The sequence below is a fragment of the Xenopus tropicalis genome, chromosome 7 (genome assembly GCF_000004195.4).
Source record: "Xenopus tropicalis strain Nigerian chromosome 7, UCB_Xtro_10.0, whole genome shotgun sequence".
NCBI classification, from domain to species: domain Eukaryota; kingdom Metazoa; phylum Chordata; class Amphibia; order Anura; family Pipidae; genus Xenopus; species Xenopus tropicalis.
This window is the reverse complement of record NC_030683.2, coordinates 66,096,090-66,240,268: the sequence shown is the minus strand read 5'-3', so window position 1 is coordinate 66,240,268 and position 144,179 is coordinate 66,096,090. Positions and strand designations below refer to the sequence as shown.

Here is a 144,179-nt window from a genome sequence, read left to right as displayed (position 1 = left end):
ACAGCTGGGTATGGATGTGTTAATATAAAAATGAATTTGGGTTTCATGTTTAATTTGAAAAGGACTTTTATTATACAACTTTTTATGTCTGGGTGACAGGTCCACTTTAAGTACCGCCTACCCCAAGTAGGTGTTAATATTCGCACAGACTAATGCAATGTGTTTGTGAATCATGCGTTAGTATTATTTCTATTTGCTATTAACGCAATGCGAGGTAAATAACGCAGTGCGTTTTTTTGCGCTAACGATATGCATCTTAAGCCATGCGAAATGACTTTGATGAATCGGGACTTAATTATTGCATGCTTTTTAACGCAAAAAAGCATGCGATAAGTGTTATTGACCTTTACTGAATCAGCCCCATCACGAGTTAAATAACGCAAAAAACATCGCTTCTTAATTATGACACATATCCTTAGTGAATAGAGCGTTAAGTTGCAAAAAATAAGAAGCGATAAAATTTTTAGCGCATGCTAAAAATAGCGCTCGCTTTATCGACCTTTAGTGAATCGGCCCCTAAGTGCCTTAGCAGCATGTTGAAACCTGTGTCCTCCTCTAGTAGCACACTCTTGAGTGCTGTTATGTAAAATAATTACCCCAGCAATCACAGCACTTGAAATAAGTGTACTTGAGCCATATTGCAGTAAATCAACTGATTAAATTCTTGAACAACCAACACAACTGAGCACACACAAGCTTTTCCAGGACAATTGAATCCTGAGTAGTAAGATAATTATATATATATACACCAAGGACAGCTTTCTATGTCTATGGTTCTCTGAGGAAAATTAGGGACAATTAATGTTTTGCATGATTTGGCCACAAATGTTGGTGTTAAATTTGTAACATTTCCTTATTCTTTTTAAATGCAGACCTAATGATTTTGACCAAAGGTGAATAGGATATTGATATTTGTTTCTATGACAACAGCAGAAGGTCAAGTGAGAAAAAATAATAGCCAAATAAAACAGGCATTTTTTATAGGAGAGCTGTTGTCTAATACACAAAATAAACACTGGTTACGAGCACATGTGCCACTAAGACTTTATAAATTAGAAGCACATCTGAAATTGTATTTCAGGGAAAACTGCATTCTGGAGGAAACTGTGATGAAAACAAAGATAGGCATAGGAGTGGGTATGAGAACTACTGTATTAACATTCTTTTTTTATTTTTTTATTTTTTTTTAAAATCAGCATGGAATTAAGCATGGGTTAGTTAACATTGTTTGTAGCATTTTCTGATGAACAGCTAATCAAGAAAGACTTAACTTTTTATTATACCAATATGCTCTGCAAATTGGCATCAGTGGTTTAGAGAACATTCTGGATTACATTTAGGTGAAGTTCTTTTTAGGCATTGTCATACCTCTCAGCATCTGGAAAAGTGGGCCTTACCTGGTAAGCTGCAACCCATTTGTTAATTGTTTGCTCCTCTCCTATTCTTTATAAAGCAGTGCCTTGTGGGTTGATTCTCAGGCAATCTCTCACCTAAACTATAATTCGCTGGTTAGTAGCCTCCTAGAATGTAAGAAGACAGATAGCAGTATGGAGTATGGAGACCTGCTTGTTCCTGCAAATACTCTAAAGAAGTTATCATTTGCCCATGTAGGGCTATTGTGACTTGTTTGGAAATTAATAATTAATTTAATAACTTATAAGGGGACCAGGTCTAGTAAGAGACTTTTGTGTCTTACTGTGTTTATTAGAGGCCAAGAAGATCAAGGATTGGATTTGATGGTTGATTACATATGTGTCAATTTATTTTCTTTTTCATTAAAACAAAATCTCTTATACATTAAATATCTGGTTCAATTCACAGCATCATGCAAAATGTTGTGTGCCAACCCTTTGGATGTTGCTCCCAGTGGCCTCAAAGCAGGTGCTTGTTTTTAAATTTATGGTTAGGAAGATAAATTTTGATTGCATAAAACCCCAGTGTAATTTGGAACTTTCTGGATAACAGGTCCCATGCCTGTATGTATGTGTATACATGTATGTATATATATGCACTGGGAATAATTTGAAATTGTTAAGCTTGATTGACTATGGTCTTTTTCAACCCAAAATAACTATTTCATTATTTAACTGTGTACTGTGGACTGTCACAATGTCAGATGCTTACTTCACCATGCTATTATATCACTGATATTCATATATCCCCGCCATCCCCATATTTTGTAATGTTGTTTTTAGCCATTCAAATGGAACCTTAAATCCAGTGGCTTATAGTATTCCTAAATTGCCTTAGGAGCAACCATTTTTAGTAATTTATGTTTACTGTTTTTCCAAAATTTCCCAAGGGTTACTCATATGCCCCATGGAGAACATAAACTAGGTTTCTGTTCTTTCCCATGTAGATGTTTTGAGCAATTTGTTTTTCAATTCTGGTTATGATTAATGTTTTAGCGTCTGATGTCAGTAAAACTGTACCTTCAAATGTTTTGCAACATCTCTTCTCATTTTCTGTGTGAATATCATAAAACATTATTAAGTGCAATGCTATTCCAAATAAAATGGGGTCATGTTTCATCTGACTGCCCCCGATCAGAATCACAGCTAACTTGCAGTGTATAAGACAATTTTCACAATAGCAACCCTATTCATTTTAATCTTGAGATTATTTCACTATTTTCTCTTGGTTGTTCACAGGCTAAAAGAGGCCCTGACACCATCCGCACAAAATGTGTGGATGTTATTAAAATCACAATATAAATGCACCATATCGTTTTCACCAAAATATTCAAAATAAAATTGTCTTCTCTCTTATGCAAGTGTAGGGGTTACACAAGCTTTGGCGTTTATTCTTCCTTTCTTAAGCCAAACTATGCTGGGACCTAAAAATCCACATCTGTAATTCTGCAATGGCTGAGATGTCATATTTCAAGTTAAAGGTGTGGGGTCTCCAGCAGGTTTCAGAGAGATTGGGTGAAGTATCTATATTTATTAAAAGCTGTAATTAAGAAATGTCAATGTGACAGAGAATATAGCAAGCATCTGTGTTACCTGGACTCTAATTGCTTTTAGTATTTCACGCTCTGAAGAGTTGAGCAGTTCTGACAAATAAACGTCTGAAGTTTTATCTTACAGAAGGGACCAAAAAGGTAAAAGCAGGAAAGCAGCTTTTAAAGCTATGTATGACTGTAAAAACATATATGCAGTTGTCAGAAGCAGTTTATTGTGAATAGTCTGGGCAAAAAAAAACATATGCGGAAATTACTAAATAATTTGAATGGAATAAAAAAGTGCAAAATAAAGAAAGAGAAAGTGAATGATGTAATGTTTTTTGCATCGCCAATTGCTCTTTTTTTAACACCTGCTTGATTTGAATTTAATATCTGATGAGTTAGTAATGAGGGGACATTTTAAAACATGTTGGTGGGATAAAAATTAGAAAAGTACAGAACCAGATTTACCTTTCTTAACCCTTTGGGTTACATTAAAAAATAAAGACAGATGACTAGAAATGATTTTATAATCCTAATCATTATCAGAAATAAAATCTCTCTCACCTTAAAGGAGAATGCAAGTCAAAATTTAGAAAGCATACTGCCCAATAGTCCTCCTATTGTTTAGTAAAAATGCCACACTTTTGGCTCACCTAATCAAATATTTATTGAAATATTTCTTGAGCAGCCATCTTTAAAAAGGTATTCTCCCTTCCTTTCCCTCCTTGCTCCATACTGCACATCTGTTTCATTCCCTCCCCCCCTCCCCTCTGCCAGATCCGCTTCTGATTGGCTGGTGGGCATGTGTAGCTCAGAACAGCCTACAGGAAGGGGAAAGAGATTTCAGTGATGTCACTGTAGTCTTCACACTGCTGTAGGCTGCCAGCACCATATCTCAGAGAATCAAGAAGGGATCTGGGAATTTAGATATGCAGTAAGTACTTAAAAAGAATGCCTTTAGACTAACTTTTAATTTATATTAACCTTTCCTTGTCCTTTAACTGATTGTGTTTTTGCATAAAGAAGTCCCCTGCTTCACAGCCAACCAATGGGGAAAAAGAATAAAACACTATATAGTGACATCATGTGATGGCCACCAAAGGACCAAAAAGGGAGCCATTGTGGCCAAAACTTCCCATAATATTGAATAAACACAGACACATATTTGGGAAGAAAAAAGGCTACAGCTTTATTAATAATTAACATATCAATTTCACAATATGCCAACTGCTGCTAATGAAGTGCAACAGGCACGAAAAACATAACTTAAAACAGGAGTCATAAGCCGCCGGGAGTTCCACCAAAACCGTGGGCTACCGGCGGTCCCGTGACTAAACTCACCATCTTGTGGATTCAACAAACACAGACCTGGACATGTTCAAAAACCGCCATGGCCCACAGCCAGCTTAATACAGCAGGCTGCTGGGCTAACTTACTGGATGAGCTTACATTGGCTTTAATGATTTTCAGATTCAGGCTGAAACTAAGACACAATCATTTTTCAGAGTTGGATCAGAGTTGGCACTCTAAAAAAATTATATTTAATAATCACTAAGTTAGAACAGTGATTAATATTTGCTATATGTGCATGTGTTTTTTATATGTGTATATGAATATTCTGTTTATGAATACATTTTAAAGTTAAATATTGCAGATGCAAATTTGGATAAGGTCAAAACTTTCCAATACTGTGAAGTGGGCATGCTTTAGGGTAGATTTGGGCATTTCTGCTGCTACCCCAAATAAGTTGACCATTCCAAGCCTACTTCCCCACCCACTTTTCTTTAAACCTGCTCCAGAGTGAAAGTAGCCAGTGTGTCATAGATGTATTACTGAAAAGATAAGAGCTACCATGTGCATAATTTCACTGTATAGGATTCTGCCCATCCACTTTTGGGTATGTTGATTTTATTTATCTAAGGACCTATTTTTATAGTTATATTTTTTTTTTTAGTTTTAAAATTTCACTTGCCAGTTCACTTTCATATTCCAGTTTAATATTATGCTTAGATTGTGAACTTGACTGTGGTAATATAAGTTAACCAAAGCATTTATCTTCGGCTTTTGTATACATAACAGCCAGCCGAGGGAAGAATGTGTCTGATGGCTCACGTCACATTATTTACAGAATAAGCTGGCCTGTGTCTTTCAGCTCTTGTTTATATCTCTCTTAACTACCATTTATAGGAACTCTTGCAGCCCTGTATGAATGTAAAAACATCTTGCGCAAAACTGTTTAACTCTATGGGTTCTGCAAGACAAACATTAAAGCCTGTTTTATATGGGCAATTAGGTGCATTCTCACTTACTGGAACTACTAGCAATTTTACATTGCATGGTCAGGAGCTGCATTTTTCTTCGTGAGATGCAATTTTGAGTTGAAGGCACATATAAGTACTAGTATAACTACAAATTAAAAATATTAACTATGTTATAGCAAATACTTTCAGGTTGTGTACTATTTTGTCACTTTGATTCTCCGCTTATTGGAATTACCTTTTCAGTTGTATGTATTGCACATTGAAGTGGATGAGCCTAGTGGATGGGCTCAATTGGAAACCCAAATTCAGCATGTAAAGTGCAAAAATACTGGTTAAATAGCTGCAGAGACCTGCACCCTTCCCCTGCCTTTCATGTCATTCAGATGAATAAGGTACACAGCAGCAGTGTAGAATGAGGTGTGAATGGGGCCGCAAGTCTCCTAGAATGAGCATTAAGGGGCACGCTCCTGCACTTGCACCCCCTGAGGCCAGGAATGACCCCTATTGAGAGTGACTGAACATTTTAGCATACATTTAACCTAAATGATCTCTGGATTTGTTTGTTTTTTGCTTCTACATTTGCTATGCTGCTATGCTATGTTTGTATGATAATATAATCTTTTTCTTGCTTTCTTATTGTAAATCTACTGCAAGTAATATTGTTTAAATTTACAAATATCCAATCTTTACAGCATTAAATTATACATAATTTTGACATGGCTCTGTACATTCCAATTTGCCGTGAAAAATGTAACAGTTATTTGATCAGATTATTGGCAAATCATAGCTTGAAAGTCCATAGAAATGTAAGGGCATGTTATTGCACATGCAACGCCATCTAACTTTTGGAACTGGTTTTGGCTTGCATTGCATGGTGTAAGGAGGTGCTTCCAGTGCCTATAGAAATGCACAAGGCAGGCATTAAAAGAATAGTTGTGATGACTTAATTAGAATGTTAATGAAAATGTGTAATAATTACTGTAGCTCAGGTTATGAATACTTGGCCAATGTATTTTGTGCAGATGTTGCAGATGTGGGTTTTTTATGTCGATTTTTTTTTTTTTTTTTGCTCTCAGGCACATGACTCATTGCAGATGCTGTGTAACTGCTGCCTTAAAGCATTCTATTTACTCAGTTGTGGCCTTGTGTTTCCGATATTTTACTGTGTTGCGCATTATTCCTTTCAAGCACATTTCGTCTTTTGTACTAATCATTAGAGTAATTGTGAAGCAAATTCTTTAAAAAAGGAAATAATTATACAAATACCTTAAAAAAAAATATACCTTTTAAATGGTGCTTAGTGATGACATCAATTATAATTAGTGTTTAGTGATATCACTTGTAACTAACAGAGGACTTACTTTGCTTATGTCTAACCATCTTACATAATAATTTGCACAAATATTTTTTCAGTTTTATACCAGGTACATGTGCTATGCTATGTTCTATGCACAACCCAGTGGGGTAAATAGACTGAACCTGGACCCCTGAAAAAAATGTTCAGGGAGCCCAGCACACACCTTTAGCTCCCAGCCAGCCATTTCAATAAGCTCCCCATCACACTCTGCAGCGTACTTTTTGTGGTGGCCAGTGAAGTTTAGGTCACAGAAGTGATTGGGAAGGAGAATTACCCCACGGTACGGGCCCCCTGCTGTATCATAGTTATGCCACTGGCCCAACCTCTAAGCATTATGAATTCTGCACCCTGTTCTAAAGGTAGCAGAATAATGCATTATGTCCTACAAGCAGTATTGTGAGCAGGGGAAGAAAATCCAAGGTCCTGTTCAACTGTTCTATTGTTCTTCTAGCAAAATGGGATTTGAATGACAAAAGAGCTTTTTCAGCACAGCCATTGTGTTGCTCGCCTCTAACAGAGTAATTGTGGGGATTCTTTGCTTCCGTAGTGAACTACTGAAATACATGCTTTTAGTCTGCTTGACTAAAGCTGTGACCTATAGTATTTATTTAATTGAGACACAACATTTTTTAAAGCAAGAAAATCTGTATATGTTCTCCTCTTAAAACCCTTATAAACATTTTTTTAGTATATTGACATATTTAGCTTTCAACACATATTTTATACTGAACCAGGCCAATCTGACCTCTCTGCACTCAACATTCTTTTACCACCACCACTTTTATCAATTCTAAGTACTGAAAATGCACTAGTTGTACCCTGCTCATTTTTAGTAATATGTGGTGTCTCCATTGCATGACATGACACTCTTTTAATTATACAAGAAGAGCTATGTGTCAGCAAAAGGGCAACACGCTTTGTTTTCTTTATGATTAGTGACAAAAATTAGAAATTTGTCTTCAGTGGTGAGGACAATAAACAGAGAGACAGCAGAGCAGCAAACAGGTATAATAAAGGGGGGGGCAGCTAAGGGTGTCCCTTGGCTGCTGCCAATATTATTGGTAAAAACATCTACGAAGGCTGGCAACTGTAAATCACTTGAGAATGGAGAAGGGGGCATCAAGAATTTCAGATACAAAACACCATGGTACAGTAAAATGTACATTTAGGGGCACGTTTATCAAAATTTTAAAAAATTATATTTAAATGTTAATAAATCTGACCCTAAGTAGGGCTTAATGGGGTAGTTACCAATAACAACAAATCAAGCATTTTGTTTCATTGTAAAACTTGCACTAGACCATTTAAGACTAATTGATGATTGGTTTCTATTGGGAATTGCACTTGTGCAATTTAACATAAAAAAAAATGTGCTGGTAAATGTGTCAAAATGTCAGAAAAATTATGAAAAATGCTTCCACTATGGTGTGTAAGGTAGTATAAATGTAGATGCATTATACGTAAGCTCAGAATGTTTTTGCATAACTGCAGATCACAGCCTGTATACATTATATGTTACATTTTATTTTTCAAAACCTTTTGGAGAATGTCAGTTATCATTTTTAAAACAATAAATCTCATAGCCGGGCCCTAAAGTTTAAACAGATAAATATATCCACATTCATTTTTATACACACATGAATAGGTAAACACAGACAAGCTTACTGTAATTACAGTATGGGGTAGATTTAAAATGCAGTGTAAAAAACGGAGACAAAATTTGGCACACATCGCCAGGCTTCACATGTAAAAAAATGCTGTAAAATTGTTGGAATTTTTTTACGCGTTTCTTTTTTTCTTCCTCCAGAATTTATGCTGTATATACTCGAGTATAAGCCTAGTTTTTCAACACCCAAAATGTGCTGAAAAAGTCACCCTCGGCTTATACTCGAGTCAGGTGCCATGGGTCCCTCCAGACTAGCACCCTCTCTTCTTTGTGTGCAAATTAGGCCACCCACAACCAGAACCTCCAGTGCCTGTTGTTTTTTTGACCCTCTTCTCCACTTACAGAGCTAGTTTACCGATACCTCAATTAATGTAATTTTATTGGTATTTATTTTGATTATTGAAACTTAGCAGTAGCGGCTGCATTTCCCACCCTAGGCTTATACTCGAGTAAATACGTTTTTCCAGTTTTCTTAGGTAAAATTAGGTACCTCGGCTTATATTTGGATCAGCTTATACTCAAGTATATACGGTATAATATCTGCCATCCAGATAGTGAACTTCTCCATTCATTTTACACTGCTTTTTACAGTGATTTTTTGCATAATAATTTTACACAGTAGAATACATAGGCCCCTAAATGTTGAAGGTGTTTCAGAGCAGCCAGACTTTCCAAGCCAAGATTTTCTGCATTTTCTGTGTGAGCACTAACGGGTGGGCTGTTGTGCTCTTTAGTGTTCTTGAACTTCTGCCTGTGGTCAGTGCAAATGCCCACTATCTCTCCCATTTTTAAACAGCACACACCATGCAACAGTCATCTGCAAAGGAAACTATAAAAAACCATAAACAACTGAGGCTAATAGTGAAGAAATAATGGGAGATAATTAGCACTGCTGAATTTAATTCAGCAAGGATAAAGAAAACTAGGTCAAAATTACTTTACATAACAGTGAAAAAAAATGACATAGAAGGCGTGCCCCTACTATGCATCTAGTTGTCTAGTGGGGGCACACAAGAAAAGCATCAGGCTAAGTGTTTTGACTATTGCATAAACTATTTTTTATTTCTAATTCTAATCATTAGAAAGATTTATTGAGAGCCTGTGATTACTACTTTGGTTAAATATTAAAGGGACGCATACTGAATAGTGTACCTTAAACAGATGCAATTAGAGTCACAAAGTGACCCCAACAGCTGTTCAGTTTGCCAGCCAAATTAATGACAGTAGCAATATCGCTCAGTTTATTACAGAAAGCAATGACAAACCTGTGTAATTAAACAGTAAGACATCCATTGCATATACCATATATGGATTTAGAATGTGAAGGGTTTAAACAAGGTTAAGGATGTTACCAGTTACAATAAGTAATACTGTTTTTGTGGAGAGATGTACTGTAGTGCATATTTTTTCTTCTCATTCTAGTATACATTATGCATTTCTTTAGGGTGTGTTTCCATAGTGTTTTTATATACAAGATATGCTATAAATACTAGCAACTAACCAGCAATTACATGTTCATACTTACATATTTACAGTAATATATACACATACCCAAGCATTGCTGGCTATTGGTTTCAATACAGATTCACATTCACATGCTCTTCAACTCTGTATTTCTGCAGATCTAAGACTTTAACCATTAGGTGTATTATCTATTGTTTTATTAAATTGTGATTACATTGGTAATTGTGTATAAGAGGACACGTGAGTTTTGTTGTATAGGGTGCCACCCCCTTTAATTTATATTTGTTCTGATGAATTCTCTTTAATATTATGATTAATTATGTTTACATGCACTAAATATGCACAAGTGCAGCCTATTTGTCAACACCAATATCTTTCAGTGTTCAGCTATCCTTTCTATTCCTATGGGTATAGCGCTATACAGCTTCATGGGATCAATTTTTCAATGTGTAGCCCCCGGGACAACATCACTCAACAATGGCAAGTCCAGCCACCTGTTGGTAAATAGCCTAAGGTAGTACATTAAAGATAAAGGAGTAAAGGAAACCTCAACAGAATTTCGTATCCCCAAGGAGGTTCAGGTTTTCTAGGGAAATAATATACGAGTTTGTTCATTAAGTCTCTTTTCCTGAAGAACCCTAAAATGTCCTTTGGGATATGAATGTTTAGAATCTCTGCAGGAAAAGTGAATCAGAGGCAATGACATTAGCAAAGCAGTGACATTAAAATGTTGTGACATTAAAATGACTTTGTGTGTGATGGATTATGTAGCAAGAAACCAGAAGGCCGACTCCAGGCTGCAAATCTTGGCCACCCTCGACATTTATTTCTGCTAGTTTTGATGCTTATGTAACATTTATTTCTTACATCGAAAGAAAAAAATTTGGAAATTATAAACAGGTGAAGCCAATGAAAAGATAAAAAATAACCAAAAAATTACTTGATAATAAACTCAATGCTGACAATAGTCCCTATGAGAGAAGGGCCAATGAGAGAATGGGTATTTTCTACAGCTGGGGGGATTTACTTAGATTCCAATCCAAACCCAAGGTGTTTTTTTACCATTCTCCTGCCTTATGTACAGTCTATGAAATCAATAGCATCAGTTTCTGTAAAAAACATTATAAGGTGAGACAGAACCATATAGGTAGGAAGTTTAGCTTTTATGTAGATAAAAAATGCAAAAGAATAGTTGCATTTGATCTATAGTTCCTACGGTTACCATTATAAGGTACCATAATAAGAACAGAAGTAGTAAATGTGTGGTGCCACTGAGGAAATTAAATGTATGATCATGTACCTATATTTAATGTCATCCTATGGGTCTGCTCAGGCTAAGATTTCTTTTCTTCTCATTTATTTTTGAGGGGTTTTGACAATCTGTAACTTATTAACTAAAAGATTTTTCATTCTTTTCCCCCCCCGGGAAATATTCATTACATTTGGTTATTAATAACTTTGTGAACAAGTCTTGGGGGAAGTGAAAAAAGATTTGCCCTTTCTTAACTAGCCTAGTGAGAACAGAAGCTGTGACATGTTCAACACATCCAACCCAGTAGGCTTGCTCCCATAGTTAAAAGCCAATGCACCAAATGATATTTAAAGTGCAAACAAAGCCCCACATTGTTGCCCAACAGCTTGCTTGTTGAATGCATTCTCATGTTCTGCAATCATATGCAGCATAAGGTATGGTCCTCTGACTCCCCAAGTCTTCCCCCCCCAACAGGTTTTGATTTTACACTGGTGATAAAATGTACATACCCAGAAAGGCAGTCGCATTTATAGAGCACAACACTCTGCTGGCGTGTTTTACCTGCCACACATGGTAGGTTGTTACATGGTAAGCAAGATAAGTGCAAATCTGGAAGAGGAAGCAGAGGAAAAATAGGCTGTAACTGTATTGGCATTGAGAAATTTAACATAGAGATTTGTGCAGCAGCTTCATATTTTCAAACTTTTTAGTTAATCTTTTCTGTGTGTATCTAAGGAGATAATGCTCTATGTAAACGAACATATACTTATATGTTTACATTTGTGGACTGTTGTTGCTGCACTTTACATTTGTCTGAAATTAAAAAAAATGTTGTATGTAGCAATCTCGTTTCTGTACAATATCCCATGTGAGTTCTTTGTTCATCTTTAGCATAAAAATATATATATATTTCTACATTATGGCAGAATCTGTATATTTAGTCCGTGCATTTTATTGAACACATTGCTGGTTTAAGATGTGTTTTTGCATTAAATAGAGGTTAGTATGTCAAGCAGATTAAGCCATGAGAGTAATTTTAGATAATAAAAAAAAGACTCATCATCTCATCTGCTGCTGAGCAGTGACAAACCCAGAGATGGATTCATTATTGTAGCTTTTACAGTATTCAGAAACAGGACTGTGTTGTTTTGTCACACAGTAAAATATCTAATCATGTCATAGCACATGTTATTTTAAGGGCCATGCTAATTTAGCAAGCTTAATCCCCAACTGCTGGAAGGAGATAATTTTGAGCAGCTAGAACTGGTGCATTAAAATTCTCTACCATTACTTGTATTGCCCTAGTCTTTGTCTTGAATGTGATACAGAATATTGTTTCTATTAAAGCATTCTGGAGTGTTTAGTTCTATTTCACATTTACAATCAGATTTTTAAAGTAAACTTTTCTAAAATCTGGAGTTACTAAATTTTTTCACCATTGCTCTAAACAAGGTTACTTGATCAAATACACCCATTCAATAAAGGCTTTGGAGTTATAATGAAATATGATCTGGCAGGCTAAGAGTTAATGTGAGATGCACATTATGTATATAAGATAGCATTCCAATTTCTTGGGGTTTTTTGAGCTCCCGATAAAGTATTAATAGAAGAATTTGCCACACACAATTTATCTCAGTAGGAATGGTATGTGTCCCAGATGCTTCAATAAAGGCTCCTCTGTCAGTATCTGGGGCAGAAACAGTTGCAATCAGGTGAGGAAATATATAGATAAATAAGCAGGTATAAGATACACTTGTGCAAGGTCTGTTTTCAGTAATGTAGTGAGGGGTTTGTTTTACCTAGCATAACTTTCTTGGATCAGTTCATTTACAATATAAAAACTGTTTGCTTACAAAAGACTTTATGGGAAATGGCATTTCTGTATTTCAAAGCTTTTTAAGTAATGGGTTTTTAGATAACAGATGGCATAACTAGTAATGAGAGAAATTTTTCGCTGCAAATTTCTACATTTCGCCATTGGCGGTTTGTTTTTGAAAAATTTGCCACGTGACAAAAAAAAGTTGCTTGCATCAAAAAATGAAATGCGCAACAATTTTTTTTCATTTACCGCAAATTTTGTGAATATTTTCCGTATCGCAAATTTTTCCGCAAAGCAAAATGGGACAGATCCGCTCATCACTATTATTAGCAGTGTTCCTTACTTTTTAACAAATCTTCAGGGCATGCCAGTATTTATACCTTTAAATGATATATTGTCATAAGCTGGGTTAGGGGACAAAAAGAGGGTGAAGTAGGCAGAATATTATGGCAGGATGTCAATGAAAGAACAAGATTTTTCAAAAATATTCTAGACTCACATATGGCAGCACTAAGAAGGCATTAAGCCCCTCTAGTGCTTATTCATTAACACTTGGTTCAGTAGCATAGCTCACATGAGTACTTCCTAATTTGCATATCTGAATGTTGTGCAAGTTCGGGGGTAGGTAAGGAACAGGATGGAGGATGCCTCTGTGCCTCCTCCAGCCCACTGCTTCATGAACCCCAGCAGCAATGGCAGAAAGGCATCTTTGGCTAACATAAACTGTGCAGCAGTGTATAGCCAAAAATATTTAATTTTTGTAAATGACAAAAACCCCTATGGGGCATATTTATTATAGTGTGTAAGCCAGCACCACCGGTGATGATGTGATGTTACCAATAGCAACCAATCAGTAATTAGATTTGAATGGTCACCTACAAGTTAGAAAACAAAAGCAAGTATCTGATTGGTTGCTATGGGCAACATCACCGGTGATGTTGGCTTACACACCATAATAAATATGGCCCTTGTTCTTCTGTTAGCCTTGCAAAAGCCTTATATCTAGATCCCAATAATATCTGTCTGATATTTCAGCAAAGGATAAGAAAACCTTGAAACGAGGCTTTATTATATGAAAAAATATTAGAAAGTAATATATGTGCACTTAAAGAAAAGAGTTTCTGCATAATGCCAAGTTCCCAAACAATTGTATGTCTGCGTGCTACACCTCACTCTGAATTAAAAATCTGGGGCAAACAGCAGAGTGCAGGCACAATCCTGCTGTGTCCGTACTGTGTGCCATAGGACAGATAAAGTGGGACTACCCCTACAACATTTACTGTTCTTTTTGCTTTGACCATGCTGTTTTTAAACACTTTTAAGTAAGAGATGGAGAGAAAAATGTTTAATTAGAAATGTGGTCATCAAAGGGTCAAACCCAGCAATGGTAAAGGCACTCAATAAAATCACTCTTGCTGAGTACAAGCAATAATTCAGTGTTCCACCAAACAGCTTGAATTAGAGAAAAATACTTCTGGTGCCAAATCATCCTGTATTGCAGTCTAAGTTCCCCCAAGGCTTAAACAAGCATTTCCACATTTGGCAGCGCCTGCAAATATTTGGATTGTTTGTGCTGATACCTTCTAGGAGGAGCTACCAGACAGCCTGACTATAAATGCAAGAAGGATTGTGTTTTCTGGCAGGCACAAGGACGCACTATTTTATTTACATTTCTTTTCTCTTAGAGGAACACATAAAGAATCCATGTTTCCCTTCCCGTGTCTCAAGTTGATGGGCAATTTGAGTGATCATTGTTTTTAATATAAGGATTTTGTTCCTGTGGGAGACAAACTCACGTGTCAGGCTGCAAGCTGGCTGCAGGCTGCACGCACTGGGGATTGGCTCAGCTCATGGGAGTAGCTGACCTTTCCTCTTCTGACCCTGAATTTCAAAGAAGACTGATGAGAAGCAGCTGTCCCAGAACACAGACTTGCTTACATCTAGGAAGTCCTTTTTCCTTAGGGAAAGAAAAACTAATTATCTATAATTATGTTGAAGAAAAAAAATTGCAATGGCTTCTCAATTTGTTCCCACTTCTACTTCATTTGTTAGGGGCATAAATAATGGGTTTGGAACAGGACAAGTCCAGATTAATTTTTCACACACAGTGCAACCATTTAGCATGCAACAGCTTTTGCAATATATGTTTATATATGTTTTTATTTATATACAGTAGTACTTGTATACAAAGTGCTGCAGTCCTGTGATTTCTTCCGTAAAGACACTAAAAAAAAATATTAATGTACATTAAAAGTTAACTATATGTCATGGTGATCGTTTATCGTTGCTAGGTCTCCTTTTATAAGTAATTGTTACTTGAAGTTCCTAAACCTGTTTTGCCAACCTGACTGTCTCTTTTCAACCTGTCAGTTATAGCTTCTAATGCTAATGGACTCCTGCTGCACAAATATGGCAGCCCCCTCATAGAGGAACTTGCGGGATCTGATAAGTAATGTAAAAGAATTTGGCTAATACTTTTTTATGGCAAAATTATAAATAGCATGCATGACAGGTATGAAAAAAAAATGGTTTCATTTATGGTGTCGGTATTTCTTTAAGACTGATGAAAGAAGGGACAAATTATGTAAAAAAAAACACATTATAAACACTGGGCAAATTTACACATGGGCCGTAACTTATGGCAACCAATCAGATGATTGCTTTCAGTGTTCAACTTGCAGCTGGCTGAAAAGCTAACCACTGATCTGTTGCTATGGCTTACTGCCCAGGTGCAGATTTGCCCAATGTTTATAAATTAGCCCCAGTGATTTTAAACAACTCTTTGGTATTTCCCATCTGAGGTGTTAGGGGCAATATCAGGTGCAATATGAATGTCTATTTCTCATCTATGACCATCTCTAGGTATCAAATACATGATAATTGGTGAACTTAGCACTTACCTTTCCAAAAACTCATCTTACACTATTAGAGGTCATATTAAAGAAGTTTGCCTACCAGCAAAGCTAGTATCATGGACCTTACTGGTGCTTGCTGCATTAGATAGAGCCATGTTTGATAGCTATGTGGCTTTAAACCCTCAAACATTCCCTATCCATACTGTACTTATGGACATCCTCCTGTTTCTACAGAGATGGAAGCTATGGAGTGCTAAAGCCACTTGCCACATAAATAGGATAGACTGTAGCCTTTGGTAGCCTTGCAGTATTTTACCACACGAATATCACCGTTTTTGTTTAAATTTTATTTTGAATCTAGCAAATGGCTTAATTCCTGGGTCATAACCATAATCTATAGGTAGTTTTGTACTCTCTGGCAGATTTCAGGTTCACTTTAATTTGGAACTGGAAAATGTATAGAATGCCTGCAACCTTAATGCAATGTATTTGACTGTGAGGTAATTTAGTCCCCCACATAAGACTAGGGGGCTGATTTACTAATCCACGAATTCGAATCCAAATGGGAAAAATTCGGATTGGAAACGAACATTTTGCGACTTTTACGTATCTTTACGATTTTTTCGTCGCCGTTACGACTTTATCGTAAATTGTCGCGACTTTTTCGTAGCTGTTACGACTTGCGCGAAAAGTCGCGACTTTTTCGTAGCCGTTACGATTTGCTCGTACATTGTCACGACTTTTTCGTATTGAGCGCTCGTAAACGGCGGGCAAAACTTTCAGACTTTGCATGATTTTGGAAGCCTCCCATAGGACTCAATGGCACTCTGCAGCTCCAACCTGGCCCAAGAAAAGTCACGATACTGAAGCTTGAATGAATCCGAAACTTTCGTACTCGGCATGAAGGCTACGAAAAAGTCAGGACAATTTGCGCAAGTCGTAGTGCTATGAAAAAGTTGCGACATTTTTCGAAACAGTCGTAATGGCTACGAAAAAGTCGCGACAATTTACGAAAAAATCGCAAAATACCGATCATTACGAAAAAAACGCCTTCAGACCATTCGTGGATTAGTAAATCAGCCCCTATGTATAAAGATATATTCACATAGCTTTTTGTATGTACAGGTATCGGATCCGGAAACCCATTATCCAGAAAGTTTCCGGAAAAGCCCATCTCCCATAGACTCCAATTTAATCAAATAATTCACATTTTTAATAATGTTTTTTTCACTGTAATTATAAAACAGTACCTTGTACTTGACCTTATTGGAGCCAAAACAATCCTATTGGATTTAATTACTGCCTAAATTATTTTTTTAGTAGACTTAAGGTAGGAGATCCAAATTACGGAAAGACCCCTTATCCGGAAAACCCCAGGTCCCGAGCATTCTGGTCTCATACCTGTACTATGGGAAGCTTTCCACAAGTGACAACTGCATGCAGTGACTATTAATCTAAAGAACAGCGCATAAAACAATGTGCATCATTAAATCATGCAGCATTTGACAGAAGATGGTTTGCAGTTGGTTATCAAATGGATGGTAATTTTCCACTGGAAATATTTACGCTTCCTTTGTTAAAATGTTCATGGCTGGAGTCTATGAATAGAGGTATTTAAGCACATCTGTACATACAGTACATGTCTTATTTAGTGCTGCTCTTGAATTTTAAAATAATTCTTAGGATAAGTGATCTCTACACGAAGAAAATCATCTAAAAGCATATGCTGGTAAAGCAAAATAACATTTAGAAGAGTAAATATATTGCTGTTTTTCAACTAAACCTAGAAGATGGTGAATTCAAAGTAGCACTGTAACAAAACCAATAATTTATTACATTGCAAAAAAGATTGTAGCCAACAGGGAGGAAGGTGTAGAGAGGTAAACACCAGAGTTATGAGAAGGATTTAATAAGGCAAAATTATCATGAACTCATTCAACCTTGCTATAGACTGTAAGGATTATAAGGTTATTTTCTCATATTTTACAAAAAGTTCCACTAGGATCCTTAGTTCAGTACACATACCGTACAGAACATAATATAGCCCAGGTAACTGAGTATAACAGAGTTACACTCTCTACAAGAAAACATAATAGGGGCGATTCACTAAAGTGCGTTAAAACGTGCGCTATTTATAGCATGCATTAAAAATTTTATCGCGTCTAATTTTTCGCGTCTTCACGCACGATTCACTAAAAGGATATTTGCGTTAATTTAGACGCGATGCTGTTTGCGTTATTTAAGTCGCGAAGACTATTTTCGAGCGGTATTTGACAGCACCGCACGCCATGTTAGCAATACACGGCATTACTTTCGTAATACTACTTTTTTTAAAATGACCATTTCCCTGCAAACTGGAGGCTGCATCACTCTAGGGCCAACACATACTTAAATAAATAACACTGCAAAGTCCATATTTTATTGCCAAAAGCTCATTAACTGTACTTTTCTATAATTACCGCCTGCCTCAAGTAGGTGTTATTTTTCGCACAGACAAATGCGATATTTAGCGCGTCTAAGTGTTTGTGAATCATGCGTTAGTATTATTTCTGCGCGCAAATTAACGCAAATCGGTAAAATTTACGCATGCGGTAGCGCAAAATTTAGCGCATGCGATATGCGAATTAACGCACGCGATAATACTTTAGTGAATCGCACATTTTTTTTTGTGTCAATTTTAACGCAAAAAAGCATGCGATAAGCGTTATCGCACCTTAGTGAATCAACCCTAATTCATTTTCACATGGCTTTTCTAGCTCCAAGTTCCTAATCCACAACAAATATTATCTAAATATTCAGTAATATCTGAAGTAAGTCAGGCTTTATAACTTTCACGTTTTTATACTCCATGAGTTTATAAGTGTGTTAGAAGAAAAATATTTCTTCTCTGTTGGGAGAATAACAAATGACTAAAAGAACTTGTCTCTTGCCTAAATTTGCATTAAAGATCACTATAGAAGTAATATTTAGGTGCATTTGTTCCCAGTGTCACAGTTTAGAGTTGTGATCTATACATTAAGCCATGACCATTAATTCAAGCACATATTTCCCTATTGACTACCAATTTTCTAATATTTCCTCTTCCATTCACCCCTATATCTCAGCCTCTACATTTGAGATTGTGAACTGACCTCTTGACACTACACTTAAAAAATCAAATAAATGGTGCACATGGTGCCTCTTTGGGTCACAGGGCCTGTTTGTTTTCACAATTCCTGCAAAACCTATAAGTATATATACTGGTAACTTCTAAGGCGAATGCCAGATGGCACTGATTCAGGACGATGATCAGCCCCTGCCTATGATGAGATCAGTCTTTCCATGAGCCTGCACTCGAAGTCATTTCATTGGCTCGGGTGAGCCAGAGACAAATACAGTGCTGAAATTTATACTTACTTATATTTACTCGTCTCTGAAATCTGCACAGTTTGTCTGTACCTGGGTCGACACAATGGCTTCTGGTGGAAGCATAGGTAAAGGCAGATGCCAGCATAAAGGTTGATACTTGGTCTGCAATTTTCTGCGTTTACAGTATCTGGCAATAGCCTTAAAGGAGAAGGAAAGGCAAAGACACTTGGGGGTGCCAAAATGTTAGGCACCCCCAAGTGACTTTAATTGCTTACCTCATACCCCAGGCTGGTGCCCCCGTACGGAGAGAACAGCACCAGCCCGGGTAGCTGTAGCGCTTCCTACTTCCTGCTTCAGTGCGCGCGCATGCGCAGTAGAGTGAAAAAGCCGAACTTCAACAGAGAAGTCGGCTTTTCACTCTACTGCGCATGCGCCTGTCTTTAGTCGTTCCAAAACGCAGGCGAAAGGAGGAAGCGCTGGACTCCAGGTACCCTGGGCTGTTGCTGTTTTCTCCTAACAGGGGCACCAGCCCGGGGTACGTGGTAAGCGATTAAAGTCACTTGGGGGTGCCTAACATTTTGGCACCCCCAAGTGACTTTGCCTTTCCTTGTCCTTTAAAATGAAAATCTGTTGAGCAGCAATTCATGTCATACATTCTTCATTGTGTTTAGAGATAATGGATGATGTTTTTAGTATATAGTACAGATGTTCATTTTTAAAAGGATGACGTGAAACCTTAAAGGAAAACTATACCCCCAGAATTAATACTTAACCAACAGTTATATCATATTAAATGGCCTATTAAAAAATCTAAACTGGAATGTATATATCAGCAAATATTGCCTTTTAAATATATTACCTTGAACCACCATTTTATGATGGTCTGCGTGCTCACTCATAGATCACATGACCAGAAATAAAGCAGCTCTACCTGCAACAGGAAGAAGTAAAATACAGGACTTTAACTGCCTAATATGACCTAACATGTATGTGTGCCCTTGGTTTGTTTGTGTGCACTGTGAATTGTATGATCCCATTGGCCAGTCCTTAGTATTTAAAATTTAAATTTTCTATTTAGGTTTACCCAATGGCAAATACTACTAAAAGTATATTTTTATTAAATGGTTTATTTAGACAGAGTAGGGCTTTATGTATAAGCTGTTGTATGCAATATTATTTAAACACTAAAAGAGATTTTAGTGTTACTTACATAGTAACATAGGGTTGAAAAAAGCCCATCAAGTTCAACCCTTCCAAGTAAACACACACACACACAACCTATACACTCACATACATAAACTATATATACAAACATTAATACTGACTGTAGATATTAGTATCACAATAGCCTTGGATATTCTGATTGTTCAAAAACTCATCCAGGCCCCTCTTATAGGCATTAACAGAATCTGCCATTACCACATCACTAGGAAGGGCATTCCACAACCTCACTGCCCTCACCGTGAAAACCCCGCTACGCTGCTTCAAATGGAAGCTCCGTTTCTCTAATCTAAAGGGGTGGCCTCTGGTGCGTTGATCGTTTTTATGGGAAAAAAGAACACCCCCTATCTGCCTATAATCCCCTCTAATGTACTTGTACAGAGTAATCATGTCCCCTCACAAGCGCCTTTTTTCCAAAGAAAACAACCCCAACCTCGACAGTCTAACCTCATAACTTAAATCTTCCATCCCCTTTACCAGTTTAGTTGCACGTCTCTGCACTCTCTCCAGCTCATTAATATCCTTCTTAAGGACTGGAGCCCAAAACTGCACTGCATACTCAAGGTGAGGCCTTACCAGGGACCTATAAAGAGGCAAAATTATATTTTCATCCCTTGATTCAATGCCCTTTTTTATACAAGGCAGTACTTTATTTGCTTTAGTAGCCACTGAATGACACTGCCTGTAATTAGACAACTTGTGCAAGTTGCATAACTTTGCACTTGTCAACACTGAACCTCATTTTCCAGTTTGCTGCCCAGTTTTCCAATTTTATCAAATAGCTCTGCAAAGTGGCAGCATCCTGCATGGAACTTATAGTTTTGCACAATTTAGTGTCGTCAGCAAAAACAGAAACAGTACTCTTTATGCCCACCTCCAGGTCATTAATAAACAAGTTAAAAAGCAAAGGACCAAGGACTGACCCCTGCGGTACTCCACTAACAACACTGGTCCAATTAGAAAATGTTCCATTTACCACCACTCTTTGTAATCTATCCTTTAGCCAGTTCTCTATCCAATTACAAATATTATGTTCTAGGCCAATATTCCTTAATTTGATCATTAACCTTCTGTGAGGTACTGTATCAAACGCTTTAGCAAAGTCCAAGTAGATGACATCAACTGCCATTCCAGCATCGAGGTTCCTGCTCACCTCCTCATAAAAGGCGACTAAATTAGTCTGGCAAGATCTGTTACGCATAAAACCATGCTGGCACAAACTTATAGTATTGTGAACTGCAATGTATTAAAGTACCCTATCCCTTATTACCCCTTGCAAAAGCTTTCCTACTACTGATGTCAGACTAATAGGCCTATAGTTTTCAGACTGAGAACTGGATCCCTTTTTAAATAACGGCACCACATTAGCAGTTCGCCAGTCTTTCAGCACCATGCCAGACCTAAACGAATCCTGAAAAATTATGTGAAGAGGCTTGGCAATCACAGCGCTAAGCTCATTTAATACCCTGGCATGAATGCCATCTGGTCCTGGACCTTTGTTTACCTTTACATGTTCAAGTCTTTTTTGAATTCCCTCCTGAGTGACCCATTCGTCAGTAGCTAAATTACTAGAACTGGGCATATGAAAAGGGAAGCCTTCATTAGCTGGCTCCTCAGATGTATAGACAGATGAAAAATACGAGTTCAAAATTTCTGCTTTTTCCCAGTTCTCTTCAACGTTCAAGGTTCCCACCCCTTCTTGCTTAATTTTTTTACTATTCACATAATTAAATAATAATTTTGGATTCTTTTACTCCTAGCTGCAATATCCCTTTCCATCTCTATTTTAGCTTGCCTGATATTTTTATTGCATGCTTTATTTGCTTCCTTGTATCTGATGAAAGTTTCCACTGTCCCAGCTAACTTGTATGCTTTAAAAGCACGTTTTTTTCTTACCAACCTGGACACTAACACTTTTATTCAGCCATAAAGGTTTTGCTTTGCGATGCCTCTCCTTGCTTACAAGGGGAATATACTGTTGTGTATACCTGCAAAGCAATGATTTAAAGATGTTCTATTTTCCTTCTGTGTCTAACTCTACGAAAAGCCTTTCCCAGTTGACACATAGCAGAGATGCCCTTATACTGGCAAAGTCTGCACGTCTAAAATCAAGCATTTTTAGTTAATCCCTTATAGAGCTGTCTCTGCAGCATTGTCTCAAAAGAGACCATGTTGTGATCACTGTTCCCCAAATGCTCACCCACACAAATGTTGAGTTCAGTGTTATTAGATATTACCAGGTCCTAGTAGGTTCTTGAACCGCCTGAAATAAAAAGTTGTCATTTAGCATATTTACAAACCTACTAGCTTTTTCTGATTTAGCCACCCCATTACTCCAGTCAATGTCCGGATAATTAAAGTCCCCCATAATAACAACTTGACCCAGTTGTGAAGCCTCCTCCATTTGCAACAGTAGCTGGATCTCATCCCCCTCATCTTTACGGGGTGGCATAGGCAGAGGGTGACTTTTTTGTTTGGGGAGGCTAAAGATGGGCCATACAGAGACTGACCTACAGTTAATGTGAGACTTAGTGGATTCACTGCTGTTGTAAAAAATGAACCTCCCAACTACCTCTTGCGGTTCCCACTGACTCCCAGGGATACTGCGCAAAAGTGCGGGTGGGAGGGCTTTTTTACCCTAAAATGCTTAGGATGTAAAAGTATTCATACGTGCACTTCTGTGAGGGGTTCTCCTTCCATTTGTGTTTGGGATCAGTTAGCTTAAAGGGGTAGGTCACCTTTAAATTCCCTTTTAATATAAGGTAGACATTGATATTTTGAGACAATTTGCAATTGGTCCTCTTTTCTTTTTAATGGTTTTTCAGTTATTTAGCTTTTTGTCCAGCAGCTTTCCATTTGGTATTTCAGCAGCTATCTGGTTGCTAGGGTCTTATTTATCCTAGCAACCAGGTAGTGGTTTAAACAAGAGATGGGAATATAAATAGTTAAGGGGTCTGCATGGAAAAATAAGTAATAGAAAATTACAATAATAATAAAATTGTAGCCTCGCAGAGCAATACTTTTTGGTTGCCAGGGTCAGTGACCCCGATTTGAAAGCTGGAAAGAGGCAGAAGAGAAAGTCAAATTATTCAAGAACTATAAAAAAATTAATTAGGAAGACCAATTGCAAAGTTGCTAGGAATAGGCCATTCTATAACATACTAAAAGTTAACTTAAAAGTGAACCTCCCCTTTAGATGTGTTTAAGTTAGTTTTATAGAGAGAGAGGCAGTGGGCACTGACATCCCAGGCACATTATATACAGTGAGACGCAGTCTGTATTTACATAACCAGAACATTACATGCCATGAGAAGCAGTGGGTACTGATGGGAGATATTCAGGCCCTGGCACTATAACATTGGCCCCATTGTAACTAACTCGAAATGAACAAACAATGACAAAAGTAAAAAACAAAATAGTAAGTGCAAAAAACAACAAATATATAAAAGCATAATGAGATTTTTTGGGGGGAAAGAGTTAACTTACCATCTGTCAGGGTAGGGGATATTATAAATGTCAGGTAAGGCAAAAAAAACTATTTAATTTCAACTAGTGATTCAGCCTTTAGAACTGTATAGTGCCTGTGTATAGCGCCTGTGTATAGCACCTGTGTATAGCACCTGTGTATAGTACCTGTGGGAGTGGGATGAAATCTGCAGCAAAAGTTGAGAGTTGGTTCTCAGGTAAAGTTACAGCTGCAGATTATTCTTTTTTGGTCTTCAGTTTGCAAAATCTCCTGATCCCTTTGTGCAACTGTGCTATGATTGGTCTGTCAAGAAAGCTGTGCTCTGATTGGAAAATCCACAAGATGTGCTCCGACTAGAAAGATCTAGTCGGAGCACAGCAGAACAGGCTTGCAGGAACAGAAGAGTTACAGGACAGTGCAGAAACAGAGTGAGGTTTTGTTTGTTATGTTTTTTTAAGGCTTAGCCTCCCCTAGCCTTATTGAAAATCCGCCTATGCGGGGTGGTTTATAGCATACACCAATGATCATTTTCTTTGTAACCTTCAGCCCTACGGAAATTTCTACCCAAAGAGATTCAACGTTTTCATTGGTAATGTCTTTATTACATGGCTTTAAATCTGACTTTACATAAAGACAAACCCCTTCACCCTTTTTAATCCTTTAGTCCCTCCTAAAAAGTGTGTAACCATTTAAATTCATGGCCCAGTCACATTTTTCATCCCACCAGGTCTCAGTGATACCAATTAAATCATAATTTTCAATACAAGCTTCGCGCATTAGCCAGCATGCAGCAGAGATGACTACTTCTCCCTCGGATATTTACATTAGCTAAGGGAGAGTCAGAGCTAAGGCGAATATTAGACTCTTTCCCTTGTAACAACAGAAGCTCCTTATCTGATAAACTATATGCCCCCCTCACTCCTCCCCTACAACCCATTGCTACTCCCACTGCCCCGTCTACACTAGCTTTCCCATAAAACTCTAGCTCACCCTCCCCTTGTCTAGTTTAGACACTCCTCCAGCCTCTTAACCATTCTCTCCCCTAGCACAGCGGACCCCCTTCCATTGAGGTGCAATCCATCCCACTGCTCTAGGAACACGAACCCTTCCTTCCTACACGAAGACTTTAGCCACGCATGTAGCTCCCTAAGCTCCCGCTTCTCCCTAAACTTGCACGTGGCACTGCCAAAATTTCCGAAAAAATTACATTGGAGAACCTTTCCTTAATCTTAGAGCCTAGATCCCTGAACTCACTCTTTAAGGTCCTCCACCTACCGTTCATTTTGTCATTAGTACCGATATGTACCAAGACAGCCGGGTCATGCCCACCCCTCCTAATATTTTGTCAACCCGATCAACCACATGATGAACCCTGGCACCAGGAAGATAGCAAAATGTTCGGTTGAAGCAATCCGCTTGACAGATTACCCTGTCCACTTTCCTAATGATCGAATCCCCTATAATCACCATCTGTCTAGGCCTAGCTCTGCTCTCCTCCCCACCACTACTAGAGAAACTGGTCTCCCGGCTGTTAGAGAGATCAGCCTTCACACTCCCATCTTCTTCACACAATCTGGCAAATCTGTTGGGATGCGCAAACCCTGGCGCAGCCTCCCTCTTCCTTTTCCCCACATTAGATTGTCTAACTGTCACCCAGCTTACTGCCTTATCATCCTTTCGCTGCTCCCCTCCCCCCAAACAATCTGACCCCGCTAGCTCCTGCTCGGTGAGCAAGAGACTCCTCCCAAGATTGTCAATCGAACGCAGTGTTGCAACTTGTTCCTCTTGGGCTTTAACGCGAGCCTCTAAAGTGGCAATTCGCTTACATCCACAACAGAGGTATGCACTTTGGAACTGTTGTTCTACAACTGCATACATGTGGCAGGCTGTTGCTGCCACTCATTCTCCCAGTTACAGAAACACTTAAACAAAAATAGGTGAAAAGACTTGAAATAAATGCAAACTTAGTACCTTGTTTAAAAACTCCCTTAGTTTGTAACTCCTGTGTTTTATAACTCCACTTACAGAGCCCCACTAACTCCTGAGTTTATAACTCCACTTACAGAGCACCCACTTAAAGAGCAATCACTTACAGAGCACCAACCACCAGAGTAAGCTCCACTGGAGTGCCAGTGGTTATATTGTATATTGTTATACTGACTGTTCAGGTGAACACCACCCACCTCAAACTGAGGGTAATTACAAAGGCAAACCTGCTGTAAGCCTTATAGTTCACCCAAACTATTAAATTAGCACCAAAAACAGCAAATACTTTTGAAAAAATTAAACCCAACAGTTAAAAAACACAATGATTTTGAATAAAGTTAATAAAATTTACTTATCCCTTTTTTGTTGAAGTGAAAAGCAAGTCTGTTAGTAAGTAGTGTTTTTCACTTGTTTTATGCATTTCCTGTAAATGTCACCATTTAAAGCATTGATCTTACTGACAGAGATATAGAACTGAGCAGTCCAGAATGTAGTATGCATCAAAGCTGGCTAGTATTCAGCCCAGAAGCTATGAATTTATAATATTTTTCCTAAATAGGTGGAAAAATGTGGAAGCCAGTAGGCAGACACTTCCACTGTTTAATTTTCAACCCAGTAAAATAATGCCCTGAACCATTGTGCAGAAAGAAGGGAGAAGTACTGCTTTTGGTTTTCACCAGCACCTTTATTGGGACCCCAGGTTTTCTTCTGAAGACAACACACATGATGCAGTGTGTACCTCATGAACAGGGAAAGAAGTAAAAGCAGAGACAAGAAGTAAAAGTTAAATTTCAGACTAAAGTCAGGGTTGGCCACAGACAAATATAGCAGGGACACATTTAAAAGGTGAGGGTAGGCAACAAGGTTTGTAGGTCAAAAGTGAACGAACAAGTAATACAAGGCAAAGCAACATGGACCAGAATTTTACCAGGTTCTTGACTTACATAAACAAGCTTGACCAAGAAAGGAGTGCTTCAGTAACTTCAAAACAGATCCATTGGTGTGAACTGCCATGTTAAAGTTGAATGGTGATAAAGAGCAGAGTTAATTTAGTTTTGATAAACGATAAGTGTATATTTAAATTATCCTAGTGTAGGACAGAGTAATATGATGCTTCAGACATGAACATAGACTGTTTTCATTACTTAAAGCCAGTAATATATCTGTCCTTGTAAGTGTATGGGTTTCCCTTTAGGGTGAAGACACACTAGTAGCAGCTACTTGTCGTGGCTACTTAAATAGACAATGCTGATCATTTACTGATAATTGTCTCTACGTGTGTTTTAACAGAGACGATTTCCAGTATAGTCTATGGTAGGGTATTGTCTGGAGTTTATTAGCCATAAAAAAGTATCTGCTACTAGTAGCTCAGTGTGTCTTCACCCTTAAACTTAGTGTTATATTGTTATCTTGTCTGTTATAAAATTACTGTAATGCATTGCACAACTACTGGAGCTGTATAAAGGCTGCAACATCTCCTTAATCACTTAGATTTGCTTCTCCTCCTGTAACCCACTTGGCCCCAACCCTCAGGAATTTGCTTTGGCTGTTGGCTTGTGGGCATGCTCAGTTGTTCTAAGCTCAGATTACTAAACACCCCCCCAGTCTAGCAGCCAGTATAGAGATGGCATTGCTGGTTCCCATAGAAACTCATTTCTAGCTGTCTGCTTCAATTTTTATCTCCTGAGCTCAGCTTTACCATTACAGTGCTCAAACAAAGCAGAACCTTTATCAGAGACAGTTCTGCCCGTGTGAGCCTGTATTTGTGATGAAATGTATGCTGAATAAGGGTCTGTGTGTGTATGCTGCTTGCATATCTAAATGTAACTGATTATGTATCAGAGGAAAAATGGGCACTGGGTGAAAGCAGCTATTTGCTTTAGGAAAATGTGATGGTGCTGGCAAGCGGAGGGGATATATGCAGTACAAATCATGCCATTTGGGTGGGGAAGACGTGCCCAACTGATATACATTGTAGGCAAATGTAGGCTTTACATGTCCTTTAAATCTATGTAAGATTCTCTGTGTATTAATGTTGCACTTAGGAGAAAAGTTGATTTACTTTTTTGTCAACTGCAAGGAAGGATGTGGTTTTCCTCTTTCTAAACTTGGCAAGAATAAAAGACTTGGCAGAGATAATATAAACTGAAGTGGAGCAACTTCAACTTAACACACAACTGTGTAATGTTTTGCGTGAATTTAGAAAGGGCCTAGCACTTTACACTGCTTTATACTGTTAATTATGAAGCAAATTCTTTTGGCTGACTTTTTTTTAACTTAAAGATAAGATTGGGACCCAGTCCTGGGGAGGGTGGCATGGTGATGAGATGTCAGATCCTAACCTCCAGTCCTAAATATGGATTGGGATCACATATTTTTGCTCTTCCTTACACTTTAATAAATCCCAGTGGTAAATAGTTGGTGTATTGCACCAAGCTTGATACCTCATTAGTAATGAAATGACTTGTAGCTCCTGTGGAAGTTAGATAATTTGGTGTACTATTAAATCATGTAGTATTGATGCTTTATATAGTTTTTAGCCTTGAAGAAACTGGGTTTGATCCCTTTAAATGCTGTGACAATAAACATTTCTAAATTGTAATGTATCACATTGCAAAAATATAGCAATGCTACAACTGGCCCAATGTCTGGATATTCTATATTTTATATATCTGCAAATAAGTGTTTGGGTTAGCCCCACAGTTTAGCAGGAGTAACTCTCAATTTTATCCAACAATGTTGTATACAAGTGTAAAAGTATGTAAGTGCATATTGACCTGCAACTGGGTACTTAACTGAACGGACATCAAGTTCTATGCAGATTTGGTATTTTATTTATATTTATATTTGTTGAGAATAAACAGCACAATCACTTTGTGTGATTAATATAAATAATCACTCTTTGTGATAAATATAAATGGCATTTAATGTAGACCAGAGCACTAGGAGTGAAGACACACAGAGATACTCAGTAGCAACTACTTGTCAAGGCTACTAAGGGCAGGCATTAAGGACAGGATCCTGGCGTGGCCTGCGGCATCTTTCACTGCCTAACTTGTGTGTTTGAATGAAGCACAAGTTAAAGAATGGGTAGTGGGTGGGAGGGGTACACATACATGCAAGCCCAGACTGGGATTCAAAATAGGACCTGGCATTTCAAGTACACAGAAGTCCAAACAGCCCAATAAATAGTGACTTTCTATGGCATCTTACAGTAGCCCCTGGGGCATTTGCCAGAATCTACAAATTGCCAGTCTGGGCCTGTCTGCATGCCTTTTCCTGCCCACCCAGTTTAAATATAGCACTGCCAAAAGCAGGAATCATTCTATTCAAGAGGTAGCCATGGGTCTCTGTGCTCCAAAACATAGCACATAGGCCTGCAGAAAGAAGGTAGTGTGTAAAATATGTTCACAATTCACTTGCAAACTGCCTTCGAGAAGTCAAAAATCAAACAGCAACTACAATTAACTCTGAACTGCCCCATTGTTTAAATAAACTTGCAGTGAATGTGATTAGTATTTAATAACTAGTTCAAAGGAGCTGTTAAGAATTATAAAATATATATACTTTGAGGATGATTTAAATTCAGTACCATTTTCAAGAACAAATTCAAGTAAAAATGGCTTTTTCACAAGTTAAATTATATTTTCAGTTTATGAAAATTTGAGCAAGAATAGTATTTTGAAGTCATATCATGGCATGTGTAACCGTACTTTTTATTTAAGTAATGTAATCCCTTAATTCTTCTAATGCAATTGAAATGTCAACCCAACACCTGACATCATGTAGCTCTTATTTATGGAACCCATTTTCCTAGCCCCTTCCCTTCACTTTGTCTAAACTAATTTCATTATTGTTTTGCAACAATTCAACTTATATTGCCGCTGCAGAAAGTGTAAGAGCTTTATAAATAAACTATATGATTATAATAATGTATTTATAAAGCCTTTCCCAAATCACCTTCTGCTTATTAATATACTTGTTTATTTATAAACTGGCAAGAATTTCTTGCTGTATAACAGTGTGAAAATACAAAAGTAACCCATATACAAACCAGGACAGAGGAAAGAGACCACTGTCATAAAGCATACATTCAAGAACTATCAATTTATACATTTAAGGGATAAGAGATTCAGCAGGCACTTTATAATTAAAAAAATGTGTGTAAATAGTTTCCATCACTGTAATACATGTACTCATTGCTCTAACACACATTCATCATTCATCCCCCCCCCATATTTGGTCTTTGGTCTGGACAGAACTGCTCTTCAAACAAGAAAAAAGGCTTTTGGACATTTTAGATTGCTTAGAGACTGGCCTATAGTGCTTAAGCTACAGTGTATTTCAAAAATTATGCTTTATAGTATTCTATGGACTATAATGTTGTTCATATCTTCTCTGAGGCAGATTTACATTAATTATAATCCCCCTTTTCTTTCGCTCCAGGCATGATATTTTCATAACCATTATAAGTACACAGCACTTTATTTCATTTGGTCTGAAGTACACTGCTTTTGACTAGTTCTTTGTTGTAGATAACACACATTACAAATCTGTAATCTATGAAGCTCTATAACAATGAAAAAAGACAGTAGGTAACTCTGGAGACCAATTCTCATAGATTTGCTTAACTGATATCCAAGATGCCATTCTTTTTGGCCACACCTCATAAACCTGGGGCCACAAATGTGACTGAGCTTTCTGCTTTTTGGGAGAATACTACACAAAGCTCACAGGCACAGACCTGGGATAAGACCCAATTACATTACAATTTACATCCTAGCCATATATTACCCAAGGATGCATGGAAGGATAAATACCATGCAAATTTCATGTGTAATAACCTTAGAACACATGGCAGGGGAAATATATTACCAATTTTGTATATAATGCCTAGAGAAAAAAATATCAAGATAAAGTACCAGTTTCATTTATAATACCTCCAGCATGTGTGTTATAGGAAATTTATGGGTGTTGTTTTTGGCAGAATTAACCTAGGCTTCTATGGCTAGAGGAATTATCTGAATTATTTTGTGAAAGTAACTGCTTGTGTATCTTGACAGGGAATTTGGATTTTTAGTGCCACAGGGACAAAGAGTGATGTGAATCATTAAACACTCTCTGTAATGCACTGTACAATATGCAACCAGTCAGTACTGTATAAATAAAGTATAATAATGAATTAATAAATAATTAATTAATAAACTGACTGAGTTGTTTCTGTGGGGCTACAATAAAAAACTATTTTGTCTGCTGGCTGTTTTATAAGGAACAATAGCTCCAATTGATGTTTGATAGAACTAAAATGATAGAACTAAAATCATCAACAAAGGTCTGATAAATAAAATTGCATGCTTCTCAGCTATGTTGTCTAAGCATTAATATGTTAAGGGCATGACATCTTTGTGCCTTTATCATATCTATATGGCAAATTCATTTTGACTGAAAAGTCACAGAAGCCTAAAACATGGGTGTGCTCTAATTTGTGTGTGCTCTAATTTACACTGCATTGAGAAAATATAGAAATGTGTATTTTTGCTAAACAAAAACCTGCTATATTCAGTTATGCAGTTACTTTGCTCTTATTTTTACTTCAGTTATTTAAATTCAATGATACAATTAGTGTTAGCTTTTAATTTTATTATTCATATTGTTATATCTTGTTTAGGTCTATGGTATGTCTTGGGAGCATTAGCTCAGACAGAAATCAAGCTTGTTGCAGATGAGAATGTGACACTTCCCTGCCGCCATAGCCTCGGACACCTTGGGATACAGAGCTTGGACATTGAGTGGCTTTCAAACATTTCTGATCATGGAAAGCAAGTTGTAAGAAAATTGAGCTTTGGCTCTATTAAGTTTTTTTTTTATAGTTCTTGCTTACATGAAAAATATTTTTCTTATCCATCCCAAGACTGTTTTTGTATTCCTAAAAAGTTGGAAAAAAGTTGCAACAAAGATACCTGAACTGTTATTTTTTTTTGTCCCCAGTTAATAAAGCAATGAATTAACCATCCCACACTTTACAGGGTAATGTAATAAGTTGTAAAGTTTGCTCCTGGTCTATTAACCCAGAGCAAACGATGAGGAGGTAGAATTTACTAGTCCCTTATTGTTAAGCATGCATCTAATTGATTGCCATGGGTTACCAAACCTGCAAACTGTAACTTTTTTTGCATTATCCCAAGAGTATTTTTATCCTGTAAAATGCACTTACCGTAAGGAATTATTTAACACAAACTGAAAGTGCAGTCAGGTTCCAAAGGAAAAATTTATATCTACCAATTATTGCTATGTCCTAGTTCTGAAAACATAGCTGGGCTCATTTATCAATCACAGTGGCCTTTGTTTCTGATATTCTCAGACTCTCTTTCATCAGGTATGGTACCTAGGGATTGCAAGAAGGCGAATGTCATTCCTATATTTAAAAAGGGAGTAAGATCTCAGCCTGGCAATTATAGGCCTGTAAGTTTGACATACGTGGTGGGCAAGTTATTTGAAGGCTTGTTAAGGGATCACATACAAAATTATGTACTGGAGAATGGCATTATGAGCAGTAATCACCATGGCTTTATCAAGGTTGGATTTTGCCAAAGTATTTGATACTGTTCCCTACAAACGTCTGCTTTCTAAACTAAGTTTTGCACCTGGATAGAAAACTGGCTACAGGATCAGGTACAGAGGGTGGTTGTTAATGGTACATTCTCTACTTGGAATAAGGTTCTCAGTGGGGTCCCTCAGGGTTCTGCACTGGGTCCACTTTTGTTTAACTTGTTCATAAATGACTTAGGGGAGGTTATTATAAGCAATGTATCTGTGTTTGCAGATGACACAAAACTCTGCAGACCAGACAATTCTATCCAGGATGTGGCATCCTTGCAGCAGGATCTTGACCAACTGGCAATCTGGGCAGCTAAATGGCAGATGAGATTTAATGTGGATAAATGTGAAGTCATGCACCTGGGATGTAAAAATATGCAAGCCCCGTATACCCTTAATGGGACTGCACTGGGCAAATCCATAATGGAGAAGGACCTTGGAGTCCTTGTAGATAATAAACTTGGCTGTAGCAAGCAATGCCAGGCAGCAGCTGCAAGGGCAAACAAGGTTTTGAGCTGTATTAAAAGGGGTATAGATTCATGGGAGGAGGGTGTTATTTTCCCCTTTACAGAGCGCTGGTAAGGCCCCATCTAGAATATGCTGTTCAGTTTTGGTCTCCAGTGCTTAAATGGGACATGATTGAGTTAGAGAGGGTCCAGAGAAGGGCAACTAAGCTGGTAAAGGGTATGGAAAGTCTAAGTTATGAAGAAAGACTGGCCAGTTGGGTCTGTAGAAGAGGCGCTTAAAGTGGACCTGTCACCCAGACATAAAAAGCTGTATAATAAAAGTCCTTTTCAAATTAAACAAGAAACCCAAATTCATTCTTATATTAACACATCCAAACCCATTATAAAGGCATTTAAAAATCCCAGCTGTCAATCATACGTTGCCTGCCCCGCCTCTATGCCATAGGCATAGAGGCGGAGCAGACAAGTACTTTAACTTTCAATTCAGCTCTCACTTTCCCCCTCCCTCTTAACCATCTAATTATGTAGCCAGTGCATGGGCATGGGCATCTGGTCCTCCATTCTGGTCATACAGAAGATTTTGGGGTGATACAAAGCTTGCCTTAATAACAGTGTTCACAAAATGGCACCTGATGTGATTGTGTAATTCTGGGACTGAAGGAAACAAGATTTATATTACTTATTACTTAAGTGAAGTTTATTTTGCTTAACAAACACAATAGAAAATAATTTTGAATTATTTCTTGGGGTGACAGGTCCCCTTTAAAAAGGTGACATGATAACTATGTATAAATATATAAGGGGATCATATAATAACCTCTCTAATGCTTTATTTACCAGTAGGTCCTTCCAACGGACACAAGGGCACCCACTCCGTTTAGAAGAAGGGAGGTTCCATTTAAATATTCGGAAAGGATTTTTTACTGTGAGAGCTGTGAAGTTGTGGAATTCCCTCCCTGAATCAGTTGTACTGGCTGATACATTATATAGATTTAAGAAGGGGCTGGATGGATTCTTAGCAAGTGAGGGAATACAGGGTTATGGGAGATAGCTCTTAGTACAAGTTGATCCAGGGACTGGTCCGATTGCCATCTTGGAGTCAGGAAGGAATTTTTTTCCTCTCTGCAGCAAATTAGAGAGGCTTCAGATGGGGTTTTTTGCCTTCCTCTGGATCAACTAGAAGTTAGGCAGGTTATACAGTCATGGTTGAAATTGTTGGCACCCCAGAAATTCTTCCAGAAAATCAAGTATTTCTCACAGAAAAGCATTGCAGTAACACATGTTTTGCTATACACATGTTTATTCCCTTTGTGTGTATTGGAACAGAATAAAAAAGGGAGGAAAAAAAGCAAATTGGACATAATGTCACACAAAACTCCAAAAATGGGCTGGACAAAATTATTGGCACCCTTAACTTAATATTTGGTTGCACACCCTTTGGAAAAAATAACTGAAATCAGTCGCTTCCTATAACCATCAATAAGCTTCTTACACCTCTCACCGGGAGTTTTTGACCACTCTTCCTTTGCAAACTGCTCCAGGTCTCTCTTATTGGAAGTGCAATTTTACGATCTCTCCACAGATGTTCAATGGGATTTAGATCTGGACTCATTTTTGGCCACTTCAGAACTTCCAGCGCTTTGTTGCCATCCATTTATGGGTGCTTTTTGACGTATGTTTGGGGTCATTGTTCTGCTGGAAGACTCAAGATCTCGGACGCAAACCCAGCTTTCTGACACTAGGCTCTACAGTGAGGCCCAAAATCCTTTGGTAATCCTCAGATTTCATGATGCCTTGCACACATTCAAGGCACCCAGTGCCAGAGGCAGCAAAACAACCCCAAAACATCATTGAACCTCCACCATATTTCACTGTAGGTACTATGTTCTTTTTTTTGTAGGCCTCATTCTGTTTTCGGTAAACAGTAGAATGATGTGCTTTACCAAAAAGCTCTATCTTGGTCTCATCTGTCCACAAGACATTTTCCCAGAAGGATTGTGGCTTACTCAAGTACATTTTGGCAAACTGTAGTCTTGCTTTTTTATGTCTCTGTGTCAGCAGTTCATTTCATTCAAATGTCAACGGATAGTTGGTGCTGACACTGATGCTCCCTGAGCCTGCAGGACAGCTTGAATTTCTTTGGAACTTGTTTGGGGCTGCTTAGCCACTATCCGGACTATCCTGCGTTGCAACCTTTCATCAATTTTTTTCTTCTGCCCACGCCCAGGAAGATTAGCTACAGTGCCATGGGTTGCAAACTTCATGATAATGTTGTGCACTGTGAAGCAAATCTAGATCTCTGGAGATGGACTTGTATCTTTCCACAATTTTGGTTCTCAAGTCCTCAGACAGTTCTCTTCTCCTCTTTCTGTTGTCCATGCTTAGTGTGGCACACACAGACACACAATGCAAAGACTAAGTGAACTTCTCTCCTTTTTATCTGCTTTCAGGTGTGATTTTTATATTGCCCACACATGTTACTTGCCCCAGGTGAGTTTAAAGGAACATCACATGTTTGAAACAATCTTATTTATCCACAATTTTGAAAGGGTGCCAATAATTTTGTCCAGCCCATTATTGGAGTTTTGTGTGACATTATGTCCAATTTGAAAAATGTCTGGGGTGCCAACAATTTCGGCCATGACTTGTATATAGGCATTATGGTTGAACGTGATGGACGTATATCTTTTTTCAACCTAACTTACTATGTTACTTTATTATATAATCACTTTAATTACAGTGATTGATAAGAAAGTACCTCTTTTAATGGCAAGCATTTTCCATCTCTTATTACTCTCATCACTTTGACACTCTTCCAAATAATCTTCCTTTCTAACCTGTTTCAAAGCCAACAAACTTTCTGTGTCATTGTGCCATTTCCCAGCATATTCTATCAATATAATTTCTGATGTACATAATACAGAAGCCAACACAGACAGGAGTCTAGCCTCCACTATTTTAAGCTTAACGATAGATAGATAGATAGATAGATAGATAGACAGACAGACAGACAGACAGACAGATAGATAGATAAGGGATCCCTATCCCCTGTGTTTTGTACAAAAGCAGATTATCAGACAGCAAGAGAACCAAAAAATAGAGCTCCTTCTTTCATCTTTTCACCTATTAAAACTGCTTCGGCATTTTAATTTTCTACTGTTACTGGTTTATGAAAATGTATGTCTCAATTTTTTTTAATATATATTTTTATCACTGTGCAGCTGCTCAGTTACAGTGGAGGACAGGTCTACAATGCAGAAAACCACAAGGGACGTTACAGCTTCGTGTCCAAATATCTAGAAGGAGATGCTTCACTGTTCATCAGATCTCTGCAGCCCAGTGATGCGGGACAGTACATTTGCAAAGTCAAAAATGCAGGGCAATATCAGTGGAGTTTTATTACAGTAATTGTTTTAGGTGAGTTCTAAACCTGGTGTAAGTCCCAGTGCAAACACCACTTGGAATGACTAATTTTGTCTATATAGAATTGGGTCTATTAAAAGGGAAGCCTTCATTAGCTGGCTCCTCAGTTGTATAGACAGATTAAAAATAAGAGTTCAAAATGTCAGCTTTTTCCCTGTTCACATCAATCATCTGACCCCCTGTGATAATAAGGTTCCCACCCCTTCTTGCTTAATTTTTTTACTATTTATATATTAAAATAATAACTGGATTCCTTTTACTCCTAGCTACATACCCTTTTCCATCTCTATTTTAGCTTGCCTGGTAGTTTTTTTTGCATGCTTTATTTGCTTCCTTGTACCTGATGAAAGTTTCCACTGTCCCAGCTAACTTGAATGCTTTAAAAGCATGTTTTTTCCAACCCCAACACTAACCCTTTTATTCAGCCATAAAGGTTTTGCTTTGTAATGCCTTTCCTTGCTTACAAGGGGAATATACTGATCTGTATGCTTGCTAAGCAACGTTTTAAAGATATTCCATTTTCCTTCTGTGTTTAACCCTGTGAAAAGCCTTTCCCAGTTGACACATTGCAGAGATTCCCTTATACTGGCAAAATCTGCATGTCTAAAATTGAGTGATTTAGTTACTCCCTTATAGAGCTGTCTCTGTAGCATTATCTCAAATAAGATATGAGTCACAAGAGTGAACAGATATCTAAACTTGTGCAACTGGTATAGGACCCATTATCCAGAATGCTTTCTGTAATTTGGATTTCTCCATACATTAAGTATACTAAAAAAATCAATAAAACATTGATTAAACCCAGTGGAATTGCTTTGCATCCAATAAGGTTTCATTATATCTTATATGGGATCAAATACAGGGTACAGTTTTGTTATTACAGAGAAAAAGGAATTCAGAGCCTTCTGGATATCGGGTTTCCAGATAACGGATCTCATACCTGTACTTTGATTTCCATGAGTATGCATCATAAGGTTACAACAATCAGTAACTATAAATAATATAAGGTCCATACAGGTATGGGATCCGTTATCTGGAAACCTGTTGTCCAGAAAGCTCCGAACTACAGAAAGCCTGTCTTCCATAGAATCCATTTTAATCAAATAATTCAGATTTTTAAAAGTGTTTTTTTCTCTGTAAAAATAAACAGTACCTTGTAAGTGATCCCAACTAAGGTATAATTACTCCTTATTGGAGGAAAACAGGCAAAAACAATCCTATTGTGTTTTATTGTTTTTTTAATAGACTTAAGGTATGAAGATCCAAATTACGGAAATATCCCTTGTCAGGAATACCCTTGGTCCCACTTTCAAAGATATATTCTAGAACCTCTCTAAGCCTGTACTGGTCTCCAGATTGTATAGAAAACTGCTGGGGATACTCCCTTTTTATTTTAACAAAGCACGGAGTAAAATAGCAGAATATATCATGGGGAAGAGGATTTGGTTAACAATATGAATTTTTATATGAATTCTTAGCACCAATATATAATTTGTGCATGTTTATCCTGCTCTTTTCTTTGTGTAAAGTTCTTGGTAAGGCAAGGGTGTTATATTATATATATATATATACTGTGTGTGTATGTATGTGTATATATATATATATATCAGTCCTGATGGTGTCTGCACTCCAAGGCTTTAGTATTCTGTGGGGTGCACAGCCAAAATCTGAGTATTTAGCATGAAATAATCCATGGCCGGCACACCCTTAAAATTCAAAAAAAAATCCTTGATAAAGGTCCTAATGAGGACCGAAACGTTGGTTTTTAAACAATGAGTTTTCAATAAAAAAATTTTTTGAATTTTAAGGGTGTGCCGGCCATGGATTATTTCATGCTATATATATATATATATATATATATATATATATATATATTGTGACAAAATGGTTTGTCTTGGTGAGAAGTGTCTGTTGAATGGCAGATATATAGCACCCAGGCTGAGGTACTGGCTCCTTTAAATCTCCAGGGCAGGAGAGACTAGTGCCCTGAAGTATGGCTAGAGAATGCTGGAGCCAATTAGGCAACACCTGAAGCATTTAAGGTGATCCTGGGTGTGCAGCAGGGGGGAGTTTTTCAGAGAGAGAGACTTGGAGGTTGATCCTTGTCTGAGTGAAGGTCACTCTCAGAGCAGGGCACAGGGTAGGAGTGCTGCCTGTGTCAGGAACTCCCAGAGGAGCTGGGGGTGCCTCCTGCCCTGCGAAGGAGCAGAGGGAGTTATGACCTGATGGATGAGTCTGAGAGGACTCAGCAAGGCTTAATGTGACGCCTGAGTGTTCCAGAGTGTGGAACTAACCCTGGAAGGTGAGAGCCCTGAAGAAGGGACAAATCACATCCATGAACTGTATGTTTATGAACTGTCTTATGTTTCTGTTGGGAAGAACTGGCCCTAAATAAACCTGTGTTTTACCTGAAGACGCAGTGTCCCTGTCTCTATGCTCCAGATCCTCTGCATGCCTGCCTGCCTACCATTGCTAATTCCCCCAAAATTGCATGTACAGGCAGTCAGCATGTCGATATATATTTGAGGACAAGTCTTACAGTTGTCCATCACTTTTAGTTAGCTTTTCTAGAATGGCATAATTCTAGAAACTTTGCAATTGGTCTTCATTTTTATTTTTTTTAATTGTTTAATTATTTGCCTTTCTCTTGTACATCTTTACAGCTTTTTAAATGGGGTCACTGACTCCAGCAGTCAAAAAACTATTGGTCTGTGAGGCTGCAATTTTATTGCTATTATTACTTTTTATTCCTTATCTTTATATTCATATCCTGTCCTATTCATATTCCTTTCTCTCATTTAAACCACTGCCTGGTTGCTAAGGTAAACAAGACCCTAGCAACCAGAAAATTACTGAAAAGAAAGCTAAATAACTGACAAAACGCAAAAAAATGAAAACCAATTGCAAATTGTCTTAGAATATCAATGTCAATGTCATACTAAAAGTTATTTTGAAGGCAAGCAACCCCTATAACAGAATTAGGCCTGCTTTAGGGACAGTAGCTTATCATTAGGGCAATGGTCAATGTGGAACTTTTTGTCCCCTTTTTAGGAGCCTGAAAACACGGGGTTAAAAATGTCTGAAATTGCCTTGCTTTGCCTCCTATTGTATATATTTTCTGACCTAATGCTAAACAAATAAAATCCTTTAGTTTGATAAAAGAACCTCCTTAAACACGCAGAAAGTAATTACAAGCCAATAACAGGCTAATTTATCAGCCTAACCAAGGAAGCATTATTGGCTTGTGTATAAATGGATAAATGCACTGTACTTCTTCATATTGATTTGACTAAATAAGAAAAAAAGGAAATGCATTATTCTATGGTTATATAATTCACGGTCTGATTTCTATTTGCTTTCAGTTAAACCTTCGGAACTAGCATGTAGCTCAGAAGGAGCACAACTTGAGGGAAAAAATGTGACACTGAATTGCAAGTCAACAGCTGGCACAAAACCCCTGAACTACCGCTGGGTCCGGGTGAATCTCAAAGATAATGTAGAAAGGCCTGTGCAGAGTACAGCACGCATCGGTGAGAAAATTATCATTAGTGTATGTGTAGGAGTACATGCATATATGTTTTTGGGAAAGTTAATTTAGAAAATGCTATAATGTAACACATAGTAGTGCACAAATTTTAAACTTGTGAGGGTGAGAAGAGATACAGTCAAATTGGTCTGCTGTTGCTGTGGTGACCATTTCTTTTGTTCCCAAAATTTTTTTATAATGTTATTAATATATGTCAATATCTGTTACAAGTGGGAGAATGGGAAGGTGAGTTACAGGATGGAGCGGGCGTAGACCAGATGGGACGAGACAGGACAGGACGTAGCGGGCGTAGACCAGACAGCACAGGACAGAGCGGGCATAGACCAGTCAGCACAGGACAGAGCGGGCATAGACCAGACAGCACAGGACAGAGCGGGCGTAGGCCAGACAGCACAGGACAGAGCGGGCGTAGGCCAGACAGCACAGGACAGAGCGGGCGTAGACCAGACAGCACAGGACAGAGCGGGCGTAGACCAGACAGCACAGGACAGAGCGGGCGTAGACCAGACAGTACAGGACAGAGCGGGCGTAGACCAGACAGCACAGGACAGAGCGGGCGTAGACCAGACAGCACAGGACAGAGCGGGCGTAGACCAGACAGCACAGGACAGAGCGGCCGTAGACCAGACAGCACAAGACAGAGCGGGCGTAGACCAGACAGCACAGGACAGAGCGGGCGTAGACCAGACAGAGCATGCAAAGATCAGGAGTGAGAAGCAAGGAGCGAGAACAGGAACAAGGCAAAGGAGCAAAGGAAGCAAGGAAACAAGACTAACGAGCAAGACAAAGGAGCAGAGGAGCAAAGAAGCAAGACAAGGAGCCAGAACAGGAAACACAAACTAGGGACAGGCCACAGTGCTTAATGTAAACCAATGTTCAGGCAATGTGTGTGAGAAGGGCTGGGCTTAAATAGGGCAGAGTCAGCCCTGATTGGCTGACCCCACCTAGCCAATAAGGCTGCTGGGGTGATGTTACCAAGCCCAGGACACAGGTGAAAGGAAACACAAGGCAATCACCTCTTGCTGGCTGCGTTCCTGGCTCAATGGTTAGGGAGAGCAGCCAACAACCAGTAGGTCCTGGGATCAAACCCCAGCAGACCCTTACAATGTTAATGGTAATGTTATAAACATGTGTGGTAATGTTAAAGGAGAAGGAAAGTCATTTTGGCATTTTACTGCCAATATATTTGCTTCATTAGTGCCACCTAGAACACTATATTTATTCTGCAGAAAGCATTACCATACCTCAGTACAGAGCCCTAGAAGCTTTCTCTGTTTGTTCAAAATTGCAGCTGCCATTTTAAGTTGCTTCCTGCTACAGCTCTAGCTGATGGTAGCTCAGATCACACATTCCTAAGGGAGGAGGGAGGGAGTTCTTATCATTCATATGGAAGGGCAGAGCAGGAGAAGGGAGAGATGAGAGAACTGCATGGACTCTAGCCCCAGGAATGAAGGATTTTTCTGAGAGAGGAAGTTGGATACCCTAAGAATATGTTTACAAAAAAGGAGACAAGAAATCCTGTGTTTCATTTCTTTGATGTGAGTGTTTATGGCTGTCTTTGCTTAGACCTTTCTGATGAAGCTTAGTTAGTTCTACAAAACTGCAATATTCTATATAAAAATGAATTTTCTTTAACTTGCCCCAAAACTTTTTCTAAAATAGTGGTACTCTAGGGAGATGCTTCTTTAAACTTTCTCTAGCTCTAAACCTAAAATGATTGACTGAGTAAAATATTTTAAAAGAAACCCAGCACACATTTTATGTTACCACTGTACATAATTATGTGATATTTGCACATTGCTTGCAACAGCATGTTTAAGCTGACAACAATTAGGTAAGAAAATAAAAAAGGCCAAATTTGGAGCCAACCCAACTTTATCTGTATCTGTTGGAGTTTTAATAGGCCTCCATGGAATTTGGAAAATAACAAAGTGGTTTTGGCAAAGACAATTGCCTCAGATAGTTACACTTTATACTCTTAAAGAAGACTGTAGATAATTAATTATCTATTATCTATTATTAATATATTAACTGTACTGAACATTTTCCTATTTTATTACCAGGGCCAGAAAATCAACTGCTGTTACATAATTTAAGTAAAACAGACAATGGATCCTATCGATGTGAGGTGTCTAATGAAGTAGGGAAGCGGACCTGTGATGTAGATGTAACAGTGCAGAGTGAGTAGAATATTGCTTAAAGTACAATTGAGAAATGTAACTGGCATTGCCATTTTACTAAAAGCAGCATATACTTCTTAAATGAGATGTCCAACCTAAATCTGTTTGTTATATACAGTCGCTACAGGCTTACAAGCCTACATGAACATGAAGTTTTATAAAAATTCAATTACAATTAGCCTACAAGCATGTTTTATAATTATGGGAGGAAACTGGAGGACCAGGAGAAAATCATGGAAACATACGTGCACCACAAAGACAGTGTCCTTATCAGATATTAAATCTTACTGCTGTTTTGCAATGAGTATATCACATTTTTGCATGACCATGTCAACAACATTACTCTAGGTTTTGTGAAAAACTTACTTGTGAAAGTCCCTCAGCAATAAATACACACTCATGTCCCCCATGTGGATAGTATTCCTGACTATAGGGCTCTTACTCTGTGCTGTAAACCACTAAAACAGCATAAACATTCATGCAACTTTCAACACTTCACAGACCGAATTGTTTTAATAAAACATTTTTACTATTACTCATTCATCTCTCATAATTTTTGTTTGGTAAATCAAAATTACATGGTTTAGTGTGATTTTAAAGAATCTCCTCAAGGGAAAGGGAAGGACAATAACTAGTTAGCAAGGTAAAATAAATAAACATGAAAACTAGCCATCATTCATGATAAACGAGTGTGTAGTATAGGTAATTATGGGTTCATTGTTTGGATATTTGTCAAATCTTTACCAGTTAGAACAGTTTTTATACATATGAGCAGTTCTAGATGATCAGTGACCTGAAATACACAGCGTAGTGGTCACAGGGTCTAATTTTGGGCTGTTCAACTATAATGCATACACCAGTTTGACAGGCGAAAATGCATAGGAAATTACCAAACTAAGTGTGATGACACATGGACATTTTATCACCCACAGTGAATCTGCACAACAGCGAGCAACAAACCATCCATGGTTTCGTTTTATGCCCCCTATGTATTTGTTATATATATATACACATCCATAGTTTCCCTCCCACTGGCTGTGATATAAATTGCCAGTGGAAAAACATGCTTCGCTTCCTGCTTCCAAAGTAGCCTGAAGTTGCCTAGTGTGGAAACTTCAGGCTACTTTGCACCATGTATTTCTTCCCATCGCCAATTTACACTACTGCCTGGAGGAAAGAACTAGGGACATTTTGATGCCCACAGTAGCCTGCGCTCCAATTGGGGGAAACAATAGCTAGGGAGGGAGATCCCAGTGTGGGCAGCCATGTTTGCTACATGTACACAAAACAAGCAAGTCTCCCCGCTCACTTATTAGGTGCATGCACCTCATGTACAGTAGGAGCGGTGGACGTCTGGGCTCTAATAGCTATTTTAGGATGATAGGTCAGCAGGTAGCATTTACAAGTTACTGTTTTAAAGCTAACATCTAATTGTTTGCTATACATTTTTAGATCTAGAGCAAGCTGTGTATCTTTTATTACATTTCATCAGGAACTATTTGGGTAACAAATGGAACATCTTTTTTAACAATATGATTTATATAAGTAATGGCACAATCTGCTTAATCTCCGCAAAGAGTATGCTGATCGCTTTCATTGTTGCTTATGTTGGGCAGGTGTGAGCAACACAGGAATTTTAGCAGGTGTCGCCTGTGGAGTAGTGGTTGGTGTGTTCCTTATTTTCTTCACGGTCTGGCTGCTGTTTCATAAAAAGGAGTTTAAGAAAAGAGAAGAGGAAGAATTCTTTAATGAAATCAGGTAACTAACAGAAAATAAATAACATTTACAAATTAAGTTATTTTTAGCAGAATGCAATCATATAGGGGGCAGGAATTTTAGACTGATAAAAATGTTTTTCACCTTAGGTTAACAAAAAATGTTAATGATCAGACTTAGTTTCAAAAGTCTTCCCCACATTCTGTATTGGGGTTTTAACCGCAAACTGTTTGTCAGTGTTGACCAGGAGAAAGCAATTTTATCCTATATAACAACATCTTGTAAGTAATTTCAGAATTCAGATCACAAAGGTGAAAAGTCATGGAAAGATTTTTGAGCTTCAGGAATTTTCTAATGAAATGCAACTCTATGGTAAACTCAGGCAACCTAAAAAAAATTCACATCTCTAACTCATTAGAGTTCAGTTTTCTTATTTTGAAAACTCAAGTTTTTTTTTAAAAAAGGGGGATTTTTTCCCTTGACCTCTTATTTACCTGTCCCAAACTGTGTGTCATATTTCTGTGTGTCGCAGAATAACTATTTTATAGCATGTAATTATTGCTATTTATTTCTATAAAATGACTGGGTTTTAGATTATGCTATGCTTTCTCCTTTTAAAGCATGAATTCTTTCAGAAACCAAGATTGACAAGCCAAAATTAAAAGTATAATATTTTCATTTTTTTTCTTAAGTAGGATTGGAGCTCTATGTAAGCCTCAATTACTTTTTACTTTTTTTTTTTTTTTTTTAAATCATCAAAATTGTGATCTCTTCCAGTTATTTTCAATGAGGAAACACACAGCCACATGTTATTAATGTATTTCCTTTGTCAATAAGAGCAAGCAGTTGCCTGCCACTCCTTTGATTTGGCCTTCAGTTGCCCTTAAGAAGATCCCAAAAACCAAGATACTTACAGTATGATTTAACTAAATGAATGTGCTTTGTGGTGGTCCATTTAAAAATAATTGTTACTGGGGCACAAGTTTCACAGCTTCCGTTAGAAGATGAGATTCAGCACCTAAGTTGGATGATTCAGCCCTCAATTAAATTATACTTTGTTACAGACACTCCCTGAAACAAAAAATAGCCATAGCTTTTCAGATGTCTATGATTTGAACTGAAGTAGCTGATTGGATGAGTAGTGAAACGTCTTCAATGATTACTTAACAAGTCCAGTTGCTTTAGATTTATTTATACTAGATAAATAATGATTGTGTTACAAGCATACTCACATTGTTTTGCCAAAGCTGTTTGACCATACCCAGTGTAGTAATCCACCAGTGGTAGTTTCTCAGCTCCTACTCCTACTCTGTGTTTGGTTACACCAACAAATCAAATTTCTTTATTTACACTTTCCCCAGTCCCCAGCTATCCCCATGGCAGCACACAAACCTATGATGCCATGAATGATAGCTAGGAAAAGAAAATTAAGGTAAGTCTGATAGGAATTTTCCTTTTTTCCAGCTATCCCCATGGTAGCACACAAATGGGTAGTTCCCCACTCACCAATGGGACAGAAGAAACCAACACCCCCAATTAATTTAAGGACACCCGTACCCCTCCCTCACTGTCTTTTATTCTTTTTTTTTTCTTATTGCCTAGGGTTTTAATGAAATGTTTTTGGGAGCCCACGTCCTGCACTGTGCACTTTTTTGGGGTGACTTGAAAGCATGACTTTCTGCTAGAGCGATGGGAGTGTTACTCACAGCAAGAACGGCCTTATGGCTAAAGCCCTGGGCAGTGGATAATTCTTCTAAGAATAAAGATTATTTCAGGGAAAAAGCATATTCCTGCTGTAGAAGGAAGAGAGGTGCTGAGCTTAAACATTTTCTAAAATATTTTCGTGGATTGTGGGTCTGTTCAAACTGGCAACACTTTTTCAACCTTCCAGGAGCTAAGAGTGGCCAGGGAGACATTATTGGCACTGAAACCTGTCATTATGGGCTGCTATGTAAAGTTATTAATGGACAACAAAACAGCAATGTCCTACGTCTCAAAGACATCCAGGAGTCAGGTTCTTTTTTTTCGGGAATCCAGAGTCTATTGTCCCAGAAAGGATTTTAGTAGGGGAACCTTGTGGAGAGAAGATCAAAGTTACCTTTGTAGGGGAAACAATTCACAAGGGGCTTCTGTGGGAAGAGGATCCATTAAAAATGTATGAGATTCAGCCAGTCCAAGTTCCCAGAATTTTGTTTTTTTTTAGAAGCTATTTCTACTTAAGAAAGCCACAAGGGGGCTTCTTACCAGTGCTAGACCTTAGAGCACTAAACAAACACATTGTTTTGAGAAAAGTCTAAATGGAATTAGTTCAAATGATTATGAAAGTTGTGCAGCCAAACGGGTGGATGCTCTCATTAGGTTTGGCAAAGGTGTATCTACATGTTCCTATATTTCCAAGGCATCAGAGGTTTTTGAGATTCATGAAGAGATGGGTCACTTCCAATTCTCCAGTCTGCCTTTTGGGCTTTGTACATCTTCAAGCACATTCACAAAGGTCCTAGTAACCTTAGTAGCAAGGATTCAGAAACAGAAGATACATATTTTAAATTACCTGGACGACTCATTGGTGCTGGCTTCATCGGGAGTTTAGAATCCATATGAAAACAGTTTTCTTAGAGACTCATGGATGGGTAATTAACCATAAGAAGAGTCAGTTGGGGGCTCTCTTCAAGACAGCAGAATAAAGAAAGTAGTGAGTGCAGGCATGTCTTTGATGAAAAAGGAAAATTAGTCTTACTGTAATTTTCTTTTCCCAGCTATCATCCATGGAGCATATATTTCCCTCCCTTCTGAGTTTGGGTAAGCAATATGACTAGAAACAAAATAGTGAAGGAGGAGGGAGTCAAATTCAGTGGGAGGGGGGTGACTACCTCTGTCCCATTGGTGAGCAGGGGAACAATGTGTGTGCTGCCATGGGGATAGCTGAAAATTCCTATCAGTCCATAATTTTCTTTTCCCAGCTATCATCCATGGCAACATAGATCAGTGCATTATATATATATATATATATATATATATATATATATATATATATATATATATATATATATATATATATATATATATATATATATATATATATATACGTTATAACATTGTTGCTAATCTATGCCATGGAATGCATGGGCTAATCCACTAAACAGGGGACTACAGGTGGGGCAGCTGGGGAAACTAGTACACAACTGACAGTCTTTTCACATTGGTCAGGTTAATCAGTACCCCAGCAACCAGCAATTTCTAGGCTTCATCTTGGTCTCCAGTCAAACAAACAGCAATAAACACAGCGCCTTAGACTAAGCATGCCTAGGCAGCATGGCAGGACACATCATGACCCATGCACCTTTTGGTCCCCCAGCATTTCATAAGAGACGCTGGGGGTTATTTATTAACATTGGGCAAATTTGCACCTGGGCAGTAACTCATGGCAAACAGTTAGATGATTGCTTTCAGTGTTCAACCTACAGCTGTTTGGAAAAATCTAACCACTGATTGGTTTCTATGGGTTACTGACCAGGTGCATATTTGCCCAGTGTTTATAAGCGAGCCTAAAATGTGGGGCCACCAGCGTTTCATGAGAGGCACAGTGCTGTGTGTGCCATGGTTTATGGAAGCACTCTGCTCCAAGGTATTGCTGCTTATCTAAAAAGCAGGATGGGTTTAAAAGTTTAATTGTTGTCTGGAATATAATTAGCCCTGCTATATTTAATTTATAGGACAGTGTAAAAAGTATATACTGATGAAAAGTTATTCTTAATAGCATGAATAAAAATCAGTAAACAAATAAAAGTGACAATGTGCCAATCACTACCTTATTAGAAAGCTTTATGACTTTATTATATTTAGTAAATTTTACTATTATTGTCATTCAGGGAAGATGCTGAAGCCCCAAAAGCTCGACTTGTAAAACCTGGGTCATCTTCCTCAGACTCCAGAAGCTCTCAGTCAGGTTCTTCATCTACCAGGTCTACAACAAACAGTGCCTCTCGGAGTCAAAGGACTCATTCCACACAGGAAACTCCCCATGGTGAGCAAAGACATCATTGTCTGGAGAAGATATAGCAGGAGATGGCTGGGCTACAAGAAAAATACATTTACTTTTCAAAGCAACATAATAAAGCCATTTTCTCTACTAACCTGGACGTGATTTTACGAAGATATTGGGGTTACATGCACATTATTTAAAACAAAAAACTTTTGAGTAGGCTGGTTGACTTCATTTTATCTCTCACTTTTGAACTTTTTTACAACTTGGAGCTCTACAGTATTACATATATTGGAAACGGTACCAAAAAGTTACACCTATGTTCTAACTTTCAATAATATGATGTATTTATGGAGAACCTAGATGAAAGTACAAAGTGGAATGTGAACAATAAGCAAGATGCTTTGAATGCATTTTCATATTTGAACAATTTGTCACTGGAGGACTTCAAAGAGGCAACAACTTGATAAAGCATTGGGATGAAATCATTGTGAATGGTTTTATAAGGGAAAACACAAAAATCTTATTTTATAATAAAAGAACAAATTGATATTACAATACAATTTATTTTGAGAAGGGTCTTTTTATGTTCTTTATCATCTCTCTCTCTCTTCCTCGCCCCCTCTCTCTCTATGTCAGTAATCCCCCAACCAGTGGCTTGTGAGCATTAGCCAACCCATTGGATGTTACTCCCAGTGGCCTCAAATTCTTGGCTTGACATAAAAACCACGTGTACTGCCAAACAAAAATCCTGTTGGCTGCCAGTCCACATAGGGGCTACCAAATACCCAGTCATAGCCCTTATATACAGAGGTGCTGCTGCCAAGCAAGTTACTGGGGACAGAATTTTGGCTCCTCTAGTGCAGAGAGTGCGATTGCCCCCCCCTCTGTCCCTTCTGACATGAAACAGGGGGGAGCGAGGGGGGCAGCATTAACTTGGACAGATCCCTGAGGTGGTGCTGCTTATATGGCACCCCCAGGGAATTTTTTCATGTTTGTGTTGCTCTCCAACTCTTTTTACATTTGAATGTGGCTCATGGGTAAAAAAGGTTGGGGATCCCTGTTCCTTGAAATCAGACTACCAACTATTGAACTAGTGATAATGGCACAGATTCTTTAAGTGCGACATTTTTTAAGTAGCCCTGGCATTGAAAGACCCACAACAGCCCCAAAAGACATGGCAACAAAAGTGATATGCCTGCCACCTTTTTTACTTCCCTTCACCTCCGCCCACTCACACACATTCAATAAACCACACCACGCATGACTTTGGGTCAAAAAAGGCCACAGTGCTTATTGACTTAAATATCTTGATAAGAACAAATACATATTAGGTTAATAATCAAACAGTGAACTTCTAAAACCTTTCTCCTTGGCAGATGGCCCATGGAAACCTATCCCCAAATTTTATTGGCCTAACTCAGGCCTTACCCATTTTACCACCCATCACTAGGCAACTCACCAGCCACCACCACACCAGCTCAATGAGTGCTACCCCCCAAACTCTCTCTCGGCCCGAGCCCTACCAGGGACCCCAGCCCAGGAGGAACCTCCAAATATCCACTGAAATTCCCACCCTGCGGGAATTTCGCAACATAGGACCTGCTGTTCTCATGAGCCATCGCCTAAGCCACAATGCTGTGACTATCCCTTTTGATAACACTGTATCCTGTTCTCTTTTACGTACCATCCTACAATAGGGAGGGTGGGAGTTCACCTCAGACCAAAACTCCAACTTGTCTACTCTGGCTCCTAGCTCCGTAGCTCTTCTTCCTTTTCCCGGTGCTTCCTGGTTGCCTTGGATACCCCTGCCGCCGGGTACCCACCAATAGGCTGTCTCCTGCTCTTTATTGCCATGTCTCCCTTCAGGCTTAATCCTACGGGAGTACCTTGTCAACAAAAGCGATATGCCTGCCATCCTTTTTACTTACCTTCACCTCCGCCCACTCACACACATTCAGTAAACTATACCACGGGTGACTTTGGGTCAAAAAAGGCCACAGCGTTTATTGACTTAAACATCTTGATAAGAACAAATACATTTTAGGTTAATAATCCAACAAACCTTCTTTCTTTATTGGCCCAACTGAGGCCTTACCCATTTTACCAACCATCACTAGGCAACTCACCAGCCGCCACCACACCAGCTTGATGAGTGCTACCCCCCAAACTCTCTCTCGGCAGGAGGGACCTCCAAATATCCACTGAAATTCCCATCCTATGGGAATTTTGCAACATAGGACCTGCTGTTCTCACGAGCCATTGCCACCTGCAGAAAAGTTGGACCCCTTCACACATTTCTGCCCCTCCACAAAGACAAAGACAAATTAACCCCTTCTCTCCAATCAAAGTTAAGTCATACCCAATCTCATTTGGGTGTACCCCATCCCGACCAAACCACCCCGGTTTGTCCACTTCAAAATCTCGATGTGTGATGACAAATCCTTTCTTACGGACAACAAACTTCCCCACTGCCCTCTTCACTTTTACTCTCACCCTTTCAATAGCTGCTACCAACCTAGCATTTCTCCAATGCAGCCTGGAGAGCATGTCAGACCATGCTATTATCAAATCTGGGAAAACCCCCCATAGGTGAAGCAAATCATGCTTTATATCCTTTATGAGAACCTTCATGGGAGTGTTACCCAGGTCATTACCCCCTAAGTGTATCACAAGGATATCAGGCACCCCTCCGTCAAAACATTTTCTGTGGACTTCAACAGGAACTTCTTCCAGACCAGCCCCCCATAACCCAACCATCTTACCACCGCATCTGACTCAGCAAACCCCAGTTGTTTCCCTCATGGTAAACTGTTGCCCTCCTGGTCGCATGATGCATGTACGAATGCCCTATAATCCAGACCAATGGCCACTGGTTACCTGGAAGAGAATATAACACAATTTCGTCTGTGGCAAATTAACACTCCTCCTTCGCCTTACCACCAACTAATGGAGACTCAACATTCCATCTTATCCACCTGCACATACTGTAGGTACGAAATCTGCCTGATGTCCATCTCCTGACCTGTTTTATTCCCCTGTCATTTAAACCCCACCTTGATGCATCGGTGGCTGCCCCCAGGGTACACAACAATTTCTTTAACATTGCACAAAATTGATACTTTGACAAAAATTTACCGTCTTCATGAACCAGAAGCAGCCCCTCCTGCCTTGGCTGCAAGGCCCTGTATTGTCTCAGGAGAGTAATATGGCATAACTGTTGTCCCGCTATCTAGTGTAGGACTATGTTCTCACTTTTTCCAATTTGATCTGTTTTTGACTTCCTCAAAATTATGTGCAATTGGTGCAGCTCAATTACTGAGAGGTCCCTGCATGCTAGCCCCCCCCGCTACACACTTGCTTAGTGATACCAGCTCACTTACTCTGAAAGCTACAAAGAAGGCCAAACTATATGCCAACCTGAACAATGTGACCTCAGACTCCGAAAAACAAGACCTTTCCAGCTCTCTGCTCAGCCGCTGGAGCAGGTTAAATGTGACAGGTTTCCTCTGATCCCCCACCGATTTTCCTCTGTGATACCCTTTTAAAGCCTGACAGATAATCATATCCTTGGTATAATCATGGGATCCCCTTAGCCTAAAATAAAAACACATACCTGCCAACTTGGTGTTGACTGAGGAAGCCAATAACCCCTTCCTGCATAATTCATTGACCCACCAAATCATGACTTCCTTTTCCTTGCCTACCCCCCCGTACTCACCAAATTGCCTCTTGACCGACTCCCATTGCTCCCAAACCCCAGAGTACCTGGCCCAAGTTGACAGGGCAACCGACCGTTTTACCAGCTCTACCACCTCCTGGCCCCCAAATCCCATAACCAATCCGGACATTGGAGACCCTCTTGGTCCGCTGACGGTGCAAGCTCATAAAAGCGGGTCCACTTCAAACGAGAGAGAGCATCTGCAATGTTAATGGACACCCCCGGCACATGCTTGGCTCTTACCCACACGTTCAGCTGAAGGCTCCGTAAAACAAAATATCTCAATAACCTGATGACTGCTGGGGAAGATGCCGACAAACTGTTTATAGCTTGTACCACCCCCGTGTTATCTGTCCAAAACACCACGCACATTGGCCCTGCAGGTAAGCCTGGTAGCCTACCTGACCTGCGGGATCTGTGAAGAGCTGCAATTCAGATTGTCCAACTGTTCCTGCTGCCATAGTGACCTGCCGTTAAATTTGTCCAGGAACGAACACCATGTAGGGAATGTGTGGGGGGGTCATAATATTATATCTCATAATATACTGTAGGTAATGTTTAACACAAGGAGAACACTACACAACTGTGAAAACAGCTGTGTCATTGTATATAGCTTAGAACTTACATTGTCAAGGGGTTGCATCCTATTTGTTTGTGTATAAACAACAGGGGGTCTGTAAAACATCAAAGCCACCTTTTTGTGGAGGTGTGATTTTCCCAGGGAAAAAGTGGTTAAGACAGCTTGGATGTTTGGACTTAGCAGACAGACAGGATTGAGAGACAGTCTTGTAACATCTTATGCTGGTTCCCTATGCTTCTATTTTATGTAACTGTACCTATGTTGTATATTGTTCATTGAACAAGGAATAAATATACTTATTTTTCTATAAATACTACGAGCCTAAAAATGATCATCGTACCCCTAGACACACACAAGTGAGTCGGCACTTGTATTAATGATTTTATACTGCTAAACTGGTAAGCAGTACCATTAACCCATTCCGACACACCACACCGCAAGATCTTCCTTGACTTCCCTACCTAGCCTTATAAAATGGTGTGGCTGCCTGACCCCCACCGTCAATTGCGCTAACCTCCTAGAAAAGATTCTACCCATTGCTAATACCCAGCAAGCAAAATTTAACCTCCCTAAAATTGATTGTACTGCCCTAAAGGTCAATTTTTTAACTGCCCTCGCCTGATGCAACTGAGCCCTTAATGCACCAATCTTATCCTGTGGTAATCTCCACAAGTTCTGAACTCCATAAGTTCAGAGTCAAGTTTAATGCCCAAACACTGTATGACCACGGCTGGACCCTCCGTCTTCTCTGGAGCCAATGGAATGCCACATTTCTTGTCCACCCTCTGCATAGTGCCCAGTAATAACTGGCATTGCAATGAGACCCCAGCCCAATGAACAAAAAATCGTCCAAGTAATGTATGGTTGACTGGATCCCGGCCTCTACCCTGACAACCCACTCTAAGAAGGTGGTGATGTTTAGAGATGTAGCGGACTGTTCGCTGGAGAACTAATTCGCATGAAAATCGGGTGTTCGCAAGTTCGCGAACTTTTAGCGATGTTCGCAATTTTGGGATTTGCCTTAGGTGGAGCCAAATTTTGACCTCTCACCCCAGAGCCAGCAGATACATGGCAGCCAATCAGGCAGCTCTCCCTCCTGGACCACCCCCGGACCACTCCCTTCCATATATAAACCGAAGCCCAGCAGCCATTTTACATTCTGCCTATGTGTGCTTGATGAGTTAGCATAGGGAGAGAGCTGTGCAGGGGTTTGAGGGACAGTTTAGGTAGCTTTGCTGACTAGTAATCTACTTTCTACTGCTCTGTATGTAGCTGCTGTGGGCAGCTGTCCTGCTGATCATCTGCTGTAACCCAATAGTCCTTGTAAAAGCAGTTTATTACACAAGTTTAGAAATGTAGTGTGATTTCTGCCCTTTACAGCACAAAACGCAACGCTGTGTCAACAACGTATTTTTCAGAGAAATTTTTGCCCTTGATCCCCCTCCTGCATGCCACTGTCCAGGACGTGCCACCCTTTAAACAACTTTAAAATCAGTTTTCTGGCCAGAAATGGCTTTTCTAGGTTTTAAAGTTCGCCTTCTCATTGAAGTCTATGGGGTTCACAAAGTTCGCAAAAGTTTACACTTTTTGGCAGAAGTTCGCGAACGGGTAGAATGGGCAGGAGCCGGAAAGCCAATTCTATATCAGTTTTTGCCATCACGGCACTCTGCCCCACCAAAAGTCCTATAGGCCTCACAGATGCTATCTAAAGAACAAAAAAGGCCAGAACAATTCCCAGGTGACTTTTCCCAAATAGCACTAGCCAAAATCACAAAAGTCTGTAGCCAATTAAAAAATGTCCTTGGAATAAGGCGATAACGCCTTTTTTCCTCCTCCTTACTGTCCTCTAACTTGCCAGATCTATCCAAGTTAAAACACTCCAGTGGAAGAAGTGAAAATATCTCTACATATTCACCTTTTCATATCTTCTCCTTTACCTCTTTTTTAAGGTGAGTGCCTAGGGGTCCCTCAAAGCATAAATAAGTTGACCCTTTTGCAAAGTCTGAAATCTCCTCCACTTTTTTCTTCTCTTTTCTCCCTTCTTTTTCTCCTGCAGCTGCTCCTTTTTCAGCATCCTTGTTTTGCCCCACCCCAGCTGGCTCCTGAACCTGACCTGCTTCGCCAGCTTTCCCATCAGTGCCTGAACCAGCTGCTGCCTGAGGCTCCGCCGCTACTGTAGCTTCCCCTTGAAGCGCAGAGCCACCAGCACTACTGGGTTTCTCCCCACTCCAAACCACAGCAGGGTGTGATGCAGCCTGCTTGGGCATTCAATTCCCTGCACCTGTGTGAGCCTCCCAATTATCTAACAGCCTCCTCATGCCCCCCAGGAACTCCCCCAAAATGCCCTGCTGAAGTGTGTGTTTTTGCTGTGTTCACAACTTGTATGCTGCTGCCTCTGCTGTTTAACTCGCCCAAAAGCCGGCCGGGCGTGGAGCTGCTGGCCTCCGCTGCAGGAATCCCTTGCTGGCTCCTACCAGTGTCCTGGTTTCCGCTCCCCACTTCTGCCGTCAAGAAAGGCTGTTCTCCTGAGCTGCTGCTGTTGTCGCTGCTCAAAATCCTCCTCCTGATCTGTCTGCCTGGCTTCTCGGCACTTTCCTGCTGCACCACGCTTGGCCTGCACGTGCCACTGGTGCCTGGTGCCACTGGTCCCTGGGCTCCCAGCTCCATAACTCTTCGTACCCACCAATAGGCTGTCTCCTGCTCTTTGTTGTCATGTCTCCCTACAGGCTTAATCCTCCGGGAGTCCCTTTCTTATCGACAATTGCCTTTTCAAATTTTTTAACATCATTGTTATTTTCAGTCACATCAGAGATTTAGATTTCATATACATATAAAGTTTACAACTTCAAAGCATCTGTTATCCCCCATATCTCTTCCACTGCCATTGTTAAATCAGCCCCAGGTATTCCAGCAGCAGTATTATAAATGTTACGGGCAAGGTCAGATGGACGGAATGTAGATCCACTTCTGTCAGACCTGTGTTTTTCCAGCTGAGAGAAGTGGACCCACTGCCCTATGCTGCTCTGTGAGCATGCAATGAAAACAAATGTATCAGCTTAAACCCCACACACAAAAATGTAATCAGTGAACAGCCTCTTTGAAATCTTTCAATACCTGCCACACTGGTTGTCCAGAGGTTAATCACTTAGATTTCCTTCTCCTCCTGTAACCCACTCACCCCCCCCCCCACCTGGGGAATTTGCTTTGACTTCTGGCTTGCTAGACATGCTCAGTTGTTCTAAGCTCAGAATACTAAACACACCCTCCAATCTTGCAGCCAGTGAAGAGATGGCATTGCTGGTTCCCATAGAAACTCAGCTCTAGCTATCTGCTTCAATTTTTTTCTCCTGAATTCAGCTTTACCATTACAGTACTCAAACAAAGCAGAACTTTTATCAAAGACAGTTCTGTCTGTGTGAGCCTGTATTCTTGATGAAATGTATGTTGAAGAAAAGGTCTGCTGCTTGCAGATTTAAATGTAACTGCTTATGTATCAGAGGAAAAATGCCCACCGGGTGAAAGCTGCTATTTGCTTTAGGAAAATGTGATGGTTTTGGCAAGCGGAGGGGATATATGCAGTACAATGTCATTTCGGTGGGGGAGACATGCCCAACTGATATACACTGTAGGCAAATGTAGGCTTTAAATGTCCTTTAAGTGCAGGCATGCACAGCGGAGGCCGGCCTGAAAAATGTCTGCTTTCATATTTTTAAGGCCGAGCTCTGATCCGCTTCGCTGTGTGTGCCTGCACTTAGGCGGATACTGTAATTTCAGTGCAGCCACACGGAGCAGCTTAGGGAAAGAGATACACTTCTCTCAGCCTGAGAGAAAAATGCAGGGCTGAGAGAAGCGGATCTATGCTTGCCCTAATAAGCAATTCATATAACTGATCATTTTTATGCTTGGGGACAATGGCTCTGAGCTTGTGAGTATTTCTAGATTTCTGTTTTTTTTACCTGAAAGAAATAAGAAATAGTCACATGAGTTCTGCAATGGATTCAACTACTCATTTTTGAATATACATTATTCAAAATTATACATTAAACACTTCTAATGACATAGTTTTCATACACTTATGACCCTGAGGTGGCAGAGCACAGGCAGCACTTGATTCAAGGTGCATTTTCCACAAAGTGGACAAAGAGCAAAAACATTGCCAATTGCGGCCTTCCTTCGCCCTCTGAACACTGCATGTGGCATTGTAAAACGACCTCTTATACCTTTAAAAATGCCCTTGCATTATTTTTACATTTTTTTTTTGTTTTTGCTTGAAAAAATTTTGTGTGTGTTTCTAGCTGAATTGCTTTAAAACTGGATTTCTTCTCATTTCTTGTATCACAACCCTGAAGCCTTATATGAAGGGATTCACATAATATTTTAGCTTTAACATCTGTATAGTTTTTATCTCTTCAGCTTCAGGAAACTGAAACTACTCCATATTTTGTCCATGCAAGATAATTAAGTTACCAGTGCACAGATAATCCACCTGCTGAAGTTCAGTTCGTCAAGTCTAAAGGGGTGGCTTCTAGTTCAATGATCTTCTCTACATGAAAAAACATCCGCCACTATCTGTCTGTAATGTCCTCTAATTAAAGGAAAACTATACCCCTGAACAATGTAGGTCTCTATAAAAATGTATTGCATAAAACATATGTAAAACCCTGCTTCATCTAAGTAGGGTTATACTTTTTTAGTAGTATGTGCCACTGGGTAATCCTAAATATGAAATTGTCATTTTAGGTGCCAACAGCTTCCCCCTGGGAAGCACCATGTACACAAACAAACCAAGGGCACACATACATGTTAGGTCACATCAGCCAATTAATGGAAACAGTTCTGTCTTTTACTCCCACACTTCTTCCTGTTAGAGCTGCATTATTTGTTTGTTTGGTAAGATACTATCTATTGGTTAAAAAGGGATACTATCGTGATTTTTATGGTATACTTTTTATTTCTAAATTACACTGTTTATATAGCAAATAATTCAAATTTTACCTTTTAAAATGTTATTCTTGAACCAATAAATGTATTTTTTCTATGCTAATCTATCTACCTTCTCATTGTTCTGCTGATCGGCTGCTTTAGGGGAAAGGGAGGGGGTGATATCACGCAACTTGCAGTTCAGCAGTAAGGTATGACTACGTTTATCAGAACACAGGTCCCATGGCTGTGGCACCCTGGGGAATGAAGAATATGGCTAGCCCCATTTGAAATTTCAAAATGAAACTTCAAAAATGAAACTATTAACTGATGCATTTTGAAAAAATATGTTTTTCCTTGACAGTATTCCTTTAAATGCTCATTCCGAGGGGATAGTTCCTCTTTAACTTATTAAGAGTAATCTTATACCTTGGCAAGTGCCTTTTCTCCAGAGAAAGCAACCACAACTTTGACAGTCTACCTCCATCCCTTATACCATTTTAGTTGCACGTCTCCAGCTCATTAATATCCTTCTTAAGGACTAGAGCCCAAAACTGCACTGCATACTCAAGGTGAGGCCTTTCCAAGACACTTTAAACAGGCAAAATTATGTTTGCGTTTCTACAATTCAATTCAAGTGCAAAAAACGTACTCATATTTTTTTATTACAAAAATAGATGCAGTATTAAAAAAGAATTAGCATTTTCAAGTAAAGGGAGTACAGGTCATCAGAAACAACTCTGCAGGGCAGCACTTGATATAAAAATGCGATGCATTAATAGGAGGCCTGGGATTATTGAAATAAATGCAGTGTGAATCTCATTTCCCTGTTCAGAGTTGTTTCTAATGCCCTCTTTAACCTGTAGTAATAGGCACATTGATGCTGGTTTAAAATATTTACATATTTATAAAGCAATTTTTTTCATTTCTTTTCTGCAGTCCTTTAGCCTTATTTTACTGTCCTTGACAGTACATTTTCTTTTCAAACTTCACATTACGGTCACATTTGCATCTGTGTTGTAGTATATAAATAGAAATAGCCAGTGAACATCAGTGATATCACAAGGAGAGTAAGGGAAGAAAATATTTAGCTGCAGGCAGATCTGAATCTGTTTTGTTGTTCTATGTGCATCTGAAGAGGATGCATGGCTAAAAAATATGTATGGTTTGGTTATATAGGATCTATTATCTGGAATGATAAGGACCTGGGACCCTTCCTTAATTTAGATCACCATACCTGTAAGTCTGTTAAAAATCATTTACCGTATATACTTGAGTATAAGTCAATCCGAATATAAGCCGAGGTACCTAATTTTACCTAAGAAAACTGGAAAAACTTATTGACTCAGGTATAAGCCTAGGGTAATGCAGCAGCTACCGCCAAGTTTCAATAATCAAAGTAAAAACCAATAAAACTACATTAATTGAGGCATCAGTGGGGTACATGTTTTTAAATATTTATTTCAAAGAAAAACCATAAACTAGCTCTGTAAGTGGAGTAGAGGGTCAACAAAAACAATATGGTATCAACAATGAGTAAGAGTACTACCCCCTTAGCTCAATCAGCAACCAAGCTAAAACACAAAGAGTTAAAATCCCTCAAAACTATATATAAATATTTTATATAGAATATAAAGTGCAATGTCTAGTGCAGAATGGGGCAGGTGAGGATGGTAGATGAAGATGAATTTGGGAGTGGGACAGGGCACTGGAGGGTCTGGTTGATGGTTGTTGGTGCTAGTCTGGAGGGGCCCATGGCACCCAACTCAAGTATAAGCCAAGGGTGACTTTTTCAGCACATTTTGGGTGCTGAAAAACTAGGCTTATACTCGAGTATACACAGTATATGTTAAATAAACCCAATAGGACTGTTGCCACCAATATGGATTCATGGAACTTAGGAACAAGTATAATCTACTGTTTTAATATTGCAGAGTGAAAGGAAATCATTTTTAAAAGTTAGAATTATTTGCTTATAATGGACTCTATGGGAGACGGCGTTAAATGTTTATGTGTACAGATGTCTATAAATATTTTAGGAATCCACTAAATCCAGGTTATAGAAAGTGGATTCAGTCAAATCCTGAGTTCGTAGCTATATCTTAAAAGCAAGTGACTTTAAAGCACTGGACATGCGGAGGTTATATATTTGTGTTAAGGTTTGATACACAGACAAATCATTTGTATAGGATGCATTATCTGTGTGAACCTAAAAATAATGAATGCAGATCACATACTGTATATACAGTATATTACACTACATATTATTAACTAAACAGTTTCCTCTAATTTAACATTTTTTGCAATTGCCTCACAAAAATTCCACCAGCAAATGTTCATAAGCAAATGTTCATTTACTCCCTTATTTTGTAAGGTTTGAAAATTAGTTATTTGTCCAGTCTCCGGTTTAAAAAATTAATGACACAACTGTGAGGAATTTTTAAACCCTTGAACTTAGACTTGTCTGTATATCTTTATTTGCACAGAAGCATTCTGTAGACATATAAGTCTCTGAATACCAGGGGGACTCACACAGCAATGCTGGGCTTGAAGAAAGCATCTGCTTCCCCCTATCTGTCAGTACAGCTCTAAAATGCTAGGAGCCTGTCTTTCTTACTTTCTTTTGTCCCTGCTGAAAATATGTTGGGATGCGCTATACTATTTCTTTGAAAATACATTTATTTTTAGAGTGTGCAAATTCATTTTGTATTTTTATATCTTAAATGCTAAGGGGACAGAGAACAATACTCAGAATGGCTTTTTATTGGACCGCTCTTTAAAAGAATGAGCTGCTGAGCTGAATATTTGCTTATAACAAAATAGGAATACATCAATGTTCCCTCTAATTTCTTCTTGGCTGTGTGCCCAAAAAATTATTTTGTACGCACTCTTTAAAACCTGTGTGGGCACAGGCACACACAGATGTACAACACCTTTGCTGACCCAGCAAGATTTTCCCAGCCAGTCAACATGATGTCTATTTTCTTAACTTTTCTTGGGAATAATATGGAAGTATAAGGTGCTTTTAAAATATGTTTGTAGAACAGTATGCCAGTAAAGAGAGAGAGTTAAACATGCCCAAGTAGTGTAAAAGATGGAGCTGCAACTCCCCTTTCTGCCAGGTATATGATCTCTAGCCTGCTGCAATAAATCTACTCAGGAGGTCTCCATGTTTTAGATCAGTACCGCCACAGACCCTACAGATTTATTTCCTATTCTTTTGTTTACTGTTGGATCTGGATCTGGGGGGTGCTAAGACGAAGAAGAAGAAGCGGAAGAATAAGCCGAAGTCGAAGAACAGTATGTTGGGTTTTTCAACCCAACATAAATCGATTCTTATTAACACATCCATACCCATAGTTTCTGGGAGGAAGGGGTGTCATGGTTTTTAATAAATAAAGATACACTTGTGCTTTTTTCATTTGTGAGGTTAGTCACTGTAGATGAAAACTCTAGAACTATACAAATATCTGCATCTGCATCTTAGTGTGACAGGTCAGTTTAAGCTAAATGTCCCAGCATAACATCATATAAGATATATAACCTGAACTGTGTAGCCCTCTAGAGGGCATTATTAGCAACAACTTTTTTAATGCATTTGTAAATTTGTAATTGTGTATTATTTGTGAGGAGGAGGGGGCCTGAGACACTGCTTGTCACCTACATACAATGCTGCTTTGACATCCTTACCCCGGCGGTTTCACAACAATTCACACTTCCAGTCATGTACTTTGAAGGATTAACACCTGCATCAATGAGAATCATGGTACCATTGTGATTGGATCACACCTTCTTACACCTCTCAGTTTCAGCTAACACCTAACTGAACAAGTTCAATGGAACCATTGTGATTGGATGTCTGTGACTGTACTACCATCAAGAGTTTAAATACCGGGGAATTCCCTACCAGTCATTTGAACTGAAGAAGCCACTCGGATGAGTGGTGAAACGTTTTCAAGAAAAACTCAGAAAAGTCCAGTTGTTTTAGACTTAATTCTACTAGATACTGTATTATTTGTGACTTACACTTTTTTTATATAGTGATATTTTGGCTGCTTGTGTATGTTTTGCCCTAGAGGTGTTTTGTCATATTCTGCTGATATTCTGCTGTGTGTTTTTTCTGTTTCATGAATATTTTTGGGCAAGACTGCTACAGACTATACCGCAGTTTGTTCATCTGACGGGATTTAGTTAAAGGACAAGGTAATCAGCTTGAAAAAGGAACTAAAATGTTCTGAAAGCTTGCTATGGTTATCTTGGTTAGCCAATAAAGGTATCACCTTTATACCACTTTTGTTCTTTTTTAATTCAAAGGGGTTACCCTGTAAACGTTAACGGACAAGGAAAAAATCTATTAAGCACACTATTAAATAGTACTACTATTGCTGTGTAAAAACACTATATTTCTGCCTTGCCTAATGAAAGATTTACAGAGATACACATACTAGAAACTACATACTTGTTTCAGCGAACGCCGAAGCCATCTTGTCCAGCATGTCTGTATGGGCTATTGCTGAAAAGTACAAGCCATTTCCCCCCCCCCCCCAGCTCCATTACATGCATCTGCCGCCCTGCCCTGAACATGCCGGCTCCCTGAACACCTCCCCCCTCTGATCCCTGAACATGCCAGCTTCCCGAACATCCCCCCTGTTCCCTGCATCCCCCCCCGCTCTGATCCCTGAACATGCCGGATCCCCTGCCTGCATCTGCTGCAAAGATTTACAGAGATTAGGCGGCAGATGCAGGGAACGGGTCGGAGGGGGGGAGTGTCCGGGGAGCCGGCATGTTCAGGGCAGGGCGGCACATGCATGTAACAGAGCAGGGGGGGAAACTGGCTTGTACTTTTCAGCAATAGCCCATACAGACATGCTGGACAAGATGGCGGTACCGTTCACTGAAATAAGTATGTAGTTTCTAGTATGTGCATCTCTGTTATCTTCAAATAATGTTATGTCAATGACTTGAAATGACTTGAATAATATTTCACATGGCCAAAAGAAGTGTTAGGGCAGTGGCACACAGGGAGATTAGTTGCCCCGCAACAAATCTTTGTTTGCGCGTGCAACTAATCTCTCTGCAATGCCATCCCACCGGCAAGAATGTAAATCTCAGTGGAATGGCATACGCGTCGCTACGATTTCCCAAAGTCACCCTAAGTTTCCTTGAGAGGCAACTTCGGGAAAGCGTAGTGACGCGTATGCCATCCCACCGGCCACTGCCCTTAGGGGATAAGTCTGTCTTGGGCAACTCCTTTCTGTTACTTACTTAGATGCAATCTAAAAAAATTAGATTACATTTTTTTCCAAACTTGAGTAAAAAATGCAATTGCAAATATATTTGAGTACAATTTTAAAACCTGAGTTGTTATTTAGTGATTTAGTAAGTAAATAAAACCTGAAGAACCCCTGCAAGTGAAAGCTGGCAAGTTTTTTTTTTAAGTCAATGGGACATGTATCTCAAGCTTTATTTTTTAACTTTATTAAAACATTTTACGGCTTCAATGAAAATAAATGGAATAATGTGATTTTTGTTTGCTATCGACTTTTGTCCTAAAACTAAATTCAATGCAAAATTGTGTTTTTTCTTAATTAGGCACTAAGAACAAAACAAAGCTGTTTCCCACATTTTACTGTTGGCAATCTTCAAACAGCCTTATCTTTCTTATCCACCTTTGAGGAGGGTCTGGTTTAATGTCCTATGAACAGACAGATGCTAACTTGAGATTGTATTATCAGATACGATTTAATTAGATATAAGGGATGTGACGGACGGGGAGATTAGTCGCCACACAACAAATCTCCCTTGTCTCTGGGGCGACTAATCCCCCCGAAATGCCATCCCACCGGCAAGAATGTAAATCGCCGGTGGGATCGCATACGCAGTGCCGAAATCACCTTGAGAGGAAATTTCGGCAATGAATAATAAATAATGATGACCAATTGCAAGTTGTCTCAGAATATTACTCTCTACATCATACTAAAAGTTATTTTTTAGGGTGAACAACCCTTTTAAGAAACAGGATTCCTTGCCCAACTTAACTAAAGAAATAGGCTAGAAATGCTGGACATTATGTTTTGGGGTTCTGTACAAGCCCAAGGCAACAACAGCTCTTTAGCAGTGAAGATCTGTGCCTCTAAAGATGCACGCAGTGGCTCCCCATCTTCTTTTATGCTGATTCACTACATGTTTGTGCTCAGTTACTGAGCTCAGGGAGTGTCTCAAAATATACAGTATACATAGAATATAAATGTCACAATTTAAGGCCATTTAGTTAATCAGGTTCACGTTACATGGAAGCTGTGAAATCGGTAAGCATAGCACAAGAATTCAATAATCATAGTTACATAGGGTTGAAAAAAGACCAGGGTCCATCAAGTTCAACCCTTCCAAGTAAACCCAGCACACACAACCTATACTTACCAATCTATACACTCACATACATAAAAAATATATACAACTACAAATACTAATTGTAGATTTTAGTATCACAATAGCCTTGGATACTATGCTTGTTCAAGAACTCATCCAGGCCCCTCTTAAAGGTATTAACAGAATCTTCCATTACCACATCACTAGAAAGGGCATTCCACAACCTCACTGCCCTCTCCGTGAAAACACCTATGCTGCTTCAAATGGAAGCTCCGTTCCTCTAATCTAAAGAAGTGGCCTCTGGTGCGTTGATCGTTTTTATGGGAAAAAAGAACACCCCCTATCTGCTTATAATCCCCTCTAATGTAATTGTACAGGGTAATTATGTCCCCTCACAAGCGCCTCTTTTCCAGAGAAAACAATCCCAACCTCGACAGTCTAACCTCATAGCTTAAATCTTCCATCCCTTTTACCAGTTTAGTTGCATGTCTCTGCACTCTCTCCAGCTCATTAATATCCTTCTTAAGGACTGGAGCCCAAAACTGCACTGCATACTCAAGGTGAGGCCTTACCAGAGACCTATGAAGAGGCAAAATTATGTTCTCATCCCTTGAGTCAATGCCCTTTGTTATACAAGACAGCACTTTATTTGCTTTAGTAGCCACAGAAAGACACTGCCTGGAATTAGACAACTTGTTATCTACAAAAACCCCTAGATCCTTCTCCATTAAGGATACCCCCAACAAACTACCATTCAGTAGATAGTTCACGTTTATATTATTTCTACCAAAGTGCATAACTTTGCACTTGTCCACATTGAGCCTCATGTTCATGTTTATATTATTTCTACCAAAGTGCATAACTTTGCACTTGTCCACATTGAACCTCATTTTCCAGTTTGCTGCCCAGCTTTCCAATTTTATCAAATCGCTCTGCAAAGCGGCAGCATCCTGCACAATTTAGTGTCGTCAGCAAAAATAGAAACAGTACTCTCTATGCCCACCTTCAGGTCATTAATAAACAAGTTAAAAAGCAAAGGACCAAACAGAGGCGGGGACTTCGACACCATCTGTCTGCTACATACAATGCTGTTCTAACATCTGTACCCCGGCAGTTTCAGAACTCTTCACACATCCATTCATGCAACTCTAACAAGTAACACCTGCTTTGAAGAGTTGCATGATACTTTGGTAATCCAAACAAGTCCAGTTGCTTTAAATTTATTTATACTAGATAAAGGACCAAGGACTGACCCCTGCGGTACTCCACTAACAACACTGGCCCAATTAGAAAATGTTCCATTTACCACCACTTTTTGTAATTTATCCTTCAGCCAGTTCTCTATCCAATTACAAATATTATGTTCAAGGCCAATATTTGATCATTAACCTTCTGTGAGGTACTGTATCAAACGCTTTAGCAAAGTCCAAGTAGATGACATCAACTGCCATTCCAGCATCGAGGTTCCTGCTCACATCCTCATAGAAGGTGACTAAAGTAGTCTGGCAAGATCTGTTACGCATAAAACCATGCTGGTACAAACTTATAGTATTGTGAACTGCAATGTATTCAAGTACCCTATCCCTTATTACCCCTTCCAAAATCTTTCCTTCTACTGATATCAGACTAACAGGCCTATAGTTTCTCTCGGCACAATGCCAGACCTCAACGAATCCTGAAAAATTAAGTGAAGAGGCTTGGCAAACACAGCGCAAAGCTCATTTAATACCCTGGGATGAATTCCATCTGGTCCTGGACCTTTGTTTACCTTTACATGTTCAAGTCTCTTTTGAATTTCCTCCCGAGTGACCCATGCGTCAGTAGCTAAATTACTAGAACTGGGCATATTAAAAGGGAAGCCTTCATTAGCTGGTTCCTCAGATGTATAGACAGAAGAAAAATAAGAGTTCAAAATTTCTGCTTTTTCCCCAGTTCTCATCAACCAACTTACACCCCCGTGATAATACGGTTCCCACCTCTTCTTGCTTCATTTTTTTACTATTCACATAATTAAAAAATAATTTTGGATTCGTTTTACTCCTACCTGCAATATCCCTTTACATCTCTATTTTAGCTTGCCTGATAGCTTTTTTGCATGCTTTATTTGCTTCATTGTACCTGATGAAAGTTTCCGCTGTCCCAGCTAACTTGAATGCTTTAAAAGCACATTTTTTCTTACCAGCCTCAACACTAACACTTTTATTCAGCCATAAAGGTTTTGCTTTGCAATGCCTCTCCTTGCTTACAAGGGGAATATACTGTTGTTTTTACCTGCAAAGCAATGTTTTAAAGATGTTCCATTTTCCTTCTGTATCTAACCCCATGAAAAGCCTTTCCCAGCTGACACATTGCAGAGATGCCCTAATACTGGCAAAGTCTGCACGTCTAAAATCAAACGTTTTAGTTAATCCGTTATAGAGCTGTCTCTGCAGCATTATCTCAAAGGAGACCATGTTGTGATAACTGTTCCCCAAATGCTCAGAGTTCAGTGTTATTAGATATCACCAGGTCCAAAATAGAGTCATTCCTAGTAGGTTCTTGAACCACCTGAAATAAAAAGTTTACATAGCATATTAGCATATTTACAAACCTACTAGCTTTTTCTGACCCCATTACTCCAATCAATGTCTGGATAATTGAAGTCCCCCATAATAACAACTTGACCCAGTTGTGAAGCCTCCTCCATTTGCAACAATAGCTGGGTCTCATCCCCTTCATCTATACGGGGTGGTTTACAGCATACACCAATGATCATTTTCTTTGTGACCTTCAGCCCTACTGAAATTTCTACCCAAAAAGGTTTGACAGTTTCATTGGTAATGTCTTTATAACATGGCTTTAACCCTTTCACTGCCAGCAATTTTGGACAAAGCGGAACTTTTACTGACAGACAGTTTTACACCAGAAACAAAAATTATTTTATGCATGAAAATACAACTTTTTTGGAAAGTCCCATGTCCAACGTGCCAATACCAAATTTATATAGTTTTATGGAGATTTCTCACTTGTACAGGTCAAAAATTCCCTGCAGTGCACTACCAAATTTCCAAAGCACTGCTCCAGAAAGCTGAATACTTTAGATTTCAAGGCCAAAAATTCCACTAACAGAAGGTTTATCCCAGAAAATTATACATTTTTAGAAAGAACAGATTCTGGGGAATCCAGAATAGGTAGAACTTTCTGTCTACTCCAAACTACCAAGTTGCAATGTGTTCCTACAGTTATTGGTTTTTATCAAAATTTGTGAAATTTTATAAAAATCGCTTCAAAGCTTCCAGTCTATAGTATCTTATCTCCTACAGGTCATAAAGTAACCAGATAAAACACCCAAAATATGAATGCCAGGCGTCCACTGAACAGTTTGATGCCCAATATGCATAGGTTTACCTAAGTATGTGGCATATAGGGGCCCCAATGTGAACATACCCCATATGATCTATCATTTCTGTCATTTCAGCTGCTGCAAAATCAACACATTTACATCATTATACAGTGGCTTGCAAAAGTATTCAGCTCCCTTGAACTTTTCCACATTTTGTCACATTACATCCACAAACATGAATCAATTTTATTGGAATTCCATGTGAAAGACCAATACAAAGTGGTGTACACGTGAGAAGTGGAACGAAAATCATACATGATTCCAAACATTTTTTACAAATAAATAACTGCAAAGTGGGGTGTGCGTAATTATTCAGCCCCCTGAGTCAATACTTTGTATAACCACCTTTTGCTGCAATTACAGCTGCCAGTCTTTTAGGGTATGTCTCTACCAGCTTTGCACATCTAGAGACTGAAATCCTTGCCCATTCTTCTTTGCAAAACAGCTCCAGCTCAGTCAGATTAGATGGACAGCGTTTGTGAACAGCAGTTTTCAGATCTTGCCACAGATTCTCGATTGGATTTAGATCTGGACTTTGACTGGGCCATTCTAACACATGGATATGTTTTATTTTAAACCATTCCATTGTTGCCCTGGCTTTACGTTTAGGGTCATTGTCCTGCTGGAAGGTGAACCTCCGCCCCAGTCTTAAGTCTTTTGCAGACTCCAAGAGGTTTTCTTCCAAGATTGCCCTGTATTTGGCTCCATCCATCTTCCCATCAACTCTGACCAGCTTCCCTGTCCCTGCTGAAGAGAAGCACCCCCAGAGCATGATGCTGCCACCACTATATTTGACAGTGGGGATGGTGTGTTCAGAGTGATGTGCAGTGTTAGTTTTCCGCCACACATAGCGTTTTGCATTTTGGCCAAAAAGTTCCATTTTGGTCTCATCTGACCAGAGCACCTTCTTCCACATGTTTGCTGTGTCCCCCACATGGCTTGTGGCAAACTGCAAATGGGACTTCTTATGGTTTTCTGTTAACAATGGCTTTCTTCTTGCCACTCTACCATAAAGGCCAACTTTGTGCAGTGCACGACTAATAGTTGTCCTATGGACAGATTCCCCCACCTGAGCTGTAGATCTCTGCAGCTCGTCCAGAGTCACCATGGGCCTCTTGGCTGCATTTCTGATCAGCGATCTCCTTGTTTGGCCTGTGAGTTTAGGTGGACAGCCTTGTCTTGGTAGGTTTACAGTTGTGCCATACTCCTTCCATTTCTGAATGATCGCTTGAACAGTGCTCCGTGGGATGTTCAAGGCTTTGGAAGTCTTTTTGTAGCCTAAGCCTGCTTTAAATTTCTCAATAACTTTATCCCTGACCTGTCTGGTGTGTTCTTTGGACTTCATGGTGTTGTTGTTCCCAATATTCTCGTAGACAACCTCTGAGGCCGTCACAGAGCAGCTGTATTTGTACTGACATTAGATTACACACAGGGGCACTCTATTTAGTCATTAGCACTCATCAGGCAATGTCTATGGGCAACTGACTGCACTCAGACCAAAGGGGGCTGAATAATTACGCACCCCCCACTTTGCAGTTATTTATTTGTAAAAAATGTTTGGAATCATGTATGATTTTCGTTCCACTTCTCACGTGTACACCACTTTGTATTGGTCTTTCACGTGGAATTCCAATAAAATTGATTCATGTTTGTGGCTGTAATGTGACAAAATGTGGAAAAGTTCAAGGGGGCCGAATACTTTTGCAAGCCACTGTATATAGTTTGTGGGGGTTATCTCACAGGTAGGGGGGTTAACACTGAAAAACTGCAGGTAGTGCACATAGAGCGCAGCACCCACATTTTTAGCTGGAATTGCTTTTATGCATTGCCCCTGCTTTGGAGTGTTTGGTGCCCATGTCTTTATGTGCACCCATACATATGGGGCATCATTTTATTCGGGAGAAGTTTGTCTTTCAAATTTGGCTTTGTTCGAAAATTTTTATGAGATTTTTTTTGTCAAATCCACATTTGATCATGCATCCAAGTTTACGTTTTAGAAAAGAAAAATGTCAAAAAAAGCTCCAAATTTCACAATGCACTGACAAAAAGTATTTGGCTTTTGAGTGAAAACTCACCTAGAAACCTGAAGGTCTGTAGTTTCTAAAGATACCAAACATGAGGGGAAATTTTAGATTTACATATAAGTTATGCTGCATCAACTGTTACAAGCGCTTTTCCACTTTGTTCTGGTGTGATATTGTACAAAGTACTGCTTTAGTTTGGGGGTTACTTCTGGACAGGAACTGTGGGTTACCACCACATATTTGGTATCGTTGGACTTGGGAGTATCAGGGCTTTTACAAACAACAAAAAAAGTGTGGAAATTTTTCATAATTTTATTTTTTTTTTTACATATTTCACCCAAAATACACATCATATCTCCAGAAAAGTTATAAAATTCGGTGTGTATGTCGAAGCCCAATTAGTGACGAAAAAACGATATATAATTTCCCTAGTTTCATGGAGGTTTTCCTACCAAAAAACATTGTTAAAGTGAATGAGTACAAAATGCTTAAAAAACGTCTGGCACTGGGGGGAACTGAAATGACAAATTCGGCTGGCACTTAAAGGGTTAAGTCTCAGTTCCCCCTAGAGACCTATTTATCTTATTAGCTACAATTGTATCTAATTACAGGTGTTGAGTATTCTAGGCTCTCTGTCAAAAGACTACTTATGTTATTTAGAGAAACTTTGTATCTTTTTTGGTGTTTAGTGCACGAGATTAAAGGGAAATGAGGGACTTTCCAATAAGAATCTGGGACTGTGGGCTGAGCTGTTAAAATCGGGACAGTTGGAAGGTATGCTAAAACCCCTCTAAAAGCCTCTACTCCTCTGCGATGGTTTTCCACTAATGTTAAAATCCTGTTGGTGGAGTTTGTTTCCGTTAATAAGTAAAAGATTGAGCACTGATGTTGGAAATTGAGGCCTGGTTCACATAAGCATTGTAAATCATCCAACAGGTGTTCAGTTAGTTTGAGGTCAGGGCTTTGTGCAGGCCAGTGAAGTTGTTCCACTCCTATTAAGTATGGATCTTACTTTGGGAATGGAGTTTTTATTCTGCTGAAACTGGAAAGGGCCTGTAGCAGAGTAACAAAGTATAGATTTGTCACTGTCATGCTGCTGTGGCATTTAAAGGCTTAGGGGGGGATGTAATAAAAGTCGGTAACGGAAAAAGTATTTGCAATGCGAAAATGTATGCCTCTGTGCGGATTTACTATGGGCTTTGCGAATGTGGAAATTGTTTAGCGACTACTTCCAACAGTGGAAGAAAGTTTGTGAATTTTAGTGTTTGCAATGTGCACAGTGTATGTAATAAAACTTCTTAATGAAAACATTAAGTTTGCTCCAAAAGACTAAGCTACATTCAAGCGTGCCTTAACCCTTTCACTGCCAGCCATTTTGAACAAAGTGGAACTTCTACTGCCAGACAGTTTTTGAACATTTTGCACTGTTTCACTTTAGGGGCTTTTCCTAGGGGGACTTTTAGTTTACCCAGGAAAACTATATATCATTTTTTTCAGGACAACCTAATCTTTCAAAATATGGTTGGAAAATATGTGTAATTCCAATTCTGTAAAAAGATATAGGCTATGTCTAAAAAATGAAAAAAAATAATATTTTCCATAATATAAACACATACACCAGAAACAAAAATTATTTTATGCTCAAAAATACAACTGATTTGGAAAGTCCCATGTCTCCTGAACGTGCCAATACCAAATATATATAGTTTTATTGAGATTTCTCAAAAACTCCCTGCAAGTCCCCTGCATACTTTAGATTTCAAGATCACAAATTCCACTAACAAAAGGTTTATCCCAGAAAATTATACATTTTTAGAAAGAACAGATTCTGTGGAATCCAGAATAGATAGAACTACCTGTCTACTCCAAAGTACTAAGTTGCAATGCTTTCCTAAAGTTATTGTTTTGTATCAAAATTTGTGAAATTTCTTAAAAATCGCTTCAAAGCTTCCTGTCTATAGTATTTTATCTCCTACATGTCATAAAGTAACCAGATAAAACACCCTAAATATGAACGCCAGGGGTCCACTGAACAGTTTGATGCCCAATATGTATAGGTTTACCTAAGTATGTGGCATGTAGGAGCCCCAGTGTGAACATACCCCCATATGATCTCTCATTTCTGTCATTCCAGCTTCTGCAAAATCAACACATTTACATCATTTTGTGTGGGACAACACTACAAAAAAGTACGCTCACCCCAGAAAGCCATATATTTTTGGAAAGTACACATTCCCCCGAATCTAAAATGGGTACCCATGTCTTTCTACTCCAAAGTACCAAGCCGCAAAGCATAAGGTACCAAGATAAAACACCCTAAATTTGAACGCCAGGGGTCCACTGAACAGTTTGATGCCCAATATGTATAGGTTTACCTAAGTATGTGGCATGTAGGGGCCCCAATGTGAACATACCCCATATGATCCGTCATTTCTCTCATTTCAGCTTCTGCAAAATAAACACATTTACATCATTTTATGTGGGATAAAGTTAGTAAAAAGTACGCTCACCCCAGAAAATCATATATTTTTGGAAAGTACACATTCCCCGAAATCTAAAATGGGTACCCGGAACCCGTGTCTTTCTACTCCAAAGTACCAAGCCGCAAAGCTTTCCTAAGTTTGCCGAGTTTATTACATTTCCAAAAATCACCTCAAAACTTCCAATATGCAGCATCTTATTTTCTATAGGTCATTAGGTACCAAGATAAAACACCCTAAATATGAACCCCAGAGGTTTACTGAACAGTTTGATGCCCACTGTACATAGGTTTATCAAAGCACATGGCACTTAGAGGCCCCAAAATATACCTTGTGCGCACTAATTTCATGGCTTACCTTTACCTAATTCATAAACACATGGCAGTTTTATGTGGGATAGAAACTGCAGAAATATAGGGTTACCCCTGAAAACCATATATTTTTGGAAAGTACACATTCAGACAAATCCAACATGGGTAAAGAGTCCTTTCTACACCAAAGTACCAATCTGCAAAGCTTTCCTAAAGCTAGTGGTTTCTATGACATTTCAGAAAATCTACTAAAAATGTTGCAATTTGCCGCATTTATCTCACACAATTTCTTGCCTACAAAGGAAAATCACCCCAAATAGGAACACCAGAGGTCTACTGAACAGTTTGATGCCCTATATGCCTAGATTTACCAAACTATGTGGAGTACAGGGGCACCCAAATGAAAATAGTGCATTTGAATTTTCATGAATGACGCTCCAGCTCGTGCGGTTTTTGCACCCGGTATGTGTATTATGCGCCATAAGACCCCCTAACAGTATGGAGACCCTAGAAAACCATACATTTTCCGAAAGTACACATTCTGACAAAACAAAAATGTATGTGTGTGTGTAAGTGTGAGTATAAGTGTGTATTAGTGTAATATGTGTGATTGTGTGTGTATGTAGCACTTACCTTGGGTCCATGGAGCTGAAGATCATTGAAGATCACAGGAGGAAGACAGGAGATGCCGGGACAGCAGCTTCAGTGGTGAGTAGCTGGCACAGGAAGCAGGGGGGCGGAGCGCAGGAAGTGAGGGTGAGCGCAGAAAAAGTCGGGCACGTAGGCAATCGTGCCCCAGGGGCCACTGGGTACCCCCCTCCGCTCGTTCCCTAGGGGGTTCTTTACTTAGCGCTCATTCTCTGCGCTCGGATTAAGCAGCAAAGGCAGAGAACAAGCGCAAAGTAAAGAAAACGTAGCTCCTACGTACTCGACGTGTGACATCTTTTTATGCCAGCACGTAGGAGCTACGGCTTTGGCAGGGAAAGGGTTAAAAAGTTTGCAATGTGTAATTAAAATTCACAATGCAATAACAGTCTAATAAATAATATCACATTGCGAAATGCAAATTTGTATTCTTTATTACACGCATTTCTTTTCATTTATGACTTTTATTACATTCCCCCATTAATCTGCAGACCTTCAGGTTAACTTTTAGTATGTTACAGAATGGCCTATTCTTAGCAAGTTTTGGTCTTCATTTTTTATTTGTTTTTGAGTTATTTGCCTTCCTCTTCAAACTCTTTGCAGCTTTCAAATGGGGGTCACTGACCCCGGCAGCCAAAAACTATTGCTCTGTGAGGCTACAGTTTTGTTGTTATTGTTATTTTCTATTACTTATCTTTTTATTTAGGCTCTCTTTCAAACCACTGCCTGGTTGCTAGGTTAAATTGTACCCCAGGAACCAGTTTGGCTGCTGAACAAAAAGCTAGATAACTCAAAACCCGCAAATAATAATAAAAAATTAAAGTTAATTGCAAATTGTCTCAGAATAGCACTCTCTACAGCAGGCTAAAAGTTAATTTAAAGGTGAACAATTCATTATAGGGTCTTGAAGCTTTCTACAATACCCCACTGAAGGCATTCCCTGTAAGTTATCCTGTTTTGTATTTTGTTAAAATAGCTTGATTGGCAAAGGGAAATGCTCAAGGTTCAAAAGTTACTATGCAAAGGTGTTTAGCTTGCTGGACAATGGAATAGGATTCCAGAACTTCACATTGAAGCATTCACTCATAGGTTTATATCCCAGCACAATATGAAGGCAAATTTATTTTTGTTCTTTAGAAAGTAAATCATTTAATTTTAGGGTTAGGCTAATGCCACACAAGGTGTAGGGCGGATATTTTCGACAAGCATAAAAGCACTTGCTGAAAATTCCGCCCTACGCCTCCTACATGTGCCTGCACCCGAATGAATGAGATACGCTCGGGTGCAGGCACATGTAGCCGACATAGGCATGAAAACACGAGACTTTGCATTATCTCGCATTTTCATGCTTATATCGGGTGCAGGCACATGCAGGAGGTGCAGGGAGGAATTTTCAGCAAGCGCTTTTACGCTTGCCGAAAATATCCGCCCTACGCCTCGTGTGGCATTAGCCTTACGGAAGGTTTTAGAAACAGATATAGAGGTATACACATCCATTGAATGTTTAAGAACTAGCACACAGGGCAATTTTGAGTATTTTGTCACATGGGCAGTTTGAAGCTCTATGCACTTAAAATCAAGTTGTAATTTTGAGCATTCCACCCCCCAAGGAACTACAAAGGGCCTAGTTGACAAAATGCTCAAAAGCTCCCCACTCATTTCCAGTCACTGGCCCAATAGGGATTACAATCTATCAGTCAAACACAGTAGGATCAGTTTGACTATGACTTAACCTTTCTTATACCACAGCATTGGATTCTTGACTTTCACTCCTGTTCCATAGTACCTGTCATGCAGAGACACTAAACAATATAAACATAACTTAAGTTATGTCCAGAACTTAAATTAAGTTCTCTTGAAAAGCAACTTTTTTGCTAGTCAAAAAAAGGACAAATCAGAACCAAAATGTAAAGAGCACCGGAAGACTGGTGCACGTACCTACCGCTAAGCATGCCAGTCCCCAGGCTCTTCTGCATAGGCAAGCTCTAGCACGCATACCTTTGCGTCGTGTGCATGCACACTGAACCCGGCACCACTCAGCTGGTTTAGTGTATTCTGACTTTGCTAAAGCTAATTTTGTACTGATTTCTGCTGGTTTTTTACCTTTGCCTGTCCCTGACTTACAAATCTTCGCTGTTGCTAGAAATCTTAAAGAATTTGCAAAGGAGTTCCAATATAAGCCCAAAAGAATCAGAAGATAAATTCTATTCTATTTTTAAGGTTTAAACTTTTCAGAGACTACAGGCCAATTTTAAACCTGTGTTGTGTGAACTAGTATCTTGAGATAAAATTGTTAAGAATACATATCCAGAATTTCAGAGGTTTCTTACTATGGGTCAGAGCTACCTATACCTAGCAATTCTTATTAAATAAATGTAATAATTTAGGGAGATCTATGTACTTAAGGTTAAATCCTTTTCTCTCCAGTCCTAAGGGGGACACAGGAACAGTGGGGTAAAGGGCCCCTCCCACCAGGAGGCAGGACACTGTAGTGACGTAAGAATTGTAGCCACTCCTTCTCCCTTTATCCCTCCTTGCTCAGCGAACAGCATTCAGTTAATAACAAACTCAAACAGGAACATAACTCCATTGAACTTATGCTACATGTACAGCTGAAATTGAAACCCCAGAGTTCCGGGGGGGAAGTCCTGTGTCCCCCTTAGGACTGGAGAGAAAAGGATTTAACCGTAAGTACATAAATCTCCCTTTCTCTCACGTCCAAGGGGGGCACAGGAACAGTGGGGACATGTCACGATCTCCCTGAGGAGACGCCATGGAGTACCAGGAAGGTGGGAGCCTGAAGACTGGGTAACCCGGAGTGTAACCATAAGTCACAGAACTGGTGTCAGAGGCCATGATGATAATGAAGAACTTTAATACTAGTGACATAACAGTGCACACAATGGAAATACACACTGCATATATAACACGGCAGGCAGAGGCAGAATCCAAAACAGGCAAAAGGTCAGGGCAAGCGGCAGTCAAGCGAAGTCAAGAACAGGCCAAGGTCAAAACCGGGAAATCAAGGCAGAACTAGGAAGGGCACAGGAACAAGGCAGAAAGCAGGATCAGGACACGGAACTGGAGCTTGGAACCAGAGAACAAGAATAGACACAGGAACAGGGAAACACGGAGGCAGGGTCACGAGAAACAATTAATGACCAAGCAAGGGGCAATGGTCAGGGAAAGGCTTATAAAGGGTGAAGATTAGGAGATGGGAAACACATGAGGTTAATGAGGTGGGCGGAGGAAAGGGAGCAAGAGAAGAATTAAACAGAGACAGCCCAAAATGCCTCCAGTGGCTACAGAGGCAAATGCATGCCGCCAGGAACACCCCAAGTGGTGTTCGAACCCTGGCTGATCCTGACAGGACATACCAAAGATGCCCCGAATAAGGGAGGGAGGAACTCCTTAAGAAACCACCGCTTGGAGGATCTTTCGGCTTAAGGCCGCCTCCACGGAGAGGTAAGTATTGAATTGATAAAACCGTGTAAAGGTGTGTAAGGAGGACCAGGTAGCTGCTTTGCAGATCTGGTCAGCTGATGCGAAGTTTCTATGAGCCCAAGAGGCTCCTAATGCTCTGGTAGAGTGAGCCCGTAACCGTAAGGGTGGCGTTTTCTTATGTGCCAGGTAGGACCGCCTGACCGCCTCTTTGATCCAACAGGCTATTGTGGTTTTGGTAGCCGAGAGCCCTTTTCTAGGGGAGTACAAATAGGGAGCTTTGATTCTTTTTCGTTCTGAGGGTTATTGCAGAAGGAGGGAAGAACAATCTCCGCATTGATGTGAAATGAGGATACCACCTTGGGAAGGAAACTGGGTACCGTACTTAGTACCGCTCTGTCTTCCTGGAAAATCAGGAAAGGTGGTGAACATGACAATGCACTCAGTTCTGAAACCCGCTGAACGGAGGCTATGGCTACCAGGAATATGGTCTTCCACGTGAGGAAATGGATGTCTACTGACTCCAGTGGTTCGAAGGGAGGCTCGAGGAGTGCCCTAAGTACCAGATTGAGGTCCATGGGGGAATTGGGTGTCGGAATGGCGGGACCACTCGCGAAACCCACTGGAGAAAGGTACGCACGTCTTCATGTAGGGCCAAGCGTTCCTGGAACAGGATGGAAAGAGCTGACACTTGTGCCTTCAGGGAACCGAGACGAAGTCCCTTGGCCAGCCCGGCTTGCAAGAAGTCAAGAATTGTTGGGATACTGAGTTCCCTGATTCAAGGTCTTGTTGGTCGCACCAGGAGTGGTAGCAATCCCATGTCCTGTGGTAAGCCTTGGATGTTGATGGCTTACGTGCTTTTAGCATGGTCAAGATTACTTCTTCTGACAAGCCCTTTTTCCTTAAGATTGAGGCTTCAAGAGCCATCCCATTAACGCGAAGAGATGAGGATTCTGATGGTGGATGGGACCCTGGGAAAGGAGGTCGTCCCTTGGAGGGAGCGGTACCGGAGCCTCTAGGGACAGGCTTAGGAGGTCTGAATACCAGGACCTCCGGGGCCAGCGTGGGGTGACTACTATGACCCTGGCCTCTTCTTTGCAAATCTTTTTGAGCACTCGGGGGAGCATCGGTAGAGGCGGGAAGATGTAAGCTAGGCGAAAGCGCCAAGGCATTGTCATGGCGTCTATCCCGTCTGCTAGAGGGTCTCGATATCGTGCAAAGAACCTGGGGACTTTGCGGTTGTGCCTGGTGGCCATCAGATCGATTTGGGGTTCTCCCCATCTGCGAACTAACAGCTGGAAGGTGTCTTGGTGCAATTCCCACTCCCCGGGATCCACCCGGTGCCTGCTGAGGTAGTCCGCCTCCCAGTTGGCTACACCGGGAATGTGAATGGCGGAGAGCTGTAGGACGTTGCTCTCTGCCCAGTGCAGAATGGGTGCTACTTCCTTGTTTGCCGCCCTGCTCCGTGTGCCTCCCTGGCAGTTGATGTACACTACGGCGGTGGCGTTGCCTGTTTGGATGCGCACCGGTTTGTGTTGTAGCAGAGTCTGCCACGACTGTAGAGCTAGGCGAATTGCTCTTATCTCTAAGAGGTTGATCGGGAGAAGAGCTTCCTTTGGGGACCACCAGCCCTGGACTGACCTCCCTTGGAAGGTCGCTCCCGAGCCCAGGAGACTGGCGTCCGTCGTGACAATCTGCCAGGAGGGCTCCGTGAACATCCGACCCTGCGATAGACAGTTGGGGTTCAGCCACCAGTTCAATAACCTCTTGATTCCTGTTGAGAGGAATATTCTCTGGTGCAGGGAGGTTCTGTGCCAACGTGTGAGAATTGTTGCCTGAAGTGGGCGGAGGTGAAATTGGGCAAATGGAACTGCCTCTATGGCTGAGACCATCAGACCGAGGACTCTCATGCACGCCTGAACCGTGGGATACTGTTAAGTTTTGAGGAGCATTATGGAGGATCGTAGCTTCTGTTGTTTGTCCTCCGGGAGAAACACTTTCTGTTGACAAGTGTCGAATTTCAATCCCAGAAAGACCATGTTCTGGCTAGGGAAGAAGGGAGGACTTCTGGAAGTTGATCGTCCAGCCGAATTCTTGGAGACACTGGGTTGTTAAATGAAGGTGCTGTTCCGCCAGATCCTTGGAACGAGCCTTGATGAGGAGGTTGTCCAAATATGGTGTTATAGACACACCACGGACACGGAGAAATGCTGCCATAATGGCCATAATCTTTGTGAACACCCATGGTGCGGACGTAAGGCCGAAGGGCAGAGCAACAAATTGGAAGTGCTGATTCTGGTAAGCAAATCTGAGGAACTGGTGGTGTTGAGGGAACACCGGAACGTGGAGGTAGGCATCTTTGATATCCAAGGATGCCAGATATTGCCCCGGTTCCATGGCTCGGATCACCAAACGAAGTGATTCCATTTTGAAGCGCTGATAGGAAATCTGTTTGTTCAGTCTCTTGAGGTCTAACACGGGGCGGTAAGACCCGTCCCTCTTGGGAACTATAAAGAGATTTGAATAAAACCCGTGAAAACGTTGCCAAAAAGGCCACCCTCTTGGTAGTTTGTGAGGGAAGTTTGGACAAGAAGAAATGCCGAGGAGGCGGGGCATGTCGGAACTCGAGGCATAGCCGAAGGATATTGTGTTTAGGATCCAGGGTTCTGAAGTGTGCATCGCCCAAGCTTTTGCAAAAAAACGAAGCCTGCCCCCTAGAGTCCAGGCTTCCAAGGTTTTTACCTTGTAGTCAGGAAGTAGAGTTCTTGTCGCTAGCGGGCTTGTGCTGGGGCTTCTTAGCCTGCCAGGTGGATTTACCCTTGTTGGGAAACCACTGTTTAAATGAGGAGGAGGCACGCGGGGGAAAGCTACTCTTGAAGTTGCGAAAGGTTTGGCTTCGAAAGGAACCACCTCTCTTAGCACCCAAACTAGGTTTTGGTTTGTTTTGTGGAAGAAGTGTGCTTTTCCCTCCAGTTGCTTGAGAAATGATTTTTTTTTTTAGCTCTTCCCCAAAAAGCCTAGATCCCTTGAAGGGTATAGCAATAAGGGATTTTTTGGAACTGAGGTCAGCCGACCAAAGTTTGAGCCAGAGAGACCTATGAGAGGCTACAGAGAGTGCTGAGGAGCGAGCCACTAACTTTGCTGCATCTAGAACAGCCTCGCCTATAAAGGAGTTGGCTTCAATGATGTAAGATACCAGTTGAGGAATTTGGGCTGGGTAACCTTCCTCTTGTGATAACTGAAGCAAGGTGTTGGCCCAGGCCTCAACGGCTCTGCTAACCCAGGCAGAGGCCAGGATAGGGAGTAGTGCTGACCCTGAAGCAGAAAAGGAAGCCTTAAGAAACCCCTCCAGCTTTTTGTCTGTGGGGTCTTTAAAGGCTGATGTATCTGGTACTGGTAGGGTTGTGGCTTTTGATAACCTAGAGACAGGAGCATCTACCACTGGAGGAGAGCTCCATTTGTCAACAAATTCCTTAGGGAAGGGATATTGCTTAGTAAAGCGCTTAGTTGCCTGAAATCTTTTCTCAGGAGTCTGACATTCATCCTGAATAACTGCCTGAAGTTGCTCATGGGCCGGGAAGGCCACTGAGGCCTTGCTATGTCTCTTAAAGAGGCCTTTTGATTTCCCTGCGGCAGAATCTGGTTCCTCAATCTGCAATACCTCAAGAACTGCTTTTATGAGATGGTCTATATTAGAAGAAGAGTCCGTAGATGTATCACCCTCTTCAGAATCTGAATGTTCAGAGGAAAAAAACTCTCCTTCACTGGCCTCACCCTCAGATGGAGAGGGGCTGGAAGAAAGAAGTTTTAGAGTGGCTTCTTTTCTACCAAAATCACGCTTGCGCTTATTTGTGGTAGCTGGAGCTTCCGCAATTTTGCCAAGCATTTTGTCAATAGAGGAGGCAAGCTGTGGTATAGCTTGAAGGGATTGAGAAAGGCAGATGGCCCAAGCTGGCGCATCAGAGGATGCTTGTGGGGCTGATGCAGTAGACTGCAATGAGCCAGTCTGAAATTGTTCAGAAATACCCGCTGACTGAGATTCAGGGGGCTCTGCAGATGTTGTAACCCGAGTGCTGCAAGATGAGCAAATGGGGTTAGGCTGGGCCTCCTTAAACTTGTTAAGGCACTTAGTGCAGGCAAAAAATGAAACTACCGCTGGGAGTTGATGATGTCCTTTAGTAGGGCCCTCTAGGGCCAGTCCATACCTCCTGTGACGAGGACACAGAAAAAGCTGAATGCTGTTCGCTGAGCAAGGGGGGGTAAAGGGAGAAGGAGTGGCTACAATTCTTACGTCACTAGTGTCCTGCCTCCTGGGGGCCCTTTACCCCACTGTTCCTGTGTCCCCCTTGGACGTGAGAGAAAATTATATTTTTATTGTTTATATTTAAACCTCCCACTCATATTGTAAGATTATGTAATAATTTTGACATCATAATTGCTGCCAGGTTGATAGTTTAATTTAAATTAGCCCTTTAACACACTCATATTGTAAGATTATGTAATCATAATCATAATTTTTTAATGTAATCATTTTGACATCATAATTGCTGCCAGGTTGATAGTTTAATTTAAATTAGCCCTTTAATAGGGGCTAATATTGAATTGTACTCATCTAAATATAGAAGGAATGTGCTTTAAAAAGTAGTGTTTCAGGCTGATACAGGTATATTGAATTTCTCCAAAAACTCCACTAGTCCTGCCCATCTGTTCCACTTCCTGCTGCCTCCTTTCCCAGGCTGTGCAGGGGGGCGGCGGGCACTCAGCACACTGCACTGTAGGATAGGAACCAATCAGCAGCTAGGCTGACCTGATGAGGAACTGCAGCCTGTCTTTGCTTGTGTGATTAATTATTCCCCTCCTACTGTGCTTCTGGCAAGGACCATTAGGACATGGCCACCCTTAAGGATCAACTGCAGAACTACCCCCACATCACAGTAGAAAGTAATAATACAATCACATACCCTATAGAGAAGGGAACAGGTTGTAGAACAGACAGTTTGAGCCTGAAAGAGCAAAAAAAGAATAGAAAACAGGAGTATCTGTCTATACTGTCCAATTGCATGCTGGGTATTGTAGTTTTATATTAATCCTAGCTGTAGGCTAATTGTTAGATACAAACTACATTTCCCAGCATGCAGTGCAACAGGCACAGTAGTGGGAAAACATTTTTGACTAGTTTCCAAACTACAAACCCGCCAAGGCTCCAAAAAATAGCCCCAAACTGTACCTTGGCGGGTTTGTACTTTAGAAACCCGCCAGGGCTTTAAATTAATAGCCCAACCTGGCAACCCAGGCTTTTATTGTCCTGTTTTTTAAGCGACTGGCTCTGCATTATCTTAAATATATCTGCGGTTTTGCGTAATGCAGTGCGACTATTTCTTAAAAGTAAAGCTTCCCCCAAACAAATATGGACAGTTCAATCGAAACGGAATCTTTGTGCCGCTGTGGAACTTTCTAGAAGATCGTGCTTTCTTCTATCATGTGCTCATGGGGAAGCGCTGTGATTGGCAGGCTACTCCCTACGTCGACGTTTTACGACATTCTGTTCTGGAACCTTCTAAGCCGGTATATAAAGCAGCCGGCAGAGGCGTTCGTTCTCATTGCAAGCTTTACAAGCTCGGAGACGGCGAGCAGCTCATTTAAAACCAGTCGTCCATATCACATTACTGAGAGGTAAAGGATTTATAACTTCATGGCTCTATAGTCTTTTTTTTGTTTATTTGAAGGTTAGAATATTAATGTTTAGATACAATGTTAACTTTTAGTTTTATAAACCCGAAATTTGTTCACGTACTGGACAGTGGTTTTGTGTATGTTGGTTGTTTTGTAAAATAATGTAGTTGGAATTTACCTCTACCAAACCCCGCGTAGTATTAGATGCAGAGTGTATTCATAGCCGGGTTTGCTGAAGTCCGCACACAACGTAACCGTGTAATGTTTTGTCCACTTCCATTTCTAGTGTATGATCATGGCTGCCGATTTTGTTATATCTATTTTTTGTGTGATTTGTAGAAATATATAATTTACGGAAACCCCTTCCCATACGCTTTGCCGAATCCCTGTAGTCTGTAAATTAATTTGTACGGTTGTTACTATGTTGACGTGCATTAACGTATATTGAAAATGCGGGTTGGATTACTGCTTTAAAGCGACAACCTAAGCCCTGTGACTTACCCGTCGCCATTTACTCATGGCTTCTGCAGTCATGTGCGTTTGTTCTGTCACTTATCACGTGTCTGCGTTCCAGCCCAAAATGGCGGATTTCTTCTGCAGTGCGGGACAAAATGGCCTACCGCGACCTAAGTGTGGGGGTTGAAGTATATACAACCTTTTGTTCTTTAATGGCTGCTGATAAATGCTACTGTTTCTATGGACTCTCGGCAAATGCAGTGGGTGTTAAACTGACTCATGTTCTGGCAAATGCAACCTTCAGCATCTCCTTACTATTTATAGTGCAGAAATATTGTATTTGAAAATACATTCTTTTTACCAGTCAGCTATTTGATATGTATGTCAGTTTCTAAAACAAGTCTGCCATGTCAATTTCCATATAGTGAACCATAAGTAAACCAGGTTCTAAACCTGTGGATTGTTGGCGTGTAAGATTATGGGGTATCATGTAATAAACATTCTCCTAAATACTGTTGCCTTTTAAGGAGTTTAAGCGTTGTCCCAAATTAGAGAGCCACTGGGTTAAATTTTTACCTGCAGATTGTAACTTGGATCTTTGCTATTGTATCTTTTGCTACTGTGCTTGGTTTAACCTATTGTGTTTTGTTTTTTTGTTTTTTTTTTTATAAATACAGCAACAATGTCTAAGGGACCAGCAGTTGGAATTGATCTTGGCACCACTTACTCATGTGTGGGTGTCTTCCAGCATGGCAAAGTGGAAATCATTGCCAATGACCAAGGAAACAGGACCACACCTAGTTATGTGGCTTTTACAGATACTGAGAGATTGATTGGAGATGCAGCTAAAAATCAAGTTGCCATGAACCCCACAAACACAGTTTTTGGTAAGGATAATATGAGTCTATAGCAGTGTTAAGTAGTACTGAGACTTTTATAATACATACTACATATGAGCAAGATGCTAAAATATCAAATTAAAGGTCATGCAACCCAAAATATTGTGCCTGATAGAACATAATTCTAAGCAACTTTGCAGTGTACAGGTTTGTAGGAGTTTTAATTTTTATATTGCTATAAAAATCTTTGTACTTCTATTCTCTGGTGGCTCTAAATTTTGAAACAATGTAACACAAGCCAGCATATTGACAGACCTGTCTTGTTGGAGACTGGCTTTTGCAACATTGTTTATAATAAGTCATAACCATAAGGTGAGCAAACGAATAGAATTTCATTTACAAATAACATTTAAAGCACTAAACATTTTTTTAACAAAACATTTTTAATGCTAGAAAGCTGCTTAGAATTCCGTTTCCTTTTATTAGAGAAACATTGTCCTTTAAGGTTACTGGGCAAAAACATGAATGGATTACTGGCTATAGGTATAGAGCCATGTCTATTACAAGCATTACATTGTGAATATTGTGACAGTGTAGTTTTGTCACTGACCAGCTTTAATGGTTCCTGTAAAAGGACAATGCTTCATTAAGTCAGTTTATACTAGCTGAAACAGCTTAGCTTTTAATCAGAATTAGCCTTAGGCATACCAGTGCCCTTGCAGGAGTAGAGTTCAGCAGATAAATCCTTTTGTGTTGTATTTCTTTGCACCATGAGGCAACTGACTTTGAAAGGGGTGTGTAGCTGATATTGGATACCTAGGATAAAGGCTAAATTTTAACCCTTTTATGATAGGGCTATAAATGCACCACATAGACTTTCTTAATGCAGTTACATTTTTTTTCAGATGCCAAGAGACTCATTGGCCGCAGATTTGAAGATGCAGTTGTTCAGTCTGACATGAAGCACTGGCCTTTCAATGTTATCAGTGACAGTGGAAGACCAAAGGTCCAGGTAGAATATAAAGCAGAGACCAAATCTTTCTATCCAGAGGAAATATCATCTATGGTCTTAGTTAAGATGAAGGAAATAGCTGAAGCATACCTTGGCAAGGTGAGTGCCTTTTGGGTTATTTGTAGCTTTGTGCAATACAACTCCTGCATCTAGAAAGCTTGTAGGTTCAGGACTGCTTTAACCTGATCGTTCACACCTTTTTGACTAAAGGAGTCTTTATCTCCCTGATAATTCAAGGTAAAAGAATACTGCCATTGTTTTGATCTGGGTTGGGTAGACTAATGTATTCATTGCAGAGTTTTTCTTCTAAAACCATGGTTTTTTAGAACAGTTTATATTGAATTGGTGTTAGAATGTTTAGTTATAAATTAAGGCCTTTATTTAATATTGAATGTGTTTTTTTTTTTTGTGTTTTTTCCTTTTACAGACTGTAACAAATGCTGTAATTACTGTCCCAGCATATTTTAATGACTCCCAGCGACAGGCTACAAAGGATGCTGGTACTATATCTGGGCTGAATGTACTGCGAATCATTAATGAGCCAACTGCTGCTGCCATTGCTTATGGACTTGATAAGAAGGTATAGATCACTAAAACCTACTTCCATAGTAAAGGGCTCAAGAATGTGGGAGGGTGGTTTACACTGCTTAGTGTTAACCTGAGCAGTAACAGCAACAAGCCTGATAGCAATTTAGTTGGCTGCAGGTAGTGAAACCAAACATTTGGTTGCTGTTGGGTTAGTGCCCAGTGATGTAAATTATTCCCATTTTTAAATAAACTTACTGTTCCCTGTAGGTAAGAACAGTCCGTAAGCTTGCTTAGGTTCGTTAATGTAGCAATAAATCCTTATCTGCTTGGGTGCACATATTTTTAAACAAATGTTGATGTTAGTGAGATTTGCTACATGAATTTGTCAGCCATACAGAACTGCATTTATTCAAAATGATTTTTTTCAGAGTTGGGTATGGAGCGCAAGGCTTCCAGTCACTGATCGCTGTGATGAATTTGATTCCAAAGCCATTCGTAGTTTCCACCAGATGTCGCAAGACTTATGATGGTTTATTACCTTCCTTGGATGTCTGAGCGATCATATAGGCGGTGCATTTATGATTGTGCGGTGTCCTGATTTGAAGCTTATAGTAACTTTTTTTTTTTTTTTTTTTTCTTAAGGTTGGAGCAGAAAGAAACGTGCTGATCTTTGATCTTGGTGGTGGCACCTTTGATGTCTCCATTCTAACCATTGAAGATGGCATCTTTGAAGTAAAGTCTACCGCTGGTGACACTCATTTGGGTGGTGAAGACTTTGATAATCGTATGGTGAATCACTTTGTTGCAGAATTCAAGAGAAAGCACAAGAAGGACATCATTGACAACAAGAGAGCTGTTCGCCGTCTCCGTACTGCTTGTGAGCGTGCAAAGCGTACGCTCTCCTCCAGCACTCAGGCTAGCATTGAAATTGATTCTCTCTATGAAGGAATCGACTTCTATACCTCAATCACCAGAGCACGTTTTGAAGAACTTAATGCTGATCTCTTTAGAGGTACCCTTGACCCTGTGGAAAAAGCACTTCGTGATGCTAAGCTTGACAAGTCACAAATACACGATATTGTATTGGTTGGCGGATCCACCCGTATACCTAAAATCCAGAAGCTGCTTCAAGACTTCTTCAATGGAAAGGAGTTGAACAAGAGCATCAACCCTGATGAAGCTGTGGCCTATGGTGCAGGTAAAATCCATAGCAACTTTTTTTTTTTTTTTTTCCTCCCCCAGCCGATATTTGCTAAGATGAATATGATTCCAAAGCCATTCGTAGTTTCCACCAGATGTCGCAAGACTCATGATGGCTCTTTACCTTCCTTGGATGTCTGAGCGAATTTTTTTTAAAGTGCAAAATGTGCCGTCTATATACCTCCCTTTCTAAATCCACTTTTTTTTTCTTAGCTGTGCAGGCAGCCATCTTATCTGGTGACAAGTCAGAGAATGTTCAGGACCTTCTCCTGCTTGATGTTACACCTCTGTCTCTTGGTATTGAGACAGCCGGTGGTGTCATGACTGTTCTGATCAAGCGAAACACAACCATTCCCACAAAGCAGACACAGACTTTCACAACTTACTCTGATAACCAGCCTGGAGTGTTAATTCAGGTAAGATATTCCTATTTCCACTCAAGGCCTAAGACAGCTATTTATAAAGGGACTGTTCTAGAAGGATATAATTTTACAGGCCATCTCTACCTATCTTATAAAATATGCATGGCTGCATAACCCTGACAAATCCTGTGAAGGCTTCAAAACTTGTTGCTTTAATCGCCATTTCTGTATGGCATAGCTTTAACCTAAATAATTTCTGAACTTGTCTTGCAGTAGCAACTCTAAACAAGGCTACTTGTTTAGCTGTAAATACCTTGACATGTAGGCCTAAAATACTTCTCTGCAGCAGGCAAAAATGTTCAGCAAATTATTGTGGTAACTTTTATTTAAGGTGAATGACCTGTCCTAAAGGTGTGTGGTGTTTTTGTTTTTTTTTTCTCTACATGTGCTTTGTATTGTGCACTTCCTGGTTAAAAACTTATCGTTCTTCCTGCACAGGTGTATGAGGGTGAAAGAGCAATGACCAAGGATAACAACTTGTTGGGTAAATTTGAGCTGACTGGCATCCCTCCAGCTCCCCGAGGTGTTCCTCAGATCGAGGTGACATTTGACATTGATGCCAATGGTATCTTAAATGTGTCTGCTGTTGACAAGAGCACAGGAAAGGAGAACAAAATCACAATTACCAATGACAAAGGTAACTTCCTAAGCTATAAAGAAAGTCGCTATGATGAACTTGATTCCAAAGCCATTCGTAGTTTCCACCAGATGCCAAAAGGCTGATGATGGTCTAGCACCTTCCTTGGATGTCTGAGCGACTGTCGGTTTAGACCAAACTGCCTCTATGTAGTGCTAACATGTTTGGTTTATCCTGCTGTGTATGGAAAATATATATATATTTTTTTTTTTAAGGCCGTCTCAGCAAGGAAGATATTGAGCGTATGGTTCAAGAAGCTGAGAAGTACAAAGCTGAAGATGAGAAGCAAAGGGATAAGGTATCTTCAAAGAATTCCCTTGAGTCTTACGCATTTAACATGAAGGCTACTGTTGAAGATGAGAAACTTAAAGGAAAAATTAGTGATGAAGACAAACAGAAAATCCTGGATAAATGCAATGAAGTTATATCTTGGCTGGACAAAAATCAGGTAAGTGAAGACAAGCTGGGGGGGGGGGGGGGCTGAGCAACTTAAATCTGTGGTTTGACAATATTTCAAATTCTATTTTTGTAGCCTGGATACTTGATGTCTGACTCGTCAAATATCGGGTATCCAGGCTACAAAAAATAGAATCCTTCCCTTCCACCCCCCCAAGTCCCCTGTAGAGCAACCAAAGGACTTCTACAAATGTGGCTAACTCATATCTGCTCTTTCAGACTGCAGAAAAAGAAGAGTTTGAACATCAACAAAAAGAGCTGGAGAAGGTGTGCAACCCTATTATTACAAAGCTATATCAAAGTGCTGGGGGCATGCCAGGTGGTATGCCTGGTGGCTTCCCAGGTGCTGGTGGTGCCCCATCAGGAGGAGCATCCTCTGGTCCTACTATTGAAGAGGTTGACTAAATAAAAGCTGCATTCCACTTTTTTGTCTTGTAACTCCTAGGACACAAATTTCGTACTAGCTGTTCAAATTTTCTCATGTATGCTGCTGTATGTCAATTTTGGGGCATTAATACTTGAATTAACTCCAAAAGTCAGGAAAACCATAGTATCTGTACTGTACAAACAAATTGGGTCCAGACCAATAAAATGAATTGAATTGGCTCTCATTTTGATTTTTCTTTATTTCCCCCCCCCCCCCCCCCCCCCCCCCCCTTAGGTCAGCTTTCCTGGTTTAGGAAGTAAAAGCTATTCTGGTCCTTAAGGTAGATAATTGGGTTACAGTGCACAGAAAACAAAGTAGCTTGTGTAGCCCAGAAAACCATAAGAAGTTTGGTGTTTAAGTTTGTATGTTCCATACAAACCTGGTTCATTGAAACTTTTAGAGATGAATCTTGAACGTCTGCAACCCTGTCTCCAGGGTTATCTGGTTAATGCCATATGAAGGATGTTCTCTGCAAGATGTAAAACACTTGGCAAGAGTACACTCCATGCGGTAAAAATGCCCCTACCTGTGCCTGCCTCTGAACAAATTAAATACATTTGGGTGCAGGCATGTGTTGCGATGCCTGACGAGAATGTAAAGTCTTGCATTTTATTGCGGATATTGGCTACAAGTTTGCACCAGAGCATATTCCATTCAGTTGCAGTCACAAGGTAGGCATGTTTTTACAGTAGTGGGGAGAATTATGCTCTGTGTGGCATGCCTTCAAGTAACTGAACATTTATTTTTCCTTAGGAAAGTCAAATACAGCTTTGATTACTGGGTAAACGAGGTTGCTATTTAGGTGAATTAAAGTCAGGTTGGACAAATACCTATTAAAGCCAGAGTGTTTCTCAACAAATTGTGCAATTTATCCAGAGTGACATACCATTTCTGTCACTACTTACAGATGCAGTAGCAGGTCACATTGGTTTTTACAGCTTACAGAAAATGCAATGTGTGACATCTGTATGACTTGGTGGGCTTCCCAAATGCATGACTTGGTGGGCTTCCCAAATGAAACAAGAAATCCTTTGCATTCATGCCAGTGTGTGTCAGAAATTCCCCCCAACCCTTAAGGCAGAACCTGGGATTGTTGGTCCAGATATTACAAAATACTTCAAGCTGGCCAACTATGTCAAAGTAATCCCTGGTCTGCCCAGTCCTACACTTATCCCTCACCCCATGTAAGTACTTACTGGGATAGCCCCTTCCACCTACTCCCATCAGAAGGACCCTCCCCAAATATTTAAAAGACCAACCACACCCACTTACTGGCAACTTTTTGGTCTTTCTGCTTTGCTGCTCCTAGAAGCAAAAAAAAAAATCTCTTTAACCTCAGGAAAGCATTGGACCTGCCCATAAGGTGTCCAAGGGACAGGGTTTATTTTTTTTTTTATATTCCCTACCATATTACCTCATTATTTTGGAGTTTTCTGGCCTCTAGCTCCTGGGTCAGGTAGGGCACTGTTGTTCAATGTTGGTAGCAATGTCTGCCCTCCCCCCTTTTTATTTTTCTTTGTTCCCAAAGTAGGGAATGTGTCTTTTCAGTGGAGGAAAGGTTCATGGCTAGCTGCTTCTCAACAGACTTTCCTAATGCTGAGGTGTTCTTTAAAAAAAAAAAAAAAAAAAAATTAAAATCCGCCTTTAACCCTTTCACTGCCAGCCGTTTTGGACCAAAGTGGAACTTCTACTGCCAGACAGTTTTTGAACATTTTGCACAGTTTCACTTTAGGGGCCTTTCCTTGGGGGGGACTTTTAGTTTACCCAGGAAAACAATATATTATTTCAGGACAAACTAAGCTATCAAAATATGGTAGAATTTTGGTGTAATTCCAATTCTGTAACAAGATATAGGCTTCTAAATGTCTAAAAAAAAAATTTTTTTAAATCCTATTTTTCATAATATAAACACACATACCAGAAACAAATTATTTTATGCACAAAAATACAACTGATTTGAAAAGTCCCATGTCTCCTGAACTTGCCAATACCAAATATAAACTCCCACATTTCCAAAGCACTTCTCTAGAAATCTGCATACTTTAGATTTCAAGGCCAAAACTTCCACTAACAATGGAAAAAACAGATTCTGGGAAATCCAGAATAGGCACAACTGTCTGTCTACTCAAAACTAACAAGTCACAATGCTTTCCTAAATTAATAGGTTTTCATCAAAATTTGAAATTTTAAAAAAATTTCTTCAAAGCTTCTAGTCTGTAGTAACTTATCTCCTACAGGTCATAAAGTAACCAAATAAAACACCCTAAATATGAACGCCAGGGGTCCACTGAACAGTTTGATGTGTAGGTTTCCCTAAGTATGTGGCATGTAGGGGCCCCAATGTGAACATACCCCCATATGATCTGTCATTTAAGCTTCTGCAAAATCAACACATTTACATCATTATATGTGGGATAAAGTTAGTAAAAAGTACACTCACCCCAGAAAGTCATATATTTTTGGAAAGTACACATTCCCCTGAATCTAAAATTGGGTACCCATGTCTTTCTACTCCAAAGTACCAAGCCGCAAAGCATTTCTAAAGTTGGCAATTTTGATGACATTTCCAAAAATCCTCTCAAAGCTTCCACTTTGCAGCATCTTATCTCCCACATAGCATTAGGTACCAAGATAAAACACCCTGAATTTGAATGCCCAATATGTATAGGTTTACCTAAATATGTGGCATGTAGGGGCCCCAATGGGAACATACCCCCATATGATGTGTCATTTCAAAAAATCAACACATTTACATCCTTTATGTGGGATAATGCTACAAAAAAGTATGCTCACCCCAGAAAGCCATATAATTTTGGAAAGTACACTTTCCCCCGAATCTAAAATGCGTACCCATGTCTTTCTACTCCAAAGTACCAAGCCGCAAAGCTTTCCTAAGTTTGCCGATTTTTATGTTATTTCAGAAAATCGCCTAAAAATGTTGCAGTTTGCCGCATTTATCTCACACAATTTCTTGTGTACAAAGGTAAATCACCCCAAATAGGAACACCAGAGGTCTACTGAACAGTTTGATGCCCAATATGCATAGATATACCAAAGTCTGTGGTATGTACTGACCCCAAAATGAAAATAGCGCATGCCGCTTCTGCAGAGAGAATCTTTATCTGCCAAAAGACGTACGGCGTACGTCATTGGCAGATAAAGCCTTTTCCTGAAACGACGTACGTGTTGTGTGCTTCTTATCACAAATTAAAGGTACAGTGTATTTCTCTGTCCGTGCCTCTGGTTATGGGGTTTGCCAGTGTTCCTAGCACAAGAGCTGTATCTCAGGGCCCTGTTTGAGGCATACATTATATCTGCTATAATATAGTCCACAGTCATCTGAAGAATGTTTAGGTATGTACATCCATACCCTAAGGAAGTATATACAGTACATTCATAATGAATGCTAACCAATGTTAACTAAGACATGTTAAAGTGTTATACCAAAAAAATCCTACCAAACTAGCATATAGATGTGTGTATGTACATATGCGTGGGGATGTATATACAGTGTGTGTATATATAGATATATATATATTGTACAGGACTCCAGGGATGGGTCCTGGATGACAGGTGTATTTCCCCGTTATTCAGGTACTCAGGACTGCTTTTATTTTCTGATTACTGTTACTCTTCTTTTCATTGTGTACTGCAGCTCCGTCTGTGTGTGTTGGAGACAGGTGTGCTGCTTATAGTAGTGCACTAAGCACCAACCACACATTCACATCATTTTTTTTAATTTGTGTTTTTTTACTTTGCTACTGTAATTTATAGAGCCCAGTGCTATTAGTCAAGCTGTGTTGGGGACTGGTGTGCTGCTCCTAGTAGTTCACCCCCAGCACCAACCAGAGATCATTTTTTTTTATTAATTTTTTTTTTTTATTGAACTTACTGTTCTTTAATGTGTCCAGTGCTTTTTGCTGTTGTTCATAGTAGTGCACCAAACACGTTACACATAGTAGTGACATTGCATTGCAATAAAATCACCTGAGCGATGTTTTTCCACCAGCAATAATATATTCCGTATCCACTACTGCGGCGTTTTGTCTTTGCGTGTGAACCGGCTGTAACCTTTACACAACTTGATTGGCATGTAGACGCCGGATGTTTTAAAGCAAGTTTATTATACAAGTTTAGAAATGTAGTGTGATTTCTGCCCACAAAACGCAACGCTGTGTCAACAATGTATTTTTCAGAGTAATTTTTGCCCTTAATCCCCCTCCTGCATGCCACTGTCCAGGTCGTGGCACCCTTTAAAAAACTTTAAAATCAGTTTTCTGGCCAGAAATGGCTTTTCTAGTTTTTAAAGTTCGCCTTCTCATTGAAGTCTATGGGGTTCGCAAAGTTCGCAAAAGTTCTCACTTTTTGGCGGAAGTTCGCGAACGGGTTCGCGAACTTTTTTTGTGAGGTTCGCTACATCTCTACTCTTCTGTTGGAGGATCAAAAAGCTGGCTACTCTAGGTGAGCTGAAACCCTTAGTGGGAAAACAAATTAATTTACTGTGTTGTTGTTACTTTGTTCTGAAGAAAGACTGTGTTGAAATTGTTGTTATTTCTGCTGAAGGTAAAGCTCATTTGAGTGTTACATTTATTCAACTGCTTTTGTGTGGCCTTAGTGCATGGGTGATCCCTTATCCCCTGAACTTTACAACTGGTGCTCAGATGCGGGCATATGCACTACAGAAAAGGCCAAATAGGAAAAGCCACTTAATTACCTGTGACCTTTGAAAAACTATAACTCTCTGTTGCTATGGAGGAGTTGGTGCAGCTGTTGACAATAGCCACAATCCAAACTTCAGGTGCTCAGTTAAAGCTACTGAATGAGGCAGTGTAACAGCTAACTCATGGGAGGGAGCAAGCAGCCATCAGCAGTCAGGAGTGGCCCCAGGATAAATGGGGAAAAAACAATATCAATATTTTCTGCAGTATCTACTGTAAATGCCTTGGAGCCACTGGGGGAGGGGCAGGAGGAGGAGACTCTGAGACAACTGACACCGGCTCTTCCCACTGCTACAGAGACACGTTGGAAACTTGTATATTAAGACAACACTCTGTTGAAAGAAAAATCTTTGGAATTAAAACTTGTACATGGGACAGCACCTAAGGGATAAATATGCACCAAATTACAAAAACGTAGGTACAAATGAAAGAGTCTGAACCAATACAGGTTACAGGTAAAAATGACACTTTCACTGCACCCTTACCAGAAGGGGATCATGTGGAACTGTCAGAACAAAATGTTTTGAATCATGAAATGTCAAAAAGTGTGCCTAATGAATAGGTTGTGTCTGAGGAATCAAGCAAGGAGACTGAGCTAACCTCTAAGGGGGGAATTTTCCCCATTACAGGTTATGGTTGGAGAGGATGATGAGGAAACATCCTCCCATCCTGTGCTTCCAGACCTAGATGTCTCTAGGGGAGCATTTGGCACTGCCCAGATGCGAAATCCCACTTTGGTACATGCCAGAGAACAAGTAGTGGTGGTAAATGGGGTCCCACGCGAACCTGAGCTTGATAAGCAATTTCCTCATTTTGCAGTTAATGGCGACCTCCTGTATCGAGTCACCAAGACCCGCAATGAGATTGTTGAGCAATTACTAGTTCCCCAGCCATATAGAAGGATGGTGCTGGATTTAGCAAATAATGATGCACTAGGGGGCATTTGGGAGCAGAGATAACAGAGGCACGTATAGTTGATCTGTTCTTCTGGCCTGGATTAAAGGCAGAAGTAAAAAGTTATTGTGCTTCCTGCCCCACATGCCCCAGTTAACTGCCCCTGTTTCACACTTTCGAAGTCCTTTGGTACCACTCCCAATAATTAAAGTGCCGTTTGACCAGATTGCTATGGACTTGGTAGGTCCCTTGGTGAAGTCAGCCCGGGGACACCAATACATTTTGGTTATACTTTATTATGCTACAAGATATCCTGATCTCTTTAAGGAATACCTCATCCAAACGTATTGAGAAGTTAGGACCAGCCAGGTTTATCACCACCCTTGATCTTACTAAAGTGTATTGGCAAATACCTTTAACCCGGGAGGCTAGCGAGAAAACCGCCTTTTCCACCCCAGGAGGGCATTTTCAGTATAAAAGGATGCCTTTTGGGCTTCAGAATGCCCCGGCAACCTTTCAACGGGCAATGGACAAATTATTGCGCCCCCACTTTAAGTTCACATCAGTTTACTTAGATGACATTGTAATTTTTAGTACTGATTGGGAATTCCACCTGCCAAAAGTCCAAGCAGTACTAGAGTCCTTAAAAAAGGTGCGTTCACTGTAAATCCAGAAAAATGTGCCATAGCAATGGAGGAAGCCTGATACTTGGGGTACATTGTAGGAAGGGGAATGGTAAAACCCCAATTAAACAAAGTGGAGGCAATTCTGAATTTGCCTCGACCACTAACTAAGAGACAGGTAAGGGCCTTCTTGGGCATAGTGGGCTATTACAGACGGTTTATGACCAATTTTTCTACCCTGGCTGCTCCTTTGACAGACTTGACTCAGGGCTGTAAGTCTGTTATGATTAACTGGAATGACAATGCATAACAGGCCTTTAAAGAACTTAAGTCTGCATTATGCCAACGCCCCATATTGGTAGCCCCCGATTTTAGTCGAGAGTTTGTAGTGCAGACAGACGCATCCAGTGTTGGTCTTGGGGCTGTGCTGTCACAGAATATCAATGGGGAAGAACACCCGATAGCCTTCCTCAGTAGGAAGTTGAACCCCAGGAAACTACACCAAAATGCAGATGCACTGTCCCCGGTACATTGTTTAGGAACCTGTGGTGCCTCCACCTCCTCCGGGTTGAAGCAGAGGGGGGGATATGTACAGGACTCCAGGGATGGGTCCTGGATGACAGGTATATTTCCCCTTTATTCAGGTACCTTTAAGGTGCACAGCAGTGCTAATTACTGCAGCAGTTCAGGAAATAAGAGAGCCCTGGGAGTTCAGTATGGGGGTTGGTGTGTGTATGTGAGGACTGACTGCACTGGAAAAGAGTGTGAAAACCTCTCTCCTGTTGGAGGATCAAAAAGCTGGCTACTCTAGGTGAGCTGAAACCCTGAGTGGGAAAACAAATTAATTTACTTTGTTGTTATACCTGAAGCTGCTGTTACTTTGTCCTAAAGAAAGACTGTGTTTAAGTTGTTGTTATTCCTGCTGAAGATAAAGCTTATTTGAGTGTGATCCAGAAATAAATGGACATTTATTCAACTGCTGTGGTGTGGCCTTAGTGCATGGGTGATCCCTTATCCCCTGAACTTTACAATATATATGGAATTTATGCTTTTACATCTACCTGAAACACCATATTGTTATGTTATGCGTTTACTCTATTTATTGTTGGCTGAGATAACTCTACATTTGGGTGTGTCCTTAGTTGTGTGGGTTATCCTTAGTGCCCCATGCCTCCTAGGGTATAGTTCCCCTTTTTTAGGTTAAGCCATTCTTGCTGGAGAGAGCAGAGTCTCATAGAGCTCTATTTTTACCAATAGGCACGTGTCATGTAGATTTTTTTTTTTGTCATGCTGAGGTCTTATGGTTTGGGGTACTGTAGAGAATATCTATACAGATGTCTGGTCACTGGAGGTTTTAGGAATTGTCCTAGACAAGACCTAGTTGTGGGCCTAGTATGGTAGGATTGTTGGTGCATCAGTATTTTTTTAAGTTGCGGTTTCAGGTAATTGAGTCCGTCAACCAGTACAGTATCAGACATTGGGAATGTTATCATATGGCCTGTGTTCTGATACTACAGATGCATAGCTGTAGATATCCATTGCTAGTTAATTAGTCTGACCCATATAAGTACTTCTGGCAGTGCGATTTGCCAGGTTATGAAAGTATGGATGGTACAGACTGAAAGCTGCTTATTTACAACACAGGGCTTGTTGTGTGTGTGCATACCAGATAGGTAACTGGATTAGACTTCAGATGATGGAAGCATCTGGTGAGTGGGGACTCTTGCCCACTCCAGAGCCCTCCTGAGCCACTAGCAGTAGTGGAATCTGCTTCTTGCAGCTACATTCCTGTGTGTTGTACTTTATTATTGCCTCTGGCTATAATGTCTTTAACCTTAGTAACTTGCAGTATCGTAGTCTTCACCTTGGTTAAAGAAAAAGTAACACTAAAAATTTTTAATCAAAAAAATCTATTTTACCCTGCTCCAATTATTGCCCTATCCTTCCCAGCATTTATTATTTTAAATGCTTTATTAGAAAATACCTTGTAAAAATGTTGCATCCGGTCATTTCAAATATGGCGATGCAGAATCCACAATGCGACAATTGATTGATCAATCCCGGCCTTCCTTCTGTATAGGAAGGAGTCGGGCTAGGATGAGATGTTGATGTATGTTGCATGTTACATGTAAGTTGTTTTGTTCCATGTATAAGTTGTTTTTGTTCCTCTCCTAACGCGTTTCGCACAAAGTGCTTCATCACCTCCTCTGATGAAGCACTTTGTGCGAAACGCGTTAGGAGAGGCACTGGGATGTACTGGGATGCCACTGTTTGGTATAGTATATATCTGAATTTGTTTTGTATTATGCTTTGAAAAAATCTTTGAGCCATTAAAATGTGGTTTTATTTTCACTGAATTCTTTGCTGTTATATGTATATTAGTTCAGGGCCTATCAGTGAAATATAAAATGTGATTTCCTTTCCTAATTTTTATTGTTGTAAGATGTTACTAAAGCTTGCATACTTACTCACTTGCACAGTTACACACTTGGACACTTACACACACGGTATTACACACTTGCACATACAGACTGTCACGCTTGCACTTGCACGCTTACACTTTCACTCACACACTTAGGGGCTGATTTACTAACCCACGAATCCGACCCGAATTGGAAAAGTTCCGACTTGAAAACGAATATTTTGCGACTTTTTCGTATGTTTTGCGATTTTTTCGGATTCTGTACGAATTTTTCGTTACCAATACGATTTTTGCGTAAAAACGCGAGTTTTTCGTATCCATTACGAAAGTTGCGTAAAAAGTTGCGCATTTTTCGTAGCGTTAAAACTTACGCGAAAAGTTGCGCATTTTTCGTAGCGTTAAAACTTAACGCTACGAAAAATGCGCAACTTTTCGCGTAAGTTTTAACGCTACGAAAAATGCGCAACTTTTTACGCAACTTTCGTAATGGATAGGAAAACTCGCGTTTTTACGCAAAAATCGTATTGGTAACGAAAAATTCGTAAAGAATCCGAAAAAATCGCAAAACATACGAAAAAATCGCAAAATACCGATCATTACGAAAAAAACGCAATCGGACTCCATTCGACCCGTTCGTGGGTAAGTAAATCAGCCCCTTACACTTTCACACTTACACACTTGCACTTGTTCACTTGTACACTTACACTTGCCAAGCTGACCAGGTGCATTTACCCTGCCCAGTCTCCCAAAGAGGTGGGATAAACCAGTGTGCATCCTCTTTTCTTGTTCTCAAAACCTAAACCTATACTAGCCATGCTTTTACAGTTTTACAGCCAAATAGGGGTTACACCACAAACAGCTTTTATAGGTTACTAGCATTGTGACATGACTGCTAATGTTTACTTTGGAAACACAAACAGCTTTTATTGGCTTTTTGTCCATAGTCATTGGCCTTTGGGTTTGGCTTTCAGTATATGGTAAAGTATATAAAGCTAGACGAGAGTAAAAATTATTGTGATCTGTACTTTTATGACACATTTCTGTTAACATTCCAACCTTGTCAGTGTGAATATAATGTCTGAAAAAACACAATATATTTTGGAATATTTCATATGAAAATTGGAGGAGCTTGGGATTTATTCATTTCTTTAACCATACTTTGGAATTATGCTTTCCCTTGTCATATAACTGGTATATCATCCACAAAGCATAAATCATTGAGAATATATGTGGCATACTCCTCTTAAAAATATTTTTCTCCAACCTATGAACAAATATATGTAGGGGCAACATCTACCACCATTTTTTTTTTTTTTTTTTTTTCAAAGTTGCAAAGGACCAGGTTTATCTCAAACAGTAAGCCAAGATATGGGACTGTTAATTTCTAATGGCTGTTCCTTCTTCAACATATTTCATTCCTTTTGTGGATGTGTATAAACTTGGCATGTCTGTACTGGTGAAATACAAGTTTGAGCTCATGCAACTGTCACACCAGATCAGGTGTATCTCTCATGCATGCTGGGATATCCCTCACAATTGGCTGTAAAAATAAATCACAAACTTGGACAATAGTTCCAAACTGACCTGTTGACTGAAATAATTGTGTAACAAGGTAGATGCTATATCGATTGAGATGTTGGGGAGTAAATAAGTTACAGGCGTATGTGGACTGTCAACAGTCAGAAATTCCTTTACCTGTGCAATTTAGGTGGACTTCATTCACCAATTCATTAATACATCTTTTAATTTTAAATGCTGGATCACATTTAATCAGTTCATAGTGTTCCTTTACACCTAATTGTTGCTGTACTACAGTTAGGATATGTGATGCTAAATAAATATACTTTGCAGCATGTTCCGCATTTGTCCTTATCTTTTTCTTTAAGCTTCTTATCCAAAGAGCCACATTGGAGGATGCTTTCTTCATAACCCATCTTCATCCACTATCTCTTGCACATCCTTACTGGGGTACAGCACTATAGATTTTGACCGAATGCTTTGGCACACTGAAGCTATACAGCAGAATACCAGAGAAAGTTCACTGGTATGTGAGGCTAAGCCTATGGGGTCTATTTACTAAAGGTTAATATGTAATAATAGTATACAGAGTAATAACACTGCGCTAGGAGTAAACAAATAAAAAGCAAATAAAAGTCAGCTGCACCACAAATCGTGGATCCAATAGTAATGTAAATATGTAATAATGTATGTATTATCATGTCAACTGGGAGGTAATATCCAATATCTCAAGTTATCAGTGCAGTACCACCCAAGTTAGTTTTATTATTATTTTTATTAGGTATTACCTCTGCTAAGATAATCAAACATTTTCGCTTCCTCGACCACAACATTCTAACACACAGTTGTCATTGTATGTCTCTCAAGAACCCTGGTACTATGGCTTGCAGACGTTCTGGCGGTAAGAAAATTTCAATATGCGCAGCCACCTCTTTTAGGTCCTCAACGCAGTCCATTTTTTTGTCATATTCTCAGCCCTAGCAGTGAGTAAAAAGCATGTCACAAATCCTTCTTTTAGGTAGAAGGATACAGTCCCCACTATACATCAGGATTTTTACAGCATATTCTGTCAACCATACATAGTGCAGTGTATTCAGCACTCTGTTAGGACTAGACATAGTTAGAGATTGTTACCAGGTTACTTCAAAGGTTTAGGTAAGTGGAAACCTATGGAATCAGCAGAAAAACACCTCGGGAGAAACTTGTGCACTGTATGCTGGACAAGAGAGAAAGAAGTAGGTGGAAAGTTTGATAAGGAGATGAGGCCCCTTAATGACTAACGGCACTCTGCCAGTGCATTTTTCACATGACAGTGGCACTGGAGGCTTCTGAAGAGGGAACGCTGATAAGTGATTAAGGTGGTGTAAGAATCCTTGGGAAAAGTGATCATTTTTGTTACTGATTTGTACTGAAAGTCTAGTCTCAACCCTGTGAGAAGCTGCTAAACATCTGTGCCTTGCATTACTTTGTCAGATGTCTACTTTAAACCTTGATTCAAAGTTATTCTTATAATCATTTTCACCCCAAGAATTCAGATATCATCTAGCAAACTCCATTCTGTGTGGCAACAGTTTGTCAGAATAACTTTTGCACAGCCATAGCAGCAGAGGAATGGCTGTGCAAAAGTTATTCTGACAAACTGTATAGAGAAATCCCAGCTAATTAATGCTAGCAGCCTATAAAAGCTGTTTGTAGCCTCAAGCGCACAAAGTAAACATATAGGGGCACATTTACTTACTCACGAACTGGCCGAATGCGTCTGATTGTGTTTTTTTCGTAATGATCGGTATTTGGCGATTTTTCGGAAAATTGTCGCGACTTTTTCGTTGCCATTCCGAATGTTGCGCAAAATCTGGCGATTTTTTCGTAGCGTTACTACTTGTGCGAAAAGTCACGACTTTTTCATAGCCTTCGCGCCGAGTACAAAAGATTCGGATTCATTCAAGCTTCAATATGGTGACTTTTCTTGGGCCAGGTTGGAGCTGCAGGGTGCCATTGAGTCCTATGGGAGGCTTCCAAAATCATGCTAAGTCTGAAAGTTTCGCCCGCCGCTTACGAACGCTCAATACAAAAAAGTCGCACAAATCGTATTGGTAATGAAAAAGTCGCGACAATTTCCGAAAAGGCGTAAAGGCGCCGAAAAAAATCGCAAAAAATACGAAAAAGTCGCAAAATTTTCATTTTCCAATCGGAATTTTTCCAATTCGGATCCGTGGGTTAGTAAATGTGCCCCTTAGTGTTGCATGTATGTTGCGTGTTACATGTATGTTGCACGATACATGTATGTTGCGCGTTACACGTATGTTGCATGTTACATACATTTAACATGTAAGTTGTGTGTTACATGTAAGTTGTGAGTTAGACACTTCACATGCATGTTACATGTAAGTTGTATGATACATACATGTCAAATGTAAATTGCTCCTGAAGGGTCAGTAGTCAGGACACATAAAAATGTATAATCTTTCACAATATTTAAACTTTGCCTATAGATCTGCAGTAAAAAAAAGAAAGTGCGCTTGTCAGAGTAGCTGTAATTATATTTACACTTCAGTTTTGTACAGACCAAGCTACAATAAATCAAATCAAAACTGTACAAAACAAATCAAAACAGTACAAAATGTTTTTAAAATATTCTAAAACTTTTCCCTTCTATCAAAATGACCACTTCTTTATATTCCTCAGGAAGAAACATAGAACCTGTGTTATTTCAGGAGACCAAAGGGATTCTCGGAACAAATTCCTTAAGGCTCCTAAAAAAATCCCATTTACATGGATGGGTTTATCCTATAGGCTAAAGCTCACCCACTGGGTTTTTATTTCTAACACCTGTCACTGTCCAAGTTATAATACATAGTTTTCAGTTTGATGGATCTGAGCACAATGCTTATTACAACACAGAATTTGCCAGGATCCTACATGCACTCCATATACTCTGAATTTAAATAAGACATGATCTATTTTGGGACTTTACCAGCCTATATCCTTCAGCAGTAGCAAGTTGTTATTTGACCCAGGAGCAGATTAGTAATTTTCTCCAGATAACTGTACATCTATCCATTCTAATATTGACCTGGTAGGGCACCAAACATTGTACTAATGATTTCATCATCTTTAAAACTCATTCAGTATGATATGTTTTTCACAAACAGAAGGTACAGGTCTATACATGGTATACAAAATCTGTAAAAAAACAATTTCATGTTTTTATGTAGAAAGCGTTATGGTTTTCAACCCAGCCCAGTCAACTGAGGTTAGTCTTCTGATTGGCACAATATTTTTCCCCTTAATTAACAGTACTCTTAACACTTATATTGACAGTATCCTCTTCAGTGTCAATAAATGCTTTTCCTTCCTCTTCAATAGAAAGCATAAGTTCATTTGGTGAAACTTTGCTGGATTCCTGCTCAGGGTAATGTGAAGCCAATATTGTATTATCTTGATAGTTTGCTGACTGACTTTCGCTATCAGTTGATACAGATATTTGTCTGGACCCCACAACAACTGTTTCTGCTTTCATTATGTAGATTTTTTCTGCAAAAAAGGCAAGACCAAACATTTTCATAAACTGTTTCTGCATAACCATTAATTCTAAATCATTATATTAATAATATTTTATTTGTACAAATATTAAACATTTTCATAAACTGTTTGTTTAACTATTAATGATAAATGATTGTATGAATATTATTATCCCTTGTACAAATATTAATGCTGTTTGTACAAGGACAGTTAAGGATCATTTACAGAGGCTGGTTGTCAATGGTGCATATTCTCACTGAAGGTTTTTAGTGAGGTGCCACAGGGTTCTCTATTGGGTTCATTTATTATATTGGGTTGAATACTGTTTTTTGACTTTTCTTCTTATTCTTAGCGCCCCCCATTTTCTAAATACTACTCCTCCTACAGTTTTAGGGGTAAAACACTCAAACTCTCCACACTTCTTCGCCATGTAACAGAGCAGGTTGCTTGTGCTTTTCTTAGCGATCCCCGCCCCCGTCTTTTTGTGGCGCTGCTCCAAACACCCCAACTTGAATAACAATCTTGAATAACAATTATGGGGTCACCCAAAATGAAATAGTGATATTTGTTGGATGACCCAAAATGGGAGGGGCCAACAACAACCAATCAAATTTCACCCATTGACTTTAATGGGGAAATTGAAACTGCTATCAATCTTACAGCTTTGAGGCTACACTCCCCAAACTTGAATCACATAGTCATAGGGGCTGATTTACTAACCCACGAATCCGACCCGAATTGGAAAAGTTCCGACTTGAAAATGAATATTTTGCGACTTTTTCGTATGTTTTGCGATTTTTTCGGATTCTGTACGAATTTTTCGGATCCAATACGATTTTTGCGTAAAAACGCGAGTTTTTCGTATCCATTACGAAAGTTGCGTAAAAAGTTGCGCATTTTGCGTAGCGTTAAAACTTACGCGAAAAGTTGCGCAACTTTTCGCGTAAGTTTTAACGCTACGCAAAATGCGCAACTTTTTACGCAACTTTCGTAATGGATAGGAAAACTCGCGTTTTTACGCAAAAATCGTATTGAATCCGAAAAATTCGTAAATAATCCGAAAAAATCGCAAAACATACGAAAAAATCACAAAGTACCGATCATTACGAAAAAAACGCAATCGGACTCCATTCGACCCGTTCGTGGGTAAGTAAATCAGCCCCCTAGGGTCAGCCTGAATGAAAATATGATGATTGTTGGATGCCCAAAAGTGGGTGGAGCTGTGAACAGCCAATCAGATTTTACCTATTGACTTGGTGTAAATTCAACCTGATGCCTAACAATATTAACACAGGGTCCCCAAACTTTTCACAGTTGGTCACTAGGGGACTGCAGTTTAAGTTTTGAAAAGTGGGCAGAGCCACCAACAGCCAATCAGATTTCACCTATTGAATTTTATTGGTTTGATGCCAGAGTTCCCAAACTTTGCACACTGTCAGTCACTGGGTGACTATGTACTTAAAGGAACAGTAACACCAAAAAATGAAAGTGTATAAAAGTAACTAAAATATAATGTGCTGCTGGCCTGCATTGGTAAAAGTTGTGTGTTTACTTCAGAAAGTCTACTATAATTTATATAAATAAGCTGCTGTGTAGTATGGGGGCAGCCATTCAAAGGAGAAAAGGCACAGGCACATAGCAGATAACTGATAAAACACTATTGTATTCTACAGAACTTGTCTGTTATCTGTTATGTAACCTGTGCCTTTTCTCCTTTTTTTCCAGCTTGAATGGCTGCCCCCATGGCTACACAACAGCTTATTATATAAATTACAGTAGTGTTACTGTAGCAAACACTCCAGTTTTTCCAGTGCAGGGCAACAGTGCATTATATTTTTATTACTTTAAAGCTCTTTTATTTTTTGGCGTTACTGTTCCTTTAAGGTTAGAAAAAGTGGGTGGGGCCACCAAAAGCCAATCACATTTCTTTCATTGTTTTTAGAGGGGAAATTTTAACTGCTGCCATTCTCGCATGTTTAATGTCAGGGTCCCCAAACTTTGCCCAGTTTGTCAGTGAGTGACTACATTCCAAGTTTAAAAGAATGGGCAGGGCCAACAACAGCCAATCAGATTTTCCCCAAACTTTGCAGAGCTAGTCAACAGGTAACTGCTGTTTAGAGTTAGAAAAAATGTGGGTGGAGCCACCAACAGCCAATCAGATTTTAACTATTCATTTTCAATGGGGAAATTCAACCTGTTGCCATTCTCACAGTATTAACACCAGGGTCCCTAGGGGACTAAATTTTAAGGTTTTAAAAAGTGGGTGGAGCCACCAACAGCCAGTCAGACTTAACCTATTGAATTTTTTTTATTTAAATTTAAAATGCTGCCTTTCTCACATTATTTATGTCAGGGTTCTCAAACTTTGCACAATCAGTCACTGGCTGACCACGTATTCAGGGTTAGAAAAAGTGGGTGGACCCACCAACAGCCAATCCATTTCAACCCATTAAATTTCATTGGTTTATTTATACATTTATTGTTTCAATTTAAACTGCTGCCGTTCTTTAACTATTAATCCTAGAGTCACTGGGAAACTGCAGTTCCAGGTTAGAAAATGTGAGCCACCAACCATCAATCAGATGTCACTCATTGACTTTCAGTGGGGAAATTTAAATTGCTGCCATTCAGACACTATTAAAACCAGGCTTACCAAACTTTGCATGGTGGTTTTTACTATATAACTGTGGTGCAAGGTTAGAAAAAATGGGCCAAGCTAACAACAGATCAGATTTCATGCAATGTACAGTAACTGTTTGCTGCTGCTGCTGCTGCTGCTGATGATGCAAAAGTATGAGAGCCAACTAATTACATTCAGCATGTGTCATTCGTGCAGGGGGATCAGGACAAAGTGGCTGGGTGGCTAAGAAGCAGAGGTGATTTACAGTTGACTAATATAAGATTAAGTTTTTAGGATTTAAAAATATGGAAGCCACTGAATGGGACTCAACTGCCACAAGCAATGCCATTCAGCAACAGGAAGGGCCAGCAAGATATTATACTGTATTAAAAGGGGTATCAATTCATAGGAGGAGAGGGTCACTCTTTTCCCTTTACAAAGGCCTGTTAAAGCTTTAGTTCACCTTTAAATTTACTTTTAGTATGATGTAGATTGTGGTTTTTCCAGTTATTAAGCTTTTTGTTCAGAAGCTTTCCAATTCTTTAGTAATTATCTGGTTGCTAGGATCTTATTTAGCAACCTAAAAAGTACCTTAGCACTGGTATTACTTTCAGTCACTGACAGTAAAACATATGAATTTCATAACTGCTGGAAATTGCCCTCTCCTGTATTAATTACGTTTTACCACCAGTCATTTACACTTTCACCAACATTAAGGTATTTTCAGGGGGTTTGTTACCAACCAGAAGCACAGATTTATTAAGGGTGATAAATCTCATCTGCCATTAACCTAAGGGGCAGATTTATCAACAAATAAAATTCAAATTTACAAAACTCAAATTTTTAAAATGTATTAAGTGCAAAAAACTTGAAAATAAAACGTGTAAAAGCTGCCGGGTTAATGTCAATGAACATTTTATAAACAATATTAAAGCTATTTTTCAATTCAAGCTTCCAAGATTAAGGGGGTGATTTATCAACGCTCGATTTCAATTTTTTTCCACAATCTGACACAAAAACTTGAAAAAATTGAATGTAGAACTTCACCATGTATAAACTGGTGAGTTAATGTAGAAGTCAATGTGAGTTGTCCTAAGCAAAATTCAAGATTTTGTTTTTTTAATTCAAGGATTTAAAGTTTTTGATGTACTCAAGTTTATTCCACAATTTTATTCAATCAAGTTTCTTATATTCTGATTTTTTAATAATAAACATTCAGGTTTTTTAAAATTGTGATTTTATTTGAAGAGAAACTCTGAAACCTCCCCTAATTTTGGTAAAAAGGCCCATAATTCAGAATTTGGCAGGCTAATTTTAAATGATGGGTAGAATATGTTTTTACTGTGTACAATTTGTTTTTCAAGTTTTAATGCAATTACATTTTTTAAATTCAAGGTTTTTAATGAATCAGCACACATTCCAAAGTTTTGTTTTTTTCAAATTAGAAAGAACTCAACAATTTTAAAATTCTTGAATAAAAATAAGCACTGTGCCCTACACAGTACCACTGATTGTAACATCTTGTATATAGTAGCACAAAGAGGTGAAGATACTCTAAGTGAGCATTACCTAATACTGCATGGTATTATACTGGCTGATATATTTGATGTACAGGTATGGGATCTGTTATCCAGAAACCTGTTATCCAGAAAGCTCTGAATTACGGAAAGTCTGTCTCCCATAGACTTAAAATTGATTTTCTTTTTTCTCTGTAATAATAAAACAGTAACTTGTATTTGATCCCAACTAAGATATAACTAATCCTTAAGGGGGACAAACAATCCTTTTGGGTTTAATTACTGTTTTATTGATTTTTCAGTAGACAAGTAATGGAGATCCAAATTATGGAAAGACCCCTTATCCGGAATACCCTTGGTACTGAGCATTCTGAAAAATGGGTCCTATACTTACACTACCCAGTAAAAGAGAAGTAAAAAAAAAACCTGTGTCTTGTTGTCACTACTGAGCAAAGTAACAACAAATGAATCTCACCAATTCTGTTATTCATCTGATCACTGCTTTGCATATCAGTTTTTTCTTCCACCAACCACTCCTTCTCCATTGGTACAGATGCTTCTTTTAAACAAGATTTACTTTCCAGAGCTAATGTTTGTACTTTAGATTCATTTTCTTTGCCAAAAAACATAGTTTCCTTGCTCTCTTCAATGTGGTTAAAAAAGGTGGTCATCTTACCCTTGAAGACAAAAACCAACAAAGAAATATAGCTTGAAGACCTTTTGTTCCATTACCATAACATTTTAAAATACACAATCCTGATACATGATTTTTTTTGCCCTAGCAACATTTTTGTCAAGACCCAATTCTAAATAACCCGTTTTCTACAAGAGAATGTATTTTTAAACATTAGTAAGTTGCCAGCTACATATTTGTACCTTCTATACCCACTATTGCATGTGGGATTGACTGTTTGATACATGCTTTTCTGACATTTTCATCTGGTGGTTGTGATTTACATTAAGAGGCCCATTTATTAAAGTTCATTTTTTTCTGCAATTTTTTTTTTTTTAAATCATGATTTTTTGTGCAAAAAAAAACCAAATGTTTTCACCTATTATGTGTCATAATGTGGAAAGGTGTGAAGTGCCTTGTCTTGTACATTCGATCTTTGTTTAAAACACAGCTATAATGCAAACTCAGTAGTGTATAGATGATAAACTACAAGAATTGTGTCTTGAACCTGAACCACAGTGCCAGTAATGGACGTAAATTGTAAATGTCCACTAATACAGGTATGGGACCTGTTATCCAGAATGCGCGGGACCCAGGGTTTTCCAGATAAGGGATCTTTCTGTAATTTGGATCTCCATAACTTAAGCCTGCTAAAAATCATTTAAATATTGAATAAACCCAATAGGCTTTTTTTTTGCCTCCAATTAGGATTAATTATATCTTAGTTGGGATCAAGTACTGTTTTATTATTACAGAGAAAAAGGAAGAATTATTTGCTTATAATGGAGTCTATGGGAGATGGCCTTTCCGTAATTCAGAACTTTCTGGATAACGGGTTTCCGGATAAGGGATCCCATACCGGTATTATAATAATGGTAGAATGATCAAACTACCAATTTATTAGTCACACTATGAACCACTAACTTCTATGATAATAATAACAGTTCTTTAATAATAATCGCAGCTGCCAGGCACCATTCTGCTTAGCTACACACCCAACTTCCTTAGAAATTCTTGTTTTTGTGGAAATCAGTTTGTATATTTTTAATACACGTTACCTAAATAAATGTATAATACAGATAAAGGATCCATTATCCAGAATGCTCAGGACCAAGAGTTTTCTAGAAAAGGGGTCTTTCTGTAATTGGGATCTCCATACCTTAAGTCTACTAAAAAATCAATACAATATTAATTAAACCCAAAAGGATTGTTTTGCCTCCAATAAGAATTAATTATATCTTAGTCTGGATGAAATACAAGGTACTGTTTTATTACAGAGAAAAGGGAAATCATTTTTAAAAACCTGAATTATTTGATTAAAATGGAGTCTATAGGAGATAGGCTTTCCATAATTTTGGAGCTTTCTGAATAACGGGTTCCCAGGTAACAGATCCCATACCTGTATATTTAATGCAACACTTTGGGGCTGATTTATCAAAGTCCGAATTTCGGACTTTAAATAGTACAATTCGCAAAAATTGTGTTAATTGCATGAAAATTCGTATTGTGGCTGTACAAAAATATTGTGGTACGATCCAAAAGTTCCGAAATTTTTGTATCTGAACGATCGTAAACAGCGCAAAGAACTTTGATTTTGAACCTTCAGTGAATGTTTTTGGAAACCTCCCATAGGATCCAATTGCACTCTGCAGCTCCAACCTGGCCAAAGGAAATCATGATACTGAAACTTGAATGAATCAGTACGAAAATGTCGCAGAAATTAACAAAAAAAAAATTTGCAGAAAAATACGCACAGAATTTTTTCTATTCGTACTCATTCAGACTTTAATGAATGGGCCCCTTTGTATTCCTTTATAATTAATTATACACAATAACTTTTTTAAACTACACACCCAAAACTGACAATAGGAGTAACAATTTCCCAGTGGTGGTTAGGTAAAGAAACAGAGAGGAAATGTAGGTAGCATCTGAGTCACAATGCTTATGCTCATTCACACACACTGACATACAGTTAAATTTTAGTGAACTTCCTTTGTTAGTGTACTGGTCTATAAATGAAACACAGCTTAAATATTCAAAGTGCGGTTAATGCAAAAAATGCAGCATTCTAATGAAAATACTTACAAAGCAGAAGCTGCATGAGGCAAGTCCTAAAGGGTATAAACAAAGAAAATGAGTGTCATGGTAAAATGTTAATTTTCATATTTATTTATTTACAACTACATTGTAATTTGTTTTTAATACAACAGATACAGATCAAGAGATATATAATTTTTTAGAAATGTTTACATTCTTAAGGTGGCCATGCATCTTACAATAACGATCAACAAATCTCCCCGTGTGCCATCACCCTCAAGCCTCTGAAAATATGCAACACCTCCAGGTGTAGTGGCAGGATGAATAATAAATAAAGTGAAATCTGACAATATAATGAAGGATTTCATAAACCTTTATTTGTAAGCTTTGAATTTAATAAATGGAAATATAGGAAAACATAAAATAAACCTCCTCTTGCTTAGGTTTTCCAAGATTCTGTTTAATTTTTACTTGTAGATATAGTCTAGTCTAATTACATAGTGACCCCTTAGGCCAGGGATCCCCCAATCTTTTATAACCGTGAACCACATTCAAATGGAAAAATTGTTGAGGAGCAACACAAGCATAGAAACATTTAATGGGGGTGCAAATATGAGTTATCAGCAGGCTGAGAATCCACCCTGTGTGGGACTTTTACCAAGTCTATGAGAAATTAAGATGTCTTATCTACCACTATCAACTATCCTCTGTAAAATAAAGTGTAAACAGAATATCCCTCCATATGCAATGTCAGCTCTTCTTCCACTCCACATCTGCAGAAAATCTCACTTATACATCTGTTTATGCTCTTCACAAAATGTGTTTCCTCTGTGATATAAATGGGCTTATTTATCAGTTTTCAAGTTTGAGAGTTTTTTTTCTACAGGTACTTCGGATAAACTCACAATGTAAACAAAATCCTACTCTGAAAATCTAGATGGAATAAAATCATGTAACTACCTCAAATTTGTTAGTTTAGAAGCTAAAAAAAAAATTGAAACTCTCAGTTTGAAAAAATGGTTTGACTTTTGCCAAGGACAACTCCCATTGACTTCTATAGAAACTTGCAGGCTATTAGATGTTGAAGTTTTACATTCGTGTTTTCAAGTTTTTTTTGCACTTAAGAAATATTGATCATTTGAATTTGAGTGATTTTGAATTCAATTTTTTTCCATATATTGCAAGGTTCCATTCATAAAATCCAAAGTTCCACTCTGTGAAAGCATGTCTTTCATGATTTTCTGCCACTATCACCCATCACGACCCAGCTCTTGTAAGGCAAATATACAAAGTGAAGCCAATTATATTTCTTAAAGGGAGACTGTCATGATTTTTTTTGGTGTACTATTTATTTCTAACTTACACTGTTTATATAGCAAAAAAATCACTACCATTTAAAATGTTATTCTAGAACCAACAAATGTATTTTATTAGTTGTAATATTGGTGTGTAGGCAGCCATCTCAGTGCCATTGTGCCTGAGTCTAAGCTTTCAGAAGGAGCCAGCGCTACACATTAGAACTGGTTTCAGAAAACCTGTTTTATCTGAGTGCTATTCTGATATCTACTGGGAGCTGCTATCTTACTACTTTCCATTGATCTGCTGATCAGCTGCTGGGAGGGGGGTGATATAACTTCAACTTGCAGCTCAGCAGTAAAGTGTGACTGAAGTTTATCAGAGCACAGGTCACATGGCTGTGGCACACTGGGAAACTGACATGTCTAGCCCCATGTGAAATTTCAAAATTAAATATAAAAAAATCTGTTTGCACTTTTGAAAAACAGATTTCAATGCAGGATTCTGCTGGAAAAGCTATATTTACTGATGTGTTTTGAAAAAATCATGTTTTCCCATGACAGTATTCCTTTAATGTAGCTGCATATACCTGTGCAGAAACCTCAAAATGGGCAGTTGTTTTAACAATGTTGTAACACCAAAACTTTTGCAAAATGACATTTGGCCTATTTAGCATATTATCCATAAATGAGCTTTGCACCCATTTTTTGCACTTTGTGCTTTATCCCATTTTTTTTAGAAGTTCCCTACATTAAAAAAAATTAATGTTGTTTTCTTGGACCCCAATTACTTATACAGTCCTGGCATAGAATTACATAATCCTTCTAAACTAAAAAGGTATTATTTATGATAACTCAAAGCAAATTCATCATATCAGACTGCATACTCCCTAATATAGTACAGACAGTACACCAATGAAAACAAATGTGCTTAAATAATGCAAGGTACAAATGCTTTCCTCCCAGCATACAGTCTTCTGGTGTTCTTTCCTCTTAGTACCTGCAGGATTGGTGGAAGTCACAGAGACCACGTGGCTATAGATATATATAGGGGTCCCCAAACTGTGAACCACAGTGAAAAAGACTTGGAGAGCAACATAAGCATCATAAAAGTTCATGGCGGTGCCAAATAAGGGCTAAGATTGGCTATTAGGTAGCCTCTATGCACACTATCAGTTACAGGAGGATACATTTGGTAGTAAATCTTGTTTTTATTTAACCAAAACCTGCCACCAAGTCAGGAATTCAAAAATAATTACCTGGTTTGGGGGCACTGAGAGTAACATCCAAGGGGTTGGTGAGCAGCATGTTGCTCATGAGCCACTGGTTGGGGATCACTTCTATAGATCCGAAGAGACTAGAGAAATGCTCTAAGACACTCTAAGAGTTTTTCACCCAGATGAGGAAGCTCTATTTATAGGCTTGTTGTCTCCCAGGGTCAGACTTGCTAGGTTATAGTCCCTGTCCATATGGAATTTTTAAAATCTTAAAAGGAGAAGGAAAGTAATTCTGGCATTTTACTGTCAATAGATTTGCCACATTAGTGCCACCTTGAATGCTATATTTATTCTGCAGGAAAGTTTACCATACCTGAGTAAAGAGCCCTAGAAGCTTTATCTGTTTAAGATTGCAGCTGCCATTTTTGCTTGGTCTTCATAGCTTCCTGCTTGCAGTCTAGCTGTTATAGCTGTGCAGATTCTGGCCCCCGGGAATTAAGGATTTTTCTGAGAGCGGAAGTCAGACACCCAAAGAACAGTTTAACAAAAAAGGGGTAGAGGACTCAGTGCAGCTTTTCTGTGATAACTGTATTTACATAGACCTTTCAAATAAAGCTTACTTAGTTTTTACCTTTCCTTCTTATTTAAAAGGCTCACTGAAGTAATACATTTCTCATTATTAAATAAAAGCTCTGTTTGGGTAAAGTAGCCAAAGAATTTATATGTTGAAAAGGAAAATATATATCAAGCTCACTTTCTATGTGATGCACGAAAGGGGCCTGAAACATGTCGTGTATGGCATAAAAATAAAAGCACTTTTTTTGCAGAAATTTTGCATTTTGTCTCGTGCTCCCCCCTATATATATTTTTTGATTGGACATTGGCTGAGAGTGCGGCTCTATTGCTGGGGGTTTGATGCATGAAGTCTGGAAGGCTGAGTGCAGAGGATTTATCTATTCGTTTCTATGTGATGCATTTGTTTCTGATATCCTTTGATATATTACGCTGTTTGGCAAACCCCTGAAATCACTGATAAAAAAAGTCTGTCCTTGGGTAAAGGTAGATTTTATTTGTAAAAGTATATATAGCTCAGAAAGAAGCAAAAAGATCCAGAAAGAGGGGAATAAAGAAAAAGCCTAGGCGGTTAATAACAATGTTATGGTTCTCAAGCCAAAAAGTAAGAAAACTAGTAACACTAGTAGTATTTCTAACAGTAGCTCTTAGATTAGTGGGCAAATTAAAGCTAGCTGTTCTGAAAAACTGGAAGAACCCAAAACTAAGATCACATTCCTCAAGAATTGTTTTGAAAAAATTCCATTACATATGCTGTAGTTTGCATACCATAAGTATTCATTAATTGAATTTTTGAATTACAATTAAAAAGGGAACTCCACCCATTGAAGGAGAAGTAAAGGTAGAAACTTAGTAAGCTAAGTAATCAGAAAGGACAGAAATACAGCCATGAGCACTTACAGCTCTATCCAAAGAAACACAGCATTACTTGTCTCCTTTTATGTAAACATAATCTTCGCTATCAGACTTTCTCTCCTTTAGGGCTTCTTCAGGTTTGGGTCTCGAGTCTGTGCAGCTCTCTCCTCTTTCCCTCCCTTTTTTTGCTCCCCCTCCCATAAAAATGCATAAGAATTTACTCCACCTTCTATCAGAATGTGCGATTTGAGCTACCAAGGGCCAGAGCTACAGCACGGAAGCTATGGAGACCTATCTTAAATGGCAGCTGCTGTCTAAAACAAACAGATGGAGCTTTTAGGGCTGTTAACTCAAGTATGGTAAAGCAGAATAAATATAGTGTTCTTGCTTGCACTATTGTGACTAATCTATTGGCATTAAAATGCCAAAATGCCTTTCCGTCTCCTTTAGGGCTCTGGCACACGGGGAGATTAGTCGCCCGTGATAAATCTCCCGATTTACATTTTCGCCGGTGGGATGGCATTTCGGGGAGATTAGTCGCCCGTGAACAGGGAGATTTGTCTCAGGCAACTAATCTCCCCGTGTGCCAGAGCCCTTAAAGTGATCTCATCTTCTTGCCATCTTGGCAACCACCTCTCCCCCTTACCCCACACATGCACACTCACACACACCTGCAGTTATATCTTGAAGGGTTTTGGTGAGATGAAGTGCCGGAGAGGACAAGAGAGTGTGGACTAGAGCAGGGGTCCCCAACCTTTTTAGCACCCTGGGCCGGTAGGAGGCAAAAATAATTTTCCACGGACCGGAGGCAAAGGGGAGGAGGGCGGGGCACGTGATACATGCGACGCGCTGGGGGGGGGGGGGATTGCGTTGCGGCCCACTGCCATGCCATTCACGGCCCGGAATTGGTCCGCGGCCCGGCGGTTGGGGACCCCTGGACTAAAGGTAGGCAGAAGTGGTACCACTAGTTCCAGCCCTAGTGCAAACCCTGTATTAGAATGAACTGCACTGGGCTTCTGTGTACTGAAGGTTTTAAATAAACTGAAACTATGAAAGCGTATACACTTCGGAACTTTTTATACCCATGCTGTAATGTCTGATACAGAGAATTTCTTTTAGTCTTGAAAGCAGCACAAAAAAACCCTATATGCATATATCCGGTGTGGTTTCCTCTTTGTGGGTGCTCACAGTAACACTTAGTAGGTGGGATGGAGAGCATTTGTACCTCTGCATTGTATTTGGCTTTTTTTTTTTCCTTTGGTCCTTTTTCTGCATGTCCTGTTTTAGTGAATATGAACCTGACCTATGCTGAGCTAAAGGAAATGAAAACATTCGGTAAGTTTGCTTGCCTTTATTTTGCAGAATTTTTTTTCCTACATATACACAACTCTATAAAACAATCTATAAAGTAACGGACGTTCCACACATTTGTTAAACATCTTCGACACAAAGTCAGCACTTACCATTCTTGTTTAACAAACACTGTTCCCCTTTACATAACACTTGCTTCCAGAGAAATAAGAAGTATATAACCAAGATTGTACTGCATATAATGGCAGCCACCACGTAGACAGGTATCTCTTTGCATGTAAGGTAAAACATGATATGATAAGTATATTAAGTTGCATAGCATTTTTTATTCTAGGCAATATGCTGTAGTTATTGAAAAACATTATTAAAGGTCATTTAGGTGTTCTCTGGATTTGACATTAACATGATACTATTGTTTTGGGGTTGATAACTAAGCCAAGACAAGCTGCCACTTTATGAAGAAGGTAGGATGCATGCACAAAAAACTTGCACAATCTGTCCTTTTTTATGCATTTTTTACCATGCTGGGTAGCAGGACAAGATGGAGTCATTTAGGTGCTTTCCCTTTAGCTCAATACCTGTTCCCAAACTTATGAATCAGTAAGACATGCGAATTAGGGAGTAGCTCTGGACGTAGTGCACAGGAAGATCAAGCACTTATTTAATGTCTGCCGTGAGGCTTTGGATTTTGTATTTTTTTATCTGGCATGAGGTACACTGCACAGCCAGTCCCAGGGCAGAATTCCTGCTTGAATGAGCACTTTTACACACCTTAGAGCTCTTGCATTTCTGCCCAGGGACATCATAAATGACCCCTCAAGTTCACAATACAAAGAAATTCACTACAATTAGGTCACAATACAAAGAAATTCACATACAATTAGGTCTTGGGATCTAACAATTACAGAATTCAACAGCAGTTGGAGGTTGGTGCAAAGATAGGGAATGAACTGACGGGTTCTATCTTTTTAAGAGTTCATTCTATATTGGCCCAGTGCCTACCTACCCCTAGTTCCAGCCCAAGGTCTCTTTCATAGCCTTCTCCCTTTATTTCTATGCCTCATTATGCCCCCAGTGCAAACCCTGCATTAGATTGAACTGCACTGGGCTTCTGTGTACAGAAGTTTTTAAATAAACTGCAACTGTGAAAGCATATACACTTCAGAGCTTGTTGTACCCATGTTGTAATGGGTACAACAAGGAATGGGAAATCCTGACCTGCCCAGGGTACAGTTCCTGCTGCACTATGCTGGCATCTTTCACAGAAATCCTGTGCTGTCCTGATGAATGTATGTATGCGCTATCCAGAAAATTCACAATTGTAAAGTCAAAATCCCAGGCTAAGCATGTGCGGTGTGGTTAAAGAGGATGACTGGGACATTGGCATTATTGTATGACAGGAATAGTACCCCATGCCAGTCTACGACTAGTGATTAACACGATTACTACCTAACACGTTGTCATCCCCCAGTAAATTTCAATTTACTTGTCCTTTAAAAAGTAACTTAAAATTGTACCAGATTGCTAATGTCAGCAACTAGAAACTGGATTTGGAATCTGAGGTTATATTTTATTTTTATTAAACCGTTGAAGATACAGCGCCCTAGAGTTTCAGATTTAAGTAAAACTCTACAATACATACATAAAAAATTTACTACAAGTATGAGACCCGTTATCCAGAATGTTTTTGAAATGGGGAAAGACCCCCAGATAAGGAGTCTTTCAGTAATTTAGATCTCCATACCTTAATTCTAGTAAAAAATGATTTAAACAGTAATTAAACCCATTCGGATTGTTTTGCCTCCAAGAAGGATTAATTATATCTTAGTTGGGATCAAGTACAGGGTACTGTCTTATTATTACAAAGAAAAAAGGAAATCATTTTTAAAAATGTTAATGATTTGATTAAAATGGAGTCTATGGGAGGTGGCCTTTCTATAATTCGCAACCTTCTGGATAACCGGTTTCCAGATAATGGGTCCCATGCCTGTACTGTGTCAGTACCTGTATCTAATTTCTTAGTTGTAACCAGTGGCTCAGTAGTAATCTGCATTTTTACTGGGTTTGATACGGTGTTTCCAGGATGTGGAACCGTTGATGGATTTTTACTTGCTGCTTCTGTCGATGGACTGAAGTTGAGAGACAGCAGTGTTTCAGTAGCTTCTCTTTGCTTATGAACAATCTGAGTTGCTGATCTAAAAGAGATTTTTTGGCACAATTCATCATCTGTTTCATTCCCTTTTCTAACAGTTATTTTGTTTATTTTTGCAAAGCTGAATGTAAAACATGGAACACAACTGGTGAGACACTTAGAATTAACAGAAAACTTATTAGCAATTACAACCTTATATTCACTTATGTGTCAATTTTAATATGTTATCATACAATAATAATAATAGTAATAATAAGTCCACATAGGACTCATACATGTCTAGGTTTTGAGGATGTTTACAAGATAAAAGAAAAAGAAAACAATTTGATGTCCTGAATTTCTACAGTAATAATTCATGTGCTGAACTGCAAAAGCATAACTAAGCTGTGGATTCAATATATTAATATAAGGCTAAGCCGTCCCTGGGTACAAGGGACAAAACTGCTTTATCTTATCGTATGTCGTTGTTGAGATTTAAAAGTTTAGACCTGTTAGAAGAACCAATGATGGCCTTTTACTGTAGGGCCACTTAATCACTGAAATCCCCATTCTTTTAAAAACATTTGAAGTAAATATTATATTCCCATAATAGATTGCAACATTAGCTTGTAAAGTGAAACACTTGCCATGTAATCCTCACATTTTTCTACCCTGCTCTCTGCCTGCTAGGGGAGGCATAGGACCTTTTATAAATAACTAAACACTGGGAACATAACTGCAAGAATTCACACAAAAGTAGGCATTCAAACAATGAAACTGAGTAACAAGCTGTAATACAACATAGTGTTACTAGTAAACAACTTGACATCATTTTACAGACATCATGGCATTTCTGCATGTTTTGTAAATTTAAGAGGTGAAGCCTTCACACTCACCTAGTTTTACTACCTATCTAGTTCACTAGTTTTTACTCACTGTGGCAAAAACTATTGGGTACCCTTCTAAATTAGGGAATAGCCAAGGATACAAAATTCAGGGGTCTTTTTTATGCAAGAGCTCTAAGGGGCATAAAGTCCCAAAAATATGCATGGGAACCGTTTAATAAAGTTTGAAGTTACTGTTACAGGACGGACTTGTCCTTATCCCAGTTCCCCCTTCCCCTTCCAAATGTGTAATCTTTTTCAAAGACTGGGACTTTGAGTTCTGGACTGGAATAGGATGTTAAATTCAAGGTAGGGTGTGTTTCACCCATTCCTTTCTTGCAGCTATGCTACTGGCAAGGGTGCATCAGGCTGGCACCACCCAAGAAACAGTTATAAGGTGAAATGTACCAGTAACTTATTTTTGATAGGTATAAACGGTTGGGGGCCTATGCTTTCAGGCTGTAGCATGGGGGTCTCAGGACATGGACTACTGGGTAATGCCTTTATGGTGGTTATTCATTTGAAAGTTGCTCAGTATTATGATTGATATGTAACAGGAAGTCCATTGTACATTTGGCAGTCCTCCAGAAAGGCTGTTGAAGCCTGATGTTCAATTTAAATTTTGCATAAAATTTGTGTATTGCTAAGTATCAAGTGTCTGGGAGAGTAACAACCCACAGTTTTTGTTCTGACAGGTTTCCCCTAGTTTGAACACCTAAAGGTGTCAGTATGTTTTCCCTTCCTGGTTTGCTCCCCTGCAGTTCTCATAAACACCCAGTAGATGGCAGGGGACTCCAGTATAAAAATGTGCTTGAAGTCTATTCCTGGGACCTCAACCTCTCTCCGAGAGGATGTTAGCGTGTTAGTGAATTCAAGATAGAGAGAGTGTTAGTTTCTAAAGGAGTCGCTTTAGGAGGGACAGATAGGTCCAGGAAGTTAGTGCAGAGGATATTAAAGGGGTAGCACCCTGGGTGGTCAAAACCACCCAGTGTGGGATGTGAGTGGGTGAGCTCAGGGGCCTATTTGTGTGCAATCATTGTGTGCTAATATCACTATTGGGGGAGACCAGCTGCCTGGTACTTAATAAACAAGTTCATTTGCATCAAAGTCCAGTGGTTAATTAAATGTAGGGATCTCCAAAATTGAGCCCCTAGGATGGTTCCCCTAGTACAGGCTCCCAAGGGTGGTTTGGGAGGTTAACAGTTAACAGGGAGTAGCCCTGCAGTTTTAGTTAGCAGCCACTGAGTGGTGCATTAGGTATATAAAGGAATGCAGCCATGTGCTGCCAGGTCTTTCTGCCTGGGACCCCCTCTGGACAGAGGTTAATGACAGGCTAGTGTTTAGATAGTAGATCTGATATAAGTAGATCTGAGATAATAGCTCACTCTAGGAGTGGGAGAAGGTTATTTAGTACGGCTAGTCATCACCCGGAGAGAAAAGGTAAAGGTAAATGGGGGGCAAAATTACTGGGAGCTACTTCACAGTGGCTGGAGTCAGAGGCCTACTCGGGATAGCAGCACACAGCCCTTCACACACACTCTCAATCTGCCATAAGACATCACCTAAGGGTGCACTACACAATAGTATAGCTATACAGTATTGCTCCTAAAAAAAATCAGTAATACAGGTGCCTTTATTTGTGTTATTACAGGTAAAAAAATATATTATGAGAGATTACTTACTCTGTGTGAGGTATGCACCCTTCTTTTGCTGAAGAAATGTTTGAGTAAGTACCATTAGGGCACTCTTCACATTCTGTGTCACTTTTTGCCGTACCTAAGAAAAAAGGTTAAAGGCATCATATGATGGCATGCACAAGTATTAATTGTTCCCTATGTTATGTTATGACTGGGAAATAAACTCATAGGGGCCGATTCTCTGAAGGCCGAAAAAACGAGTGAAATTTATTGCATGAGTTAAAAATTTTCTCTCTTCTTATATTTTGAGAATTAACGATCGATTCACTAAAAGGACACTTGTCTGAATTAAGAAGCAATGTTATTGTCGTCATTTATCTGGCGATGACATATTTTAAAGTGTTATTTTAAAGCATGCGATATATTTATGCTTTATTTCATAGCATGCAATATTAGCGCACGCTATTACGCATGTAACCATTACTTTCTGAAAACTACTGTTCTGAAAATTACCATTTCCCTGAAAACTGGGAGGATGCATCACTCTAGGACGATCACATACTTTAAAAAATCCGACTGCAAACTCCATCTTGTCACCACAGACAATCACCAGCTGCAATTTTGTTTAGTAACGACTACTCCTGGGAGGTGCTAAGTTTCACAGTAATTATCGCCACATTTTATGACATTTTAGACATATTTTTTGCACATGCAATATGAGTAGTAACACATGCGAAATGACTTTGATTAATTGGTACTTAATTTTCGAACACTTTTTAATGCATAAAATTATGCGTTAACGACCTTTAGTGAATCGGCCCTATAATGCGTTAATTATATTTTGCTGATGCCTTTCTATATCCATTGGCGAGAATGATCTGTGATTTACTTAGAAGATTCACTTACTCTGGGAAAGGTCTCAAAGTTAGTTTTTTTATGTCACAAATATCTTAGCAATTACAATTGAAAATATAAAGGTAACAAAAGCTATAATACCCCTTGTACTGGCTGCTTATATTACCTTTCTTCTTGACACCAAATCCAGGTTTGCATTTCAGATGAGGGCGGCATCTGGCACAAGTGTTAATTGAGGGCAGAGTACAATAAAATCCAGGCTGACACTCACAAATTGCTGCACTTTGTAAGGAGCATTTTTGCTTTTCGATAAGATCATGATCTGAAAGGTAGAAAAGGTGCTGATTTATTAAGGACTGAAAGCCTTAAATGACTGCTGCTACTTTGCTCATTATTGACCTTATTTATTAAGGGCTGGGTGTAAGTGCAGGGTGGCTAAGGGCTACAAAATCAGTGCAATCTGCATTTATTGTCTTGTGGCACATTCAAATCCAATGCATGTCACAGAGCACAGAGCTGACAGGTGCAAGGTGCACAGGACGTAACCCGTTACATAAGGAACCTTTTTTTATGTTGTCCTGCATTCTTTCACATTTTTGCACTGATTTCTCTGTTTAAAACATGTCATAAGTGCAAGTCTGAAGCATGTAGGGTGATAAATGATTCTGGCAATAGTAGTTTGAAAAATTCAAGTTCATTAAGCCAATTCTAAACCATATCCCTGCCATGTTTTCTATTGAAAGCAGTATCTGTTTAACGGTTTCTATTCACTGTACTTGTGGTTTCGAGGACTAAACCAATGTTAGGCGAAACCAGCTGACTAACAGACCTGGAGGAGGACTGTCTTCTTCTACATTGTTCCAGGAGTCCCAACCAGAGAACAGAAAGCTACTGTACATTTACAATTGTAACAAAAATATATATATATATTTTTTATAAATTAATGTATATAGGAAAGTTGGCAAAATTTTCCTTCATTAAGCAAAAAGCAACATTTTTTTTAAAAAAATAGGAAGCCACTTTAAAGGGGTGGTTTCCACTATAAGTTAACTTTTAGTATATTATAGAATAGTACTCTCTCTTTTTTGTAACTTGGGGTTTATTGAAAAGTTTTATCAAAAAGAAAAAAAAAACAACATTGTAATCTGTTGTACATTAAAGTTTAGGCTGTTATACAGTTTTGTTAAAGAGTACAGAAAGAAAATTTAAACCCAGATCCTTCATCAACATCTGTAAGAACAGGGGGGAAACAAAACATAACAGGGCTTCGTTGTAAATGTGATTTTTGTTTGTGGGTTGCTGCTTCTAGATCTAGTTCTTTATACACATCTGTGGTTGATAAAATGTCCCATCAACCCATACTTTATTGAATTGGGGGATTGTACCCCGGATTCTGGCTGTCATATGTTTCAATTCTCTCATGTCTCCTATCCTGTGTATTATCTCTGAGAGTGTTGGTGGGTGTGGATTTTTCCATCAATATGTAATCTGCACGCAGTCAGGATGTGATTTATTAATTTTTGTTCAGATACAGCATTAAGATCAGATGCTTTCCCAGTCAATGTAGTTAGGGGCAGTACCACATTGTATGCGCCAATGTCCCTATCCCCCCGCAGCATCTCCAGAATTGCTGGCTCTTGTTGGGAAACTGTGTAGCTTACTTGGTGTATAATACCAGAAAAACAATGTAAAGGCTTTCCTTTTGTCTCACACAAGATACATTTCTCCTGGCATTTTCCCATATCCCCTCTCAGGTTTCTGTGGGTATTTCCTAAGAGAGGGCTTCTTCCCATTTCAACATGTATCTGTGTTTTGGGAAAGGGTCAGTAAGCTTGTTATAAGTCTATATATTATTGCAATTAGAGCTCTTTGTGGGAGGCCAGTTTTGCACATACGTTCAAACCCTGTAAGAGGGGTTAATTGATCTCATTTTGGTATAGTTGTCTGAATAAAGGTAGCTAAAAATATGCATGGAAGGGATTTGGAGTTTTGTTTGTAGTTCCTCAAAAGTTGGAGGTTCATATGTCCGTGAGTTAATAAAGTCATAAATGGTAAAAAGCTTACTGGATCCCTAATGCGCTTTAAATGGGTTCTGCATACCTGGGGGAAATGAGGAGTTCTAGAGTACTGGTGTCAGTAATGAGTGAAGGCTTATTAGGTTATATTTTCTTTTACATTGGTACCAGTTGTGTAGAGTGAATGTTATGTGACATAAGGCACAAAAGTATACTATTACCTATTAATTCATTTTAGGGCCTGTGATGTCTGTGTGGTTTCAAATGGCCGAAGCCAAGGGCTCAATGCTTAAGGCATACAATAGGGGTGACACGGGGCAGCCTTGTCGTGTACCATGGGGATGTCCTTATGGGGATGGTGTGTTTAGATGCCCCTTGGAGTTTGAGGGTTGATTGTAGACATCATATAAGATAATGTAGGACACCCGACAATGCAGGGCTTTGCTACAAATTAGTGTATATTAATTAGTGTGTTTCACTACATGTTTCAGGCAAAAGCCCTTTTTCAAGTGAAAAGTATGGTTCACTTGAAAAAAGGACTTTGGCCCGAAACATGTAGTGGAACACACTAATAAACACTAATTTTCAGCAAAGAAAGGATTTTGGTTTGAGGGTTGCTGTAGGGGTGGAATATAACCTTTGTATTGCTGTCAGGAAGGGGCCTTTCATTCCTAAAGAAGAAAATAGATCAGTCATGTAATCCCAGTGGAGGTGTTCAAACGCTTTCTCAGTGTCTAGGCTTAGCAAAAGAGCTGGTGTTTTGCTCTTGTTGATGGCCTCTATTAGATCGATGGCCCGCCTAGTGTTGTCCCCGGCCTGTCTGCCATAGATTAAACCAACTTGGTCAGAGTCTATAAGTTTGGCCATTAAATGAGCCAATCTGTTTACTAAGATTTTGGTGAATATCTTTAGGTCGGAATTTAGGAGGGCAATGGGCCTCTAGCTACTACATTGGCACAGGTCCTTACCCTCTTTATGTATCAGAATGATGTAGGAAGATAGCATAGAGGAGGGTAGAAATTAGTTAAACAGCTTGGTTAGGTTAGGTGCTATGATCTCTAAAAACTTCTTTTAGTACAGGTACGATAGGCCATCTGGGCCTGGACCCTTTGAGGAGGGGAAGGATGTGATAGTTTCCTTAACCTCCTCAATCATTACCTCTTTGTTTAGTCTTTGCAGGTCCAAGTGCAAGTGAACGAGGGAAAATGTTCAACTGTGCAAGTGTAAGTTTAAAGTGTGTAAGCGTGCAAGTGTAATTGTGTAAGCGTGCACGTGCACATGTGTATGTGCACGTGTATCTGTTAAAGTGTGCAAGTGTAAGTGCGCAGTGTGCGAGTGTGCACATGCAAGTATGTATCTGTGCAAGTGCGCAGTGTGCGAGTGTGCATCTGTGCAAGTGCGCAGTGTGTGAGTGCATCTGAGCTAGTGTTCATCTGTGCTAGTGTACATCTGTGCAAGTGTGCTAGTGCGCAAGTGTGCTAGCGCGCAGTGTGCTAGTGTGCAGTGTGCAGTGTGCTAGTTGCACAGTGTGCAAGTGCGCAAGTGTAAATGTGCAAGTGAGTGTAAGTGCACAGTGTGCGAGAGTGTGTGTAAGTGTGCAAGTGTTTGAGTATAAGTGTGCAAGTGTGTAAGCGTAAGTGTGCAAGTGTGTAAGCTGGCTGAAAAAAAGGCAATCACTGATTGGTTGCTATGGGTTACTGCCTACTAAGTTTGCCCAGGAGCAGTAACCCATAGCAACTAATCACAAGGTAGCATTTACAGCTGTTTCAAAGCAAACATCTACACAACTGAGTAGCCAGCTAATCATGACTTCTATTTTAATAGACCCAATTTTAGTAATAAAACTACTGATGCATGGGTCACTGGGGAGGAAATTCAAATGAGACTAAAGGTAAACAAAGGTCCAGGATGGTATTCATCGCAGGTTATTAACAAACTCAGCTCTGTGTTTGCCAAACCTCTTCACTTAATTTTTCAGGATTCATTGAGGTCTGGCATGGTGCCGAGGGACTGGCAAATTGCTAATGTGGTTCTATTATTCAAAAAGTGATCCCTTTCTCAGCCTGAGAATTATAGGCCTGTTAGTCTGATATCAGTAGTAGGAAAGCTTTAGGAAGGGGTAATAAGGGATAGGGTACTTGAATACGTTGCAAATCACAATAATGAAAATGTGAGTAGAAACCTCGATGCTGGAATGGCAGCTGATATCATCTGCTTGGACTTTGCTAAAGCGTTTGATACAGTACCTCACAGAAGGTTAATGATCAAATTGAGGAATATTGGCCTAGAACATAATATTTGTAATTGGATAGAGAACTGGCTGAAGGATAGTTTACAAAGAGTGGTGGTAAATGGAACATTTTCTAATTGGGCCAGTGCTGTTAGTGGGGTACCGCAGGGGTCAGTCCTTGGTCCTTTGCTTGTTTTGTCCTTGGTCCTAACTTGTTTATTAATGACCTGGAGGTGGGCATAAAAAGTACTGTTTCTATTTTTTTCTGGTGTTACTAAATTGTGCAAAACTATGCAGGAAAACTCGGCAGCAAAATGGAAAGTGAGGTTCAAAAGTGCAAAGCTATGATAGAAATAATATAAATGCAAGTTATACATTAAATGGTAGTGTGTTGGGGGTATCCTTAATTGAAAAGGATCTGGGGATTCCTGTAGATAACAAGTTGTCTACAGCCAGGCAGTGCCATTCAGTAGCTACTGAAGCAAATAAAGTGATGTTTTGGATAAAAAAAGGCATTGACTCAAGGAATGAAAACATAATTTTGCCTCTTTATAGGTCCCTGGTAAGGCCTCACCTTGAGTATGCAGTGCAGTTTTGGGCTCCAGTCCTTCAGAAGGATATTATTGAGCTGGAGAGAGTGCAGAGACGTGCAACTAAACTGGTAAAGGGGATGGAAATTTTACACTATAAGGTTAGACTGTCGAGGTTGGGGTTATTTTCTCTGGAAAAAAAAACACTTGCGAGGGAACATGATTACTCTGTACAAGTACATTAGAGGGGATTATAGGCATATGGGGGATGTTCTTTTTTCCCATAAAAACGACCAGTGCACCAGAAACCACCCCTTTAGATTAGAGGAACGGAAGCAACGTAGGTGGTTTTTCACGGTGAGGGCAGTGAGGTTGTGGAATGCCCTTCCGAGTGATGTTGTGATGCCACATTCTATTGATGCCTTTAAGAGGGGCCTGGATGAGTTCTTAAACAAGTATAGTATCCAAGGCTATTGTGATACTAATATCTACAGTAAGTATTGATGTTGGTATATATGGTTTATGTATGTGAGTGTATAGATAGGTCAGTAAAGGTTTGGGTGTACTGGGTTCACTTGGAAGGGTTGAACTTGATGGACTCTTTTTGATGGTCTTTTTTCAACCTTATGTAACTAACTATAGTTGCTATGGGTTACTGGCAAGCTAAGTGCCATTTATTACACATAGGGAAAAGTATCAAGATTCCTAAAAGTGTTAGCAAAACAAGTTGCACCAGCAGAACTAAAGTGGGGCACATGTTTCTAAGCCTTACTGCTGTATAAGCTGTGGTGCAAAAAATATTCAAGAATGTGTTTTTGAGAGACGCTGCATTGGGAATCAAAGAGGTGGGCCCAGAAATCAGGTAACAAGTGGTTTGAATCCATATCTGATGTTTTGCCGAGTCACACTGATTCCTTCAGAGTGCCTCATTATGACACAATTCTTGTGGATGTTAAATTGCATATGTAATACACTCACTGGAGGCATTTCAAAGAGATTTTGATACGATTTTATCAGTATTATATATATTTATTTTCATAGTTACAATTTCTTCCTTGTTTAGTAAGAGTACCTTTAGAGCATGTTACACAAGCTGCACATTGAGGTATAGCTTCTTCCCAATTAATATAATACCCCTTGGAACATGGCTTCATGCAATGTCTCCTTTCATCTGTAACACATGGATAGCGCTTCACAAAATCTAGATGGAAAGAAGGGTCAGAAGGCAAAGCATCACTTAACCAACAAATGAAATAGATCTATGTATACATATATATATATATATATATATATATGTGTGTGTATCTTGTCTGCCTTTGTAAATGAGTTCTCCCTATACGTTTTACTGGAAAATATTCACTCAGAGTTTCTAGGGTGAGCTGGTACGTATACCAAGGGGTACAATAGCCCAAATACAAAACATATAACACTTCCTGTTCCTCCACCTATTATACTTTCTGATGATGTGACATAACCCACCCACTTCAATAGCCCTACACATACTCATTGTTCTCTGCATGTGTCAGTGATTTCAGAGTATACTCTTCGGCTTGCCAACTTTTATAAAAATATTGCAGAAATATACGTATTCCAAACATTTTATGCACATAAACTATTCACAATGGGTGAGGGGGGATAATGGTTCGACTGTTTGAGTTCCAGTGCCAGATGCAATACTAATTAGAGGTGATAGAACTATTAGACTATTAGGCAAATCATGATGCAAACTGGTTACATGAATCCAGTCTGGTCTGCCTGATCTAATAATTAGCCTGTGTCCCAGGCATTGCTTTATTCGCCCATATTGATAGTCCATTTACATCACTGAAATTATGTAACAGATTGTTATAAGAATAATTGGTACATTCTAAAATATGTGTATTCTGTGTAACGAGTACACATACTGGCTAACTGATCTAGGCCCTTTCAGTACTGTTAATATTTACACTGGGTAATAAGGTCCTAGTTCAGGCATTGGCTGTTACACAAATATATCACATACACACTATCATACTACACACATTTAGTTATTCAGCATTTTGTGACACAGTAGTGTATAATAAATTATCACTGCATTTGTATGCTTACCTTGGTTGCAATTACAGCACCATTGATTCAATGTGTCATTGTAATATTTGGAGTTTAAACAGTTTATTTCTGCCTTGGTGACCTAAAATTGAAAATAATAGTGAGTTAATGTATGTGAGATGTAGCGAACTGTTCGCCGGTGAACTAATTCGCACGAAAATCGGGTGTTCGCAAGTTCGCAAGTTTGCGAACTTTTAGCGATGTTCGCAATTTTGGGTTCGCCTTAGCTGGAGCCAAATTTTGACCTCTCACCCCAGAGCCAGCAGATACATGGCAGCCAATCAGGCAGTTCTCCCTCCTGGACCACCCCCGGACCACTCCCTTCCATATATAAACCGAAGCCCAGCAGCCATTTTACATTCTGCCTGTGTGTGCTTGTTGAGTTAGCATAGGGAGAGAGCTGTGCAGGGGTTTGAGGGACAGTTTAGGTAGCTTTGCTGACTAGTAATCTACTTTCTACTGCTCTGTATGTAGCTGCTGGGGACAGCTGTCCTGCTGATCTCATCTGCTGTAACCCAATAGTCCTTGTAAAAGCAGTTTATTACACAAGTTTAGAAATGTAGTGTGATTTCTGCCCTTTACAGCACAAAACACAACGCTGTGTCAACAACGTATTTTTCAGAGAAATTTTTGCCCTTGATCCCCCTCCTGCATGCCACTGTCCAGGTCGTGGCGCCCTTTAAACAACTTTAAAATCAGTTTTCTGGCCAGAAATGGCTTTTCTAGGTTTTAAAGTTCGCCTTGTCTTTGAAGTCTATGGGGTTCGCAAAGTTCGCAAAAGTTCGCACTTTTTGGCAGAAGTTCGCGAAAGGGTTCGCAAACTTTTTTTGTGAGGTTCGCTACATCTCTAATACATGCAAATTTACAGAAGAGCACTCATGCACACTAAGATATACAGTAATCCTGTATTTTGATGTATAAGGGGAAATAAAAGTCAGGGCCTTCATACTGACTCATTAGAGCGTAGGCACTCTCACCACAGAAAGTCATTAGGGAACAGTTTCAAATAGCAGAATATGGTATGCTTTAGGCACCTCATCTGACTTCTATACTGTAGTTAAATCAGAATTAGTAGGGCAGTAGAAGTAAGAGTATACGTTTTTATAAAAGCCCACTGTGGAAATTAACATTGGGTGATGACGATTTTCCTAGACTGAGGCCCACCTGGAGATTCTCTGGTGGTCCTGTGGTAGTCCAATAGGAGTATTTGGGGCAGGAGGCACAACTACATGAGTAGTGCTAATAATAGAGTTTGCAAACTTTGTTTTTATTGATTTTTTACATGTTTCATTGTTACGTTTGTTTTCGAATTTTACATGCATAACATTTTGTATATTAGGCACTTTATCGGTCTTAGTGTTCTCATGTTCATTCAGAATTATTGTATAAAGCAAAAAAGGAAAAAGGTAAAAGGAGAAAATAAACATTGAAAAAGAACCAATATAACTTTTTGTGCTCTAGGTCTCCATATTGGTACAAATTGTTTGTTGCTGACAGGTTAAAATTTTCCCTCACTTATCTATTACTTTGTATGTATGTATGTATATTTTTATTTATAAAGCGCTACTTATGTACGCAGCGCTGTACAGTAGAATACATTAATACAAACAGGGGGTTAATAAGATAATAGATAAATACAAAGTATAACAATAAATACAAATAAATACAAGATACATTAACAGTTGCAATAAGTTAAGAGTCAAAGACACAAGAGGATGGAGGTCCCTGCCCCGTAGAGCTTACAATCTATATGGGAGGGTAACTTACAGACACAAATAGGCAAATATAAGTGCTGTAGGTCACAGTGGGTGACAGTACAATATAAGTGCTGATTCCCAGATCAGGTGCTGGGGGGGGGGTCCCTACCCATAGCTTAATGATCGAGAGATATTGTCCTTATTTAGTATCCAGGTATCCCATATCTTCAGATATAGTTCTGTTTCATTTTCTAGTTGATATTTGAGAATTTCATTGGCGTGTATATATTCAGTTTTATCCAGGACTTTCTCAATATTTGACAAGTTCGATTTCCATTGGGCTGCAATATGAATCCTTGTTGCCATGCATATGTGCTGTGTAAGGCGTTGTGCAGAAATATTCTCAGTTTATGTCCTAGAAGCATTACCATGGGGCATGGAGAGATATCTGTATGGAACAGTTTGGAGAGAATAGTGGCTACTTTTGTCCAGAGTTCTTGGACTGTTGGGCAAGTCCACCATATATGTCACATGTTGCCTCGTGTGGTGCAGTTCCTGAAGCAAAGTGGTGAGGATGTGGGATAGATTTGAGAGAGTCTTTTAGGCACATAGTAGGTCCTATGGAATAGTTTGAGTGAGGTTTCCATTATGGTTATATTGTAGCTCCCTTTAAAGAGGTTTTGGTAGTTTTTAAGCCATATTTCTTGAGATAGTTCTGTTCCTAGTTCGTGTTCCCAATCCATCATATGTTGCAATTTGTTTTGTGTGCATATGGTTTAGGTGGTAGTATAGCATAGATAGCGTTTTCCGGCCCATTGGTGAAATCTCAGATAGTTTCCATCTGTGTCTTTTGCATACTTGTTTTTCCCCATAGCTGCTGTTTAAAATGGGTTATTTGTATTGCACAAAAGTGTTCGGTTGTAGGTACCCTGAATTTTTTCATTATTTGAGTTAATGGTAGTGGTTTGGATCCATCTGTGAGTTGATGTGCATAGGATATTCCTTGTTCTTTCCACCATTGGAATGATTTATTGTTATATCCTGGTATAAAGAGGTTGTTTCCCCATACTGGGGTCAGTCTTGAAGGTTTTGATGCTAGTCTGTATTTATATCTGAGTGTGTTCCATAATTGTAGCATTTGGCGGGTTATTGGCGACAAGTCTTTGTACGGTTTAAGGTCTTGGGGCAGGTTCCATATTAGGCTTATTAGAGAGGTTGGGTGTATTAAGGCGGATTCAATTACAGCCCATAGTGGAGTTAGCTTTTCTCCATGTAGTAAGGCAATTTGGGCACATCTTGCTGCCCTGTAATATTGTTGTAGATTTGGGACTCCCAGTCCCCCTTTTGATTTATGTAGGCACATTGTTCTTTTGTTAATCCTTGGTCTTTTGTTGGCCCAGATAAAGGTCAGCATGGTTCTCTGAAAGTTTTGTAAGTCTCTCTGTAATATTGCTATGGGTAGGACCCTAAAGTAATACAGTAGTTTTGGTAAGGTCATCATTTTGATGCAATTGATCCTCCCCACCCAAGAGAGTTGTTTTTTTATTGCAACCCTGTATTTCCTTCTATATAGCTGAGGGTAATTGTGTGTGTACATGGTGTCTAGGGTAAGGGTTAAGTTTATACCTAAGTATGGTAAGTATTTCTCTTTAATCTGGAACTCGAAGTTAATAAGTTTTACAGTATTCTTGGGAATATTACATGGCAGGAATTCACTTTTGTCTTGGTTTAGCTTAAGCCCTGACACTTGGGTGAACTCCTGTATTAAAGTTCAGCAAGTTGGGAAAAGTAGTTAGTGGATTTGTGATAGTGAGCAATAGGTTGTCTGCAAATAAGGAGATTTTTTGATCCATCTCTGCAACTTTTACCCCTTTAATATTTTGATGTTGCCTAATCGCTATGGCCAGGGGTTCCATTGCCAGGGCAAATAGTGCTGGGGATAATGGGCACCCTTTTTTGTGCCCTTTTGTGTCGCTATATTTTGTTGTGTAGATGTGGGCAGTTTTAGTGTGGTGGTGGGGGTGGAATAGTATGTTTGTAGGATTTTTATGAATGGACCTTGTATTCCTATTGATTGAAGTACCGCTCAGAGGTATTCCCAATTGAGGGGATCAAAGGCTTTTTCTATATCTAGAGCCAGGATTCCCATTTGCATACCTGTCTTTTTGGCTTGGTGTGTAATATTTAGTATTTTCCTAATATTGTCTCCTGCTTGTCTGGAGGGTATAAATCCTACTTGGTCTTTATGTATTATTTTAGGGAGTAGTGCTGAAAGTCTCTTAGAGAGGATGGAGGTTAATATTTTAAGGTCTACGTTTAAGAGAGAAATAGGACGATAATGTTTAGGGTGTAGGGGATCATTGTTAGGCTTCGGTATTAATGTGATATGTGCTGCTAATAGTTCTGAGGCTATTGCCTTGGGCAATAAAATCATATAATGCTTTCAACTGTGGTATTAAAATTTCTGAAATTTTTTATAATAGCCAGCTGATAGACCACCCGGTCCTGGGGCCTTTCCTGTTTTAAGATTCTTGATAGCTTCACCTATGTCCTCTAATGTAATGCCTTCATTAAGTCTGTCTATTTCTACTTTTGTAAGTGTTGGGAGTGAATATTGTGTGAGAAATCCATCTATAGCATTTTTGGAAGGTTTATGGGATTGGGTGTATAGCTTTCTATAGAAATCTAGAAACGTGTCTCGTATTTTTTCTGGGTTGGAAGTGATATCTCCCTGGGATGTCTTGATTCGTGGTATTTGGTTAGGCTGGGTTTTATCTTTTAGTAAATTTGCAAGAAACCTATCTGGTTTGTTGCAGTATGTGTAGTATTTAAAATGTGTCCATCTTATTGCTTTATCTAGTTACATAGTTACATAGGGTTGAAAAAAGACCAGAGTCCATCAAGTTCAACCCTTCCAAGTAAACCCAGCACACACAACCTATACTTAACAATCTATACACTCACATACATTAACTATATATACAGCCACTAATACTAACTGTAGATATTAGTATCACAATAGCCTTGGATATTTTGATTGTTCAAAAATGTATCCAGGCCCCTCTTAAAGGCATTAACAGAATCTGCCATTACCACATCACTAGGAAGGGCATTCTACAACCTCACTGCCCTCACCGTGAAAAACCACCTACGCTGCTTCAAATGGAAGCTCCGTTCCTCTAATCTAAAGGGGTGACCTCTGATGCGTTGATCGTTTTTATGGGGAAAAAAAGAGAACATCCCCCTATCTGCCTATAATCCCCTCTAATGTACTTGTACAGAGTAATCATGTCCCCTCGCAAGCGCCTCTTTTCCAGAGAAAACAACCCCAACCTCGACAGTCTAACCTCATAGCTTAAATCTTCCATCCCCTTTACCAGTTTAGTTGCATGTCTCTGCACTTTCTCCAGCTCATTAATATCCTTCTTAAGGACTGGAGCCCAAGACTGCACTGCATACTCAAGGTGAGGCCTTACCAGGGACCTATAAAGGGGCAAAATTATGTTTTCATCCCTTGAGTCAATGCCCTTTTTTATACAAGACAGCACTTTATTTGCTTTAGTAGCCACAGAATGACACTGCCTGGAATTAGACAACTTGTTATCTACAAAAACCCCTAGATCCTTCTCCATTAAGGATGCCCCCAACACACTACCATTCAGTAGATAGTTCGCATTTATTTCTACCAAAGTGCATAACTTTGCACTTGTCAACACTGAACCTCATTTTCCAGTTTGCTGCCCAGTTTTCCAATTTTGTCAAATCGCTCTGCAAAGTGGCAGCATCCTGCATGGAACTTTTCACAATTTAGTGTCATCCGCAAAAATAGAAACAGTACTTTCTATGCCCACCTCCAGGTCATTAATAAACAAGTTAAAAAGCAAAGGACCAAGGACTGACCCCTGCGGTACTCCACTAACCACACTGATCCAATTAGAAAATGTTCCATTTACCACCACTCTTTGTAAACTATCCTTCAGCCAGTTCTCTATCCAATTACAAATATTATGTTCTAGGCCAATATTCCTCAATTTGATCATTAACCTTCTGTGAGGTACTGTATCAAATGCTTTAGCAAAGTCCAAGTAGATGACATCAGCTGCCATTCCAGCATCAAGGTTCCTGCTCACCTCCTCATAAAAGGTGACTAAATTAGTCTGATGTATGCTTCTTTTAGGTTGGGTGTTGCTAATGTATTTATCAAGATTGTATCTATCCTAGAGTATTGTTTATGAGGTGCAGAATAGTACATATATTCCCGTGTTTAAGGGTGCAATTCTCTCCATGTGTCTACATAGTGGGTTGTGTTAAGTGTGTCCTGGGTTGCCTTTGCTGCTCTAGTGTCTTTAGGTAGGTTTAGTGTCTTAAGGTGTGTTGAGTTAGATCTGTCCATCACTGGATTAAATGGGAAATTAAAGTCACCACACCAGATATCAATGTTAGCTGGGGTTTGGGTAAGCTTCCTGGCTAAGCGATTAAAAAAGGCTTTAGGGTTATCATTCGGTGCGTAGGTGGATCCTATACATATGGTTTTTTCGTATAAGGTGCCTATAATAGAGAAGTATTGCCCTTCCTTATCCGGCTCTACGTTAGTTACCACTAATGGTAGGTTATTGTGTAACAATATAGCAACTCCTCTGTCTATGGAAAAATTGTGGGTATGAGGCTTTAGTAAAATGAGTTTCCTGAATGCAAATCACATCCGGATGCAGACGTTCATACCATTGAAAGGCTTGTCTATCTTTTCTAGGGAAGTTTAGGCCCCTAACGTTATGGGTTATGACCTTTAATGCCATTGTTTTTTGTATAGTTCACTAAATGATCATCTGTAGTCAGATAAGTTTGTTGTCCCTTGAGTTTTTAAGTTAACAGGTCCGTATCTGCATTTCCAATTGTGGGAGTGCTGATAGGGAGATACGTGCATACATTTCACAATACTGTACTGTATAATCACACATGACCCAGCAGCACATGACCCAGACCCACACAGCACTTTATAGAGATAACTGAGTAAGAAGTAAAGAAAAACTGCAATTTTACCATCAGGTTATGTTTTGCAGCAAGAGATCCCACTAGGGGGATAAGTTTCCTGACCAGGTGGCAACTAATATTGAGTTGTCTCCGCAGGGTTAGGTAGTGCGGGATTTGGATGAGGGAGTTATTTGGCTCGAGGTGCTGGGAGACCATGGGGACATGGCTACTTGCCATTCGCTGTGTGGTCTCGGGCTGTTAGTGGTCGATGTCGCTAGCAATGGTGCAGTGAGGTCTTCTTTTCCTAGGGCTAGGAGAGCTGTATCTGCTGTTTTAAAGGTGTAGTACCTGTTGTTAATGATACAGTGAAGCATGAAAGGGAAGCCCCATCTGTATTTGATCTTTGCTTTTTGCAGAATTTGGGCTACCTCCTTCATCTGCCTCCTTTTTTGGAGCGTGGTGGGAGCGAGGTCAGCAAATATGTCTGCAGGTAGTTTGTAAATGTAAGTAAACAAGCTGCTTGTAAGTAAACAAGCTGCTTGTAGGGCCGCATCCCTGGTGGCTTCGTAATAGAATTTAAGTACAATGTCCCTTGGGGATTCTTTATTGCAAGGTCTTGCACATGCTCTATGTATCCGGACCATTTGTAATTGCTCCAGGGGCATAAGGGTGTAGTTTTGAGAAAAGGCTGGATGCGAATTTTTCCAGGTCTGTTTCTGTTTCAGGTACTCCTCTAAGGCGGAGGTTGGCCTTTCGTGACCTGTTTTCTCTTTATATTCTTCAAGAGTTTCATGGTCCACGTGCATGGCCATCACTATTTCCTTAGTACGTAGTTCTAGGGCATTGGTTTGTGTACCTGGCTCCTGTATCTATTTTGTAAACTCTGCTACTGCAGGCGCTAGTTCTGTCCGGAACAGTTTCTGTATAGATTGCAGTAGCTCTGGGACGTCTGGTGGTGTAGCTATTTGTTTGGCCTGCAAGTGTGTCTCCTCAGGTTCCTGCGTGGTGAGTAAAGATGGCCGAGTGTCTGGGCTCCGTTGCTGAAAAAAACGCTTTGAGTGCGCTTTGAGTCGTTGCCTTTTTTTTCAGACCCGGAGGTGCCATTGTGTTGTAAGAAGGTTAAGGAGGTCGGATTGCTCTCAGCTGGCTCAGTTATTGTTGTTTTTTGCTCATTTTCACATCAGGTGCGTCTGTCCCGGATGGTGCCGCGCATTCGCCCCCCAATAACAGATTTTAACAGGACAGTTGCTAGGTACCACTGAAACATACAATATATGCCTACAATATGATATCATCTCCTCTCTCGCCTACTGTCAGTGCCACTCTGCCCTGCAGGCAGCAAGCAGAGAAGTCAATAATCAGGAGTAATGAACAATATACAGCACATACAGGAACTTTAAAGGGGACCTGTCATCCTAAAATATACTTCCATATACTTTTGTAAAATAAACATCACTTATATAATATAATTTATATAGCGTTTCCATCAATCTTGGAATTCACAATCACAGCAAACAGACAAGCACCATTTTGTGGGCACTGTTATTAAGGCAAGCTTTGTATTATCACAAAATCTTGTTTATGTGCCAGAATGGGGAACCTGATACCCATGTCCATGCACTGGCTACACAACTAGATTGTGAGGAGGGAGAAAAAAGTAAGGACTGCAGTAACATCTTGGAAAGTGCTGAATGGAAAGTAATTGTCTGCCCCGCCTCTATGCCTAATGGTGGCCATACACATTCTGATTTTAGTCTTCTTCTGACAAATATTCAGATATCGGTCGTACGTTTAAATGCAACGTTCTAAAACTAACATTCAGACTACAATTCAAATTGTAGGATAAAGCCCTTAAAATACAAATTGGAGGTTCTGAACATGAAATGGTTAGCAGACACCAATATTATGAAAGAGACTTACATTGTAGGTCCACATAGGATATCGTCCGATATACAGTAGCCGGCCATAGTATGCAAACAACTGCCATAGTATGCAAATTATTGGGTCAATAATTCAGGGCCCACACACAATCCAAAATCATACAATATTAGGTGTATTAGGCTAGGATTTTTAACTAGTTTTATAATGGCTATGGATATATTAATAAAAAAGGAATTTGGGTTTCAAACATAATTCTAAGCAACTTTGCAATATACATTTGTTACATATTTGTAATGGTTTTTCAGTTATTTGTATATATAACTGCTATTAAAAGCAGTTTCTGTCTGTCCTTTTCTATTCTCTGCCCTGGTGACCCTGGTGTTTGAAACAATGTAACAAATGCAGCAGAGCGTGGCACTTGCAACATTGTTTAAAAAGTAACAACCAGGAGTTCAGCAAATGCTGCTTTTTATAGCAATTACATTTACAAATAACTGAAAAACCATTGAAAATTCTTCAATATTGGTGCTGCTAATAACTGGTGCTGTGGCATCTTCCTCTTTTCCTCCACCACTTTATGCTTTCACCTATAAGCAGAGGGTGACTTTTTTGTATGGGGAAGCTAAAGATGGGCCATACATAGACTGACCTAAATCTGTGGGACTTATTGGAAAAAATTAACCTCCCAACAACCTCTTGCGGTTCCCAATGACTTCCAGGGATACTGTGTAGTGATGAGCAAATCTGTCCCATTTTGCTTCGGCCAAAAATTTGTGAATCTTTCAAAGATTCGCGAAATGGTGAAAAATTCCCATAACGGCGAAAATGTCACGCGTCAAAAAAAATTGTCACCCGTGACTATTCTTTTGTTGTGCGGCTAGTCTTTTCCTGCCCGCGGCTAGTCTTTTTTGATGAGCGACTATTCTTTGGACGCACAGCAAATTTTTCCGCAGCTAATTTTTTCATCTGTTTTGCGAAACAATCTGCCAATGACGAAACATGGAAATTCACTGCGAATCCATGCCTGGAGAAACATTTTGCCCATCACTAATACTGTGCAAAAGTGCAGGTGGGAGGGCTTTTTTAACCCTAAAATGCTTAGGATGTAAAAGTATTCATACGTGCAATTCTGTTTGGGGTTCTCCATAAATTTGTGTTTGTGATCAGTTAGCTCAAAGGGGTTCAAAGGGGTTCATTTACAAAAATGAGGAAGACCAATTGCAAAGTTGCTAGGAAAAGGCCATTCTATAACATACTAAAAGTTTACTTAAAAGTGAACCTTCCCTTTAGATGTGTTAAGTTAGTTTTATACAGAGAGAGGCAGCGGGTACTGACATCCCAGGCACATTATATACCAGGGATCCCCAACCTTTTATACCTGTGAGCCACATTTAAATTGAAAAAATGTTGGGGAGCAACACAAGCATGAAAAAGGTTCATGGAGGTAGCAATTGCTACTTAATAGCCCCTATGTGGACTACTAGCCTACAGAAGGCTCTGTTTGGCATTATACTTGGTTTTTATGCAACCAAAACTTGTCTCCTTACCAGAAATTCAAAACTAAGCATCTGCTTTGAGGCCACTGGCAGCAACATCCAAGGGGTTGGGGAGCAACATGTTGCTCGCAAGCCACTGGTTGGGGAACACTGTTATATACAGTGAGACACAGTCTGTATTTACAAAACCAGCACATTATATGCAGTGAGATGCAGTCTGTATTTACAAAACCAGCACATTATATGCAGTGAGATGCAGTGGGTACTAGCACCCTGGGCGCATTATATACAGTGAGAAGCAGCAGGCCGGATTTGTGGAAAGGCCACAAAGGCCCGGGCCTAGGGCGGCAGAAGTTTAGGGGCGGCATGCCACCCCGCCGCAACAACATTTTTAAGCTTGGCTCCCATACAGAGCAGTCGGGACCTCTCCCCACTGCTCTCTATGGGAGTTTAAAGTAGTGTATGCGCAGCTGGCGCAGGGGGGGTGTCGCGCATTCACGCATGCACCCGGGTGGAGGGGGTGACCAACAGGGGCGCCCTCTGGGAGCCCAGAAGACAAATCCGGCCCTGAGAAGCAGTCTGTATTTACAAAACCAGCACATTATATACAGTGATACGCAGTCTGTATGCACAAAACCAGCACATTATATGCAGTGAGACGCTGTCTGTAGTAATAAAACCAGCACATTTTATGCAGTGAGATGCAGTGGGAACTAGCACCCCAGGCACATTATATGCAGTGAGATGCAGTGAGTACTAGCACCCCAGGCACATTATATTCAGTGAGATGCAGTCTGTATTTACAAAACCAGCACATTATATGCAGTGAGAGGCAGTGAGTACTGATGGCAGATATTCAGGCCCTGGCACTATAACGCTGGCACACAACATTGACCCCACTGTAACTAACTAGAAATTAACAAAACAATGACAAAAGTAAAAAAAAAAAAAATAGTAAGTGCAAAAACCAACAACAAATATATAAAAGCACAATGAGATTTTTCAGGGGGAATTAACTTACCATCCATATGTTAGGGTTAGGCATATTACAGATGTCAGGTGACAAAAAACTATTTAATTTCAGCTAGTGACTCAGCCTTTAGAACATCTACAGTATAGTACCTGTGTATAGTACCTGTGGGATGAAAACTGCAGCAAAAGTTGAGAGTTGGTTCTCAGGTAAAGTTTACAGTCTGCAGATTCTTAATTTCTGCACTGCCTTCAGTTTGTAATATCTCCCCAAGCCCTGTCTGCATCTGTGCTTTAATTGGTTAGTTTTACTGTCTGTCAAGAAAGCTGTGCTCTGATTGGAGAATCCACAAGAAGAAAGATCCAATCAGAGCACAGCTGATTACAGCAGAACCAGAGCTTGCAGGAACAGGAGAAGATTTCCAGGACAGTGCAGAAATGGAGCAAGTTTTTTTTTTTTTTTTAAGGTGCTAAAGAAGGTTTGAGGGAGGCTTAGCCTCTCCTAGCCTTACTGAAAACCCACCTATGCTTTCACCCTTCATCCATTCTTACTTCTTTTTCAGTTGCAAATTTTTATGTTCTGTCACATTTCCCATTTACAGATTGTACTGTGTAGAAAGGGATACTGTCATCACTTTATTGCAAAAAATCTTTGGGGGCACATAACAGCAGCAGCCATGGGCGTCCGCAGAAAATTTTCCAAGGGGGGGCAAGTAAGCTAGCATCATCCTGCAACAGACAAATATATATATATATATATATATAAATATATATTTTTTTTTTTGCAGGATGATACTAGGGGAGGCTAAAGATGGCCCATACACAGACTGACCTACAGCTAATGTGACACTTAGTGGATTCGCTGCTGGCGTAAAAAGTTAACCTCCCAACTACCTCTTGCCGTTCCCACTGACTCCCAGGGATACTGTACAAAAGTGCGGGTGGGGGTGCTTTTTTTTTTTACCCTAAAATGTTTAGGATGTAAAAGTATTCATACGCACACTTCTGTTAGGGGATCTGCAAACATTTGTGTTTGTGATCAGTTAGCTTAAAGGGGTAGTTCGCATTCGAATTCACTTTTATTTTTAATGGTTTTTCAGGTATTTAGCTTTTTGTTCAGCAGCTCTCCATTTGGTATTTCAGCAGCTATCTGGTTGCTAGGGTCTTATTTACCCTAGCAACCAGGTAGTGGTTTAAACAAGAGATGGGAATATGAATAGTTAAGGGGCCTACTTGGAAAAATAAGTAATACAAAATTATAATAATAATAAAATTGTAGCCTCACAGAGCAATATTTTTTGGCCCCCATTTGAAATCTGTATAGAGGCAGAAGAGAAAGGCAAATTATTCAAAAAAATTAATTAGGAAGACCAATTGCAAAGTTGCTAGGAATAGGCCATTTTATAACATACTAAAGGTTAACTTAAAAGTGAACCACCCCTTTAGATGTGTTTATGTTAGTTTTATAGCAAGAAAGGCAGTGGGTACTGACTCCCCATTATATACAGTGAGACGCAGTCCGTATTTACAAACCCAGCACATTATATACAGTGAAACACAGTGGGTACTGAGGGCAGATATTCAGGCCCTGGCACTATAACACTGGCACAAATACACAACATTGGCCCCACTGTAACTTACTATAAATGAACAAAACAATGACAAAAAAAAAAAAAATAGTAAGTGCAAAAAACAACAACAAATATATAAACACACAATGAGCTTTTTCAGAGGGAAAGAGTTAACTTACCCTCCATGTGTTAGGGTAGGGGATAGATTATAAATTATTATAGATGTCAGGTCAGGCAAAAAACAATTTAATGTCAGCTAGTGATTCTTTAGAACTGTATAGTGCCTGTGTATAGTGCCTGTGTATAGTACCTGGGTATAGTACCTGGGTATAGTACCTGTGTATAGTGCCTGTGTCTAGTACCTGGGTATAGTGCCTGGGTATAGTACCTGTGTATAGTACCTGTGTATATAGTACCTGTGTATATAGTACCTGTGTATAGTACCTGTGTATAGTGCCTGGGTATAGTGCCTGGGTATAGTACCTGTGTATAGTACCTGTGTATATAGTACCTGTGTATATAGTACCTGTGTATAGTGCCTGTGTATAGTGCCTGGGTATAGTACCTGGGTATAATGCCTGTGTATAGTGCCTGTGTATAGTGCCTGGGTATAGTGCCTGGGTATAGTGCCTGGGTATAGTACCTGGGTATAGTGCCTGTGTATAGTGCCTGTGTATAGTGCCTGGGTATAGTACCTGTGTATAGTACCTGTGTATAGTACCTGTGGGATGAAAACTGCAGCAAAAGTTGATAGTTGGTTCTTAGGTAAAGTTACAGCTGCAGATTCTTCTTTTCAGTCTTCATTTCTGTTTCCAGTTCACAAAATCTCCCGATCCATGTGTGCATCTGTGCTCTGATTGGTCAATTTTACTGTCTGTCAAGGAAGCTGTGCTCTGATTGGAGAATCCACAAGAAGAAAGATCCAATCGGAGCACAGCAAAAACGGGCTTGAGGGGAAAGTGCAAAAACGGAGTAAGGTTTTTGTTTTTTTGCTACTTTTCCAGGGGGGGGCAAGTGCCCCCTCTTGCCCCCTTCTGTGGACGCCCATGGCAGCAGCAACGTTTCAGGCCATATCTGACCTTTTATCAAGCTAATTGGCAATTACACACAACACCTTTTATACCCTGTGCACCATCTAGTGGATATACTATCAATTACAGCAATGTAGCAAACAACAGTGTAACTAAATAGACACTCATGTGTTACAATTAAGTGATCAATATGTATCCTCCAGTGTTAGTTAAAATGCAACATAGCACCCAACCAATTCATATTAAAAACTAGAGGCCAAAACAAGAGGAGAAAAGGGGGAAAAAAACAAATGTTAAGTTCTTATCTAAAAATTGGTCTCAAATCATATTCTTAATTTAATCCAGAGGGGCTTAACATACCCAGTTCGTATTTCCGTACGTATCCAAAAAGCCTCTCTATATAGTAATTATTTCAGTCTATTTCCTCATCTCCTCTTTGGCTCAACCGTTTCAACAATTTAAAATTTAAGCTGGTTCACTCTATGTCCACATTCAATAAAATGGCCTGCAACAGCCTGATCTGTTTTGCCTGTATTTATTGCTGACTTATGTTCCCTTATTCGTTCGCGGACCATTCTCATTGTTTGTCCAACATACGCCAGCCCACATGGGCATTTGATGACATATACTGCATATGCTGAGCAACATGAGAATCTCCTACTTATCTTAATTGCATTACCTTTTCTAGGGTGATAAATCACCTCTCCTATTTGTACATTCGAACAGCAATTGCAATTTTAACATGGAAAAGTGCCTTGTTTCCTTTTTATAATATTATTTATATTATGTTCACTCTTTGTTCCCAAATCTGATTTAACTAGATAGCTACCCACACTCCTTTCTTTCTTGTAAGCAATCACTGGGGGCCTCTCAAATCTTTTATATGTGGCAAGTTATCTCTAACCAGAGACCAATGTCTCCTTAAGATTTGAGCAATATGTTTACTTAAAGTATTATATTGAGTCACAAAAGTCACATGTTTTTCTGCCTTTTTTTGGCCGTATCTCAAGCATCTCTCTCTTATCTTGTACTTGGATATCTTCTGTTTCTGTAATAGGTCCCTCGGGTACCCCCTATTTTGGAACCTGTTACACATTTCTTTTAATCTCTCCTCCACCTTTTCTTCAGAGCAAACTATCCTCTTAACTCTACTTTATTGTGATTTCGGTAAAGCTTTTTTTAACTGTGGAGGATGAAAAGAATTGAAATGTAGTAACGGGTTCTGATCAGTTGGTGATCGGTGATCTAATTAATCACAAGGTGTTGTGCTGACTACTACTCTCTAAATTACACTGTTTACAGAGCAAAAAATTCACTCTATAATTTAAAATGTTATTCTTGAACCAACATATGTATTTTTTATCATTATATTATTGGTGAGTTCTTGAAATTAGTTAAAATAGTTTAAGCTAATGATAGCAGAAGCACCCTCACCTACTATAGTGCTCACCCACTCTCCTTTGCTGTTGCTTCCCTGTGGTCTCATCTGCAACAGCAAGTAAGGTTTGGGCAACAGTGCACAACTGCCATATATACATATATTATTGGTAGCTACCCAAACAAAAATTTTACCCACCTCCCCTAGAGGGGCTATATAAAAAAATTACTCAAGGTTGCATTTGACTACAGTCTCAGCATGGAGTAAAAGACACAGGTAGGCCAACAAAAAATAGATACTGTGACATGCTGACTATCAGTACACAGAATTTTGGGGGGAATTAGCTATGGTAGGCAGGTAGCAGAGGATCAGGAGCACAAGAGACAGGGACACCACATGTGACATGACGTTTATTTGAGTAAACTCCTCCCAACATAAACATAACAGTCAGTTCACAAACAGTTCATCAAACATGGTTATAAATTGTCCCTGCTTCAGGGCTCTCACCTTCCAGGGTAACTTTCACACTGGAACCTTTTTTTCCAGGGCTTCTCACCATCCCCAATGGCTTTCACACATCCAAGGTGACTGTCACACTCGTGAACACTCTGGGCTACTCACTCAGCCCTGCTGTCTCTCCCCTCCTGGGATATCAGCTCACCAGCTTCTGGCACATTTAGTCTTCTCACCAAGCCTCAATGTTCCGGAACTCATGTAAGTGAGGAGGAGGAGGCTCAGCTCCTGTTGCAAATAGAAAGGGCTGCTAGTTTGGGACAAGTGATAATAATGGGGGATATTAATTATCCTGATATTAAGTAGATATAATCTATTTGGATTTTGCCAAAGCATTTGATACCATTCCCCACAAATGACTGCTTTCTAAACTAACGTCTATTGGTCTTAGTGAAGTCATTTGCACATGGACAGAAAACTGGCTACAGGATCAGGTATAGAGGGTGGTTGTTAATGGTACATTCTCTACTTAGAGTAAGGTTCTCAGTGGGGTCCCTCAGGGTTCTGTACTGGGTTTACTTTTGTTTAATTTGTTCATAAATGACTTGGGGGAGGGTATTACAAGCAATGTATCAGTGTTTGCAGATGACACAAAACTCTGCAGACCAGCCTATCCAGGATGTGGCATCCTTGCAGCAGGATCTTGACCAACTGGCAATCTGGCCGGCTAAGTGGCAGATGAGATTTAATGTGGATAAATGTAAGGTCATGCACCTGGGATGTAAAAATATGCAAGCCGCTTATACTCTTAATGGGACTGCACTAGGCAAATCCATAATGGAGAAGGACCTTGGAGTCCTTGTAGATAATAAACTTGGCTGTAGCAAGCAATGCCAGGCAGCAGCTGCAAGGGCAAACAAGGTTTTGAGCTGTATTAAAAGGGGTATAGATTCACGGGAGGAGGGGGTTATTCTTCCCCTTTACAGAGCACTGGTAAGGCCCCATCTAGAATATGCTGTTCAGTTCTGGTCTCCAGTGCTTAAACGGGACATGATTGAGTTAGAGAGGGTCCAGAGAAGGGCAACTAAGCTGGTAAAGGGTATGGAAAGTCTCAGTTATGAAGAAAGACTGGCCAAGTTGGGTCTGTTTACACTGGAGAAGAGGCGTTTAAGAGGTGACATGATAACTATGTATAAATATATAAGGGGATCATATAATAACCTTTCTAATGTTTTATTTACCAGTAGGTCCTTCCAATGGATACGAGGGCACCCACTCCATTTAGAAGAAGGGAGGTTCCGTTTAAATATTCGGAAAGGATTTTTTACTGTGAGAGCTGTGAAGTTGTGGAATTCCCTCCCCGAATCAGTCGTACTGGCTGATACATTATATAACTTTAAGAAGGGGCTGGAGGGAATACAGGGTTATGTGAGATAGCTCTTAGTACAAGTTGATCCAGGGACTGGTCTGATTGCCATCTTGGAGTCAGGAAGGAATTTTTTCCCCTCTGCGGCAAATTAGAGAGGCTTCAGATGGGGTTTTTTGCCTTCCTCTGGATCAACTAGAAGTTAGGCAGGTTATATATAGGCATAATGGTTGAACGTGATGGACGTATGTCTTTTTATTTATAGTAATGTATATTTACTGAATATAAATGCCATTGAAAATAATAAGTGGCTGCATACATATGTAGCGCATAAACCTGAGACATACTTATGGGGCAGAAGCCTATATATGTTACAGAACACTGCACATCGGTGTGAATGAAGTATGTGATTAAACTTTAAATAACCTGATGTGGGTTTGCAGGCTTTATTAACTGTGACATAAACAACAAATGTAACTGTAGCCTTGTGATATTAGTGTGGCCTGCGAGCCAAGAATCAATGGGGCTCATTTACCAACACATCGCAGCGCTGTAATAGTCACAGAGGCAAAACTTTTGCCCTCCGCATAAGCATATTTAACAGTATAGTACAAACACGGTCGCTTAGGCTGATGCCACACGTGGCGTTTTTACCCTGCGTTTTTTCTCAGCCAAAAAACACCGCACAAGCCACACAGCCCCTGACTATGGCGTTTTTCAGCCTAGTACTGGTGACGTAGCAAATCCCATTTCCATGGTGCTAATAGTGTGAAATAGTAAAAAACGCTGCGTATTTCCACTAGGTCTGGCAGCTGCCTTTGTGTATACATAGGAATAGCTTGCTGTGCAAATACTGGCGTATTTCGGCCAACGCTTGAAAAATCCATGCATAAGGCATTTTCTAGCGTATTTCCGCATTGTGTGGTTTGCTTCGAGTCTTTTCAAGTTATTTCTATGGATGATGATATCGGCCGTTCTTCAGCCGCTTAGAGAATTAGAAAATACGCAGCGTAAAAACGCCACGTGTGGCATCAGCCTTAGAGTTTCATGCTCTAGTTTTGATGCAAACTGCTGCACCATACAAACATGCACATATGATGTCACAAAACTGCACATATGATAATGCAAAACTTGTCATAAATTATGTGCATAGATGGTGCTAGCTAATGCTCTAATAAATCCATACCAACTACATGCTTCCTAACTTAACAACCTAGTCAGATGGTGTTTAAATGGAAAAAAGATATGAAAGACATCATAACATTAACAAGGGAAACTGCCTTTAACCCTTTAAGTGCCAGCAGAATTTGACATTTCGGTTCCCCTCAGTGCCAGACGTTTTGTAAAGATTCTGTGCTCTCTCAATTTAGGGGCATTTACTGGGGGCAGGGTTAAGTTTAGGTAGGCAAACTATATATTGTTTTTCTCAGGAGAACCTGAGCTTTCCAAATCTGCCTGAGTTTTTGTGTATTTCCACTTCTGGAACAAAAAAGAAAAAATGCTATTTTTCATGATATAGGGATTTATACCAGAAACATATTTTATTTTATGGACAATAATTCATCTGATTAGGAAAGCCTCATGTCTCCCGAACGTGCCAATACCTGATATGTATAGTTTATTGAGATTTCTGACTTCTATAGATCAAAAACTCCCAGTAGTAAATTACTACATTTTCAAAGCATTACAGCAGAATACAGCATACTTTAGATTCCAAAGCCAAAAATCCTGGAACATTAGGTTTACCCCAGGAAACCATATATTTTTGAAAAGTACACATTCTGACGAATTCGAAATGGGTAACTATGTCTTCCAACTCCTAAGTACCAAATGGCAATGCTTTACTGAATTTAGCATTTTCTATAAAAAATTAAGAAAATTCGAAAAAATCGCCTCAAATCTTCCACTTTCAAGCATCATATCTCCCACATAATATTAGGTACCAAGAAAATACATCCTAAATATGAAAGCCAACGGTCCACTGAACAGTTTGATGCCCATTGTGATCAACGATGTATCTGGCATTTAGAGACCCCAAAAGGACGTTAGTACATTGCCCCGGAGATCTCATCCCCATTATGTACCCCCATATTTTGTAACGTATCAACATAAAACTTTCTAAAT

The 144,179-nt window shown here is 39.5% G+C and overlaps 3 protein-coding genes and 3 non-coding genes across 10 annotated transcripts in view; 5 read left to right on the top strand and 1 right to left on the bottom strand.

The window, feature by feature from the left end:
- clmp (CXADR-like membrane protein) overlaps positions 1–48,117 on the top strand; it is a 55,587-nt gene extending 7,470 nt beyond the window's left edge. For 3 of the 5 annotated variants that reach the window (XM_012966484.2, XM_012966483.3, XM_012966482.3), the window contains exons 3-8: positions 31,311–31,468; positions 35,928–36,123; positions 39,492–39,659; positions 41,740–41,856; positions 43,473–43,614; positions 47,442–48,117. In XM_012966484.2, coding sequence (XP_012821938.1) covers positions 31,311–31,468; positions 35,928–36,123; positions 39,492–39,659; positions 41,740–41,856; positions 43,473–43,614; positions 47,442–47,631 — 971 coding nt within the window. In that variant the 3' untranslated portion in view covers positions 47,632–48,117. Of the gene's footprint in view, positions 1–31,310; positions 31,469–35,927; positions 36,124–39,491; positions 39,660–41,739; positions 41,857–43,472; positions 43,615–46,328; positions 46,372–47,441 lie in introns of all 5 variants that reach the window. The other 2 variants (XM_012966485.3, NM_001008176.1) reach the window with 2 other exon arrangements.
- Positions 48,118–80,992: 32,875 nt separating this feature from the next.
- hspa8 (heat shock protein family A (Hsp70) member 8) lies at positions 80,993–87,261 on the top strand. Its single transcript, XM_002937528.4, has 9 exons — positions 80,993–81,100; positions 82,234–82,443; positions 83,301–83,506; positions 83,835–83,987; positions 84,578–85,133; positions 85,349–85,551; positions 85,996–86,194; positions 86,410–86,642; positions 86,870–87,261. The coding sequence occupies exons 2-9, from the start codon at positions 82,239–82,241 to the stop codon at positions 87,053–87,055; spliced, it is 1,941 nt and encodes a 646-aa protein (XP_002937574.2). The 5' UTR covers positions 80,993–81,100; positions 82,234–82,238; the 3' UTR covers positions 87,056–87,261.
- Positions 84,399–84,494, top strand: LOC116412587. The gene has a single exon (XR_004223817.1). It is a non-coding gene; the product is annotated as a small nucleolar RNA SNORD14 (small nucleolar RNA).
- LOC116412588 lies at positions 85,185–85,280 on the top strand. Its single transcript, XR_004223818.1, has one exon. It is a non-coding gene; the product is annotated as a small nucleolar RNA SNORD14 (small nucleolar RNA).
- On the top strand, positions 86,220–86,315 carry LOC116412589. The gene has a single exon (XR_004223819.1). It is a non-coding gene; the product is annotated as a small nucleolar RNA SNORD14 (small nucleolar RNA).
- A 13,175-nt stretch (positions 87,262–100,436) lies between the features above and the next one.
- tnfrsf8 (TNF receptor superfamily member 8) lies at positions 100,437–132,722 on the bottom strand. The gene is made up of 10 exons (XM_012967098.3): positions 132,141–132,722; positions 125,243–125,324; positions 124,227–124,355; positions 118,546–118,701; positions 117,570–117,663; positions 114,877–115,067; positions 113,025–113,141; positions 107,670–107,695; positions 105,387–105,588; positions 100,437–100,786 (listed from the first exon to the last, which is right to left on the bottom strand). The coding sequence occupies exons 1-10, from the start codon at positions 132,720–132,722 to the stop codon at positions 100,539–100,541; spliced, it is 1,827 nt and encodes a 608-aa protein (XP_012822552.3). The 3' UTR covers positions 100,437–100,538.
- Between the last annotated feature and the right edge of the window lie 11,457 nt (positions 132,723–144,179).

Bases quoted from the DNA above. Each gene is read 5' to 3' on its own strand.
- hspa8 (XM_002937528.4), top strand. From the start codon at position 82,239: ATGTCTAAGGGACCAGCAGTTGGAATTGATCTTGGCACCACTTACTCA. The intron at 83,507-83,834 runs GTGAGTGCCTTT...TTCCTTTTACAG, and splicing joins CTGAAGCATACCTTGGCAAG to ACTGTAACAAATGCTGTAAT. The intron at 86,643-86,869 runs GTAAGTGAAGAC...CTGCTCTTTCAG, and splicing joins CTTGGCTGGACAAAAATCAG to ACTGCAGAAAAAGAAGAGTT.
- tnfrsf8 (XM_012967098.3), bottom strand. From the start codon at position 132,722: ATGGCCATGCACGTGGACCATGAAACTCTTGAAGAATATAAAGAGAAA. The intron at 113,142-114,876 runs GTACTGACACAG...TTACATGCAAAG, and splicing joins AACTAAGAAATTAGATACAG to AGATACCTGTCTACGTGGTG. The intron at 107,696-113,024 runs GTAAGTGCTGAC...TATACCCTTTAG, and splicing joins GTGTTTGTTAAACAAGAATG to GACTTGCCTCATGCAGCTTC.